We start from the raw sequence: 144,179 nt of genomic DNA, 5'->3' as shown, positions 1-144,179 counted from the left end.
AAATCCTCACGGTTCCACTATTGCTCTTGCCTAGTCCAGACTATGATGGATTTAATGTCATTTGACGTGGCTGAGCAAGCCACCCTACTGCACCAACTATCTGGGAAACTGGGGAAAATATATAAAATAATTCATAAAGGCAATATGGAAGATTGCTTATAATTTGAATTCTACTGGTGTGAATAAATAATGCACTCTAGAAAACAGAATAATCAACTTTTAAATAAAGACTAACTATAGCTATATGATACATAAGATAAAAGCAAAATACTGCGGATGCTGGAAATCTGAAACAAAAACAAAAATTGCTGGAAAAACTCAGCAGGTCTGACAGCATCTGTGGAGAGGAAGACAGAGTTAACATTGAGTCCGTATGACTCTTCTTCACAAGAAGTTCTGAAGAAGAGCTTATATGATACATTAGCTTGTGTAGTAGTTCTCAGACTTGGACTTTGTTCCTCTGGTCCCATACAGAAAAACGGGCAGCAAGACTCCATCACTGGCCCATTGCAATTTCTTTCACTCCATACCAGGCAGTGTCCTGATCTTGAAGGTCCTCCTTAAATATACTTTGCCAGATCTTCTTTGGCTGGCCTTGGTAGTATCCATCCTACTGCCACACTGGCCCTGGAGGTGAAATATTTGTCTTGCCAGTCTCAGTTGTCTCTCCGTGACAATGTCCCACAGGCAGTGACCAGTTCTTTGTAGCACTTCATTGGTGATGTTGCGTCTCCATGTAATGCCCCAGATCTTACATAGGCAGCACTGGCGACACCTTTTCTGTTCTCTTCCATGTCTCGCTGGCATAGATTGCAATTGGTACTACAATGGACATGTAGAGTTGCAGATTTATGGCTGTATTGATGGTGCTGGATGCCCAGATGTGTGGTTGTCAATCTCTACATCGCCCTCCCAAGAGACATTGCTTCCAAGATAGAGGAAATGGTTGACGTCCTTGATGTTCTGTTGCCCGATGGCAATGGCCTTGTTACTGTCTTGCACTTCTCGCACCTGAAGCGTGGACCAACCTTGGCGCTGTGACACATGTCTTGGAGCATGTGCGACTCTTCAGCCAGCAAGGTGATGTCATCTGCAAAATCCAGATCAGTCAACTGGTGGTGTTGCCATAGGATGCCATTGTCTGCACCTACGACTGCCTTCCTCATGATGAAATTGATAACCCAAGAGGAAAAGGATTGGGAAGTGTATGCAGCATTGCCATACTCCTATTTTGTTGAAGGAGTCTGTGGTGCTGGTCTTGACACAACAGGAGTCATAGTATCAGGCTTTGAAGATGTTAATATACAACTCTGGAATGCCATACTGTCTTGCGATGTACCAGAGTGACTGTCGAAAGCCTTTTTGAAAAATCAATCAAGTTGATAAGTGGCTTCTGATACCCTCAGCTCTGCTCTATGATGTTCCTGAGCATAAATATCTGCTTGCTGCATGATCTACCACCCTGTAAACCTGCCTTCTCTTTGGGGAGTACTGTCTACTTCAGCTTTCAATCTGTTGAGCACTGTGCTGAAAGACCTTGCCAGGTATTGACAGCAGTGTTATGCCCCTTCAGTACCAAGCCTGGTTGGAAAAGGAGGGGGGTTAGGTATGGGGCTAGCACCCTCAACCCTGTAAAATTCGACCACTGCTACAGAAACAGCAAAAAGTAGCCATACCGTTATTTCTCAGACGTGAAACAGGAACTTATTTAAAATTAAAATTAAACATCTGTGTGGATGTTAGCGTTGCTTAAGGGAAGAACGACAAATAGAGAGGATGATTCTATGTTGATTTATAGCGGTGGCATATTTTAGGCATTAAATAATTGCACATTATATACTGTCAACAGCATTTGTAAAACCAATAAATCAATGAGATCACAAGACCATATAAAAGTATGAAACTGTTTAGTGAACAATGATTACGCTCCTGTAGTGATTTAATCTCTTAACTGCTTAATGATAATGTAGGCAGTCAACTGTAATGCTCAAGAGGAAGGAAAACATTTTAGACAACCTAAATTTTGCAATATTTTTTGGACTAAGCCTCTAAATCTCTTAGTAAATTTCTATAAAATGAAATTACAGGTTAGTCACATTTGCTGCAAATGGGCTTAGAATTTTGAAAGGGGTATAAAGAATCTATTTGCTTGTGTTATTCATATACTCTAGATCAATTTAAATGGGCATTATCTTGAAACACTTCATAAGGTTTGGAAGCTGAATGATTAAATTTAACTATTGAGTTTGCTATCAGAATTAAAAATCTATTATTTTCTCCTTTGTGTTTGAAGTTTCCCCACAACCAGTGCATTCTAAACCTATGTAAGTGTTTAATGGTAGGTTGATTTTGGCCTTTTTCTCCATGTGAAAGTATCTCGGCTCTGTTCAACTTCTCTTCCATGGCAACACACCAAGGTAGGAAACTCACCAAGAGTGTAGACGTGAATTTTAAGCAAGATACATTTGTATTGTGTCATCAAACCAAACTTTAGAAAAGTTTTTTTGTTCTCAAAGTGAGAACCATCAGTGCCAGGGAACAGGGTGCAATTATGTTCAAGCATTCCCATGCTATATCTGACCTTGGATAGATCAAGGCCACACCAATGTAAAATTTTCACTTTCTACACTAGTGATTTGTATATGGATCTATGTCTATGACAGGCTCAAATTAAGACTGCTTAACTCATGGCGTATGGCACACTTATGAGTAACCAGATTTTTGTCACCTTTGAGGCCAGCTTCAGGAGTGGATTTTTTTTTTTTTTTAAACCTAGTGGTGCAAACTCCTCTTTTCAAAACCATTTTCTCCTCTTTCCCCAGTATCAAGCTGCTCAATAATTGTACACTCGCCTCCAAGTCAGAATGTTGTGAGTTAAGCACATTATTTAGTACTAAGGGCCTGCTGCATGATTGCCGTCCTAGGAGACATTCCTACAGGTAAACTTAAAAGATTCTATTGCGCTATTCAAATAACAGCAGGGAGCTGTGCCCTAATACCATCCAAAACAGATTAACTGGTCATTCATCTCATTGCCATTTGTAGGACCTTGCTGCATGCAAAAAAAAGTTATCACATTAGCCTACCCAAGATCAAATCTTTTGTTCTAGCAACAGTAAACCTCACCGAATCAACAGCTGGTGGAAAAAAAATCTCCCAGAAAGCCAATGCAATTTTCAAATTGGTAACAGAATATCAAAGATAATATTTTCAGCCTGACAAATAGAGGAAAAGTGTAGAGCAGAATCTGTGTGGTTTTTGTTGATTTGGTGAACAATGGACTGTGGGGCGGGGGGGAGATTTCTCTAAAGTTCAGATGTCCAGCTATAATCGTGAACATTTCCCAATAACTGCATGAAGGACCAAGTAAGTAATAGATTGAAGTCATGCATAGTCACTATTTTCAGTCATGAATGGTGTCAAACAAGGTTCTGTTCTTGCCCTAATGCTGCTCAGAATTCCATTTGCTGCGATATTGCTCGAGGTGTTCAAGAACTATGACAGGGGATCTACATTTGTTACTGCACTGATGGTGGCACCTTCATTGGCCACATGATTAAAAAAGATAACTTCATGATCTATTGTTTGCCAATAACTTGCTAAACACTTCAGTACAGCCCATTGCCATCCCTTGCTTGAATGACTTCACCATTTCCACTTGTGTTGTCTATGACGCATCATTGGCATCAAGTTGCAGGGTAGGTGCCCAACACTCATCAAGCACCTAACCGAAATTGATGCAACTATGAGAAAGGCATAGATGATTTGGTCTGAACTCACCATTTCCACACTTCACGATAGAATTCCCGTTTTCTACTGTAAACTGCAGTCTGGACATCACAGAGGTGGATAGATGAAATGCTATAAAGACATACTAAAGAACACCTTAACATTTTACAACTTTAACCTCAGCACTTGGGAAGACACAACAAAAAGTCACCAACAGACTACAATGATGTTATGTACCCAAGGCCCGCTTGAATTAGTTTGAGGTTGAGAGATCTGGCTGCCAAACACTTGGCATACAAGGCAACTCACCTAATAATCTCATCCAGCTTTCATAAATATATGTAACAATATACATCTCCATTCAGAATTGAGCTCATCTCCCATCAGCACTCCCACAACTATGATTTATCCAATGCTTCAACAAAAGACTTGATCAGTAGACCAATAGTTTGTAGAACTAAAACAACACAGTATTTTTTAAACACATATCACCACTCTTAGTTTTGGCAGACAAATGCTCTGAGAATAGCACTGATTTATCACTTGCTTATCCAGTTCCATTAGTACTGTACAAAAATTACATACTTCTCATCTTGAGGCCATTAGAAATAATGCTACACTTAAAAAGTATTCTTACTCAAAAACTTTATTAAACACATTGAAAATAACATCTCATACAAAACTGCTTATTTTTGTCTGCAAAATAATAGGCAGATAGTATACGAGAATAGGGTTCTTAAATATGGGAACTTTTTTTTTACAATATAAAAAGACAGTTGCAAACCAGATCATGTAAAAGGTCAGCAATTCATACAGGATCAGTCACGCTCTAGCAGAGTGCACATTCAACCATGTAGGTTCTACAAGGCTTTCACATCCTCCATATAATTGAAGAGCATGCACAAGTTTAACAATATATTATTTGAAAAGCAGGGTGTTCTTGTATTTGTTTAGAAAAGTTGATTAACTATTGTAACAGCAGTGGAGGTGGTGTTGCACCAAAAGCAAATCTTAGACATAGGATAGAGCAAACTGGAGTGTGCTTAATTAACATATTTGCACACAATCAAAAACCTCCCTTTCTTCTGAAGGTGTACCCTAGCAAAGGCCAGCAACAGCTATCTTTTGCACATTGCTTTTGTGGCCATTCTTCATTTTTGAACCCAAACCGCGAGCAGAGTTATTTGTAGTCTTTCTAGTCTCAAAAATGGTACTCATCTGCATCTGAACAAATTAAAATTGCTATTTCTACCTTCAGCCTTTGAGAAAGCATTAGCCTGGCTGAGTTTAAACTTTACATTTGACCACTGATCCTAAGAAAGTTAAGTTTTGACACTCTGCTCTGAATTTGCCAGAATTAGACTTCATGACAATGTTCATTGGTTACTTTTAACGTGATGGCGTAATCAACAGGTGAGGATAGAATTTCTAAAACTCCTCCAGTTGTGAGGAAGGAAAAGAAGTGACAAATAACCCTAGAGGTGATGGTCACATGTGTACTCTCACTCCAGAGGACAAATGTGAGTTACCTCAGCAACCCCAAGTATTTAAATAACATGAAGCAGAAACAAAATAAAACTTTCAAAACTCATTAAGACTGTCAATTAGCTATGGAAAATGTATTATAAAATCTTAAGAGGCATTTAGAAGCTCAAATAAAAACTACCAGGTAGTTGTATCAAGCTCAGTTCAACTGCCACTGGCTTTATTATGGCTCAGTCAGTCAATAACCTATTACTACTGGCATTTACTTCAGCGAAAAGAACACATCTACAGAGAAATCTGTATTAATACAGAAAGTACATTTAACCACTCATACTACAGATACCAGGGAGTACAATATTTTACCTGCTTTATTACCCTCCTTAAATTCATGAATGGGTTTAAAAGTAGTTTCAGAATGAAAGCTGCAAACCAGTTTTTGGAAGTCAAGGAGCAGTGAGATTCTGAAGTTGCAAAAAGATTCAGCAAAAGAGAAATTTTTTTTATCAGAAACGCCTCTGCCGTTATTTACTTACAACACAAAGCACACAACTGATTGTTAGACCTCACTTTGTAACAACCATAAATGTAATTTTCATAATGAACACCCAAATAAACATTAAAACTATAAAAGTGGACTTAAAACTCATGCAAAACACCAATATAAAAACAAGTTTTTGGTCAGATTGAAGACAATTCATTTTTTTCTCCTGGAATGAAATGGCAACAAGCATCTTTTCACATGGTCAAAACTCACATTTGAAACCAAAGCATAATCACTGAGCCAAGATGACCTTTCACAATTTAACTGAAGATAACTAGATGTCATGTAAAGGAACCACAGGGTTAGGATATTGCTGAATATTTCAGGGAGGTTTTTTTCTACAGATACAAAAAGTTAACCATTCAACTCTTGACCTTCCTATAACAGCTGCTGAAACATGATGTGAGAGCAAAAGATGTTGGAACCAAAGTGAAGCATTGAAACTCCATGTTTCAGTGCTGGAAACAGCAAGAAATGGATAGCACTGATCAGGTGGCCAGCAACAGTATACTAGATTTGAATTAAGTAAGCCAAACTCCGTTTTTGCAAGTAACACTGCTGTACAAGTTATTTTCAATTCTAATGCATGAAATTTCACCACAGGGTTTCATTGTACTTGGGCTGCTCTTGCTCCCCTCAATCGCCAGCTCAGAATTGGTTTGGAAAGATCAAAGAAACCCAAAAGACATAAGTTTGCCTCATAAAAAAAGAACTTGTTTTTGACCTACCCTTATAGGAGGAGACTGCATGGTGCTTTTTGCAACCTATGAGATTTCCAGGAGTCAGGGCAGGCAAGTAGAAGTCTGCAGTGCATAATCAAATTTCCAGAGCAGCTGCACAAGGTACAAGTGAGCAATGCTGAGAAAATAAAAATTGCTCAACTACAATAAGGTGCTATCCAAATTTGGGTACAATGCAAACAGAGATTTCAACCGGAATGTTAATGCACTTTGATACATTGTTAGCAAAATGTACACAAACTTATCTGCTGGTGCACATTCACAGGGTCGCTAATTTAATATTGTAATTAACAAAAAACACATGGGATTTTCACCTTCATTCATAACAGCCAATAAATCTGACAATAGCATGCAGTTCACTTATAAAATCAAGCAGCCTTCTAAAAAAAATGAACCACGCAGGTTTCTCGGGTAGCTCAAACTGCAGGGATATTGTCAGGTGCAGTATGGAGCTACAAAGCCTATTAATGCCTCAGTTTCAATTGCTAGCATTCACCAAAATCAACTAGTATGGTGTAGAGGCATGATTTGCATTAGTATCAGGATCTTGACAAACTGGTCAGGGGGTGCGAATGAAAAGCAAAAGGATTCAGTTCAATTTTGATGCCTCTCAGCAATTGTCAACTTGTCTATCACTATTCATTTTCTCAGCTTAAGAAAGATGAATCCCCACGAGAGCTAACTGCATCTGTAAAACCATATCCAGCTGTAAATTAATCACCATCAGAAAAGGAGGGAAAGGCATTGAGAAGAAAAAACAGCAAAATGAAGAGTCAACGGCAACATTTGTTGTGGGCCATACCAGAACATACACATAAACCTCTATTTGTTAGAGAGGGTTTCTACCTGAGGCATGCCAGAAATCACATCAGGAAGCAAAAACTGTTTACAAACTGAAGGTCTTAGACATACAAAAAGAAAGTTGGATTTATATGCAAGTTTAGACAAACTTCATATTTAACTTTAAAGCAATGAGAACACCATTTCTCTGCTTTGGTCCAAAACCAACTCAAGTCATAGATCTGATTACTGGACCAAGTCAAAAATGCAGAAAAATGGCTATGAATTTGACAGCTTAATCCCAAGTGCATTAGAAACAAACAATTTCTACCTTTAATCTCCTTCTCATGGTTTCCCCAGAATCAGAGCTACCACGTCAGGAATTGCTGCATAAATTTTGAAGACAAAACAAGTCAGATGTCATTTTGCCAATTCTTTTTCTATTCCTCAAGAGTTGTTTTTTCACTTGTTGGCAAACAATTTGTTGCCCAAAGAGTCATATTGGACTCAAAATGTTAACTCTATTTCTCTTTCCACAGATGCTGGCACACCTACTGAGCTTTTCCAGCATTTTCTATTTTAATTTCAGATTTCCAGCATTTGCAGTATTTTGTTTTTATTAAACTGTTGCCCAGTCTTCACATAGAAGCTTTGATAGTGCATGTACCATGAGTCTGATCAAAAACCGTACATAACCCAACGTCCACACAGAAGAATATTTTCAGCATGGATTGTTAGGTAGTAGTCAGAAATAGGAACCCTGGGTGATTTTCCCCCCTCTCTAGACAAAGTAGGCTGAGAACAATTGAAATGTTCTCATAGCCACCATGGCTGAGATCAGCTAATGGCAAAGATTGACATTGAACTTGGGACTTACCTGTTATGTATTGCTCATCTATTTACTTAACTGCATAAGGTTACAGTAAGATGGAAGATTGAGAGGGCAGCAGCCAGTTTTCTCTCCAGCTAGCCCAAGCATAAATAGATGATTTCATGTGTCAGAAAAAATACATATACCAAATAAATGAACTTCAAACTGTGTTGTTAGTAAACAGGATATTTTGAAAGGCTGAAACAGAGGGCTGATTACATGCTGAGGGTGAACTCCCAGCACCCCAGCGCAAACGTTGAGGGAGGCCCACTTCCACTTTGGCATCTTGGCCCGCTTGATTTTTTGGGTGACAGCCTATTAATTAGTATGAGACGGGACTTGCATCCACCTGCCTGAGAGCTGCCAGCCAATCGAAGACCAGCAGCTCTGCCCATTGGCAACACCAACCAGGAACAGAGGCTATTATGCCATTGTTGGTGCTGCAGACTGAGATGGTGTGCAGTGATGGACCCAGACATTAAGACTGACAGGCCCCGGCCAGGGTACAGTGTGGTGGGAGGTGGGTGTGGAGAAAGAGAGAGAACATGGGGTTGGGGGGGCGCTGTGGTTGGGGATCATGTTGACCAAGGCAGGTGGCTGGGTTGTTTGGGGGGGGGGGGAGAGAAAGAGAGAGGGGCAGAAAAGAGTGGACGTGATGAGAAAGAACATAGAAGGGCCTGCATCTGACACTGGGGTGGGGGGGGGGGGCTGGCAAGAGGCATCCCCTCCTTTTAACTACCCAGCAGCCTGCAGACTTAAACCTGCTGGTCTCTCCCATTGCCCATTAAATCAAAGTGGTGGTGGGTAATTTGGCAATAATTGCCCACTTTAGGGTCTCAATTGGTCCATGGGTATGCGACCGACCCGACACTTCCTTAACCACTCAAAATTGTGGCGAGGTGGGTATGCGGTATGCTGCCAATGGCACAGCACTCTAAATTATGGGTCCACTTGCCTGCTTTCTGCCACGCAGGTGGCCTGTAAAATTCAGCCCAGAGTTTCAGCAAGCTTACATTTCTCAAACAAATAATGAAATAAAATAATAGTATTGTTATTGTCAACATTTGAAGGTCAAATAGTGATTTCCTTCCTTGCCTGATGACAGCAAGCAGTCATCTATGGGTTACCAATTTATGATGGCAATATGATGTGAAGTTACAGGAATAGAAAAGCCAAAAAATTACACCGATGGTAATGGTTATGCAAGCGTGGATTGGATCCGTTTGACACTCTAGTTGCTGTTCCTGAGAGTCTGCAGGGCCAAGAAACTCAGCTTTGAAGAAATCTTAACTGGTTTTTATTTAAGGTAAAAACAATTATGTTGGATTAATTGGAGCTGATTATGATGGACACAAAATAGTTTCCTATCCACCAGAGATAGCCCAATCGTGTATTATGTAACCTACACTTGTAACTTTTCGTTAAATCAAGCAAGAATTCAACACATCATCCAAGGAAATTAACCTCAAATTAAGCTATTTACTCCCATTGCCATCGCATTAATAATACAGAAGAAAAAAAACAACTTGATAGATGCCTACAGACAAAACTTACAGTTCACTTCTGAACTCTTGACCAATGCAGGATTAACTTAATAGAACATACTGCAACAGGTGTTATCCAAAAGAAACATTGATCTACATGGGAACAGTATAATGTTAACAGTAAATAATGTAACAGTAAAGTACATCTGGTCATAGATACAATGGACTTCTAAGTAGCTTGCACTTTTATGGATGAATGAGAGTCAATTCCTATGGTGCTGGAATGAACAACATAATCTATTCGTGTCTAGTATCTATACGAGATACTGATTTACACTGAACTTCCAAATTCACAGTAAAATATCAAATTAGTGGTTTGTGTAACTTGAAGCTCTGACAAACGTTTCTAATGCTTTCAAATGAATTTTTAAGACTCCAGGAGAAATGTCATTCTTACTACAAACATGAGTTAAGGTAGCAGGAGGTTATGATTGGGGACCACCGATTAGGATGCTTCAGAACATCGATGTTTCGATTTCTTTGCTGAACATCCCTTCAAAATTAAGGTCCTTGGCCATGAGTTCCTCTTCAACTTCTTCTAAGGCCCACTGATGATCTGTGATTTCCAAAGCTTCCCATTCAGCCTACAGGATTAAAAAAAAACAGGAGGCACATACTATTGAGTATTAACTCCCCCCCACTTTAACTTTGCATTGCTAATTGCCTAGTTTATTCTAACTTTTGTTCAAGCTTTCTTCACTCTTCAGTTTTCCCCATTCTCTCTTTAAAATGCTCATTCATATTAGTGCACTCGAATGCCTACAGACTACTTTTGGCCATCCTTCATGTACAAGTTAATGCTGGCATGCTGCTTGAATACAGAGAACATCAAAGCTTCTCGCCCGTCCATGCATACTTTTTAGCAAAAGTAATTTGATGGTAATCAGGAACGAGGTTAAATGTAGCTTCCCCCAACTGTTAGCATGGCGGAGAACAACTAACTTTGCACAGACTAGGGATCATTCCTGAAACTGTGTCTTGATGGCTCCATGTGGTGCATTTCAACATGAGATCACAGAACCTCTCAGTGCAGAAGAGGCCCTTCGGCCCATCAAGTCTGCACCGACACATGAGAAACACCTGACCTACCTACCTAATCCCATTTACCAGCACTTGGCCCATAGCCTTGGATGTTATGACGTGCCAAGTGCTCATCCAGGTACTTTTTAAAGGATGTGAGGCAACCTGCCTCCACTCTCCCAGGCAGCGCATTCCAGACCGTCACCACCCTCTGGGTAAAAAAGGTTTTCCTCACATCCCCCCTAAACTTCCTGCCCCTCACCTTGAACTTATGCCCCCTCATGACTGACCCTTCAACTAAGGGGAACAGCTGCTCCCTATCAACCCTGTCCATGCCCCTCAATCTTGTACACCTTGATCAGGTCGCCCCTCAGTCTTCTCTGCTCCAACGAAAACAACCTAAGTCTATCCAACCTCTCTTCATAACTTAAATGTTTCATCCCAGGCAACATCCTGGTGAATCTCCTCTGCACCCTCTCCAGTGCAATCACATCCTTCCTATAATGTGGCGACCAGAACTACACATAGTACTCCAGCTGCGGACTCACCAAGGTTCTATACAACTCCAACATGACCTCCCTACTTTTGTAATCTATGCTTCGATTGATAAAGAACAAGTCCAATAATTTTGCTTCTCAGTGATAACTTTCAACATTGTGGAGTGTCAAACTCCACAGAAGCAACCATGAATAGATTATAGGCACCTTCTATAGGAAGAATGCTTTACTTACTGAAAGCCCTGTGCCCAAAATCATTGTCTTACAAAAACTTCTACTCATTTCCTGCCACAAATGCTATAATTCACATACCATTTTTGTCACAACTGGTGAAGTTTCAATTTTGTACCATCATCTCTCCAAAGGTTATGGCTTAATAGGGGACACATGTTTGTGCCCTGGGGAAATGCAAAACGATTGCCAAGACAATCTTTGCAGAAGGAGATCACCTCAGCCCATTCTAAAAGTTCCTATGACTGAACATACCATTTGATGCAGGGCTGGTAACAAATCAGTTCACTGCCACAGCTCAATGCTAGATACGTCAGAATAAAGTTATGCACAAAGTACTTCTGAACAAAAAAAACTAACATTTTACATTTTGTTATTTTTCCAGTGAAGGACCACCATCTCCTCCTCCTAGATTCAACCCAATACCAAAGTGGCAGTGAACTCAGCTCAGGATTACTGATCAAGGGTCAATTGTGGGATATTTCCCATGCTATAGAATACATAGTTAAAATATATGTAAAACAGCATACCTTAAAAGCCTTATTTGTATCAGGAGGCATTGCCATTGCAGCACCTGTCATCTGTTCTTGCATAATGCGAGACTGGTCTGCAGCTACAAAGAGTAAGAGGTAAAATGGATCATTTGAATTCATTGGATTCGATATCAAAGTGTAAAAAAAGACTAAACCACTTAAAAGGTCTGATAAGGGCAAGTTTGAGTTTTGCCCCAATCATTCCAGAGGCATGTACACAATTATAGCGAATTGTTCTATACAAAATTGGTGTATTTTTAATGTGCAGTGAATTCCTTAACAAATAAGATGCTTTCAAAGTCAATTTATTTCTTGCAACAAAAAGCTCTCTAAAACTGGTAATTTGTGTAAGTAAATAGGTTAGCCCTCTTTAAAAATAAAAGAAATTCTTGTTAAATTATCAACCCACATCCCCAAGTACATCCAGAGTATAAATAAAAAAAGACTGTTGGTCTTTAACACACACCATTAAACAACAATGACTTACACCCAAACCCAAAGTTGTATTTCCACCCTTCCAAATAATGTTGTTGTTGAAACAGTTGAACAAAACATAAAACTGCTGTTCTACAGTTTACAAGCTGCTTTATTACTTTCCCTGCTGGTGCCATTCGGTCATAACCATCAACCCATCACTTCTTGCCGGATGGGAGGGCGAATAATTTGGTAATGCCAATTGTTGATGCAAGGCACCATTGCTTGTTGACCCAGCCACAAACTTTCCATCTCATGTTCCACATCCAGAATGTGAAATATTTTAAGATTAGAAATTCATCATTTATCAAATACACATTTACAACTCTGCAGCTAACAGTTATGCCACTGTTTTATAATATTCTTATTGATATATGGTTAAAATCACTGGTTATAAAACGAAATTCTCTTTCCCCACCCCCTCCCTCCAATTTTATCCCTTCAAGCCACTGATTTAGGTTGTTTGAGTATGCCAGTAACAAACTGGCACTTCAAAATGCTGGCTATTTTATCATGATCTTGTTCTCACAATATCCACATACTTTCCAGCTGGAACCCTGCCTGATTTTTCCTTTAGAGTTGTTGATGTTGATTAATACAACTGCTGCCAACCTAGATCAGCAAACTCAGAGGTCAAACCTAAGCCACAACAGGAGCAATATTAAAAGGCATGTAGCCAGGGCATCTACCTGCCCTCTTCATTCCAAATTGGGCTCATGGAAGTGGCAGGAGGAAGGGGGGGTGCACAAGAAGAAAGAAAACATCGTCATCACTTCCAACTGGACATTACAGCCAGAGTATTGTTCCTCCCATGCAGTAGATCACATTAAGTTTCCTGATGTTCTGAACTAAATATGATCTTTGTAGGATTTACTTAGATCATATCCAAATGTACTAAGTGCACAGAATCATCAGCTTGACTCATGCATCAAATTGCTATCTCCTTTCTTCACCCTGAAAACAGGAGATAACACAGCTATTTATATCAGCAGGGTATATATTCACTCCAACTCAAAAAGGTCAAAAGTTGAGTTTTTATTGATATTCAATCTGAGCAAATAATTGCTGCACTTTTAACTATTAAGAAATTCAATTCTAATTTCAACCTAAATTCGAAGTATTATCTCTCAATAGAACAACACAAAGGAACAGCATTTTATTTTTGACTTGTTTAAGTTTGTGTCAAATACCTTTTTTATTCTTTCATTGGATGTAGATGACATTGACAAAGCCAGCATTTATTGCTCATCCCCAATTGCCCTTAACTGCCATCTGAAATGTTCAGTTCAAGAGTCAACCACATTACTGTGAATCCGGAGTCACATGTAGGCCAGACCGAGTAAGGATGGCAGATTTCCCTTCCTAAAGGATGCTAGTGGACCAGATTCGTCTTTACAACAAAGAATGATAGTTTCACGGTTACCTTTACTGAGACTAGCTTTATATTCCAGATTTATTAATTGAATGTAAATTCTTCCAGCAGGATTTGAGCCCATGTTCCCAGAGCATTAGCCTGGGCCTCTGGATTACTAGTCCAGTGGCATTACTGTTATGCCACCACCCCCCCCTACTTAAATACTGAATATCTTACATGGTTTTAGTCACACGTCCTGTTGTGTAGAAAATGCAGAAATGTTTCAGGTGATGAGATGGAACACTGGAGCTGCAGATTTCCAAGTATGCCTTGAATCTTTATCTGCAGTTTTTCCCTTCATTCAAATGTTAAATTATGACCAGACTAAAACATGGAAGGGGAAAGGCTGAATATTGGGTCATTCAAAACACCGGAGGCTACTTCTGCTGTTTATACCATCTAACCACCTAATTCAATTACAGACTGGTAATTATTCCCCATTATCCAGTTTGCCTCTTTAGGGGGGTGGGTGGGTGGGCAAAATATGTGTCGGTAGGAAATAGAACTTTGTAGCTTCTGAGCTTATGAAGTTCAACCTCTGGGACAAATGCCACAGAGATTCGAAGTGAAATCGCCCATTCCAGATTCTTCCTCCCAAATACTCAGGTTAACAAATCACTCCACTGATACAGCGTAATATGTATTTTTCTTGTGCAGAGGTCAGGGAATTATCGTGAGATGCATGCATCAGCATGCATAACCTCATATCCTTGACTACCTAGGCATTTTAGTTTCCTTTCAGTCTTATTCAGGCCATAAAATTTTCAACAAAAATAATTAGCACCATTAGGACACCTGCATCCTCAATGGTAAACTGCCCTTTGGGCAAAAAGCAAAATACCACAGATCCTGGAAATATGAAATAAAAACAGGAAATGCTGGAAAGTCTCAGCAGGTCTGGCAGCATCTGTGTAGAGAAAAAAAAGAGTTCACGTTTCGAGTCCGTATGACACTTCAGAGCTCTAGAGAAGAGTCATATGGACTTGAAACGTGAACTCTGTTTCTCTCTCCACAGATGCTGCTGGACCTCAGTTTTTCCAGCATTTTGTTTTTACGCCCTTTAGGTGAGATATTCATGCTATTATTTGAAGAGAGTTCACTTGATGTTTTGGCTAGTAGTAACCCATTAATCCAAACAACCAAATATAGATTCATTAGCGATTTAGTTTGCGAGACCTGACTATGCACAAAACAGTCACTGTGTTTGGCCTGCATGACACACCCAAGCAGTTACTTATAGGCGAAAGGTTTTGGAACATTTTTAAAAGATATGTTGATATGCTGTATAAATACAAACTTCTATCTTCTGTGCATGCTTACAATTTTTTTTTAAAACAAATACACTGCAAAGGATCACTGACTTTTTTGAAATAAAATACCAACAACCTATACATCTTTCTCTTCCTTCTCACTTTGAAATGTGTTTTGGTACAAGCCTTGCTGAATGTGCACTGAGACTAGGGAACACCTGCCAGATTCAGTTTCCACAAGATGTTGGCAAAACACATTAAAGAATCCCGTTTTTCAGAGACTACCAGAGAACATGGAAAATAATTCCATAATCGCCTGGTGCACAGCTTCATAACTGTATGAGTACTGCATCATGTATTTCTTCAAAATAAAAAGAAAAAGCTCGCATTTAGATCTGATCATATTCCTAATGAACCTCTTTGAAGCAGAGTGATTTATGCAAAGAAACATGGTACCTGAATAGATAGAGCAAGATCCTAGGAACAGCAACTGAATGAATGACCAGTTAATTTGTTTTTGATGGTGTTGGTTGAAGGAGGAATGTTAGTTAAGGCATTGGGAGAATCAATGCTTTTCTTCAAATGATGCCATTGCTTGACTAAAGGACAACAGCTAGATTGTGATGCATTACTAGACAACACAACTTAGGGGTTCTGATAAGAGTCAAAGAGGTCAGTTATAAGCCTTTTAGAATTCGAGTTGTGTTGGTGCCCACAGCTCACTCAAACCCAGCTGTTATTTTTGATTATCTATTCCCAGTGTTACAGTCTGGAGGGATGGATGGGTCTCTCAGGATGGTCTTTAAAACACAGTACAAGATGTGACAGAAAATCTTTTCAGACAAAATTCCTCTAATAAAGCAAAGACAATAAATTGTGCATACTTAATTTTAGACTCTTCCCCCTTCTTACTCACCCTCATCCAAATAAAACATGGCTATTTTTATTTGTTGTTTTTTATGGATTCACCAATCACAACATTGATGAGTTGCTTTCTTTACCAATGCCATTTAGAAATCACAGAATCACAGTGCAGAAGAGGCCCTTCCACCCATCGAGTCTGCACTGACACGTGAGAAACACCTGACCTACCTAATCCCATTTACCAGCACTTGGCTCATAGCCTTGAATGTTATGACGTGCCAAGTGCTCATCCAGGTACTTTTTAAAGGATGATAGGCAACCCGCTACCACCACCCTCCCAGGCAGTGCATTCCAGACCGTCACCACCCTCTGGGTAAAAATGTTTTTCCTCACATCTCCCCTAAACCTCCTGCCCCTCACCTTGAACTTATGCCCCCTCATGACTGACCCTTCAACTAAGGGGAACAGCTGCTCCCTATCCACCCTGTCCATGCCCCTCAATCTTGTACACCTTGATCAGGTCGTCCCTCAGTCTTCTCTGCTCCAACGAAAACAACCTAAGTCTATCCAACCTCTCTTCATAACTTAAATGTTTCATCCCAGGCAACATCCTGGTGAATCTCCTCTGCACCCTCTCCAGTGCAATCACATCCTTCCTATAATGTGGTGACCAGAACTGCACATAGTACTCCAGCTGTGGCCTCACCAAGGTTCTATACCACTCCAACATGACCTCCCTACTTTTGTCATCCATGCCTCGATTGATAAAGGCAAGTGTCCCATATGCCTTTTTCACCACCCCATTAACATGCCCCTCCACCTTCAGAGATCTATGGACACACACGCCAAGGTCCCTTTGTTCCTCAGAACTTCCTAGTGTCATGCCGTTCATTGAATACTTCCTTGTCAAATCACTGGATGTGTAGATCAGCAAGGCTTCTTTCCTTGTGGGGAAAAATGGATCACTTATTTTTCTTCTCCTTTCCTGCCCTCACCCCTTCCCACCCACCCCCCACCATCACCACCACCACCACCACCACCACCCCTCCCAACACACATGTATCCATCAAAACATCGTGACTAAGCAATTATGTTTACCATTATCTTGTCCCAGGAGTAAGGAATACATGCTTCTGAGCCCAAACACATTCAGGAAGTACCACGATGCAGAGCTCACCCTAAGTAAAAACAAAAACCAATGTAATATTAGTTTGAAAGGAATAAAAAAAATGTTAGAAGTAAACATGACAATACTCCTCCACTCTCAACTTCGTATAAGTGAAAGTTGCCGTAGTTCCAGAGGACCATGGGCTGCTCTCATTAGAGAGAGACGACTGGTGGTGACTTTAACCCCAGGGTCACCACACCTCAGGCGAAGGGCAAGGTTGAGAAGGCAGGGCCTTCATGGATGATGTCAGCTGGTACAGGAACTGAATCCCGCTGTTGGCGTCACTCTGCATCACAAACCAGCTGTCCAGTCAACTGAGCTAACCGACCCCCATTGTTATTTCTTGCTACGAAAGACATCCTCCTCCAGTCAAGATGCTGAATGATCAAGGATTATCAAAGCATCCCCAATTATATATTTTCCCCCCCTTATAACCTGCTTCTGCATTGTGCCCCACTTAGCAGCAAAAACCCGGTCAAACACATGCAGCCAAAATTAAATGACGTGTCATTCATGCTTTCTATTTATTTTCTTTTTCAATTCCACTAGATTCTTCACCTCAGGGCAGATTGGCTGCTGGCTGTTCTATACCCGAAATCAGGCATAGTGACAATGACATTCCTGGTACGATCATGAAGCTATTCATGTTGGTGTACTTACTGCTATACTGGAGCAAGCTAATGATATTTGACAATTCAAAAACAAGTATATTGAGCCTTTATCTTTCCAGACTGTGTGTAAGGACTAGAATTCTATCATAACAGGTGCACTAAGAGAGCCTATTCACTTCTGCACAGTAATAACCTCGCCCCAATGATACTCTGTGGGTGACAACCTATTATTTGAATTTTTACATTCTGCCTACATCAACAATATCAGTTTACAATTACATAGCACTTCTCACATAGATGAACACTGAGTATTCAAAGAAAAGGACTAGAAGACAGAAGAGTCTAAAAGGGGAATTGAAGAGATAGATTTCGGAATCTTTAATATAAAACTCATGAGGATTTTAATGGAGTCTTGAATGACCCAATTGATCTAGTTTCCATTTAAAAATCAATAGACCTTCTGAATTTTCAGTAGACTGGAGTCTCAAGAGTTTATGACTCTGACTTGCAGCCACTCTGCTTTAATGGATGTCTAAAGTAGTACTGAATAAATCGAATGGCTAGCATTCAGGGAAAATTATGATCTCCTTTGATGTGTTCAATCTATTGTGAAAAGGGAGCATTTTAAAGCACTAACCTCTTGCTAGTTTATTTTTAATCTTGGTTTCACCATTAATGCCATTCCTTTTGATGATGTGCGCAGACTTTTGCTACTCTGTCCCCAAATGTCCGCCCCCCCACTTTTAAAAGGCTTTTAAAAACTCTTTTTAGCCCCTTTAAATTTGTGACTCCTCCTCTTCTATTTCTCTTTAAATATAACTATTTTGAAAGCACTAAATTCAAGGAAAAGCATTTTTAGTACTTTACAGGGAACAACAGAGGTTAATACTGAGCAAGAGAAGGCTAGAAGCAGAGAACGAGGTGGAAAAGAGAGGGATTAAGGGAGAGGATTGTAGAAGTTGAAGGCACAGTTGAAGTAATGTCTACAGATGATGCAGTAGGATTAATACTTTGCCAGAGAAAGTAGTATATGTGGAGATGCATAGTTGGAGGAAATTGCCGAGATAAAGTGCAGGGAGACACAGAAGGATTTGAAAATAAGGACAAAACTCAAAGCCAATAGGCTAGCTATTTTAATATTTACCTTTGGGTCCATTAACATGGTGTATGATAATTAGATTACCCCAGAAGGTTCCATTTCTTAATTGTGATAGTGTTACTGGCTTGTTAAAAGTAACACCTGAAGGTGCAAAAAATGATTTTGTAAGTGTCAAGGTCATTCAACACAAGCAGCTTGTTTCATGCCAGGTAAGAAAAATTTAATTGATAAAATAAAGAATAGCTTGTTATGCAAAAACATGTGCTGGTTGGCCTTCGGTGCATCACATTGGTAATATGCAGTAAAGGGACATACAGTAAAGCTTATGGACTGAATACCCTTTTCTGATTCTTGACTTTATGTGCACTTTTCAACATACCAGGAAGCATCCAGAGAGAGTAGCTCAATTCCCTGCTGTAACATAGGCTTAAAACGCAGCGTCAAAGGAAATGGAACTTTGGCTAAAGAGAAAAGAAAGTGCTTTTAGTATTTGCTAAAACATTCCACCTTCCATTTCTTGAACACATGATTAACATTTAGACACTCTAGATTTGTGTCTGTAGCATTATCTACAATTGTAGACTTCCTTTGTATTGATAAATAATAAAATGAACGCCACCAAGACGGTGCAATGGAATTAAATCAGTGCTGGGAGAACTGCATTAATTTCAGCTCAACAGACATGATAGGAAAAATATAGACTGAAGTCAAGACGATCAGAAGGATAGTGAATGTAGTCCCTTTACTAGCTCCTATAAACTAGGAGATTCTCAAAATTAATAGGGCATATAACTCCACTTTTTGTGAAGGAATGGGTACACAGAACATAGAGCTCAAAACAAGGGGACAAAAATTACATTGGCAGGCAGAGAATAAGAAATTATATTTTGAAAGTTTTAAAACTGACGAACAATAAAAACTTGCATTTATGATGGTAAAGTGGAGGCGGGTTAATGGGATTTAGGATGAAGTCATGGCACGATTTGTAGATGAGTTCAAGAAATTCAAATTTAATGCACTGGAGAGTGGGTGCTAATGCTCTTTTTCCTTATTCTTTCATGAGATTTGGGCGTAGCTGGCAAGGATAGCATTTGTTGCCCATCCCTATTTGCCACCGAACTGAATGGCTTGCTTAGACATTTCAGATGGCATTGCTGTGGGTCTGGAGTCACAGGTGGGCCAGACCAGCTAAGGATGGCAGATTTCCTTCTCTGAAGGACAGTTGTGAACAACTGATGATAGTTTCATAGCTTTTCAATTGCAGATTTATTGAATTTAAATTCCACCAGCTGCCGTGGTGGGATTTGAACCCATGTTCTCAGAGAATTTGCTTGGGCCCCTGGATTACTAGTCTAGTGACATAACCACTACACCACTGTTTCACTTAATGTAAGTGAGCAAGGATGAAGGTGATGGGGTAAGTAGGACTTTGTGTGGGATAAGGCACAGGCAAGTTGAGTTTAGGATCAGTTATGAGTTTATGGAGGGTGGAGATGGAACACCAGCAAACACATTACAGAAATTAAGTCCAGAGGCGACAAAAACATAGATAAGGGTTTCAGTGCTGGAGTCTAAACAATAGGCAGATAATGTTATAGAAGTTGAAATAAGTGGTCTTAGTGATTGCACATTTGCTGGGTCAAGTGATGCAGTCATTACAAAGGAATGGAATTTTATAGCTTGTCTTCCCAATGCTCAGATGGAGGAGATTTTCTTAGTAATATTAGTAAAAGGAGGTCACTTATATCCAGTTGATGTCCAAAACAGTAAAAATCAGTTTACATACAGTTTTTTAACAATTAGTTTCAGCTTCCACTCTTCTACAGTGTATTACTTACTGGTAACAAAACCAGAGAAGGTCCAGTTAATCCAGCCACCAATGAGGATCATGGGAAGTACATTAGTCACATTGCCTTTCATCATATCCATCACCATAGTGGGGTCTGAAAATATGAAATTGGAAAGTCACTAGGTTTCAGTCTCATCTTTATCATAAGCATTGCAAGAACTCTTGCTCAGGCACCATTTCTATCCTATTTATTAGCCATGCTGTGACCTTAAATCAACAAGTCACCCATGTTAAGCAGCAAATTGTTTTCCCTTATGATACAAAAATAGGAAAAGAAAGCAAGCCAGATTTTAAATTCCTATCTGATGCACCAGTCTTTGGTTGAAAGAAGCAGATAAATGTTCTCAGGTATTTTCCTAACTTCAACCAGTTACCTGGAGGCGCATATAATCATACTGGGTTAATTCATACTCAGATTTTGTAATTTCTGGCAGCTGAGGGTAGGAGCTGAAGAAAGAGAACAAACATATCCCACATTAACTTTTTATTTCTCCATCTCTTTCAACAGACCAGCTAAAATGGAGAAAACAATGGGCATGAATCAACATTCTACAATTTCACATCAAGACTTCAACATAAAAATCTTGGCTGATATTCCAGTGCAGTACTGAAGGAATTCTACAGTCTTTCACATGAGACATTAAACCAAGGCCTCGTCTGCTCTCTCAAGAGGGCTCAAAAGATCCCATGGCACCATTTTGAATAGGAGCAGGGGAGTTATTCCTGTGTCCTGACCAATATTTAACCGACAATCAGCATCGCTCATAACAAATGATCTGGTCATTATCACACTACAGTTTGTGGGACCTTGCTGTGCACAAATTGGTTGCTGCGTTTCCTACATTTCAGCTGTGACTACACTTCAAAAGTACTTCGTTGGCTGTAAAGCCCATTGTGACATCCGGAGTCCATGAATGGTGCTATATAAATGCAATTTTTAAAAAAAGTCTTTATTACAATGTGATAGTATATAACATGCTGCAATCTCCCCCATTAAGAGTCCACATTTTTATCAATCCAGTTGTAATATGCTACTGAAAACAAACAAACAGGTCTTGTGTTTTCCCCCCGCCAACAGAAGAACACTGCACATCTGGAGAAGATGGGAGGGACCTCCATCACTGTCCATCACTCCCTGCTAAAACAAATGTTTGTTCACAAATCATAGAGATTCTTTCTCTGCAGTCATTATACCTGAAGGCAACAACTGCATCTTGCAGCAGAAAGGTGCAGATTGAAAATAAATTTCCTGCGCATATTCCCAACTAACAACTAATGTGCCAAGAGATTACTTTCTGTAAAAGTGTTACGTTTGACCATGCAGATACATATATAATTATCAGTATCTTACAACTGCACATTTTACATTTTTAGTTCTATAACTTGATGGCAGACTGCCCAGGAAGAGAAATCTTATGCAGAACTCTACATGGTACGTCACTGTGGAGTTCCTCTCCTGTGACTTCATGAATCAGGGTTTAACAAAGACAGGAAATGTTGGAAATCCATCAACATCTGAAGAGAAAAATATAGGTTGAATACATTAGGTGTAGCCTTCTTGAAAGAATCGCATCTGCATTCAAAATCTTTCAAAATGCACATGGACCTGCTGCCCAAAAATTCAGGTTTTTTCTCACTCCTATATGTAAAAAAAATCGGGATGATTTAGGTAAAAGTCCCGATGCATCATCACCACAAACTGGTGAGATATAGATCATCTCCAAAGGGCAATGGAATGATGGAAATGTGCGCTGCAATACCATTGCAAGTTTCAAAAGGACATAGATTAGAAGGCATGACAACCTGACAACTTTTGACTTAAAATGCTTTCAGATTCTTCAACCAGCTAATCCATGGCTATTTTTGCATGTACATCATTAGTAAGAGCTTGCAGTTACATAATGCCTTGGGATATTCCAAAGCACTTTACAATCACGGGATCTCAAGTGCAGTCATCATTGTTATCTAGGAGCTAATCTGCATGCATCAAGGTTCCACAAACTGAAATGAGATAAATGACCAAAGAATCTATTGTTTGGTGATGTTGGTTGAGGTACCAGGAGAACACCCCTGCTCTTTTTCAAACAGTTCCACAGGATCTTTTAAGTTCACCTCAGTTTGGACCTCATGTGAAGGAGATTATATATCCTCTACACAACATATAAGAGGAGACAGACACATTACCAGTCATGGGAGAGGGTGGAACGACTTTTCTTTTGGTCTTCTTGAAAAATCCATCATCTGGGTTGTTGAAATAATATTTCCGTGTTAGGAAGGACTGGAATATTACAAATAGTGAACCAGATCAAAATGAATAGAATTTAGAATTTAAATACAAGAGAAAAGAAAAACATAGTTAGAAATACACAGAATAAATCCAATCTATATAAAAACTTGAAGACAATATCAAGATATCTGGTTTCGATCTAGATCTGGCACTATGGAAAGCAAAACTTTTTTTTAAAAAACAATTGGCCAAGTTCCCAATTTCACCCGAGCTATTTGGGAAAGACTCCACAAAGGTGCTTATCCCGTTTTGGGGGAATGTGAACATACAGGATACCCATAACACATTTTCAGCATCTTCCAGTGGCCAACCAAAGCTCAGTGCTTGTCAGAAAGAATGACCAGATCACCCACACGCCTTACCAGGCAAGAAGCACAAGTGAGTCTCTAGTTTTTGTGGCTTTGCTTGTTATTCAGTCAGTGCAGCCCCTTTTTTTATTCATTCATGGGATATGGGCATCACTGGCTAGGCCAGCATTTATTGCCCATCCCTAAATGCCCTCTGAACAAGGGCAGTTAAAAGTCAACAATGTTGCTGTGTGTCTGGAGTCACACGTAGGCCAACATTAGTGAACCAGATGGGTTTTTACAACAATCGCAATGGTTTTGTGGACATCAGAAGACTTTTATTGGAATCTAATCTCACCATCTGCCATGGTTGGATTTGAACCCAGGTCTCCAGAGCATTACCCTGGGTCTCTGAAATACCACCCCAGTGAGAATGCTACTATGCCATCACCTCCCTGTTGAGGATGTGCTCGTATGGACATGAGGTTTGGCTTTGATCTTTTCAAAAGGCTCTTTGCATGCTGCAGCCATTATATTAAAAAATGCCAAGAATCCTCACTGGGTTAGTATATGTCCACAATGGGCCTCAGCATCCCATTAGACTGGAGAATGAGAATGACGAGAGTTCCTGCTCCTAATGGGCAACTTTTTACCTCTGCTGCATGTTTATATGTTTGGATGTCTAGTGGGAACAATATGATGCTTAGCTGCAGTCAAACAGCCTGTCAATGTTCAATATCCATATTAAGAATGACAACTTAGGCGAGTTACTGGAGTGCAGAACCATATCTCAGCACAAGTCACTATATTCAGAGGATATTACAGATGACAATGCCACTATAAATTTCAGAATAGCATCTGAAAAACCGAAGCAGTTATATTGGGCTCCTCTAATTCTCCTCCTAGTAATGGATCAAGAACTTGGGAGGAATAAGCCAGATGCCCACCCTCCAGACAGCAGAACTATACATGATTCATAAAATAAAATCAGGTAGGTTAAGTCAACAGTCTGTCATGTGCTTTGTGCCCCTCAACTTAATGAACTAATTGGCTCAAAAATCACACATTAGTTGAGCATTAATCTTCTTGTCCAAGGGCCGAAAAATTACTTTTTGGACTAAGGAGAGCAGTTAAGAGTTACCTGTTTTGGAATATATCTGCCATTTTCTCTCAGAATCCTACTTCTGATCAGAACTTGACTGCAAAAAGAAAACAAATAAATTATATTTTAATAGGCTACACATTAAATGCAAGGGAATTGAAGCTTTGCCAGACAGGTTAAAATATCAACATTTGCACCAGTTTGGTAACCTTCTTCAAAAACATCATGGGTCATCACACTTATCACACAAGAGTGTCAGCACAGTATTTCAGTTAATTACTAGTGTATTTCAAAAGTTAGTTCTCTTTTTTAAAAAAAAGCAAAGCAATTTGATGACAGCATTAGATGTGACCGCAGCAGGCAAAGGGTACACACTAGAAAATAATGGTGTATATAAAAAGAAAATACAGAGATTGGTTTTGGAGGACATATCATGGATCAAGAGACCAATAGGCTTGCTACATGAGTGGAGTTAACTTCCATGATCAAATCAGCTATACAGCCTATTAACCTTCTTGTACTGCAATACTAATTCTTCTCAGTTGGCACAGGCTCCATCCCGTGGTTATTCTGTGCTACTTTTGCACTACATCTTAGAGCCTTACTGATGGAATCACAGAATTGTTACACTGCAGGAGGCCATTTGGCCCATCATGTCTACACCAGCTCTACAAAAGAGCATTATGACTCAGTGCCTTTTCCCCGTAGCCCTGTGCATTGTTTCTATTTAAATAATCATCCAATGCCCTCTTGAATGTCTCCATTGAACCTGCCTCCACTACACTTCCAGGCAGTGCATTCTAGACCTGACCCACTCGCTGTGTGAAGAAGTTTTTTCTCACATCACATTTGCTTCTTTTGAAGATCACTTTAAATCTGTGCCCTCTCGTTCTTGATCCTTTTACGAGTGGGAACAGTTTCCCCCTATTTACTCTGTCCAGTCCCCTCATGATTTTGAGCACCCTCTATTAAATCTCTTAGCCTTCTCCTCTCCAAGGAGAGCAGTCCCAACTTTTCCAATCTATCTTCATAACTGAAGTTTCTCATCCCTGGATTTTTGTAAACCTCTTCTGCACTCTCCAATATGTTCATATCCTTCCTAAGGTGTGGCACCCAGAACTTTACACAATACTCCAGCTGAGGTCCAACCAGTATCCTATACAAGTTCAGCATAACCTCTTTGCTCTTGTACTCTATGCCCCTATTAATAAAGCCCAGGATACTGTATGCTTTATTAACTGCTCTCTCTACCTGCCCTGCCACCTTTAATAACTTATGCACATATGCACACCGGTCCTGCTGCTCCTGAACACCCTTTAGAGCTGTATCCCTTATTTTATATTGTTCTTCATGCCAAAATGAATCACCTCACACTTCTCTGCATTGAACTTCATCTGCCATTTATCTGCCCACTCCATCTGTCCTTTTGAAGTTCTACACTGTCCTCCTTACAGTTCACAATGCTTCCAAATTCTGTATCATGGTTAATGGACTTTGAAATTGCTCCCTACACACCAAGATCTAGATCATTAACATATACCAGGAAAAGCAAGGGTCCCAATACCGGCCCCAGTGGAAGTCCACTACAGACTTCCTCCAGCCTGAAAAACATCCATTAACCATTGCTCGCTGTTTCCTAATACTCAGCCAATTTTGTGTCCACGTTGCTACTGTTCCTTTTATTCCATGAGCTACAACTTTTCTCACAAGTCTGTTGTGCGGCACTGTATCAAATTCCTTTCGGAAGTCCATGTACACCACATCAACAGCATTACCCTCATGTGCCACCACTTCAAAAAACTCCAACAAGTTAGTTAAACATGGCTTTCGCTTAAGAAATCCATGCTGGCTTTTCCTAATCAATCCATATTCTTCCATGTAACTATTAATTCTAACCCGAATAATTGTTTCTAGAAGCTTTCCACCACTGAAGTTAAACTGACTGGTCTGTAATTGCTGGGTTTATCGTAACCTTTTCTTGAAAAAGAGCGTAATGTTTAAAATTCTCTAGTCCTCTGGCACCTCCCCTGAGTCTAGGGAAGACCGAAAGATTATGACCAGTGCCCCTGCAATTTTCCACTCTCACTTCCTTCAATATCCTTGGATGCATCTCATCCGGAATTATCCTAAGCCTCCACAGGATTTTCTTCAATGAATTGCAGTAACACTTCAACATTGAATCTCGTTTCAAGCTTTGATTATCAAGTGAACTTATTTTAAAAAAAAACAAGAAAATAAACCAGAGCACTAACCTCATTGGCTCTTGAAAAGAAACCAAATGCTCACTCTCTCTAGGAGTAATTACCACCAGAAGACTTGAAAGATGAATTTATCCCTTTTCTCCACAGATGGTGATAAAATCATGTTTCCACCATTTTTCTCTCTCCCTACACCCCAGATTTTCAGCACCTGCAGTACCTTTTGCCCAAACTGATTGAGTAAGAACAGAAAGTGCTCGAAATACCCAGCAGGTCTGGCAGCAACTGTGAGAGAGAAACAGTTAATGTTTCAGGTCTGTGACCTTTCATCGAATTAGTGTTTTGCTTTTGGCTCTCTATCTAGCTGAGCGTGTTTCATAATTTAATGCAAAAGAGGTATCCTCCTTCCTTCCTGCCTTTTCACCTGAGACTATGAAGTATTGGGTTGACCTCTTTCGTTCTGCCTTCCCAGCCTCATGGTATTATTGTGGCAGGGGTGGAAACAGGCCCTTAACAGGTCCTCAGTAGGTCTAAGGGCAGGCAGGCTGGCTGATACCTTACCTGTACACCGTATTATGGGGAACAGCTTGGGGATGGGCATCACTGCCAAATCCATTCCAAACCTTTAATAATCGAGTAGTCAGAAATGCATACAATATTAAAAATTTAACCTATTGAATCTATTCTACAAATTCAACATCACTGCCATGTTTTTATATTCAATGTCTAATTTCTATGTGTAAAACTCAATCTTGTTTGTCTAAACAAAAAGCACAAGCCCCAGTACAAATACATGGATCACACTATTGTCCCATCCTACCAATCAAATCACACCCACTTTATCCCTGCTCTTTGTCTGCACACCCACCTTTTCTTTTAACGTAGCTATATTCCCTTCAATACCACGGTCAGCACTTCAACACTGACAAGAGAAGCACTGAATTGGTTGCCCGTTACACACCTCATACAATTTTTCTTTCTGTTGACTCAAGCTGATCTGATACCACCAGTTTTAGGCTTCCACCAAGGCTGAATGCTTTGCCCATGTTATGAAAATTAAGAAAGAAGTCTCTTATGTGGCAATAAAGCAAATACAAGTATCTATAACATTACCACAGATGCAATCAGGCCACTAAACAGTCAGTGTTGGGGACTGAATATCACTTTGTTAAATCCCAATTATGGAAAAGAAAAACACAAATTGCTTTGAACAAAATCAAATCAAGGTCCAGCACTGTACTGGTGTGAAGGTGCCAAAGTGATCTGATTCTTCAGAGGTCACATGAAAGGGTCTGAATGTTTTAATCTGACTGATGTTAAAAATCTCATGGTAATATCACAAGAGAAGTAGGAAGTTGCCCCGGTGCACAAAATCAGACAGATCAAATAATCATTCATAACATTGTTGTTTGTGGGACTTACTGTTCCTGAAATAACTGCTGCATCTGCTGACATAGCAGTCACTGCACCTTGGAGTAATTAATTATGCAGTGCTTTGAAATACACAAGGCAGTAAGTACAAGTTTTTCTTTATGTTTCACCAAAGTAACCTTTGTACAGAGTCACAGTACAGATGTCTTTCCATCAGTTTAGTACAGATTTCATAAGCAAGGCCAGAGTGCTCATGAAACGACTGCACAAAATAGAAGGTGATCTGAACCTCTCACAGAAACCAATAGTTGTTTTTTGGAACAGTTCAATATCAGACCAAGGCAGCGGTAAAATATTTTGACTAGGGTTGAGATCCTATTGACAACCCAAATTTAAAGAGAGTTCTGTAGACACAGGCAGGCGCACACAGATGCGCGCACACGCAGACACAGAGGTAACAAGGCAAAGCAGTTTGAGAAGAAAGTCTCAGAGGAAAGGACCATTATAGCTGAAAAATCAGCTTCCAGTAGCAGTAATCTTAAATCAGAGGAATGGAAGGGGCAAATTGGAATGTGTTGCTGGAAATTAATCAAATAGTGTGAAGCGAGTTTATGGAAGCACTGAGGATGAGAACCTTGGACAATGTAGTCAACAATGCTGAAATGGTCAAGTGATGGCAAATGCAGAGTTGGATACCACAACAACTTAAAGATCATTGGAAGAAAGGGATAGTTAGAGGTAAGATGGTGGCTTGCAAGAAATTTCTCTGAGGGGAGGGGTTGCTTTTAAAAAGGGTGAGAGCAACAGCTGAAGCGAGGGAAAAGTTAATAATGCCCAAAGTACAGAGATAAGACAAGCCTGGATCGCAGGGTGAGCTTCATGGGCAAAGAGTCCGACAACAGTTGGTGGAGAAGAAAACAGAAAAATTGCAGGGTTAGGGGTGACTGGACCTGGTTTTGGGGTAGAGCCCAAAGGGGAGATGGTAGTGGATGCAAACTATTTTAGAAATAGATGTCTATGAGTCCCTCACATATAGAATCATCAGCAAAGATGGAGGAAGGACACCAGGACCCCTCCCTGCAGGGGAGGAAAGTCTGTGGAAGTCATCAGTGGCAGACCATAAGACATAGGAGCAGAAATTAGGCCATTCGGCCCATCGAGTCTGCTCCGCCATTCAATCATGGCTGATAAGTTTCTCAACCCCATTCTCCCGCCTTCTCCTCGTAACCTTTGATCCCCATACCAATCAAGAACCTATCTATCTCCGTCTTAAATACACTCAATGACCTGGCCTCCACAGCCTTCTGTGGCAATGAATTCCATAGATTCACCACTCTCTGGCTAAAGAAGTTTCTCATCTCTGTTCTAAAAGGTCTTCCCTTTATTCTGAGGCTGTGCCCTCGGGTCCTAGTCTCTCCTACTAATGGAAACATCTTCCCCACGTCCACTCTATCCAGGCCTTTCAGTATTCTGTAAGTTTCAATCAGATCCCCTCTCATCCTTCTAAACTCCATCGAGTATAGACCCAGAGTCCTCAAACGCTTCTCATATGTTAAGCTTTTCATTCCTGGGATCATTCTCGTGAACCTCCTCTGGACCCTTTCCAGGGCCAGCACATCCTTCCTGAGATACGGGGCCCAAAATTGCTCACAATATTCTAAATGTGGTCTGACCAGAGCCTTATAAAGCCTCAGCAGCACATCCCTGCTTTTATATTCTAGTCCTCTTGAAATAAATGCCAACATTGCATTTGCCTTCCTAACTACCAACTCAACCTGCAAGTTAACCTTAAGAGAATCCTGGACTAGGACTCCCAAGTCCCTTTGCACTCCAGATTTCTGAATTCTCTCCTCATTTAGAAAATAGTTCATGCCTCTATTCTTCCTACCAAAGTGCATGACCTCACACTTCCCCACGTTGTATTCCATCTGCCACTTCTTTGCCCATTCTCCTAACCTGTCCAAATCCTTCTGCAGCCTCCCCGCCTCCTCAATACTACCTGTCCCTCCACCTATCTTTGTATCATCTGCAAACTTAGCCAGGATGTCTTCAGTTCCTTCATCTAGATCATTAATGTATAAAGTGAAAAGTTGTGGTCCCAACACTGACCCCTGCGGAACTCCACTAGTCACCGGCCGCCATCCTGAGAAGGACCCCCTTATCCCCAGTCTTTGCCTCCTGCCAGACAGCTAATCTTCTATCCATGCTAGTACCTTGCCTCTAACACCATGGGCTCTTATCTTACTGAGCAGCCTCCTGTGCGGCATCTTGTCAAAGGCCATCTGGAAGTCCAAGTAGATAACATCCATTGGCTCTCCTTTGTCTAACCTACTCGTTACCTCCTCAAAGAATTCAAACAGATTTGTCAGGCATGACCTCCCCTTGATGAAACCATGCTGACTTTGCCCGATTTTACCATGCACTTCCAAGTATTCCGAAATCTCATCCTTAATAATGGACTCTAAAACCTTACCAATGACCAAGGTCAGGCTAATCGGCCTGTAATTTCCCGTCTTTTGCCTCACTCCCTTCTTAAACAGGGGGATTACATTAGTGATTTTCCAGTCCTCTGGGACCCTCCCTGACTCCAGTGATTCCTGAAAGATCAGCAAGATTATTATTTTCCCTCCCAGAGTACTATGGAGCAATGGATTTAGTTTTTTAAATTATTCTTTGCACAGGACATGGGCGTCACTGGTGACTCCAGCATTTTTATTGTCCATCCCTAATTGTCCTTCAGAAGGTGGTGGTGAGCCGCCTTCTTGAATTGCTGCAGTCCATGTGGTGTAGATACACCCACAGTGCTATTAGGGAAGGAGTTCCAGGGTTTTGACCCAGCGACAGTGAAGGAACGGCAATATATTTCCAAGTCAGGATGGTGTGCGGCTTGAAGGGGATCTTGCAAGTGGTGGCATTCTCATTCATCTGCTGCTCGTCTTTCTAGGCAGTAGAGGTCACGGGTTTGGAAAGTGCTGTCAAAGGACTTGTGGTGAGTTGCTGCAGTGCATCTTGTAGATGAAACACACTGCTGCCACTGTACAGTGAGGGACAAAAAAGCTTTATTAGCAATGGCAAACTAGATATGTATGACAATAGACAGTTAAGATTGCTCATCCCATGTACTTGAGATCACGGGTAACAAGGAGTGGTAGGGTGGTGACTGCAAAGATCTAGCAGATGGCAAAGGAATTAAAGGTAAAGGCAAAGCGATTGCTGAGTGAGTATGCAGTTTGATGGAGGTGTCAATGTCAATGCAAGTGACAGAGCAGTGGTAATGGCACAGAGGAATATTTTTCTAGGGACAAAAGACAATGCAAAGGTTAGAGGTAGGCATGGAAATGAGAGTCTTGAAAGAAATGATACAATGATTGTAGAATTACAAGTTAGGTGAAACTGGACATGAGTGGACTATGATCAGATGATGTGGAGTACAGTGATCTCAAATACAGATTTAGATGAGGAGCTTCAAAAGGGTGGGCTGATTGAGGAAATTTTGGGACAAAAGAAACTGGTGAATTTGAGGATCTGTGATAGACAATGAGAATCACAGGGAATGCATTTAAGTGAGGAAAAAGTGCAAAAGCCACATGGAGATTTGGCAAGATAAGATCTACAAATGTATGTCACATGCCACCATGGTCAAAGGACAAAAGGGAATACAGGACCCGATTGAGTGGAGTAAAAGAAAAAAGTTGACTGAAAGTTGGGTTTGTGAGCAGTCAAGTCCAGTGGAGTCTAAACTTAGATGGAGAAAGGAGAGCTAAGAAGCACAGTGAATGGGATAGACAGTGGGAGAGGAGAATAAAGGAGTTCAAGTGGCTGATCAGGGAGAGCGAGCAGCATGCCTCACAATGGGTAAAACAAAGAATGTCCAGGTTAAAAGGCCATAAGCTTGCCCTGAAGACAAAAGCTTGGTCTCACACCAAGCATTCTAGTAGGGGGAGTAACAAAGGATACATTAGGTAATGGGAGTACTGGGGCACACCACAGTTAGGCAGGTAGTAGAAGCGAGACAAGTGAAAATATAACACCTGTCATACTTCTGCAGATCCCTTTTCTAAACAAAGATTTAGGTCAGCCTAATTTTAAAAGATATAGGAAAACTCCTTTTACGAAATAACAGAAAACTTGTGCGTATTGTGGTAAACTTGTATTCAATACATGTGCACAAAGATTGTGCATTTGACACTTTCTAAACAAGCTGCCAATATATGTTGGACGAGAATTTTGATAATTAAGATATATTACTATTGCAGCCAATGACACTGGGTTAGCAAACACCTGTGATGCCAAACACCATTGCCAGGTGATAGAATAATAGCCAACACCTCCTCAATACAATAAAGGACTGAGTGGAAGCTGGGCTCGACTGCATAAGAAATTGGGTGGTATCAATCATTAATTCAACTGGAGAATACATCAGTCCCAGTGAATCTTCCAATTGGTTACAGTGGGTGTTGTCCCTTCCAACTAGGAGAATGGTCCTTTTCCTGAGTAAACCCAAAAGAGAGAAAATGTCTCTAAAATGATAATGGGCGTGATGCAGAGAAACACTGCAGATTCTGTGGTTAAATCAGCAGTCATAACACAAGTTATCACTCATTAAGGTTATATACCACAGTTCAAGAACAAAATTAAACTCAATATACAACTGCACTTAAGACATTAAAAGGATCTAAAAGAATTTCAGACCTTAGGGTGAAAAAGAACAAAAAACAAAGGGTGATTGCTTTATGCTACTAGAAATCTTGGGCCACAAGTTGTCAATTTATTTCATTCAGAATGTAAATTACACCAGTAAATTAAGTACTAAATGCACGTGTAGATTAAAAGTGTGACTGTTCTTGAGAAATTAGGTCATCATTTAAAAATAACATTCCACGCACATAATTTAACGTGGAGCACAAACAACAAGTGCTGCTTGCACAACACAATAACAAAATTTATATGGCTCTAAGGTATCTTACAAGTGGAGAGTCAGCAGAAGGAACTTTACAACTCCAGTCAGTCTCAATTCTAGTTTACCTCTGTCACCAAAGGTTGACATACACTCAAAAGTTCATCTCAGATGCAGGCTAACCTTCACTCTTCCACTGTACTCACCGTGTAGAGCTACTCCTTTCTATACAGCACCCCTCCCCTTCCCCCTCCCCTTCCCCCTCCCCCTTAAACTGTCCCCCATTTGCCTTTCAGGCAAAAACGAGTCTGGAATAAACTGGGCTTCAATTAATGAGGATCAGGATCTTCATGGAGGTGGCCTATGGCCCAGGCTCTCTCTTGATTTCAACCCCTTTCATGAAACATATGTAAAAGTATATAATATAATGTGATATTCAAATGTCAGAAATGTCAGAGAGGGCAAATTAAACACGATGTAAATAATTTAAAAACTTCAATCATTGGAACATTCAGACGAGTTCACAAGGAAGAGTTAGCGCTGCAAAACCAGAAACACAGTTAAACATGAATTATTTTTGACAATCACTCCAGAGGTTCTGGGAAAGAAGATGGTCTCCATGGAGATGGGGCAGGTCCTTTTTAAACTGTCGAAAGTAATTTGCCTACCTGTCGGAAACCTGCTCCTCCGTGAGCTTCTTGTCGCTCTGCAGGAGAATGGAGATGTAATGCCGGATCAGGCCCACGAAGAAAGTGATGAAGACGATGGGCAACACCACCCAGAGCCTGATGTTGGAATCCAACAGCAGCTCAGGCTCCGCCATCTTCCGCCGGAAGTGACGCCTCCCCGCCCTCCCGCAAAAAATTAACCTTACGTAATACGTCAGACGTGGGCAACGTGCCCACACAGAACCGACGTTCAGGCTGCTGTCCATCTGACAGGCCCCCACCTACCATGCAACACTGGAATACAGATGTTTCATCATGATTTTTTTTTAACCGTGCATTCTTTAGTTTTTGGTTGCAGACTAATTGCAAAGAGTTGTCCTCAACTGAGTCTTGCAGACTGGCACATTCCAAGGTCCGGGGCTACATGCCAAAGGACACACCAAAGTTTGGGGCAGCCACCGTAGAGGCGCAATGGGGCAAGATCACTGTCTAAGGCTTTTCAGCCATAGTATACCAAGGAGCCTGAAACTAGAACCTTTCTGGCTGTATGCCTGACTTAGGAACATACAAATTAGGCCATTCAGCCTCTTGAGCCTGTTTCACCATTCGATAAGATCGTGGCTGATCTGATGGTGGCCTCAGTGCCACTTTCCTGCCTACCCCCATTACCCTTTTACTCCCATGTTAGTCAAGAATCTGTTTACCTCTGCCTTAAAAAATATTCAATGACCCTGACTCTACCACTCTCCTGGGAAGAGAGTTGCACAGAATCACCATCCTCTGAGAGAAAAAAAATTCTCTTTGTCCCCATCTTAAGTGGGAGACTGCTTATTTTTTAAACTGTATCCCCTAGATCTGGTCTCTTCCACAAGGGGAAACATCCTCTCAGCATCCACTCTGTCAAGTCCCCTTAGAATCTTATATGTTCCAATAAGATCATCTCTCATTCTTCTCAACTCCAATGGATATAACGCCAACCTGTCCAACTATAAGATAATGCCTGCATCCTAGGAATCAGTTGAGAGAACCTCTGAACTGCTTCTAATTCAATTAGGTCCTTTCTTAAATAAGGAGACCAAAACTGTGCACAGTACTCCAGATGTGGTCTCAGCAATGCCTTTACAACTGTAACAAAACATCTCTACTTTTATATTCCACTCCCCTTGCAATAAACAACAACATTCCATTTTCCTACCTAATCACTTGTTGTACCTGTATACTAACTTTTTGTGATTCATGTACCAGGACACCCAGATCCCTCTGACAATGAATGTTCAATGTAAATATCAAGAGCATTGAAAATGTATTGATGCACCTCAAAATGCTATATAGAATAAAATTGAATCTATTGCAATTTCTGTAAGATTCAATTTGAAATGGTGTGCCCTAGGGTCATATGCATGGCATATAGAATGTATATTATAAATCCATATGGAATGTATATTATAAATATCAAGAGTATTGCAATTGTATTGAGCACCTCAAAGTGGAACATGCTGCATGGAGAAAAGTTGAATTTTATTGCACTTTCTGTAATTTTCAAGTTGAAATGTAATGTACTTTTACAAATCTTATGTATAAAGTATATTCTTGGAAAAAAGATTGCTATATTGTTTTTCCAATGGTGGTGAAATAATATCAGGTTTTAACACCAAAAATGCCAACAACTCAAAGCTTTAACATGAATTTGAAGTGTTGAACCTCTGAAAACAGTAGCTTGTTAACCCCTACTACATGCTAGGAGGGGTTAGGTGGATGCCGGAAAAATGAAAGGAAATCCAGAAGCAAAGGTTCTGACCCAAAAGCTCTGATGATCTGAAAAGTTAACTCTGTTTCTCTCTCCACATATGCTGCCAGACTGGATTATTACTTGCATTTTCCTGAAACAAAATGTTGGAAATATTCAATAGGTGGCCTGTTGAAGCCTCCACCCCTGAAATGTCAACTTGTCCGTTCACACTACAGATGCTGCCTGAATATTTCTAAAATCTTCTGTCACTTCTATTTTCTTTTTTTGAAGAAAATTGAATATGGAGTTTAAATCTCAATGAACCACTAACGCAAGAGCAAAATAGTGGGGATGCGTGAAATTTGAAATAAAAACAGAAAATACTGGAAATGCAGCTGTGAAACGTTAACACCGTTTCTTTCCCCATAGATGCTGCCAGACTTGCCAACTGTTCCTAGCATTTGCAGTTCTCCACACAAAAACAAAAATACCTGGAAAAACTCAGCAGGTCTGGCAGCAACTGTGGAGAGGAGCGCAGTTGACGTTTCGAGTCCGCATGACTCTTCAACAGAACTAAGGAATAATAGAAAAGGGGTGAGCAATGAGATGGCTCAAATGGGGAAAGACTACAAGTTCCATGATGCTTCCCTGCCCGTCCTTCGCGCAGGTGCAGTTGCCGTGCGGTGACGCGTACGCAATGAACGCACGGCGTGGGTAGGGGGGCGGTTACGCATGCGCAGTGACTGTGCTCCAGTGGCGGGCTGGATGAGTCTGGCTACCGGTGAGTTGCTGCAAGTGGAGGAGGAGCAGGCCTGAGCTTCTCAGCATGGTGGCCAAAAGAAAATTGTCCAAGTCAGCCGATGACCATGCTGAGGCCAATGCCAAAGACATATCAAGTAATTAAATCCATAAACTTATTTTGAAGTGTCTCATTCGCTTGTGTTTGCTGTTTTGTTTTCATACAGAGAAGAAAACCCTTTTCTTCTGCAGTGTAAACTGTTGTGATCCTTTGAAATTTGGCATTTTTGTGTTTGTCCTGATGGGTGCAAGACAACAACCTTTGGCAACATGTCTCTGTGTTCAGCAGCATGTATCTTTGCATGCTGGTGGAATGCCAGTCTTACAGATTTAACAAGGTTGAGAGAGCTTGAATATCTTAGTTGGCACTTGTTTCACGGTGGTCACAATCTTGCCTTTTATCCCATCACCCCTGAAGACAATGGCACGGATTGCTAGCTCGTGTTGGTGCTCTGGTCTCTCTGAGCATATGATGTTGAATGGTGTCAGTAAGCTATTTGGTCATGCGAGACACTGTGAACCACGTCAATCCTGACCCGATCTTGCCTAACCTGGTTCGGCTGCGATGATACTATTTATGCGTTGTCTTGATCCTATGAAGTTCCAGTTCCTATTGAGCCCCAAATCATCTATAATTTGGTATATATTGTAATTGTGTGCAGGGAAGGTTTGGACTGGTGTCAATGGAAAATATCACTGGTCCAGTAGTGGATCTTCTTATGAAGGTTATGTTTGGATTAGATTTTCAGGTTATTAACGATGAATAGGTGGAGAAACCTAACTTATGTCCCGCCTTGGAGTCAGTGTAGAGGCACTTTTATCTTCTCGCCAATTGATACATAGCTGGTACAGTGTTCTCTCCAAGATTTTGTAACTGCCATTAAAATTTCTGACCCTTGACCACATGCCAATGTCAGAGATTGTAATTTCAATTCAATAACTTCTAAATTTTTCCTATCTTGGTGGAAATAATGCTGCTGTATTTGAGTGCTTAATGCTAATTCTAAACAGCAAAACTAGAGAATGCTCCAACCTCTGTAATGGCATTACATAACGAAAAGGAATAATTCCGGGTTAGGGGTATTGCTCAACCCTCATCAGTCTTTGTGAAACAGAAAACTGAAGCATGTTTGAACTGGGCAAGAACAAAGTTTCAGATGCCAGTGTCTGCATTTGGATTATAAATTGATGCTGTTGTGTACGTATAAAACAAAGTCAATAACTTACAAAGAGAACATAAAAGTACAAACATTGCTTAATAAGGGATTATTTTTGTGCTGTTTTCCCCAGGAGCAAAGAAGAGCAAGATCGGTGGGAGGAAGCGAACTCCATCTGCTCAGGAAGGAGAGGTGGACGATGATACAGTGTTTGTACAGTTGCTAAAATCTGCTGGAGTGATTCTGAAATATGGAAACCAACCAAATAAACTAAGTATGTTGTTGAAAAGAGGCTATCCAAAACCTTGTGCTGATTTTTGTTTGAATCTTTGTCGCTACTATCTGTTTGCTGAAATGAAGATTGAATAGTGGATACCCAGGAGTGTGAATGAAGCTATAGTCTCAACTGGATTTCAGATGGAATAAAAACAGAAAATGCCAGAAAAACTTAGCAGGTCTGGCAGCATTTGTGTAGAGAGAAACTGAGTTTACGTTATATAAATGACTTGGTTTGAAGGGGCAGATGGTATGGTTGTTAAATTTGCTACTGACACAAAGATAGGTAGGAAAGCAAAATACTGCGGATGCTGGAAATCTGAAACAAAAACAGAAAATGCTGTAAACACTCAGCAGGCCTAGCAGCATCTGTGGAGAGAGAGACAGTTAACGTTTCAAGTCTGTATGACCCTCCTTCAGAGCAAGGTTGGAAAGTAAGTTGTGAGGAGGACGCAAGAAGGCTACAAAGTGACATAGATAGGGTAAGTGAGTGGGCAAAGACCTGGCAAATGGAGTATAATGTGGATAAGTGTAAAATTGCCCATTTTGGCAGGAAGAATAAAAACAGGCATATTATCTAAATGGTGAGAGATTGCTGAGTTCAGAGGGACCTGGGTGTCCGAGTGCATGAGTCACAAAAGGCTAGTATGCAGGTACAGCAGGTAATTAGGAAAGCTAATAGAATGTTATCATTTATTGCGAGAGGCATTGAATACAAAAGTAGGAAGGTTATACAGGGCACTGATGAGACCACATCTGGAGTACTGTGTATAGTATTGGTCTCCTTATTTAAGGAAAGATGTAAATGCGTTAGAAGCAGTTCAGAGAAGGTTTGCTAGACTAATACCAGGAATGGGCGGGTTGTCTTATGAGAAAAGGTTGGACAGCTTAGGCTTGTATCCGCTTGAGCTTTGAAGAGTAAGAGGTAACTTGATCGAAACCTTTAAGACCCTGAAGGCTCTTTACAGGGTGAATGTGGAGAGGGTGTTTCCTCTTGTGGGAGAATCTAGAGCTCGGGGCTCAATGTTTAAAAATAAGGGGTTGCTCATTTAAGACAGAGATGAGGAGAAATTTTTTTCTGAGGGTCGTGAGTCTTTGGAGCTCTCTTCCTCAAAAGGCAGTGGAAGCATGGTCTTAGAATATTTTTAATCAAGATAGATTCTTGATTAACAAGAGGGTGAAAAGTTATCGGGGGTAGGCAGGAGGTTACAATCAGATCAACCATGTTCTTATTGAATGGCGGAACAGGCTTGAAGGACCAAGTAGGCCTACTCCTGCTCTTGGTTCGTATGTGTGTATGTATGTTCATTTGACTTCTGGGGGAGAGTCATACTGGACTTGAAATGTTAGCTCTGTTTCTCTCTCCACAAATGCTGCCAGACCTGCTGAGTTTTTCCAGCATTTCCTGTTTTATTTCAGATTTCTAGCACCCGCAGTATTTTGCTTTTATCTTGTGGACTCCAGATGGTTGATGTACAGCATAGTAGATAATAGATACGGGATGTGGGCATGATTGCAAACTAGTAATTATATCCAAAGCTTCAGATGACATCTCAAACTGTGAAACTTCCATAGTACGAACCATGAAATTAAAAATTGTAGGATTTTTAAAATTCTATTTGCAGTCAGTAAATATTCTGTGGGACCCACCCTGAACGATTAGATTGTGATGTTATCATTGGAAATGTATTGGGTGATGTTATATTAGTTGGTGTTATTACAAAGATTTAATTTTGGATTGCTAATATTAAATTTTCATTGCAAACTGGGAGAGGGTTCTAAATTTCCCACTACTCTTTGTGTGAAAAAGTTATCTGATGGGGACTGGATATCTCTTCTGTTCCCAGAGACTCATCTGAAGCTCTTTTCTTGTTCAGCACTTGCCCAGTTCAAGAGTCGGCCGCATGGGACATTACAGCCAACTCCAATTCTGATCTTTCTTAAAATTTTCTCATGCATACTTCTATAAGAGGTTCAAGTCTGATGATGTTCTTGACCCTTAAGTGGTGATTCTGAGAACATTTCTTCTAATTTTGGCACCTGGCTTTGAATCCTGCCCGGTCTTACGAAATAAAAACTTTCCTTGATGTATTCTTTGTTTTTATTAAATCAGTTTGGGGATGCCCCCAACTGAATTTTTAGTAGATACAAATCAGCTCCTTGTTTTAACATTGCAGGCTGACAGCTTGTGTGATGTGTTGCAGTTGTAGGGGATGGGAGAGAATGTGAGCAAGCATAAAAGGGCAGTTTAAAAAAAAGGGGGAATAATCGTTGTACCTAAATTCACAGAACGTACAGGAATTTTTACTCTGTCAAATTCTGAGTGCGTTTAAACCATGCTTCAAATCACCTTGTTCTGATTTTTTTAAATCATTGTAGCTTTGGACCAAGCAGTTTTTCAAAAGAAGCTTTATCAAGCTTTACGGAAACATCCACGTTATCCTAACGTAAGCCTTTCTCTTATTTCAAATTGTTATCCTATTGTAATTGTTTGAGTATATGGTGAACCTGTTTGAAATATCAATTGTTTGGTGAAATTTTTGTGGCATTATCTTCACACCAATCCATAAATTAATTCTAATGGAAGTTTAAATCTTCCGGCTGATTGGTTCCTTGTAGTCTCGTTGGTGTAAATTCTTTACCTGGTAAAGCACTAAATCATATTGGCTAGAAGATTCCTACTTCAGTCCTTGATCTATGCTGAGTTGTTTGATCTTAGCTGGGGAATTGCCCCACTTAGGCTTAACATCTTTGTGCTAAGGAGGAGAAATATTGGCTGAGGTGCCTGCTGTTGATTGTAAATCAGTGGCCTCCTCGAAGTGTGGATATGGGTTGAAGTCACAATTGCGCTCAGCTGTCAAACTGTACAACAGATTGCAGACATTCACTGTCTAGCCTTATAGTAGAAGAACTGCACTGAAGCTGTACCCTAGTAAGAAATCAACACCTTCAGGAAAAGAGGACAAGGGTAGGAAATTGTCCGAAAAAAAGCCTTTTGCTGCCCTTGTGCATTTTTTTGTGGCTAGTTTGAAAGTATCATTAGCAGAAATTGGAGAGTGGTTAACTGCTTCTCTCTAGATTGTTCTTGGTGTTTGGATGGCTGGATACCATGCTAGCTTTCTGGGCTGCAGGAGCAGTGAATGCTTTTTGTTAAGAACTAATGTGAACAGTCTTGTTTGCAGGTCATGCAAGAGTTTATAAGTGGCTTGGAGGCACACATCGAGGACAGGGACAAGTTCAGAAACTGCCTCTTACCCTGTGGGCAATCCCAAGAGGGTGAATCAAGGTACAACACATTTGTGTCAATGAATTAACTTAAACATTTTGCAAGTGCTGCCCCTGTTGAGTTTAAATGCTTTAGTAATAAACTTTTTACAAAGGACCTTTTTCTTGAAATTTTCTTCACTTTTTCTCCTGAAGACATTGACTTTTTGGGCATTAGTTACCCTTTGGTATCTCACCCAGCTTGTCATCATTTTGGTTGTGCAGACTTAGACAGTGAGTGCATGTTGGTTGCATAACTGCAGTACAGCCAAGCTTGTTACTTGTTCCCGTTGCAGAAAGGCTCAGTGGAATGTGATCAGAAATGGGAACCCTAGATAATTTCCCCATCGCTAACCCAGGGGTCTAAAAGCAATTGTAGACAAACATGTAGAATGGACATTGGCCTACCCTCTCATTGAAGGAATCAGTGAGGAGGGACTGAGTATAATGGGCCTTTATTGTCTCCAGTTTAGAAAAGTGATAGGTGATCTCGTTGAAACATACAAAATTCTGAGAAGGCTTGACAGGGTAGATGACGAGAAGCTGTTTCCCCTGCCAAGAGAGTCTAGAATTAGGGGGCACAATTTCAGGATAAATACATACAAACATACCTACGAACATATGAATTGGAAACAGGAGTAGGCCATTTAACCGTTTAGGACTGAGATGAGAGGAAATTTCTTCACTCAAGAGGGTTATGAATCCTTGAAATTCTCTATCCCAGAGGGCTGTGGGTGCTCAGACATTGAGTATATTTGAGATTGAGATCGACAGATTCTTGGGCACGAAATGTATCGGGGGTGTGGGATTTGAGCGAGAAAGTGGAGTTAAGTTCGAGGGTCAGCCATGAACTTGAGTGACAGAGAAGGCTTGACAGGCCAAATGGCCTACTTCTGTTTCTATTCCTTAGTCTTTTCTTATTGTTGAGGAACCGTAGGGCTGTCAGCACTGTGGAGCTATATGCTAGCAAAAGCTAGACCTTTGAGAGAGAGAAAGAAAGAAAGAAGTTTTTCATTTCCATCATCATTTCGCAACTTGCTGACAGTAGTTTTATTCATATTCTATGTGTATATCCATTTATTACAGTAACAATGTGAACTATCAGGAAAGTCTCCTGAAGCTGCTTCTCGGGATCGAGATTCTCCAGGTAAAACAATTGCAACATCTGCTGTTAGCACAGTGAATAACAAGTGCATATTTCCTGCGGTTTACTCATGAAGAAATTGTTTTTCTTTTTCACCTAGCCTCCTGTTATGAACACATTATTTGAAAAAATTCCTGAATTTATGTATGATGGGTAAGACTCACTTTTGTTTCTTAGCGTAGTTGATGCAGTCTACATAGCTTATAGTGAGTATGTTAATGCTAATGCAACTTGCCCACTATACATGTTGGATGATTTAAAGGGATCGCGCTATTATTAAACAAGACTGTAGCAAATTAACATTGAAACACTATCACCACACCGCTTAGAAGGAGACTAAGCAATTACTCAAGGTTCTGTTCTTATGCTCACCATCAGTCTCCCTCAACCAGTATCAAAAACAGATTGGAATGTCATTAATCTAATTGCTGGTGTGGAACCTGGCTATGCTTTTGCCTACACAATGCCAGTAACTGCAGTTCAAAAATAGTAATGAATTGGATGTGAAATCCTTTGGGATGTCTGAATGAGGCAACAATGTTCTGCCTGCAGTTCTTTCTTTATTACAAAGCTGTGCTATTCAAATAGAGCTAGGAATAACAAACATCACCTATTTAAATCTTTTTATATTAAAAGCAAAATACTGTGGATGCTGGAGATCTGAAATAAAAACAGAAAGTGCTGAAAAAAAACTCCGCGGGTTTGGCATCATCTGTGGAAAGAGAAACAGAGTTAATGTGTCGAGTCTAATATGACTCTTCGGAAATCTTTTCATAAAGCTACTTTGCTATGGTTAAACCATTTGGTTTTCTGAGGGAGGCTGGTAGTCTACAAGGTGTAACCATTTGATATCTCCTTGCAAATTAATGCTGATTTAGATTAATGAAGAGTAATGTGAGAACAGAGCTCTGATTAGGTGCGCTATTGAACTACTATTAGAATCTCAACTCGCCGATAACCAGCCAAGTACTCTTGTGAAAGTAGAATTCCTTTATGTAATTTCTTTCGATTTTAGTGTTCCAGAGGATGGGATTAACATGCCACGCCTCATCATCAATCAGTTTAAATGGTTGGACAGGATCATAGATAGTAAGGTAGGGATGTACGATTTTGTTTTTAAAGCTTTTTTTCCGCAAGTGAAGATAAATGTTCTCACGACTGCAACATCTTGTATCGTTTATTCACTTAATTCTGATTGATTAATTTGCTGATTAAGCACATGTCTGGAATACACCTTTCTTCAGAATCAGGAGAGGAAGATGGATGCCTTGTCGAGGCCACCACTTAAGAGACAATTTGTCTGGATTTTCTTTTAATTTCTCTCCTACCCACAAGGAGAAGTACTGCATCTGCTTGATGAACCTATGTACAAATTTGTTCTTAACTACTAATCTTGAAATTTAATTGATCGTTAACCATAATCAGTAACTGGATGGTTATTCGGTAAACAAAACTTGAGTTAGTAAATTTGGACAAGTTAGGCCACAGTTAGAAAACCATGTGTAATTTTGGGTACCTGCGTAGAAAGGACATTGGAAACACTGAGGACATATAGTTCAACTTCACTTGGAAAAACTGGGACTGCTTCTATGGGAGCAGTAAAAGGATGAGGAGATTTTAGAGGTTTTCAATATTATGGAGTTTTGACAGGTGAATAGGAAATACGATTTCATTTCATTAATATCGCATAGTTGCAGACTCCTCAATTTAAAATTGCCACTAAGAGATTGAGGAGAGAGGTTAGGAGAAATATTTATGTGGAGTTATTGGAGAGTGGATTTACCACATGGAAGCAGAGTTCATTCTTTCTTCTGAGAAGCAGCAAAAGGTGCAGGGCCATAGCAGAAGAAAGCAGGGCACTGGGATTCATTTTACCCTTCTCCAGCAAAGAGCTGGCACAGATGGGGGAGATTGGTGGTGCTGTGGTCATGTCACTGGAGTAATAATCCAGAGGCCCAGGCTAATGCTCTGGGGACATGGGCTCAAATCCCAACATGGCAGCTGGTGGAATTTAATTTCAACCAATAAATCTGGAATATAAAGCTATTCTCAGTATTGATGACCATGACACTATCATCGATTGTCGTAAAGACCCATTTGATTCACTAATGTTCTTCAGGGAAGGAAATCTGCAGTCCTTGCCCTGTCTGGCCTACATGTGACTTCAGACCCACAGCAATGTGGTTTACTCTTAACCGTCTTCTGAAATGTTCAGTTCAAGGGCAATTGGAGATGGCCGACAAATGCTGGCTTTGCCAGCGATGCCATGAAAGATTAAAAAAAAAGTCAGAACGAATGGTTGTCTTCTGAGCCGTAAACCTCTGTGGTTTGGATGGACACTTGTTGTGATACAACCCATTATTAAAGGACTTAATTTTGGAATAAAGCCATCATCACAGAATGTTATTTAAAATGGATCATTGGATCATGGGAGTACTGGAAGTTAATATTCTAATTTGTTAATTATTGGAATCTTGTAATCACTCCTGGATTTCTTTTTCAACATGCCTGCTGTATTCTGCTATTTAATTTCATTTGTTTACTTTGGAGTTTGTGGATATATGAAATTCTTCATTGTATTTATAGGTTCTTTATGGCACTGAAGTACTGAATTGTACAGAGTGTAATCATTTCTTATTTCTCTGCATGGTTTTTGTTCCAGGATTTAACTAGTAAGATCATGCAGCTGATTAGTGTGGCACCTCTTGAAATCCAGCGGGATATCATCACCAGCTTGCCAGAAATTCTGGAAGACGCTCAACACAATGAAATTGCCAAAGAGCTTAAGTAAGCTAGATCTGGAATATTTGGTGCACACCCTTTTAAATATTGCTGAGAGTTAAGCTCCTTTGATGGCTAAGTTGATGAGTATACTTCTCAGTGGGATTGAACCATACAGGCCCAATCCATGTTCATATTGACCAACTTGGTCTCAGCAGGGGTAGAGTCAGGAGTTTTGCAGATGGTTCATTGCCACAGGGCTAGAGAAAGATGACAAAAAATCAACCTGGTTCTCACTCCTGATAACTATCCATTGACCCTTGCTTTAAAGTAAATGTATGAGTAAGAACAGGGCTTCACGATGATCTCCCCACTCCCACTATGTTTAGATTTGCTTGGGCTCCTAGAGAGCACCCAGTTCCCATGGAACTATATCCCAACACAGGTCAGTAAAGAAGAGAAAATTAAAGTGACAAATTATAGATATCAGGATTTTCCTTAAATGCTGTAAAGTAAATTTTATATTCACAGTGCAACAGCTTTCTGGCTGTAAGAACTACTGTAATAGATGTGAGTCTAGTAGTGACTTGGCTCTTATAACAGCTTAACCTGGCAAGAGGTTTGTAACAATGTCCAAAGGGTAGAGACTTAAGTATCCACGAAATAATCTAAACTGTAAAATACAATTACCAGGTTGGTCAATTGGGGGAAAAATTCTCCACACTAAGAGCTTATATTTTTCCTTGCTGTTAAGATGCTTTCTGAAAGAAAGTACAGTTTTTTATTTCACCCCACGTTTTAAGGTCATCACAATAGTACGCATTGCCTTCTTACGTATGGTCAGGCCAATATATATTTAAAAATCTCAGCACACCCTCTGTATACTTACGCTGCACAGTTCTGCCTATCCACCCTACATTGTTTTTTTTTAAATTGCTTTTCCATATTCTCAAATTTGAAAGTGAAGTGTGTGTTATTACTCTCAAACATCTTTATAAATCTCTTGAAGTGCAAATTTGATTCAGTTTATTATATAACTCTGTTCTTCAGTGAATTTTCATTTTTGAGTGAGCTCATATTTTCAGTCAGTTTTAATGTCTTTATTCTTTCCGACAGTTCACTGTTGCAGCAGAACACTCAGTTGACGGTGCCCATCTTGGATGCTCTCTCCAGCCTTAATCTACGCGCTGAGCTATTGGTAGAGGTGAGGTTCCCCCAGCCAGGATTACAATATTTAATGTATGAAATTCCCTCACTCGCTGCTCAGCTATAAAATGTGAAGACAGATGATTGTAATATGTCAAAATAGATGGAGTCTCTCACACTGCTCCTTGTTTTAAGATTGATTCTATGGGCTACAATTAAGAACAGAAAGTAAGGTGTCAATATAAATAAATTCTGGTTCGGGCACTGCAATCTATCCAAATGTGTCAGGTTGCTGAAGTGGAGACGAGAGTCAGCTGTTCTTTTCACCCCTACCGGAAAATTGCATATATAAGACATAGGAGGATGCCCTTCGGCCCCTCGACCCTGCTCTGCCATTCAATAAGATCGTGGCTGATCTGATTGTGGCCTTCATACAAGTTTCCTGCCTGTCCCCATAACCCTTGACTCCCTTGTCTATCAAAATTCTATCTAACTCAGCCTTGAATATTTTCAGTTACCCAGCCTCCACTGCTCTCTGGGGAAGAGAATTCCAAATGCTAATGATCCATAGTCTTGATTTGGAATGTACTACCTGAAAAGGTAGTGGAAGAAGATTCAGTAGTAACTTTGAAAACAACAACAATGAGGAAAGAGCAGGGACAATGGGACTAATGGGAAAGCTCTTTCGAAGAATCAGCACAGAATGCGTTGGGCTGAACTTCATTCTTTTGATGTATGATTCAATGACTTGGGGTGATAACAGGGTCTGACTCAAATGTGATGTCAGGGGTAGGAAAGAAGAGAGTTTATTAATTTAGTTGGAAAATAAACTTTACCTCTCTTTGTTTCTGGTGTCCACAAGCAATACATCAATTGAATCTGAGGGGATTTCTACCTAATGTACGCCTGCCATTATTATCTTGGGTTGGATGTCCCAAAGAAACATGCAGAAGACTTTCTTCCCACTTTCTTGCCCCTCCCCAGTGAATAAGCACCTGTCCTCCTCTTGAAGCCTATCCCATCGACACGAAAAATTGTGAATTGAGCAGAACTGGGGAATAGGGGACCAGCAGGGATGGTTACTAGAGAAGGTTTTCTAAACACTTCTGTTGACGTGTGATATGCCAGGCGGAGCGATAATTACATTATCTGTGACCCAGAATTCTGCCAATACCACTGTTGTCTTTGACTCTCTAAAGTGTAGTGTGATGGTACTTTTTTCTTGAAATCACCTCTAAGGGTGATGGGAGGATGCAGTTCTACTCACAGCATTAGTTATCTGAGTGAAATGGTTAGTTTTCTTGTGAGAGTCTCAACAGTGGTTATTGCCTGGCTCTTTGACCATGAGGAACATACAGCTGTGCCCAATCTAGTTCCCATCTGGTATTTCCAGCACGGACAGCTGGATCACAATCTGAAGCAGTAAGCTTGGACTATTTTGGACCATAAGTTACCAGGTAACCTGCACCATGAACCAAGGAACTTATGGATTTATATGACTTAGAGTCATTTGCCCATCGAGGAATAAGAGTTCAATGGATGTTGGCACTTTGAAAATGCTTTAGGTTGAAGTATGGGTTTAAGACAGAAAATTGAAGACACATTCGAATTGCAGAAGAACTGTAGAGGATTTTCACATTAGGAAAATATTTCAATTTATAGTTAATTTCTTTTATTTTTTTGCCCACAGGTGCGTCACTCTGTTATGTCAACCTTGTCTGCAGTGAAACTTGATGATCTCCCGGTAGTTGTCAAGTTCATTCTTCATTCCATCACACCAGCAGATGCTGTAGAGGTAAAACACATAAATACACTTTTCTGTTACAAATCCACAGCCAATGATAGTCTGTTGGCTGATGTACTGTGTTCCTGAGAAACTTGAGCAAGCAAACATTGTCTTGGTTTAATATTTCTTCTGAAAGACTACAGCTTTAACAGTGCAACTGTCAGTGTATTGCACTGACGTGTCAGCCTCGACTGTCCGAGGCAAGATTGTGATGAACTGAGCCAAACTATTAAGATTAGACAATTAAGTACTTTTTCAGGATTGTTTAACAAGACCCAATTAATATTAATCATCAGGAATGTAATTCTGAAAATAGATCTTGGCAGCACCAATCCTTGGAAGAAAGTGCAATTAGGCACGAAGTATGTTTAATTAGTAAGTTATTCTTTTGTTAAGAGATTGTTGATTATTTTAATTATTGCATTTGTAAGAGTAACTTTAGCAGTAGTCCCTCTCTCTCTTCAGGTACCATGCCTTAAGAGGGCATTGGCAATCATGGGCTTCCATTTTGATTTATGTTGGACAATGATTATGCTTAGCAAGGTACTGCAGTGGTTTGCCATTGCCTTCTGCAGTATGGCTGACCAGGAGACCCTCCCACTCCTACCACCTGCCATCAGGCACATTGGAAGGATTTACAGGCATAATCAACCTGTTTGGCTGCCTTTCATGGCCATCAAGTCCCGGAGTGGGACTCGAACAAGGAGCTTCTGGCTCAGAGACAGAGATGGTATCCACCACGCCACAAGGCCTCCCTTGACATCTCCTTTCAGAAAAAACTTTCCCAGCAGATGCTGAAAATCTGAAATGAAAAGAGAAAATGCTCAGCAGGTCAGATAGCATCTCTGAGAGTTAATGTTTTCGGGTCAATGATCCTTCATAAGTAGTACTTTAGCAGTAGTACATTCCATTCCACTTGACCATATTCAAACAGCATTTCCTTCAAAGTGTTCTTACCTTTTCTTGCAATGTGGCTGGTTTATTGGCTACGTTTGTTATCCATTACCCAATGCTTGATGCTGAGCCTTCCCCTTGAACTGCAGTCCTTTTGATAATGGCACTTCCATGATGATGTTAGCTAGAGAATTCCAGGATAGTGACAATTAAAAAGAAGTTGTATTTTGTGCCCAAGCAGAATGGTGTGTAACTTGGAGGTGGTGATCCCATGACATTGCTGTCCTTGTTCTCCTGAATGGTAGAATTCACATGGGAGGGGGAGGTAGTGCGGCAGGGTGGGAGAGGAAGTGACGTTGAAATAACTTTGAAGAGTTGCTGTAGTGCTTGTTGTCAGTAGTACCTACAGGCACAGTGTGATGATGATAAAGAAGGTGGATATCGAAGCTAGCATTAGGAGCACTGATCAAGTGAACTGCTGTGCCCTGGGTGCTGTTTGTCTTCCTGAGTAACATTGTTCCTGTTTCCATCTAGGCAAGTGGTAAGTGATCTCTTGACTTGGGCATAGTAGGAAGTGAACAGGTAACCCTGTCTATAATTTCATAAGCTGGACCTCATTCTAAGGTATTCCTGATGCTGCTTCTGCTTTCCTAAACTCCCTATTGAAACTGGGTTGGTCCCCCCCATTTGGTAGTGGTCAAGGAGTAAGAGTTGGGCAGGCCCATGACGTCACAGATTTTGCTACTACATGATGCTGCTATATGAATGCTTGGGTGTGGGTTTCGAGTTTTGTCCTTAGTCTGTCCAGCTTAACACGTTGATAATGGCACATACATGCTGGGGATGAGCTTGCAATGGAGGTGAGGCTTTGTCTTCCCAAGAATGTGGGATTGTGCGGTGATCATTGTAACCAACACTGTCATGGATACTACTGAACCACTGTTGGCAGTGGACATTGATATCCCCATCCAGATAAATTCTGGTGCTCTTGCTTCCCTTGATGCTTTGTCAATGATATTTAACCTATGGGAGTATAGATTCATCAGTTGTCTTGAGGTGGGAGGGCCAATCCCACCCATCTGTATACCATTTTGCTCGTCAGACAAAACATATGGTGATGGAGAAGGCTGGGAAGTTGGCTAAGAGATATTGTGTTGTGAGTAAAACAGTTTAAGACTATTGCTTGACCAGTCTGTGGGATGGTTCTCCCATCATGTGAACCAGACCCCAGATGTTAGTGAGAGTGACTTTGCAAAGTTGACTGAGTTGGAATTGTCTCGTTCACAACTGATGGATCTGTCCAATTTTTATTTTGAACTGTAGTGATTTTTAACAATTGAATGGCTTGCTATGAAGTCAGTTCACTACAAAGGGCATTCAGAATTAACCTTGTAGTCTGCAACTGGGATTGCAGTTAGACCAATCTGGGTAGAAGTGCAAGCTCCCTTCCCTAAAGTGCATTGGTGAATCAGTTGAGTTTTATGAAAGTCTGACAACTTTTGCAATTGTTTTACAAGATTTATTGGATTTGAACTCAATACCCCACAATACATAACCCCTATATATTTTATCTGACCTGGGGTTACTTGGTATAGATTCACAGGGGCTTTATATGAGGAATACAGAGATGTGTTGTTTATTTTTGAATGTGCAAAGTCATGACGTCCTCGTTTGACCTTAACTGTTTGATCCCAAGATGGCCTGACTACATATCTGCACCATTACTCTGATTGCCTATTTCCAGCTCTGTAACTTCGCCCAACTCCATCCCTGTTACTGAAACCCTCGTCCTGTATTTGTTGCCCCTAGATTTGACTATTCCAATGCAATCCTGGTCGGCCTCTCACTTAGTACCCTCCCATGAACTTGCCATCATCCAAAACTTTACCTGTGTCTTAACTCGCATTGAGTCCCATTCACTTGTCATCTTTATGCTCGCCGATCTACGTTGGTTCCCAGTTAAGCAAATCCTCAATTTTAAAATTCTCATCCCTCCATGGTCTTGTCCCTCCCTATTTCTGTAATCTCCTCCACAACCCTTTGAGATTCTGAGATGTCTGCTCCTCTAATTCTGGTCTTCTGGGTATTGCTGGAAAAAAATTTTGTCGAAGCTTTTCATCTTGTACTCATCAGGACAATTCGCAAGAATACTGAATGTAAAGGGAACAGCAATTTATACTTCATTAGAAGAGAGTGCTGATTGGTTGGCAAGTGGGCTCTTAAATTTTAATATGGCTTTCATTGACACAGCAAGAGACATTGTGAAACAGCCTTAGTTTGAACTTTGTTCACTGAGACTTGCGCTGTTTTTCATTCTAGGTGATTACAGAACTGCGTAAGAATCTAGAATTGGAATCATGTGTGCTTCCTTCGCAACTGCAAGCTAACTGGGACAAGCGGAAGCAGAAGAATGCGATGGGGTACAATGCCAATACAGTAACATTAAGCATAAATGACTCGACTGAAATGTTATATTGAGTTCTCTCATTTTGTTGAGCAGGAAATAAAATTCAAAGTGGGAAGCCAGATTAAAGTAGACCTTCTCTCTAGAATAGAAACATCAAAACCTTTTATTTCTCTGCAGAAGCAACTTCTTAAAAAATAGCCCCCATCTGCAAAAGCTAATGGAACAATTCACTGTCAACTGCATGAAAGCCCTGTGGATTTACAAACGCTTTGAAGCCGTATCAGCTGTGTCTCAGTTGGTTGCCTCTGAATCAGAAGGTTGTGGGTTCAAGTCCCGCTCAGGACCCAACGCTAAAATCGAGGCCGACACCCCTGTGTAACACTGAGGGAATGCGGCAGTGTTGGGGGTGCTGCCTTTCAGATGAGGCCCCATCGGCCCTCTCAGGTGGACGTTAAAAGATCCCATGGCATTCTCCTGAAGAAGAAGTGGGGGAGTTATCCCTGATATCCTGCCCAATATTTATTCCTCAATCAACATCACAAAAAAAAGTTTATCTAGTCATTATCATGTTGTATGCGGGAGCTTGTGGTGCGCAAGTTGGCTGTCCTGTTTCCTACATTACAACAGTGGCTCTGCTTCACAAATACTTCAGTGGTTGTAAAGCATTTTAAGATGTCCGGTAGTTGTGAAAAGTGCTATATAAATGCAAGCCTTTTATTTCTTCCTTACTTATAACCTGATAATTCCCAGTTTCCAAATTTATTTAAAGAATTGATGATCCAGAACCATGGTAATGTTCTACTATTAAGACTGTACTGTTTTATTTCGATGAAGTCCACTAAACAGAAGAGAAAATATGCCCAGCCTCTACAACCAATTCATATCAGGAGTTTCTTAAATGCACTGCAATGCTCACTCAGAAGACAAGTTTTGTCAATGATAGTAAATGCTGATCAATGTTCTGTTTTTGCTTTTAGGGCTTCAGTGAATCAGGAGAACAGCGGTCACGACTGCGTTGCGATTATGTTCGATGTTATCAAAGCTGCTGTACGGTTTCAAAAAGCAACAGCTGAAGCCTGGATTAAGGTGATTCCTCAATGTTATTTCTTTATATTGCAGAAGTTTTCAAGGTCAAAAATTGAATGGGTTCGTGGACTGAAGCACAAACCTTATTTTAGCTTTGTGTTGTGGGCACCTGCGAACTACATGGACACTGCTTGCCTTGCATGGGCCTCCAGTTAAAATACCAATACTGGTAGCTGTGGTTATTGTTAGCATTCAACCTCCTTCTCTTGTTCACAGCAACACACTTCATTAAGCATGCAACACTTGATGGTGGCATGTACAGACTGGGCTTTGTTGATATACAGTACGGTGATTGACCTAACTGTATGTAGAGAGAGCAGTTTTTTGATTTCTGTATCTTTCAAACTCCCTGAAGCACTATGAAGAGCATGCTCCTTTATACACCATACCTTTTGTACATCAAAGATACATGTCACAGATAGGATCTCACGATGTGTCTGTTCCCAAATTCTTTCAAGACATGTAGATAGTTATAGTTTGTCGCTGGGTCAAAATCCTGGAACACCCTCCCCAACAGCACTGTGGTTGTACCAATACCACATGGGCTGCAGCGGTAAAGAAGGCAGCTCACCACTATCTTGTCAAAAGCAATTAGGGATGGGCAATAAATGCTGGCCTAGCCAGCGAAGCCCTTATCCCATGAATGAATAAAAAAAAAATGTTTACGCCAAAGCTATTTCCTCAAATTCTTTGAAAGATGTTAGTTAATAATGCATATTTTCAATGCTACAGTTAATGGATCTCTCTACCTATGTTTATTATCCTTACCACTAAAGTTGCACCTTAATCATTCATGGCTGACATCATTACTGTCACTTATTTCCTTTATATAAGCCTTTTCATATATAATAGACAAACTATAAAAGCAGAAGACAGGCTGCGCTTCCTTCTCACGGCATTTCGAAAGCCATCCTGTTTATCTTGGAAAGTCTGTTGCTCCATTATACAGAAGAAGTTTGACTGTTAACCCTTAACTCTCCAGGATGTCCAACAAGTTACTTCTGTTTTTCTCGCCACCATCGTAACGTCTGTAGAGAATAATAATGTCTAACCTGAACCCTGAACTTGGATCATGAGTGGGAAAACTGTAAAGTGAGCTTTTTTTTTAAAAAGGACCGATGTACAAGAGAGCACTTGCATGTAAAATAATAGATGCCAAATAAAAAGCTTGTAGGTGTGGTTTTCTTTTTGGAAAGGCATCTTGAGTCCAAAAGAAAGTAGCATTCATCCTTTCATAATTACGTGCATCTCTGCAGCACGTTTAACACTTTTACCAGATCCAGTCTCTGTCAGATATTTCTCAGTGATAGAATTGCCTCATAGCATAATATGCAGCATTAGCGAGGTCTAGAAAAAGAAAATAAAAACAATAGAAATGGGGAATCTTTATATTTTTAAAATTTTACTTTTGCTAATTAACTCTCATCCTCCTAGAAGGCATTAACTCTTCCTGGGGCACAATAGCAAGGGTGTCAGCATCCCTCCAGTTTTCTTGGCTGAGTGATCACCCTTTACAAAGAACAAAGAAAAGTATAGCACAGGAACAGGCCCTTCGGCCCTCCAAGCCTGCGCCGATCATATTGCCTGTCAAACTAAAACATTTTGCACTTCTGGGGTCTGTATCCCTCTATTTTCATCCTATTCATGTATTTGTCAAGCTGCCTCTTAAACACCACTATCGTACCTGCTTCCACCACCTCCTCTGGCAGCGAATTCCACACACTCACTACCCTCTACGTAAAAAACTTGCCCCGCACATCTCTAAAGTTTTCTCCTCTCGCCTTAAATCTATGTACCCTATGTGACTCTTCCACCCTGGGAAAAAGCTTCTGACTATCTACTCTGTCCATGCCACTCATAATTTTGTAAACTTCCATCAAGTCGCCCCTCAATCTCCGTCACTTTAGTGAGAACAACTGACGTTTGAAAGCCCCCCACATGTCAGTTGTTGATTTGCCCTCAAACATCCGCCTCCAGTCTAGATTCCTCAGTTCCTGCCTAATATTGTTATAATTAGCCTTCCCCCAATTAAGCACCTTAACCCGAGGACTCCTGTTATCCTTATCCACCAGTACCTTGAAACCTACTGAATTATGGTCACTTTTCCCGAAATGCTCCCCTACTGAAACTTCGACCACCTGGCCGGGTTCATTCCCTAATACCAGGTCTTGTATTGCCGCTTCCCTAGTTGGACTACCTACATATTGCCTCAGGAAGCCCTCCTGGATGCACCTTACAAATTCTGCACCCTCCAAACCCCTAGCACTAAGTGATTCCCAGTCAATATAGGGAAAGTTAAAATCACCCAGCACAACAACCCTATTGCTTTTACATCTTTCCAAAATCTGCCTACATAACTGTTCCTCAATCTCCTGCCGGCAATTGGGAGGCCTACAGTAAACCCCCAACATTGTGACTGCACCCTTCCTATTCCAGAGCTCTACCATATTGCCTCGCTGCACGAGCTCTCCGAGGTGTCCTCCTGTCGTACAGCTGTGATATTCTCCTTAACCAGCAGTGCAACTCCCCCACCTCTTCTACATCCCTCTCTATCCTGCCTGAAACATCTAAATCCTGGAACATTTATCTGCCAATCCTGTCCATCCTTAAACCAAGTCTCTGTAATAGCAATAACATCATAGTCCCAAGTACTAATCCAAGCTCCAAGCTCATCTGCCTTGCCTGTTATACTTCTCGCATTGAAACAAATGCATTTCAGACCCCAAGTCCCACTGTGTTCAGTAATTTCTCCCTGCCTGCCCTTCCTCTTAGTCCTACTGGCCATATTCACTAGTTCCCAGTCATTTATTTCACCTGCTGACCTATTGCCTCTGGTTCCCACCCCCCTGCCATACTAGTTTAAACCTTTCCGAGTGACACTATTTGCTAGCAGCCAGGATATTGGTGCCCCTCCAATTTAGATGCAACCCGTCCTTCTTGTACAGGTCCCACCTGCCCCGGAAGAGATCCCAATGATCCAGATATCGGAAACCCTCCCTCCTACACCATCTGTTCAGCCACGTGTTTAGCTGTACTATCTTCCTATTTCTAGCCTCATTGGCATGTGGCACAGGGAGTAATCCTGAGATTACAATCCTAGAGGTCCTGTTTTTTAACTTTCTGCCTAACTCCCTGAACTCCCGCTGCAGGACCTCGTCACTCTTCCTGCCTATGTTGTTAGTACCAATGTGTACCATGACCTCTGGCTGTTCTCCCTCCCCCTTCAGAGTGTCCCGTACCCGATCAGAGACATCCTGCACCCTGGCACCAGGGAGGCAACATACCATCCTGGTGTCTCTTTCATCACCACAGAAGTGCCTATCTGAGCCCCTGACTATAGAGTCCCCTGTGACAATTGCTCTTCTGTGCTTTGACCCCCTGCCCCATGCTGAACAACAGAGCAAGCCGTGGTGCCACTGCTCTGGTTACTGCTGTTGTTTTCCCCTGATAGGCCATCCCCCCCAACAGTATCCAAAATGGTATACCTGTTAGAGAGGGGGACAGCCACAGGGGATTTCTGCACTGACTGTCTGCCCCTTCTAGCAGTCACCCATCTATCTGTCTGTACCTTTGGTGTGACCACGTCTGCATAACTCCTGTCTATGACGCTTTCCGCCACCTGAATGCCCCTAAGTGCATCCAACTGCTGCTACATCCGAGCCCAAATCCTGAATGTTCTTGGGTTATTAAAAAATGGAGGGGAACATAGCCAGACACACTGCTGTGCTCGGTCAACACCCATGCAAGTGCTTTTCTCTTTTGACTGAATGGAGTGTGAACAGCAGCAGAGCTATAACTGATTTCACCCAGGTTCTAATAAGCCAAATGTGATGAGGCCTACTATAGCTCCCTACCTGCTGCCACTGTTGGGTTTGGGTAACTTTGGGTGTACTGGGATTAAATTTGGAACTTGCCTGTTCTTAATAGCTGAGCATCACACCATCTATCAAGGCACACTGGTTCTAACCATTTATAAGGAAGACTTTTTTTCCCCTGCTTTAGCACTCAATGCCTCCAATTACGAAGCCCAAGATCCCATATACTTTATCAAACGCTCTTTCGATATGTCCTGCCACCTTCAAAGATCAATGCAAATGTACCCCACGTCCCTCTGTCCCCATTTTAAAAAATTAATTTATAGGATGTAGGCATTGCTGGTTAGGCCAGCATTTATTGTCCATCCCTAATTGCCCTTAGTATGGTGGTGAGCTGCTTTCTTGAACTCCATATGGTCTAGATAGGTACCCTTATTGACTTTCTAGTGGTTTTGATTAAACTGAGTGGCTTGCTAGGCCATTTCAGAGGGCATTAAAACTGTATTGCCTCACCCTATCCCTTCTGCCAAAATGCATCGCCTCATACTTCTAAGACTTGCAATTATATAGCACCTTTCGTGACCTCAGAATGTCCCAAATTGCTTTACAATTAATAAAGTACATTTGAAGTGTAATTACTTCAGTAATGTAGGAAGCTTGGCAGCCAATTTGCACACAGTAAGCTCCCACAAACAGAAATGTGATAATGACCAGATGATCTGTTTTAGTGATGTTGGTTCAAGGATAAATATTGGCCAGTACACCGGAGAGATCACCCCTTGCTCTTCTTTGCATATTGCCATGGGATCTACTACGACCACCTGAAAGAGCAGGCCTCAGTTAAATGCATCACCCGAAAGACAGCACCTCAGACAGTGCAGTACTCCGTTAGCCTGCACTGGACTGTGAGCCTAGATTATGTGGTCAAGTCTCTGAAGTAGTACTTGTATATAAGATAGCGATGTGAAGGAAAACATAAAGGTTGATATTACTTTCTGTTGCAGGCTATTGAAATTGTAGATTCTGCTGCTGAGCACAAGGTAACTCATTCTCATTGCTATCTACGGTTTATTGTAATTGTTGCAAAATTGCCTCATTTTAAAAAGAAACCATGTAGGCTACTGTGTCATATGTTGAAGTAAATGACACCAGTGAACCAGAAGAGCAAGCATCTTATTAGAGGCAAATGAGTTGTGTTAACTTGCCAAGTGTAATCGACAGGGATATTATTTCATCTGCAACATAAGGTTATAAACAAAGGAGAGCTAATTTGCTTTGCTATTTGTAATAGTGATGCAAAGTTAATGGAAAACAAAATTCTGACAAAACACAATGCATTTGCTCAGTACGCAATCATGACCAGGGAAGGGGAGAACCTTAATCGAACCACATCTCCAAAGCTGAGGGATGATGGCTTCACACCTGATAGTATTATACAGCCCAAAGTGCCTAGTGACTGTCTATCTAGAAGATTGCAAGACCACGTTACTGAATGCATTTTTTTCCTTCATGGATTGAGGAGCTTGAAGTGAGCGCGGAGTTTTAGTGGTTGTAAGGAAGAAAGACATACATTCTCACTCACAGTCTTTAACTATCAAAGAACTACAGAGGGCACTTCACAGGAGGAGCCATTTGCCAGAGCTATCTAATTAGTTCCATTCCCTCTACTCTTTCCCTCTGCTCTGCAATTTTGTTCCCTCCCAGTATTCATCCAATTCCATTTTGAAAATTATTATTGAATCTGCTTGACATTCCAGATCACAATTTCTCTGTATAGTATGTAAAAACTTCTCCTTAGCTTGCCCCCAGTCTTTTGCCAATTACATTAAATCTATCTCTTCCACAGGCAAGAATTTGTTGTAGTTGCAAACTTGGGATACAAAATGATTGTGTTTTTTGCTTATTAGATGCTTGCACAGTGGAATACTTCTTGTTGTGGTGAACAGAGGGAATGCAGAATTCTCCCACTCTTGCAATTAGTGATATTGAGCTGCTGGTATTTAGTAATATTTTTGTTTCCTTTTGGAAGGTTATAGATTTGTTGGTCCTCCTGATCCTCCACACAGCCAGCACAAGCAACAGCAAGAAACAAGTGGAGAAAGTGCTTCGTAGCAAAATCCGCCTCGGCTATGTTGGGGACCAGCTTTTGCAGGTTGCATTCAGGAGTCATGCTCTGGTCAGTACCATCGGCTGACTGTGGTCATTTGGTTTCTCTGCTGTTAGGGCGAGAAACTTTCTGCTGAAATCTGAGATGGTTACTGTTCTAGCAAACGGCTAGACATGGTGCCTCCCTTCTTTATTTGTAGATTTCAGCTGCTACCTGTTTCTTCAGGAGTTCCCTGTGCCCTAAGATTTCCCTCTCTACACATTTGTTGTAACTATTATGTTTAAACATTCTGGTTCAATGCTTTAATATTAAACTCTTAATAACTGAATGATTTTGTTATCTTGGTAGTAAACTAACTAAAACCAACAGTCCTTCAAATAACATAATTAAATAAAAATATAAGTTCAAGTTGTTATACTACTGTACCAGCTATTTGTAACTGAAGCCTAATACCTATTTTGCAACCCCTCAGTGACTGAGGCAATAGGTTCACTAAAACCTTTGTATATAGCATATTGCGATACACATTATTATTTTACAGCAGCAGCCCCCCTACAGCCAGAAATAGTCCTACTCTTTGTTTAAAAATCCCATTATTTCTTTCCAGGTTGTCCGCGAGTACTTTCCCTCTGTGCTGTCCTTGGCTCAGACCCTTTTGAGATCGCCAGATGTGAGTGTGGTGTCGTTTGGCAGTCAGATGTATAAATATGCCTTTATGATATTTGACTCCTACTGTCAACAGGTAAGAGAAGGGATTCTATGTGTGTTTCTTCCTCCTCTTATGAGGAGCTGACTTTTTCTGGAGCATGGTTTCATTGGACATCTTCTGATTTCTCACTTGGGCAGTCATTTGTTAAGTATGAACCTAAACAATGAGTACTAGCTAGTAAGCTGTTTGACTCTAGGGAGCATCAGAGTCCAGAGACTTCATTTTTTTAGCAGTGTTGTTTATGGGAGCTTGATATTTGCAAATTGGCTGCACGTTTTTTACATTACAATGGTGGCTACACTTTAGAAGTACTTCATTGTGGTAGAACACTTAAGATTGTCCTGAGCTCATGGAAGGTTTTCTTTTATTCATCATTTATGGGATGTGGGCAACGCTGGCAAGGCCAGCATTTATTCCCGTCCCTAATTGCCCTTGAGAGGGTGGTGGTGAGCCGCCTTCTGGAACCACTGCAGTCCATGTGCTGTAGGGAAGGAGTTCCAGGATTTTGACCCAGCAACAATGAAGGAACGGCGATACATTTCCAAGTCAGAATGATGAGTGACTTGGAGGGGAACTTTCAGGTGGTGGTATTCCCATCTGTCTGCTGCTCTTGTCCTTCTAGATGGTAGCGGTCGTGGGTTTGGAAGGAGTTGTCTAAGGGCCCTTGGTGAGTTGCTGCAGTGCATCTTGTAAATGGTGCACTCTTACTACCACTGTGTGTCAGTGGTGGAGGCAGTGAATGTTTGTGGATGGGTGCCAATCAAGCGGGTTGCTTTGTCCTGGATGGTGTCAAGCTTCTTGAGTGTTGTTGGAGCTGCACTCATTCAGGCAAGTGGAGAATAATCCATCAAACTCCTGACTTGTGCCTTGTAGATGGTGGACAGGCTTTGGGGAGTCAGGAGGTGAGTTACTCACCACAGGATTCTTAGCCTCTGACCTGCTCTATAAGGTACTGTATAAATGCAAGCCTTTCTTATAGGGTAGTGATTGGAAACAGGAGCTCTTCTGGCTAATTATTTTTTACCCATCTCTAACCTTGGGAGATAGACTAGCTGTAGCACCACCCCTGCATGTATCTGCTAACTCATGCAAATCATGGATTGAACCTGGAACCACCCTGGGCTTTGTAGCTTAGTTGCACTTATCGTCTGAACTGTGGGATCTGTGTTTCTCCAGTCTTTCTGAATTTTATTTTCTTGGGCAGCATAATGGTACATTATGTTAGAGCTCCAATGTGATGTGCAAAGTAATGGTAAATTTGTACTGGCAGTGCTTAAAGGCATGGGGCCAAATGTGTGTACTGGTGTGAATCAGTTCTACATAATTAAGAAGTGGACCAAATCTCGTCACTCAATTTTTCAGAGTCATTGTTTACATAATTATTCAAAACTCTCCATGTACATTTGGATAAGCGCAAGACGCAGCCTGCTGCTGGGACCAGGAAATTGTGGTTCAGTGACATTTATTAAAGGGATGTGTACAATTAGGGGATGTGGTGGAATGGAGTGACCAAAACAAGCTTTGCAGCCTTGGGATGAACTTAGAAGAATGAATTCTGTTACGAGGACACTCAAATTTACTTTTCTACAACATAGCACCTAACAGCCAGCACTTACAGACATGAAGATTCCTCACCATAATACATACTGGAATGTTGGAAAATTGGGTGCCTTAACTTAAATAATTATGTGATTAATTAGTGAAGAATTATTATGAATAATCATTATAATTCTGAAGCTCTGTCTGCATCCAGGATTATCCTGGCCTAGATTGTATTTTGCAAGATAATCTGTAGCGACCTGGTATAGCAGATATCTGCCAATCACTACGTCCCAATTGAGATTCAAATCAGGGTCCTAAACTTAAGATGGCTCAAATGTGGCACGGACAACATTTCACAGCTTTGTCTCTACTGACTGGTTCTTGCTAGTCTCCTGCACTACTAGCCTCTGATCCCTTGCTTATAGAATCATAGAATCCTTCCTAAAGTGCGTGTAGATACATTCCCTTTCCTGTTGTCTCTAGACTGTGATTGGTGTCCTTGATCAGACTATGATAGTGTTAGCTGCAGCAAGGAATATCTGAATAATACTACAGTATCCATGCTATAAGAACTGGGAGATGAAGAACTAAAGCAACAAAGTTGTTCGCGAAGTTGAAGCGCAGCTTTGCTTTTCTGCTGGCATTGTCATATCGTAATGCTAATTGGCAGGTGTTGGGTCACTGGCTATGAGCCTAGCACTGCTTCAGTGTTGCTTCACCTATTAAAAAAATGAGCTGTTACACTTTGCTGTGAGGAATTTTTAATGTAATGCCTCTTGACATTTCATTTGTGAAGAATCAGAATGTGAAGAAACAAATGTTTAAAATTGCTCAGTATCTTACGTGGTTGACATTCAAGTTTCACAATTTGTTAAATCCAGAGAGTTTTTTGATTTATTTGTATCTCTGTACAGGAAGTTGTTGGTGCGCTGGTGACTCACGTTTGTAGTGGTTTCACTGCAGAAGTGGATATCTCACTCGATGTGCTTATAGACCTGGTCTCCCAGAATTCGTCTGCAATGGCTGTCTATGCTATATTTGTGAAGGTAGGTGGAAGGAATTCTGAGTAGAGAAGAAATTTTGTTTTGCATTTTACTTCCAAGAGAAGCAGTTAAAGTGTCATGGAATATGGCATAGCTAGAAAATATTCCATTCTCAGTATACCAGTGTCACTTGCTATAGAAAGAAAGAATATCCATTATGCTGACTCCAGTGAGTTTACAATATGAGTTGTGCCTTTGGCACAGGCACGTAGCAAAATGCAGGTTTTTCTTTTAATGGTAATCCTTGGCTCAGTGGTAGCAGCTTTGCCTTGGGCTCCAAATCCAATCCCTTTATGTAGTGAGTTAACTAAATCAAAAGGCCCTGTTATCTGCTTATCACTGAGATGGCGCGGATTTCATCATGATAACATTTTATAATCTTCGCTGGAATGCCTCAAGGGAATAAGGATTGTCACCGCCAGCAGTTTAATCGATGCAATTTGATGATGGTTTGATGCTTCGTAGGTTTACAAAGTTCTGAATCGGGTAAGGGGTGGAGCTTGCATATGTTTCCATTTTATAAATCACATTCTAATGCACAGAAATGATGAGGGTAGCCCAGGTTTCTTCAATCATCTCACCTGACCTCCCACCTGTCTCAGACCTTCTATTTTGCACTGCCTGCTCCACCCCATCTCTTCAACAGTATAAAACCTATCACATTTCTACCTCTCTTCAGCTCTTAAGCATGCGGACTCGAAACCTTAATTCCGTTTTTCTCTCTCTACAGATGCTGCCAGACCTGCTGAGTTTTCCAGCATTTCCTGCTTTTATTTCTCCAATAACTTAGTGTTTTAAAATACTCATAGTGGCAATTTTTATACTATCATTAGGAAATTTGTTTTTTTAATTCACAGGGTATCTTGGATTACATGGACAACTTGTCTCCCCAGCAGATAAGGAAGCTGTTTTTTGTCCTGAGCACATTGGCTTTTAGTAGAGGCCAGGATGGCAGCCACATTCAGGTAAGGGAGAGAATCTAAAAATCTCAGAAGACTCTTCAGTTTCCCTTCCCTGTGCTCCTCTGCCCTTCTGCATGTTTGGATGGATGGTCTGATTAAAATCTGCATTCGTGTCAGCATTACAAACTATTTTCTTTGCCTACAAGGACCAGCTCCTGTAATAATGTTTCATGTTAACTGGAGGGATTGCTAATAGTTACCTTGTCCTATTCCACAGGATGACATGCACATTGTTATCAGAAAACAGCTATCGAGTACGATATCCAAATACAAGCGCATTGGAATCATTGGGGCAGTCATGATGGTGGGCTGCATGGCTTATGACAGGTATCTTACCATATGTATCATCTAATGCTTAATGGCTCTGGGGGCCATTAAGTGCTTTACCATGGCTGTTGAAAAAGTGGATGGGTGGCTCTTTCACTGTTACTGAATTTTGCAGACATAAACCTCTAAATGAGTAGACAGTATTTATTTGCATCTAAAGTTAAATTCATCAGTGACCTTCTTGTGTGACATGCCTTCCTTAGCCAAACAACGGGCAGCAGGGTGATTCACAGGCTTCCAGTGTTCCTTTGTCAGCCAGGGATCAATGCACTCTGTATCTGAGTCAAGGTGTTCTGTCCTCAAGTCCCAGTCTAAAAACTTGAGCACGATCTAGTGCAGCTACCGAGGGAGTGCTGCACTTCAAAGATGCTGCCTTTTGTACGAGACCTTGAATCAACTCTGTTTGCTTTCAGGTGAACATAAAAGATCTCAAAGCACTGTTTTGTAGAAGGGCATGGGAGTGCTCCCAACATTTATCCCTTAACCAATATCTAAAAGATGGATAATCTTGTCATTATCTCATTGCTATTCATGGAACCTTGATGTGCACAAATTTCTACTGCACCAATTGAAAAGTACTTCATTAACTGTAAAGTGTTTTGAAATGCCCTGAGATTATATAAGGTGCTATATAAAATGAAAGTTCTTCCTTTCTTCTTTAATTGGATGTGGCAGAGACTTTCTGCAAATAATGTGAAAGTACAATATATTTGGCATGATGCATATATGTGAGCACAGTTGATACAATGGTGCCATTCATGGCAAAACATTGCAGCTTTTAAAAATATATTTGTTCATGGGATTTGGGCATTGTTGGCAAGGCCAGCATTTGTTGCCTATCCCTAATTGCCCTTGAATTGAGTGGCTTGCAGACCATTTTCAGAAGGCAATTAAGAATCAACCACGTTGCTGTGGGTCTGGAGTCACATGCAGGTCAGCTCAGGTCAGGACAGCAGATTTCCTTCCCTAAAGAACATTAGTAATCCAGATGAGTTTTTATGACAACCGACGATAGTTGTCATGATCACCATTACTCAGACTAACTTTATATTCCAGATATTATTAGTTGAATTTAAATTCCACCAGCTGCCGTGTTGGGGTTTGAACCCATGTCCCCAGAGCATTAGCCTGGGCCTCTGGATTACTTGCCCAGTGACATTGCCACTACATCATTACCTCCCCCCACCCGCCCCACACACACATAATTTCGTAATTTGGCAGGGTGTTCAGCACCTCCCATAGACTCTCAGCACTGATGTGAAGATGTCATAGTCAAGAATGAAAAATAGGTCATTTGTTGTGCACAAGCTTGTATTTTGTACATTTGTCATTATACAATGCCCATCAATTGTGTGTATTTACATTACCAATTGTTGTAAAGCTCAGGATGAATTTTAACAGCACAAACGAACTACTTTATAACTGGATTCTGTATAGAATTTCAGAAGATGCTATGAAATTGTTATCCCTGTAGCTAGATTTAAATGCACGTGCAATAACTAAATTCCTGAATGATGCTTCTTTTTCAGTAGTAAAATTGAACCCTCATCATCACATTTGCCATCCATGAGCAAGGAATCACTCAGACAGGTATGACCTTTAATGGAATTTAGAATTTACTTTCTCACCCTCTTCAGAGTTGCAAAAAGTTCCTTGGCTGTAAACATTACTTTTCTCAGGTATCTGTTACTTGGTACACGTGACCAATCCAAAGTGACTTGACTTGCAGTATTAAGTGAGATATTTTCTGTTCCAGTTTTCCATTTATTTGCAGAAATGGTGTTTGTAATGAGTATTTGTTGATGTTGCAAATGCTGATGTTCAAATATATTGTAGAATCAAAAGCATTTGTCGCTTCATTTTTATTTAAATTTTTAGAACATATATGGAAAGAAGGGTAAAGGAGCAATATACTTCAGTGAAAAAAAAACTTTTTTAATGAAAAGAATCTCGGAAATACTTCCCTTTTAACATTTTAGATTATAGTCTATTTTTCAGCAACTTTATTACAGTGATTCTACAATAGTGCAGCTGACTATTAGAAAGAAGAAAGAATTTGCATTTACAATGTGTTTTAACATAACACTCAGAAACATCCCAATACACTTCACATTAAATAAATTGCTGTGAAATAGTCACTGTTATGGGGAGATGGTGGTGTAGTGGTAATGTCACTTGACTAGTAATCCAGAAGTTCAGGCTAATTCTCTAGGGGACATGGGTTCGAATCCCACCATGGCAGCTGGTGGAATTTAAATTCAGTAAATCTGGTGTTGAAAAGCTAGTCTCAATAACGGTGAACATGAAACCATCATCGATTGTTGTAAAAACCCATCCGATTTCCTTTAGGGAGGAAAATCTGCTGTCCTTACCCGGCCTGGCCTACATGTGACTCCAGACCCACAGCAAAGTGGTTGACTCTTAACTGTCCTCTGAAATGGCCGAGCAAGTCTCTCAGTTCAAGGGCAATTATGGATGAGCAACAAGTGCTGGCCTTGCCAGTGGCGCCCTCATCCCATGAAAGAATAAAGAAAAAAATGCTGACTGGGACACTGGGAGAACATAAGAAAATGAGGCAAAAGAGCAGGGGTGACCAATTTTTGAGAGATCTTTAATGCCTACTTATCAACTGGAACAGATGGACATGGCCTCAGTTTAACATCTCTCCTGAAGGACTGCACCTCTGACAATGTATAGCTCCCTCAGCAGTCCTCGACTGAGGCCTGTCTGTTTGTTCCAGTTTAAATTAAGTCTCAACCTTCTGACTCGGAGGTGGGAGTGCTACCAACTGAATCAAGGTAATATCTTTTAACCAGAAGGATTTGATTAGTAAAATAGATTTCATTTCCAAAGATGTGGTCTGATCTTGATTGAAGTTGTAGGCATTATTTTTTTTATATATATATATATATATATTGGTTCATGGGGTGTGGGCGTCGCTGGCTATGCCAGCATTTATTGTCCATCCCTCATTGCCCTTGAGCCAGTGGTGGTGTGCTGCCTTCTTGAACTGCTGCAGTCTAAATGTTGTTGGAACACCTACCAAGCTGTTCAGAAGGGAGTTCCAGGATTTTTATCCAGCAACAGTGAAGGAATGGTGATATAGCTCCAAGTCTGGATGGTGAGTGGCTTGGAGGGGAACTTGCAGGTGGCGGTGTTCCCATTCATCTGCTGCCCTTGTCCTCCTAGGTGGTAGAGGTCGCAGGTTGGGAAGCTGGTTTATACCCCTGTTCAGCATATTATCTCTAGAACCAATTATTGTTGTGTCCTTGTTTTGTTGTACCTTTTTACTTATTCTGCACATCTTTCCCTAAGACCAACATGAAGATAGTTAATTTGGTTTTGTCATTGCCTTAATTTCTGAAACAATTTATATACTAAGGCCACAGCCCTGCTTGAACTGGTGCACACCTGCAGTGAACATTCTCCAGAAGCTGCTGCCCTCTACTATGATGAATTGGCTAACTTGGTGCAGAAAGGAAACCTGGATCCACAAGTGCAGGTAACACCATTAACACTTAGTCATTCACCAGTTCACTATTGGATACTCAGATCTGTCCTCAAATCTATCTTCCTACCTTGCCCGTCAAAAAGTTTTGTATCTATATTGATTCAAGTTTTCAATTTGGCTTCTGATTGGTCAGTGCTGAAGCAATCCATTTGCACAACCAAATCTAGGAAATGGCCATAAGTGTTATTGCGCTGTGCACCTGTGGTACACCAGCTCTTTAACTTGGATGGCTACAAGTTGATTTTCCAACTGCAAGCGACAGTGGAACAGCAGCATCTGAGTGTCAAGCACCAACCTCACAGCACTACCACAACAAACATGGGAAACCGGTAGTTCTTCTTTCCATTTGCTACTACTGTGCTACTGCAATGCTGTCCTAGAGGCTGCCAGTGACTGAACAGTGTCCAATGTTCCAGTCCTCTTACCACTATGGGTTGCGTTTGTATAATTGCATTTTACATGACCGTTCATTTTAGCATGCTGTTTGTAATATGCAAACACTGATTTCATAAACATGTCAAACTGAATAATGGTTAAAGTATTAGCTGGCCCAGATTAGATGCAAATCATTTATAGGTCATTGCTACATGATACTTATGGTCATGAAATATATTCATTAGTGGACCGATGGTACAGTGGATGTGCATGCAAATGGTTAAATCCATGATATTTTATCTGTTTCATATTAAAAGCAATTTTTTAAACATAGCTTTTTGTTTATGGTTAAGATATATTGACTTAAATAAAAGGAGATGGGAGAAAGAAAAAGTGGTGAGAGAAAATTATGTTTGTATATTGAGTGGTAGGGCAGGGGAATACTAGATTAACCGCAAGTACAATCTCTCCCTTATAATTATAATGTTGGGGCCAGTGGCTTTCAAAAATGTGCAGTAGTTTTCTGTACATGCTGATCCTGGTCAAGTAAGTTTAGAGGTTTATATCAGCAGATATGTAGATGCGCTGGCATCCAGCTATTGTCAGCACACTAAATTCTTGAAAAGAAACTGTTTTGATTTCTGCTTGCTCCCATGTACATCTGATTCTGATTCCCCATTTCACATACACTTCCTTTGAACCTGTGTTTATGGGGAGGTGCCAGTTGGAAGTCAGGCACATTCCTGAGACCTGAGAGAAGTCACCCTGTGCATTTGAACACAGCTCCAAGTGGCAGTTTTTGAGATCGAGGATGGAAATTGTGTGCCCTCGGTTGAGGATTGTAAATGGTTTAAGAAGCCCAAGAAACAGGGAAAAAGGAATGTGTATAATTGCAGAAAATAGGAAAGTTGAAGAGAACTGCCCCAAAATACAGTAGTGCCACAAGTGAAGGTGGGGAATCACAAGTGTGAAGTTGTGTTCTACTACTCTGTGATTTAGCATCAATGAGTTGTGCCACTTTGTGTATGTATGCATAATACACCTTTTAACAGTAGAATTCAGCAAAACATAGTCAACATTGAACCTTTGTTTTTGTTCACCTTTAGGAATTGATTGGAAGAAGTGTACTTGATGATTTTCAAGAGGATTTTGTTGTAGATCTGCTACCAGAAACGGAGAGGTAAACAATGAAAAGCATTTAGTATTATTTCTGGTTCATGTGTGGCCTAGGTTAAATTTGAGTTCAGTAGGACAATGTGTGTTTGCTTTTATAATGTACCCCTGTGGGGATCAGTGAATAGTTAGAATAGTTGATCATATATTAAATGCATTGATGTGTCAGCCTGGTTCAGTGATAGCACTCTGGTCTCTGAGTTTCAAGATTGTGAGATCAATCCCCACTCCCAAGACATCAGCACACTAGACTGTCCGACACCCCAGTGCTGTACTGGAGGAGTGCTGCATTTTTGGAGGTGCCATCCTTTAAATCCGAGATTAAACTGAGGCTCCATCTACCCTTTCACTTAAAATATCACATGGCATTATTTGAAGAACTGTGAGGAGGTCTAGCCAACATTTATCCCACAAACTACCTAAATCAGATGAACTGATCATTTATCTCATTGCTGCTTGTGGGACCTTGGTATGCAAGTCAGCTGTCACTCAAGTGTGACATTTTTCTGATTACTGCATCAACTATCATGCAGTCTCTCTCAAAGCGATATTGCCAATTGATGCTGAATTAGAGGAACTTTGGATTATAGGCCCTCGTCCATTAGACATTAGATATAGACTGCCTAATCTAATTTCACAGAGGTCCCTTACAGACAGATCTACCAGTCATGTTTGGATTTGAACCCAGAAGTGAGAGGCCTGTGTTTAATTCAATCCTTAGTCTCTCCCACTGTATAGTTTTATGAGCCACACGTAGCTGTTAAAACCCACACTGTTGATTCTTTCAGTAAATACCTGTTGCCACTGAAGTCCATGTTTAACTTGGATGAAGAGGACTCTGAAGGTGGGATTGTTATCAATCTTCTACCACTGCTATCCAATAGCATGACTAGCACTGGTTTTGAAAATGCAACTGGCAAACAAGGGGTCAAGAAGTAAGGATTTTTATTTATAAAGCCTTCATTGCTTTAGCAAGAATTTCTTAGAAAAGAATGGACAACATAGGTATGATTTGCTTTTATTCGTCATTTTTAGGTGTATTTCTCCAGTGAGTCTTGCTTCCTTTTTCCGCCTACTGAGATTCTGTGAAGAGGTGCAGCACAATGGAAACTTGGAGGAGATTGACGCTTTATTAGGTACGCTCTGAGGTACTTAATGCTGTTGCATTTGAGTAGTAAGGAAAATCAGTACTTGATTTTGGCTGAAGTCGGTGTTTTACCCCAGGTTTATTTTGTTGTCTCGTGGGATGTGAGCATTGCTGGTAAGGCCAGCATTTGTTGCCCATCCTTAAAGAAAGTTGTGAGCTGCCTTCTTGAACCGCTGCAGTCTGGTGGCAAGTCGTTTCCTGCCATATGGTTTCTAAAGTAATTTTGCAATTAATGTGATGAAAGTACGTTTCTTTAAAATTAGTAGTTATTTGCAAATGCATTTACGGGTAACAGGCCACTTGCCAATATCACGCTAACTTTGGCTGCTAGGAGGAATGCTAAAGTGGTCCAGGCCAACTTTCTTCCAAATTTGAATTGTTTTTCTCCTTCCTTGGTCACTGCCTAGCACCTATCTGTGATAGACCACCTACAGTTGGAAACACATGGAGACTTACAGATGCAGACCGATGTCCTGTCACTATGTAATGCAGCACATCAGAGTTCCAATATGCTGCGACCCTATGTAGGGAAGCACATCAATTGTCATGGATGCCAGTCATGGATGACAACGTTTCTCTGAGCCAAGAACAACTCGCTCTTACATCATGCTTTTCACGTGCCTTTACAGTGAGGTAGAATAACGTATGGTAGATGTTCATCTTGAATGAAAGAAGGGGACTGATGATGTTGAAATGGGGAAGCAGAGGCAGGGTCAAAGACCATTTTTAAAAAATGTACTTTATTCACATTAACTGCAAAATTGAGTGGAGAGAGGAAACTGGAGAGAGAATTGCACAGTGTAGGACCAGAGTGAGGGGTAAGGAGAAGCCCCAAGAGTGTGAGGCATGTACAGAAATATAAACCAGGAGGGGATTGAGTACGGACCACATGGAAAAAAAGAATTCTATTTTCCTACATTGACATCCCCATTTCCTGTCCAGAGCAAAGTGTGTCCAAGCTCCTGTTTGACAATATTCATTTTTTTTTTCCCGGTTGCTTCAAAATATTTGTGGAAAAAGGTCATCTGATGTGAAACTTGACAGAACCTCAGTTTGGCTCAAGAGGGTTCTCTTGTGGTCAAACCTATTACTGCAGCATTGCAGTGCAGATTTAAATTTTTGTTGCACGGTAGAATGTTCTGCACACTTGTTAAATTAATGAACAGAAATCTGTAACTGACAAGTGCAAAGATCAAAACGGCATTAAAACAAACTTTGATTTATTGCTTGCTCCCTGTTCTGAAGGTATGAAATCTTAATAAGGTACAGTTCCAAACCTCCCCAAACCTCCCTGTCGCTTGCCATTTTAACACTCCACCCTGTTCTCTTGTCCACATGTCTGTCCTTGGCTTGCTGCATTGTTCCAGTGAAGCCCAATGCAAACTGGAGGAACAGCACTTCACCTTCCGACTAGGCACTTTACAGCCTTCCGGGCTGAATATTGAATTCAACAACTTTAGATCTTAAACTCCCCCTCCCCCCATCCCCACCCCGTTTCTCCACCCCACCCCTTTTTTTTCAATAATTTATATAGATTCTTCTTTCCCCACCTATTTCCATTATTTTTAAATCTAAAACTAAAACTTTTTTAGTCTTTCCACCCCACCCCCACTAGAGCTGTACCTTGAGTATCCTGTCTTCCATTCTTAATTAGCACTTTTCTCAGACAATATCACCACCTTCAACACCTCTTTGATCCTTTTGTCTGTGACATCTTTTGATTATCTGCTCCTATCACTGCTTGCTTATCTCCACAATCACCACACCCTCAACTTCTCTCTCCCCCCGCCCCCCCACCTTAGACCAGCTTATATTTCACTTTTCTCCTAACTATACTCAGTTCTGCCGAAGGGTCATGAAGACCCGAAACGTTAACTGATTTCTTCTCCACCGATGCTGCCAGACCTGCTGAGTTTTTCCAGGTAATTCTGTTTTTGTTTTACAGTTCCAACATGATTAGGGACCATAAGTATACAATAGTCATTGATAAATCCTGAAGGGAATTTAGATGAAACTCCTTTACCCAGAAAGTAGTTAGAATATGGAACTCGTTACTTTTTTTTATTCATTCACGGGATGTGGGCTTCACTGGCTGGGCCAGAATTTGTTGGCCTTGAGAAGGTGGTGGTGAGCTGCTTTCTTGAGCTGCTGAAGCCTCTATGTGGTGTAGGTACAGCCACTGTACTGTTAGGAAGGGAGTTCCAGAATTTTGACCCAGCGACATTGAAGGAAAGGCGATATATTTCAAAGTCAGGATGGTGAGTGACTTAGAGGGGAATTTCATGATGGTGGTGTTCCCATCTATCTGCTGCCCTTGTCCTTCTAAATGGTGGTGGTCGTGGGTTTGGAAGGTGCTGTCGGAGGAGCCTTGGTGATTTCCTGCAGTGCACCTTGTAGATGGTACACACTGCTGCTACTGTTCGCAGGTGGTGGAGGGAGTGAATGTTTGTGGATGTGATGCCAATCAAGTGAGTTGCTTTGTCCCGGACGGTGTCAAGCATCTTGAGTGTTGTGGGAGCTGCACTCATCCAGGCAAGTGGAGAGTATTCCATCACGCTCCTGACCTGTGCCTTGTAGTTGGTGGACAGGCTTCGGGGAGTCAGGAGGTGAGTTACTTGTTGCAGGAGTCTGAACTTCTGACCTGCTCTTGTAGCCACAGTATTTATGTGGCTAGTCCAGTTCAATTTCTGGTCAGTGGTAACCCCCAGGATGTAGATAGCGGGGTATTCAGTGATGGTAATGCCATTGAACATCAAAGGGCGATGGTTGGATTCTCTCTTGTTGGAGGTGGTCATTGCCTGACACTTGTGTGGCACGAATGTTGCTTGCCACTTGTCAGCCCAAGCCTGGATACTGTCCAGATCTTACTGCATTTGGACACGGACTGCTCCTGTATCTGAGGAGTCGCAAATGGTGCTGAACATTGTGCCGTCATCTGCAATCATCCCCACTTCTGACCTTATAATGGAAGGAAGGTCATTGATGAAGCAGCTGAAGATGGTTGGGCCGAGGACACTACCCTGAGGAATTCCTGCAGTGATATCCTGGAGCTGAGATGACTGACCTCCAACAACCACAACCATCTTCCTTTGTGCTAGGTATGACTCCAACCAGCAGAGTTTCCCCTCGATTCCTATCGACTCCAATTTTGCTAGGACTCCTTATGCCACGCTCGATCAAATGCTGCCTTGATGTCAAGGGCGGTCACTCTCACCTCACCTCGGGAGTTCAGCTCTTTTGTCCATGTTTGAACCAAGGCTGTAAAGAGGTCAGGAGCTGAGTGGCCCTGGCGGAACCCAAACTGCATGTCAGTTAGCAGGTTATTGCTAAGCAAGTGCTGCTTGATAGCACTGTTGATCACTTCCATCACTTTACTGATGATGGAGAGTAGACTGATGGGGTGGTAATCAGCCGGGTTGGATTTGTCCTGCTTTTTGTGTACAGGACATGCATGGACAATTTTCCACATAGCCGGGTAGATTGCCAGTGTTGTAGCTGTACTGGAACAGCTTGGCTAGGGGTGCAGCAAGTTCTGGAGCACAAGTCTTCAGTACCATTGCTGGAATATTGTCAGAGCCCATAGCCGTGCATTTGGCCGTTTCTTGATATTGCGTGGAGTGAATTGAATTGGCTGAAGACTGGTATCTGTGATGCTGGGGACCTCCAGAGGAGACCGAGATGGATCATCCACTCGGCACTTCTGGCTGAAGGTTGTTGCAAATGCTTTATCTTTTGCCCTGATGTCCTGGGCTCCTCCATCATTGAGGATAGGGATTGGGATAGAATTCAGAAATCTGGAGTGCAAAGGGACTTGGGAGTCCTAGTCCAGGATTCTCTTAAGGTTAACTTGCAGGTTGAGTCGGTAGTTAGGAAGGCAAATGCAATGTTGGCATTTATTTCGAGAGGACTAGAATATAAAGGCAGGGATGTGCTGCTGAGGCTTTATAAGGCTCTGGTCAGACCACATTTAGAATATTGTAAGCAATTTTGGGCCCCGTATCTCAGGAAGGATGTGCTGGCCCTGGAGAGGGTCCAGAGGAGGTTCACGAGAATGATCCCAGGAATGAAAGGCTTAACATATGAGTAACGTTTGAGGACTCTGGGTCTATACTCGATGGAATTTAGAAGGATGAGGGGGAATCTGATTGAAACTTACAGAATACTGAAAGGCCTGGATAGAGTGGACGTGGGGAAGATGTTTCCATTAGTAGGAGAGACTAGGACCCGAGGGCACAGCCTCAGAGTAAAGGGAAGACCTTTTAGAACAGAGATGAGCAGAAACTTCTTTAGCCAGAGAGTGGTGAATCTATGAATTCATTGCCACAGAAGGCTGTGGAGGCCAGGTCATTGATTGTATTTAAGACCGAGATAGATAGATTCTTGATTGGTAAGGGGATCAAAGGTTACGGGGAGAAGGTGGGAGAATGGGGTTGAGAAACTTATCAGCCATGATTGAATGGCAGAGCAGACTTGATGGGCCGAATGGCCTAATTTCTGCTCCTATGTCTTATGGTCTTATTTGTGGAGCCTCCTCCTCCAGTGAGTTGTTTAATTGTCCACCACCATTCACGACTGGATGTGGCAGGACTGCAGAGGTTAGATCTGATCCATTGGTTGTCGGATCACTTAGCCCTGTCTATTACTTGCTGCTTATGATGTTTGGCACGCAAGTAGTCCTGTTTTATAGTTTCACCAGGTTGATACCTCATTTTTGGGTATGCCTCGTGTTGCTCCTGGCATGCCCTCCTGCACTCTTCATTGAACCAAGTTTGATTCCCTGGCTTAATGGCAATGATAGAGTGGGGGATATGCCAGGCCATGAGATTACAGATTGTGTTTGAGTACAGTTCTGCTGCTGCTGATGGCCCACAGCGCCTCATGGATGCCTAGTCTTGAGTTGCTAGATTTGTTCGAAACATATCCCATTTAGCACGGTGGTAGTGCCACACAACACGATGGAGGGCATCCTCAATGTGAAGGCAGGTTTTGTCTCTACCACGACTGTGAGGTGCTCACTCCTACTGATCTGATGCTTCTGCAGATTGGTGAGGATGAGGTCAAGTATGTTTTTCCCTTTTGTTGGTTCCCTCACCACCTGCCACAGACCCAGCCTACCAGCTATGTCATTTAGGACTCGGCCAGCTCAGTCAGTAGTGGTGTTACCAAGCCACTCTTGGTGATGGACATTGAAGTACACCATCCAGAATGCATTCTGCACCCTTGCCACCCTCAGTGCTTCCTCCAAGTGATGTTCAACATGGAGGAGCACTGATGCATCAGCTGAGGGAGGGCGGTACATGGTAATCAGCAGGAGGTTTCCTTGCCCGTGTTTGACCTGATGCCATGAGACTTCATTGGGTCAGGAGTCGATGTTGAGGACTCCCAGGGCAACTCCCTCCCGACTGTATAGCGCTGTGCTGCCACCCCTGCCTGGTCTGTCCGGCCGGTGGGACAGGACAAACCCAGGGAAGGTGATGGTGGTGTCTGGGACATTATCTGTAAGGTATGATTCCATGAGGATGCCTAGTCTGTGAGACAGCTCTCCCAATTTTGGCACTAGCCCTCAGATGTTAGTAAAGAGGACTTTGCAGGGTAGACAGGGCTGAGATTGCCATTGTCGTTTCCGGTACCTAGGTCGATGCCGGGTGGTCTGTCTGGTTTAATTCCTTTTTTGTGACTTTGTAGCGTCTTGCTAGGCCATTTCAGAGGGCATTTAAGAGTAAACCACGTTGCTGTGGGTCTGGAGTCACGTGTTGGCCAGACGAGGTAAGGACAACAGATTTCCTTCCCTAAAAGACATTAGTGAACCAGTTGGGTTTTTACTGCAAGTAATTGAGGCAAAACGCATGGATACAGTTAAGGAGAAGCCAGATAAACAAGAGGAAGAATAGAAAAATAGAAAGATCTATGGTTAGATGAAGTGGGGCGGGAGGAGACTGAACCTATTAGGTAGAATAGCTGGTTTCTGTGCTGTAATTACTATGCAATTATTCAGAATCTCTCCCAAGTGACCAATCTTCACATGTGAGTGTAGACGATTAGTATCAGTGACCCATTCTTATCCAACAGACTTTCCATAGAATTACATCAAAATTAGGAAGAGGCTATTGAACCCTACTGTGCATGTTGCTGTTAATCCTCCACATGAACAGTAATTCTAACCCTAAAGAAAAATAGAAGATGTTGGAAATGTTGGAAACGCTCAGCAGATCAGGCAACATCTCTGGAGAGAGAAACGGAGTTAGCATTTCAGGCCAATGCCAGTTCTGACAAAAGGCCAATGACCTGAAACGCTAACTCTGTTTCTCTCTCCAAAGATGCTCCCTGACCTGCTGAGTGTTTTCCGGCATTTTCTGTTTTTATTTCAGATTTGCAGCATCCGCAGTGTTCTGCTTTTGTTTTAGTCCTAATCCTACGTGCCTGCTCTGTCTCCATGTCCCATTATTTACCATTTCTTCAACCATCTCTTCCAGCAAATTACTCAATAAGAGACCAGAAACTGGGATCTGTTATTTTTTTTCCACTCTCTCCATAGCCCAGTGATGTAGAAGCCAATTGTAATGCCTGCTGACATTCTGGCTGCAATCAGGCATTTTAGATTTCTGTCTGGAGCGCTGCTTAGTTTAAACACTAAAGAATCAGGAGCAGGAACCCAAACTACTTTCGTTTCTTTCCCCCCGCTACTCCCCACAAGGGGATTGGGGGTCAATTGTAGCACTTCGACTGTCAGGAGAGATCAGCTGACCTATTAAGGCGATTGTGTCTGGAGCTGTGGTTTGCACAGTGCAGCTGCACACTGTCTTTACCTGCTGTATCATAGTGAAATTTCTTTAAAAATAAGGCTCATCAGTCTTGTGGTAGTGTTGGGTTCCTCAGAGCCTATTCAAATGTGTACTGGTGCAGCGCTTTGGGTTTTTGTGCAGTTTCCATTTCTAAGATGAGTGTGGAACAGCTGCTATAAATAAAACCACCCTGACATGAGCAGGTTGGCCACCAAGCTTGCACCAAAACAGTCTTGGGTTTTCTGAAATGGGAACTTCCGGCACAGACTTGATGAGCTGAATGGCCTCCTTCTGTGCTGTGTGCTGTTTTGTGATCCAGTTATGCTTCTTTGGGACTTCTATCTCAATTTCTACTCAGAACTATACTTTGTCACAAGAAATGTAATCCGCATAGTGCTGTATTTGTTTAGTTACAATGTACATTCCTCAACCAGTGCTAACATGGTGATGGGCACATATGGTGCACAATGCTGGGAGCTCTTTATTAACCCATCTGCAATAGAGGGGTGCTCCAGACCTTAGTACAAATTGCAGTGTTTGAGTTACAAATTCATATTTTAGAGAGATGGAGGGAGAAACACTGAGTCTATCCTTGCACCAATTCTTATTCGTTCTAGCAGTGGTTGCTATACAGTGATTAAGACTAGGAAACTGGGCTTATTTTTACCTCTCTAACTAGAGGGCTGTGCCACTAAGACTGCCTTAGCTGAGATCTGCTAACTTAGGTGGGACCATCCTGATCTGTACCACTCAGCTAAATCGCCTGAGAAATTGGGTGAGTCATGTTTTTAACAGGGCTGTTAAAGCTGGGAAGACCAACAGTGCAGAAGTGATATTGGTCTAATGCCTATAATAATACTGATCAACTTTAACAGCTTCATTTGACTGGTCTTGTATCTTAATACATGTAACACCACCACCTGGAAGCTCCCCTCCAAGCCGCTCACCATCCTGACTTGGAAATATATCGCCGTTCCTTCACTGTCGCTGGATCAAAATCCTGGAACTCCCTCCCTAACAGCACTGTGGGCGTACCGACACCACATGGACTGTAGTGGTTCAAGAAGGCAGCCCACCACCACCTTCTCATGGGCAATTAAGGATGGACAATAAATACTGGCCTAGCCAGTGACGCCCACATCCCATGAATGAATTTAAAAAGATGTACTTCACAGTAGATTGTCATGGAGTAACAAGTACTGTGTAATAGCATATTGACACAAATGGCGCACTTGATATAGACTACATATGAATTGCATAGCAGCGGTTTAGATTATGGTGCAGATCATAAAAGGTGAATCATTTTTAAAATGTCATTATATAGCACAATATATAAGTGAATCTTGCCGTATGATCCTGTGTTTGAAAACGTGAACTGGCATTTATTGTGAAAAACCGGCCAATGCATACACCACGAGTCTTGCGACCTTTGGCTTTACTCAGCTGACCATCTTATTACAGGTTGCCCACTTTACATGACCAACCTGGAACTGGTGGAGAAGGTGGAGTCGCTATCCAAACAGGAGCGGGAACTTCTATGCTCACTGCTGTTTCACACCCTCAATTGGTTCAGAGAGGTAACAAAACAAGAAACATTAAGTGAGCTGGTGTTAGTCTGTAGTGAATTAGAAAACTTGTTTTGGTCTTTAAAACTCATTCTGTGATAGCCATGTACAGAATTGGTTGCTAATCAGACTCCTTGAATTACAAAGCCTAAGTAGGCAAGACGGTTGCACAATACAGTCCAGTGTGGCTGACCAGCTATGTGCACAGAAAGACAGTTCTATGTTTTCATCCTTGTGATTGATTTTTTTCTCTACTTTTCAGGTAGTGAATGCATTCTGTAAACAGCAGGATACTGAGATGAAGGGAAAGGTACTCCTCCGGTTGCAGAACATTACACATTTGCAGGTGTTATTGGAGAAGTGCATAGCAGGTTTGGCATAGTTTATGCTCTTGCATCCCTGCATGCTTGGCCATTTAGTGCAGTGTCTCATGTGCAACATTTTATATGAACATGTTTCTGTACTTTTGAGGTTTTCTGGGTGATTCTGTGTGTTGGAGTTGAGCATTTATAAGGTGGTGTGAAAGCCACATTTATACTTGACTTGATATGAAGAGGTTAGTAATGTAGATTTTCTATTATACTACTTAATTTTATTGCCTTCTCCTTTTGAATTCTCTATATAGCATTTCAGGTGAGATCTGTCTATAGTCATTCTTCCTGTTTATAGTTCCACTAGCTGAACTTCAGCACGCCACGTGATCCCAAACTGAAATTGTCAATTTAATGTTGACGAGTTTCATATTGAGTACAGTGTGGCTGATTCTGATATGACTCTTTTTATTGCACAAGAGGCAGGTTGAGTGAGCCCGTTGCCTGTTTAATGAAAGCAACTGAAGGGCCAATAAGTTATTCTTCTGTTGGGCCTTAGTACTATACTTGTGGTAAGTTGCCTCAGATGCAAAGCTGCTTATCAACTGGGGGCAGGAGAAAAGGGGGAAATCTGGCAGCAGAGATGAGCTGGACGAGTTAAGTTGAAGATGGGTTGGGGCATGGGGGACAGACCACAGAGGTTCGGCCCTTTAGCTCCTGTTGGCCTCAGCAAAGATTTTTTTTAAATAAACAACTAGCCATCCCCTTTATTGAGCAGCCTCTTTATAGGAAACTCATGTTAGGCTACTCTACATTGGATACCAGCACACATTTTGCTCATTGTTACTTGAAAATTTGTATGGACTCCGAGAGACATTAATTTCCTCCATTTACACTGCCTGATTCCAAAAAGGGGTGATGGCAGTAACAGGATGCTGATTTTGAGCTTTGCATCCCAATTGCCGATTAAAATGCAATGAAAATGAAAATCAGCCCAATATGGCTGATATGAAGTGAATTAAATCTGGAACATTTGTGATTCTTCAGATGAAAGCCTCTTTTTACTAGTTTGAGCAATTTGAACAGGGCACAAGCTAAAGTCTTTGTGTATTTTAGAACATGCTTTCCAAAGTTAATCGGAAAATGATGCAGACAGAAACTATTTTTCTTCCTCATTGTAATGTTACTTATTTTTTATTTGGGTGCTTAAATTGCTACTGCTATCTTTAATTTTCAATTTGAAGGTTCTAACCTGCTGTCATTTCTTTTAACATTTCAGCAACACCTGGATATGTCCCCCCACTGGCAAACTTTGACTTGGAGATCACTGAGGTTCCTCTGAACATAGCTCCTGCAGCACCAGCTAAGAAAGGAAAGAAAGGTGATCAAGGCTTGGGGAAAAATAGCTTCTGGTAGTTTGGGGAATGAGCAGGGAAATGGGACTCAACAGAAAGTTCTTTGAGAGCCAGCGCAACTATGACCTCCCTTACTCGTCCCAATTTTTTTTCTTCAGATCATATACCATCCGTGACCAAGAAGATGATTTATGGTCTGGTCCCAGGGTTCAGGTAGTCTACCAGTGTGACTCCAGTTGATGCAGTTTCCATTTTCCTTTTTCCCTCTAATAGCTTGTTTGAGGGGTGGGGCGGGGGAGGAGATAAGGAGGGCTCTGAGTTGGTCCTGTAGTACCTACTCAATTTCAGATGGAAAGTGAGTTTCCTTGCTGGGCCAGTTAGTCTATCCAATGAACAGCTCAGCTTTATCAGGATCTGAAGCTTCAGTCACAGGCTATACTGAGTTAAATGATCCAGGCCAAGATGGCACAAGGGAGTGGAAAGTTAGGCAGGTTCCCTGCTGCTGACCATAATTCAATGACTGTCGTGGGAAGGAATGCATATATAGATGTTGTTAGGAAAGTGATTGAACTCTGCTGTGATTCCCCATTCCAATTGAATGGCCTGCAAGTATTTGTTACACATAAGGAGTGGCCACTTGGCCAGGGTAGCAGTAAGTTGCTGGCGTCTTTGGAAGCGAAGCCAATGTCTTCGGCAGAGTAAGAGGGGAAAAATGAGCAAAAAATAAAATACCAATAAGACTCCTGGGCGTAAGGGTCTAATATCAGTTAATTCAGAGCTGGTAGGAGTTAGGCCTGGATTTTCGCAACAACAGAGAGCTTCTCTGTTGTTGCAAAATTGGTGGAAGAGGTAGAAATCCGGAAGTCATGCCCCTGAGCGTGGCATGTACCATTTTCATGGGGTGGGTCATGTTTCGCAACTTTCACAGAGGCAACCGCCCATATAAGTCAGCAGCTACCTCCACTGATGTCTGATTTTCACAACCTAGGTGTGTGAAACACGATGTGCACAGATTAGTCCTGGTAGGAGCAGGCCTAAACTTTGCGGAGTCCTTTGGAGAGGTGGGGTACCCTTTTGGAGAGGCAGATCCTCCTTTGGAAATAGTCTCGGGACACCTTTTGGGGAGTTCAGCTGCCCTTCGGGAGAGGTAAGGTGCCCCTTGGGATTGTGAAAGGCAGCCTTGAATGTTCATAAAAAGTGCATGAACTCATTGGAACTGTCAAGAGAGCTGTCAATAGGACCTGTCCAGAAGAACAGGCAGAAGTGTCAAGGCATTTAATACTCCTGCCCTTTAAATCTTTGAAAAAACTGTGTGGTATGTTTAAAAAAAATCATTTCTTCTTATTTCACTCTGCCTGATGACATAAGCCTGGGGGTTATCATTACTCGATTTGTGCTGCATGACTGATTTCACAACCATCCATTATAAAAGTGGGGTGCCTTCCATTTCACAGTTTGATTGACAAGCCTGGGTATGGACTCTTTGGAAGTGGGACCATAAATTCCAATGCTTGTTTTTATAAGGGATTGAGCACTTGAATGAAATTTTTGCTCTTTCAGGCATTATGTTGTTGAAGGAATGTAAATGTAGTGAATGGGTTTTATGAATGTGTGTGTTTTTTAAATAAAGTCTGCAACAGACATTTAGAATTTTATTCTATTTAATCTCAGTATGGCTCCTGTGAGTTGGCACAGTAGTCATAAGGACAGAGGGTGTTTGGTGGGGGGGGGGAATGTGTTGCTTGAGTTGGCATTAAGTTGGAATAGGGGCTATAAAGGACTGGGAGGTGGGTAGAGGGGCATAGGTTGGCATGGAGGTAATGAGGGGTCATGGGTAAGGGCAGAGAGCTTGAGGTAGCTTGGAAGGGGCATGGGGAGTGTGTGGGGTTGAGCAGGTGTGAGTGGTGAGGACTTGGGGGCTGGTTTTGTTTTAATGCTTTTTTAAGAATCTTTGACAAAATACAGATGTAACGAGGTAGGCCTTCCGTCCAGCCCACCTTCACGCCCGGCAGCCTTCGCACTCGTTCTGGGGTCACCCGGCCCGACTCTCGGAGAACCCCGCCACCCCAGAATGAAAATCCCAACTTCCAGGGCACTTTCTCACGGGCCGGGCCTGCGGAGCCAATCCAGGAGCAAAAATTCAGGCCTTGATGTTTTGTTTGTTTTCTTCCAAGATCAAAAGAGTAAGAAGAAGCAGAAATCTGAGGGTAACAAGAATTCCTCTACAGACAGTTCTCAGACTGAGGATCCTGCAGAAGAAAGTCAAGTGCAATCTGAGAGTACACAAGGGAAGGTACAGTTAACAAGGATAGGCAGGTGTTTGGCTTTGACCTTCACTGGTACCCTGCTCCTGCGAAGCAATGACTCATTCTCTCTCTCACTTTCTCTGTTTATCTCACTTTCCCTGTTCATCAGAATGTGTGCCTCACTCAGCACCTCCTCACAGATGGGCAGATTAGTAAATGAGGGTCTAAATCTGTGTTCCAGCATCCCATGGTTGACTCATAGCTTATCCACCACAAGATCAGTGCGCTTCCTTGAAATTTCTCCTTTGTGTTTTTTTAAACATAATTGTTGTAGATATAGAGTGGTTATGTTCATTTCTGCGATGGGGTAAGAGTGACTTGCTAGGCTAGTTAACTTGGTGGATGTTGATGGCCAGTGCTTTATGTATCATTGATGTTGCCCACACTGGTTGTAATATAAAAGAGTGAAAGTTAATAAGTGAAGATCCACAATTCACTGTTAGGAAATATCAGTGAATGTGTGTCCTTTAAATATCTAGGTGATGTTTCATGCAATATCATTATGCATTCTGCAGGAAAACACTGAAGAAGGGAAGGTCTTTGTTAATTTGCCTAATTACAGAGCCTACTTTAGAGAGCTGGATACAGATGTGTTTTTTGTCCTACAATGTGGTCTGGTAACCAAATCCCTACTGGACACTGAGCTACACACCAAGGTCAGTGTATGGATAGTCCTCATCTTGTTGTCATCAAGAAAGTTGTCTTTAAGATTCATAAGGCAGTTTAAAAAATACTCTATCCACTTTATTCTGTTTCTTGTATAATAGTAATATACTTATACAGAGCGAGAACATATTAAATTTATAATCATCCAAACAGTTCAGTTCTGAGATAATTAGCTAGTACTGTAACGTTGCCCATTTAATCAGACTAATAGTATAAATTAAATTGCAAGGTAGTGAGCTAAATTAACCGAAAATGGCTGCTAATTTCATGCTGACCCGTAGGCCTGTATCAATTTTGATGGTTGTTTTGTCTTGTAGGCTACTGAAGTTGTACAGCTGGGGTCAGCAGAACTAGTATTTCTTCTGGAGGACCTATCTCGTAAATTGGATTACATGTTGGTAGCAAATGCTACTAAGAAAATGCTCTTCTTAAAGGTACATATATCATTAAGGTTGAAGAAGTACATTATAATCGGAAGGATTATATGACTTTTTAATGATAAGTTAGATTCTCTGGAATATGAAAACACAATATAAAATAGTTCACATGCTGTAATCTTTGGCCAGATAATAGCCGTAAACAATTTGTAATATACGGACAGTATTCTGTACTCTTGGGTCCAGCTTTGCAAATCTTTTCCAAATGTTTCTTGTTCTATTTTTATTTGATACATGAGAAAGACTGAAATCCTGTCATCTCTCATCTGTTGTTTCATTATGACTGAAGAACTGTTTGAATTTGACTTGACCTATGTTGCGCTTTAGTTGTTTCAGTTATAGGTGGCTCTGTGCCAAATCCCATTGCTGCACTAATGTCATGTGTCTGTGAGAGACTATAGATTCATCTTAACATTTCCTGCACAATAACCTCCCTGTCTCAGTCAAGCTGTTGCTGAGAGACTGGAGGGAGGGAAGTAGGAGAATGAGACACTTATTCCTAGGGAGGCCAGAAAACTGTCATATACCTGGTCTGGCCTACATGTGATTCCAGACCCATTGCTGTGGGTGGCAGATTTCCTCTCCTAAAGGGCATTAATGAACCAGATGAGTTTTTATGACAATTGGCAATGGTTTTGCCATTAGACTTTTAATTCAACTTTCACCATCTGACATGGTGGGATGCGAACCCAGGTCCCCAGAGAATTACCCTAGGTCTCTAGATTACTAGTCCAGTGACAATACTGCTATGCCACCACCTCCACGTAAAGTGTCAATAAGTGTTCCAGACACATGATGCCTTCTTCTCTCAGTTGTTGAATTACGTAATATAGGCAAGAAGGGAAGAAACTATGAATGGCATCAAAAGTAGGTTTGAAAATGGGATAAAGTGGAGAAACAAAGTTGCACCTTAACATTGCAGCAAGATCCTGAACATTCTCAGATATTATTGCCACTTTAGTCACTGATCCTTGCTTCTATGAACCACTCCACCTTTACTTGTGACCCCTCTCTCCATTCAAAGACTTAAAAAATATCTCTCTTCAACCAGGCAAGAAGCTTCAATATACCCTCTTAAGGGAGGAGGATTGTAAAAATGCAAGCTGTTTTGTTGTGTGTTTTCACTGGAGCAATCCAGAGTCCTAAGCACAAAATCGAGATCAACACTTCATTGCAGTACCGAGGGAATGCTGCAGTGTCAGAAACCTTTCAGATGAGACATTAAACTGAGAGGACATTTGCCCTCAAGTGGAGGAAAAGATCCCATGGCACTATTTCAAAGAAGAACATGGAAGTTCTTGGTGTACTAGCCAATATTTATCCCTCAAACTAATCACTAAAAAATACAGATCATCTGGTCATTATCACATGGCTGTTTGTGAAATCTTGCTGTGCACAAATTGGCTGCCATCTTTCCTATATTACAATGCACTACATTTCAGAAGTCCTTTATTGGTTGTAAAGCACTTTGTGCATCCTGATGTTATGAAAGGTGCTTTATAAATACACATCTTTATTTCTTTCAATGCGTTTGTATTGTCTTTATCCTGTTGGCAGTGTGATAGCTACAGTGTGGATAAATGAGAGTTAAACCCTGTATATTTTTAGAAGCATGTTGTCCTGTTTACTTCTCTTCACACAGGTTAAAGGAGATCGAGATGTCGGATTTTCGCATCTGCGCCAAATGACTTCTCAAGCACTTGCTCAATTTGCTGTAGAGTTGCTCAATCCCTTATGTAACCATTTGGAAAATGCTCACAATTACTTTCAGGTAAAGGCTAGTGTCTGTGAAGACGTATAATTAGCCAGGGCAATGCAATGAGATTTTGAAATTTGTTGAGTTTGCTCCCGAGCCCTGAAGGCAGGTGGATTGCACTTTCCTCTAAGTCATGTGTTGTTTATTCCTGATCAGTAAGATATAGGATTTCTCTTCAACACATAAAATAAAGGGTCAATTTAAAAGGTTAAAATGTAAGTTTGCTCCGTTGATTCTCCTTTGCGATGTTTCCCAACCTCAGTTGTGTTGTTGTGGTGAGGGACTGAACTTTTGAAGACGCAGCCTTACAGGAAAGGATGGAAAATGAAAGGGGTGAATGCCATAAATTCCTCATATATAGATGATGGTAGCTATTTATAAAAACCTCCGACCAGAACTCCAGTGTTTATTTGTGGCTGGATTCAGGGAGGGACTTCAGGGAAGAAAGAGAGTTTAAAAAAAAGTTACACCTCAAAATGCAGCTGAAACAATACTCCACTGATAGTTCATTGGGCATTCACACACATTGTAAGGACTGAAATGTGCATTCCGAAAGGTCTCAGATTAATTTCTTACTCTGTGCTAAACTATCTGCACTTGATCTCAAGTCGGCTAGGCACACGAAAGATCAGACAGATTTCCAATCTTGATTACATTCCAGTGATTTTTATTTTGGAAAATACGTGTATTGGATGTTAGGTTAGAATAGGATCAGGCTGCTTATGAAGTCCCCGAGGTTAAACAGCCATCTGACAATCAATCTCTGGGCTCACACACGAAGCTCGACTACTTGAGCCAGATACTGAAGACTGGTAGTGGGACCCAGCATGAGTTAGCTCCTTCAAGAGATGGATAAAAGCTGTGGGGACGTGTAACCAAGACCACTTCTGAACCAAGAAGGAATGTGATTCCTTCGACCCACTCGATACCACTTTCTAACCATATGTGTGGTAGTGTATGAAAATCCCGCTGTGTGAAAAAGCTGCTTGTGGCTTCTGCAAAGTATGCAAAAATTTACCAAGTTAGGGATCACAAGGTGAAATCATCCCATTCAGGAATTGATTTAGTTTATTGAAACTTCAGTGAACGATGAACCCCTTATTTTAGATTTGTGGAGTGTGTTGCTGAAGACAGACCATTTTCCTTTTAATTTGATACTGTTTTTGGTATGCAGATGGTGATTGCTGAGAACAATGGTGTGGTGGATGTTCTAGGAGCAGATGTAAAAGAACATCAGCGGATGGCTACATGCTATCAGTTACTACTTCAGGTCTTGAACACACTCTTTGCTTGGTAGGTACAGAGCCTGGGATAGTGGAGGATTGGTAGAGGCTAATTGAAAGAATTGATGAGTTGCACCGTGGTCTTTTAGATATGTTTAATAAAACTCAATCACATAGCTGGTGTTACCTTCAGCCTGTGTTCCATTCACGGACATGGTCATTTGCTTAAAAAGACAGGCTGTGTATTAATTTTTAAAGTTAGCGTCTTCATTAAGATGTGAAGACGTGATTGCTAGAAGTGAGCCCAGGCTGCATTTAGTAATCATCCTAGCATTTAGGGGCTTTAGTTGCTGTGCTTATGGCCAGCTTGCTTGGGTCTGGAGTTGAGGCATGGACATGTGGTCAACAGGGATATCAGTTATTCGATCAATAGTTCAAGCACAATAGAACATAACTGAGTGGTGGCAAATCCCATTATCTGCTGTAAGGTCTTTTCCATTATACCAGATAATCAAGCTTCCACAGTATTTATCATCATCTCAGAAGTTACTTTGAACTGTCATGACTTGGTTACTGACACACACATGCAAATCCCTCAGCACAGCAGATAAAAATAACATCTGCACTAAACTGAGCAAGGAGAGGGTTTCGTTTTGGGCTCAGATATAGATGGGGTTTCTTTAGCGTTTGCCTGTTACCCTAAAAATGCCACCATAGACTGTTATCTGTAAAAATCACTCTTGTTTATTTACAGATCCGTACATACCTCAGTACTGCACATGAGGTTGTACCCACCAGATCCATCTCTTAATCATGTGACATTGCATCACTATGACAGCAGTAGCTACATCAATATCAGGTGCTCTTGACGTTACCCTTTACTCTACATCTCCCCCCAAGTCTTTATCACAACTATATACATACTCCTACATCTCCTCACAAAGTCTCAGACTTTACAGGGTTAGACTCTATGGTGCCTTAACCAATCTCCCTGATCTGGTGCTGGTTTCATTTCGAGGTTGAATATGAGCTGCACTCTCTCGTCATTCGATAGGAGTGTCTTCCACCTGGGTGGTTGTAGAGTTTCTACTTGTTTCTAGTTCCTTGTTTCAACCCAGATCTAAGTAGTATGTCCAAGATTCCATTGGCTTCTTTCCCAATGATATCAAGGCTCTTCGGTTCCTTCTGATATTTCCCTGATCCATCTAAATCATATAAGATCTCAGTTGTAGAGCTCTTTCTATTTCAGTGCCTTCTTTCTGTTGGTCTCGTATCCCCACACTCTCCCCGGGCAGTAACGCTTTCAAGTCTCATGCTCCATGGCTGAATTTGAAAATACGAGCTTGACTGTGTCTTTGTTGCTCCCCCACGCTTCCAAACTTCCTCACAATCATGTGAGGTAATGTTAGGTTGTAGTGTTTGTTGGAGCCCTGGAAGTTGCGTTTGAGCTGTCTTCCCATCAATAGTTCTGATGGCGAGAACCCGTTTTTTAGCGGTGAAGTTCTGCAGTTAAGAAGGACTAAGTTAATATCTTTGTTGTTTTTCATCAATTCCCTGATTGTTCAAACTCCTCTTTCTGCTTCTCCGTTTGATTGAGGATATTCAGGCGAACTAGTCACATGCATGAAACCATATTCCTGCACAAACAGCTCATTAGCAAACTGAGGACCTTTGCCCAACACCACGTGTTGCGAAGATTCTTCTTGGTGATGTAATGACTGCCTCTGCCGTCGTACTGTGCAGTCTACTTACTTCAAACCATCTGGAGTAGTGGTCAGTGACGATGATGAACTTGAATAAATCCGTTCCTAGGCGCTCCCATGGCCTCGTAGGAAAGGTAGATGCTGCAAGTGGTTCGCTCTGCTGCTGGCTATGTACTGTACACGTAAGCCAATTTGTGATTAACTCTTCAATGGAATGACTGGTGCCTGGCCACCTTGGTGGACTTTCTGTAGAATGTCTAGTCGAAGCGATTTTGGTATATTTTGAAAATTAAGAACTCGTCATTGTTTATGAGATGTTTTCTCTGTTCGAAGTACAGTATTGGTCAAGTACAGGATTATTTGGAGTGTACTCTTGCCATCCGTTCTGGCAATACTTTTTTATTTTGATGCGCTCGTCATCCTGCCGTTGCGCTTGCATAATCTCTTGTAGTCTTTTCTCAGTGGCTGTTAAGTGTTTGGTAACAAGTGAAGTATATGCTTCCCACTCCCTCAAAATTTAAATCTTCCAATTTGACTCCTTCCATTGGTATTCTTAACAATGCAGCTGCTGTCATCTGGTACTTCCCTTGAATGTTGTCAGTAAATGAATTGCATCTCATGGGTCTTGGCCTAAAGCGTTGAATTCTAGGCATGGTTTTTGCAATTTCCTTTTAGTTAAGAAGGGTAACTAAAGGTTTGCGGCCGGTTTCGATTTTAAACCTTAATCCCTTGACACAATCCGAGAACTTCTCACAGGCCCATGTGGCTGCTCATGTTTCTTTCTCAGTGGTTGCATACCCCTTCTCTGTGTCTGTGAGAGATCTTGAGGCGTAATAAACTGGTCGTCTTTTTCCTTCTTTTTGAACTTGAAACAGCACTGCGCCCAGGCCTGTAAATGATTCATCCACTGCTACAGTTGTTGGCAACTCAGGATCATAGTGCGCTAGAATTACTGGTGAATTTAGGATATTTTTGATCTTGTCAAAAACATTTTGCTGGTCCATGTTCCAGCACTACTGGTGACCTTGTCATGACAGCTCGTTAAATTCTGCCAAGTTTGGTAGGAATTTGCCTACTTTGTAATTCTGTGATGTTTTTAAGCTGTGGAAAACGCTCCAGTGAACTTGGATTTCTGCAGGTCAGCCATAATTCCCAAAGCTTGCAGAATGTGCCCCAAGAATTTTATTGTCAGTTTTGCTAATTCACATTTGTCGTTTCATGTCCAACCTGCTTCTTGTACAATTGCTCTCACTCGACGGTCATGTTCTTCCTTTGATGAACTGTGTACCAGAATGTCATTTGGCATATTACTCCATCCATGCCCTTCAGGGTCTGAAACATTGTTCTTTAGAATATCTCAGGTGCAGAAGCAATTCTAATTGGTAACCTGTTAAAACAATAATGACCCAATGGGGTGATGAAAGTAGTTAACAATCTGGATTATTTGTCCATAGGCAACTGCCAAAAGTAGCTGTTAGCATCCAATTTTGTGAAGAGGGTGCTTTTTGCTAATTTGGCAAGACTTTCATCCACTGATGCCATCAGGTGGATCTCACGCTCTACTGACTTGTTTAATTGAGTCAAGTCCGTGTAATGGTTCAATTACAAATAGTGCAACAGACCGAGCTTAGGAAGCAAAACAGAGTAGTTGTATGTGGGGAAGCGATGTGCCTTGGGGAAAGAAATGGGCGGTTGGCATGCCCATTTTTCGTGGGCTTTTGCTTCGCTGCGCTTTCTCTTTTTTTTGGTCCGCATATTGAATGGCTTCACTTTTTTTCCCAAGGGACATCGCTTCCCCACAATCACTCTGTTTTGCTTCCTAAGCTTGGTCTATGCGCTATTTGTACTGCCTTTGTGAGAGTTAAATCTTCCCTCATTTGCAAAAGATCTGATAGAGTTTCATCTAAGACCCCAACAACTATAAGATCGCGTATTAATTCATCTCTAAGAATCCAATAGTCGCATTCTCAGCAAGCCTGTACAGGTTATTTATAAATGAGTCCGTGGATTCACCCGTGTTTTTGCCTCTTCTTATTAAATTTTGCTCACTCAATGATCAAATTTTTTCAAACACTGAAGTACGAACAGAACGCCTAGAGGGCTTCTTCATATGAGCCAGAAGCTTCACCGACACCCTGTCTTGCAATAACATCATCTGCAATGGTCCCTATTGCATAGAATAAAGTACTGACCTGATCCTTCTGTTCCTTCTTGTGCAAACCTGAAGCTGTTCTGTATCTGGAGAATCTCTTCTTCCAATTGTCTTGGTGTTGAGCCTGTTACGAGCTTTCAGCACTTCTGGGAATGGCATTGTAGACTCCATGCTTAACCTAACCTCTGGATCTGTTGCTGCTTCAGTAGTTTGACTTGTAGTTTGTGATCTCTACTCACTGCTGTCTGGACTCCAGGTATGTGTGTGTTTGCATCTGCAGTACCTATGATGCTCCGTTTTCAGGTGAGTATCCAATCTTTTCTCTTCTTGTCCTTTTTCCAAGGATTTGTAGGTTGGGTCTGCAGCCTTCTCTTGGATCTTTGTGCTCTGTCTGCTGCCACCATGTTTCGAATGGTGCACGTGTATAGTCAACAGAAACCACCAGGTGTCACCATCGTCTTGGGTTTGACGTCTAGATGTGGTTTCTTTAGGGTTTGCCTGTTACCCTAAGAATGCTACCATAAACTGTTATCCGTAAAAAAACACTTGTTTACTTACAGATCTATATGCATCTCACTAATCTACATGAGGTTGTACTTCTGCTTCCCACCGGATCTCCGTCTCTAAGCCATGTGACATTGCATTACAATGCCATCAGTAGTTACATCAGTATCAGGTGCTCCTGATGTTAACCGTGTACTCTACATCTCCACCAAGTCTTTATCCCAACTATATACATACTCTTACAGAGAAATGAGGAAATAGAGATTCTACAATTAAGCAGTTGAAAATTGGAATAATTGATTCCACACTGGGATAGAATTAGAAATAGGAAACTTTACTGGTATAGTAACAAAGTTGGTTTATTGTTTCTTTAATCATGCAGGTGTGGATTTGCTCAGCATGGAAACCGTAAATTACTGAAATTAGCCCTTGGTGTCCTGGCAAACAGACTTAAAACAGGAGATGGTGAATTTGAACTGGAAGAGCTCGTCAGGTATTATGAGGAACTTTTCAGTGTTATGACCATGGTGTAAAAACTTGGGTACCGTGCTCCTGGATTTTACTTTCCATGTTCGCTTTTGCATATTGTAGCGTTACAGAGCGGGAGGAGGTTACAGAGATGGGGAGGAGCAAGGCCATGAAGGGATTGAAAGATGAGCATGAAAATTTAAAACACCAGGTATTGGGGGACTGGGAGCTAATATATGTTAGAAAGATGGTAGAATGATGGGTGAGTAGGACTTGCAGGATCGGATATGGACAGCAGAATTCTGGACTTGCCTAGGCTGATTGCACAGTCGGGCACCGTCAGCAGAGTGCAGCACAGAAAGGAAGTGCATCTAAGGAATCGTGAACATGTAGCCACAATTTTCCAGAAATTAATTACTGGCAATGCGCATCCTGTGAGCACTGCTCCCAGTTGACATTGCCAGTTTGCAGAATTATACCTTTTTTTTTCTCTTTTCCCATGCTGCCATCTATTTCTGACCATTAGGCCAAGCAAATAGATTGTGATCATGCCTCTGCCGGTGCTGATGTTGAGCCAAATGTTGGTAAAGTTAGTGACATGGCAACGGTTTCATGCAGGAGAAGACAGTTGGCCCACCTAGTCAACCCTTGGTGCATTTCTAAATCCCAATGTTGACAAGGATATGTCTAGTTCCTTATTGTAACCCATTAAAGGTTTCTTGTTCCACCACTAGTAATCTGTATGGTAGTGTAATGGTTATGTTACTGGATTAATAATCCAGAGAACATGAGTTCAAATCACACTATGGCAGTTTAGGAATTTGAAATCAACTTTAAAAAAAAATCTGCATATAAAAAAGCTGGTTTCGATGTGTCAACGAAGCTGTCGGAAGCTGCCATTAAAACCCTACTGGCTAACTCATTTATTTTAGGCAAGGAAACCAGCCATCCTTATCCATTCTTGATTAAATCTGAGTTCAGTCCAATGACAACATGACTGACTGTTGTCTGCCTTCTGAACTGGGCTAGCAAGTTGCTCCATGGTGCCAACCCAGTACCTGTGGCTCAAGCAGAAGGCCCGCCACCAGCAACCCGGGATGGGCAAGAAGTGCCAGTTGTGCCAGCGACATTCACATCCCAAAAAAGGATCAAAGGGCAGGATTTTACGTCCCACGGGTGGATGCACGCCTGGGTGTAAAATCACGTGCGATCTTTCAGTCGGCAGGCGCACGCGAGAGTCGCTAGTGCGCCCGCCGACAATTAAGAGGCCCATTAAGGCCCTTAAGCAGGTAATTAATCTGTATTTTTCACTGCCCGTCCAACCGTTCAGTTTCCAGAAGTAATATAAAAAAAATGTTTTTTAAACATTTTATACATATCCCTCTTCATGTTTCTCTCATTTTTAAAATTCCTATTTTTGTGTCCCTAATTCTTCAGCTCCCTGAGGTAGCTCTGTGTCCTCAGGGAGCTTTTAGCATGCTCCCCAGCATACACGCTGGCACCCCCCACCCACCTCCGTTTCTCAGCGCGTGTTTCACGCTGGCTGGCCGTTAATTGGCCAGCCAGCGTGAAACTGTGGCTGGGGCTCGATTGCAAGCGGCGGACTGTTTGGCGGCAGCTCCTGGGCCCACCCTCCGTGCCCGCCCGACGACCAGAAAATCCTGCCAAAGAAACAAAAAACTTACCACCTTTTTAGTTTAAAATATTGTTTCTTCTGCATTTTATAGTTCCGTTTTGTCTTTAATTTGCAAATATGACCTTTCTTGCTTAAATTTTGTATGCAGCAGAAATTCTTACTAACTTATCCCAACCTTTTATCATTTTAAACACCATTACCATGTGCCTTCTCAGTCCAGCAAAAAGAGAAAAGCCCCAGGATAGCGAATCTTCCCTCATGTGTCATTCTCTTAAATCCCAGGTTCAGTATCCACTCCAATAATTTTTCTTTCTGAAGATCTCTGCACGGTACTCCAAATGTGGTCTCACCAGGATCAAATGCCATTTTAAAATGACCTCTTCGAACTTGTACATTTTTCTCTTTGCTATGCATCCCAATATTCTGTTTGTTTCTTTCAACACCTGGGAGTTTGAGCACATTGATAAGTTTGGGAGGGTAAACCCAGATTAAATTGAGTTTAAAAGACCTACGGAAGACTTTCTATAACAGACACCGTTTTAAATTTAAACGTTCATTTTCTTCTCGTAAGATATTTTCTCAACCTTTGAGCTCTCGCTCCACCAGATTTAAAAGCTTTTGTTAATCTGGCTGCAAGGGAGTGGATTAGAAATCACTGACTTTCTCCTTTCTTTTAATTATATATTTTTAATTCTGTCTCACCAGACAAGTTCTCAAATTTCACTTAAATTGAACATTCTTCAGATAACAAAGCATGTGAAATCTGTTATTAGTCTGCTTAGGAAATTCATTCTTTTGTAGCTAACAAAATATTCTCTCAATTCCAACAGGCAGACTTTTCGGTACCTACAGAATTTCCATAGCAGCATTCCTCGCTGTGCCTCAGCGGTGACCCTTACCCAGCTTCTTATTGTCATAGCTGAGAAATCTCTAGATAACCAGTACAAGGAGAAAATAGGTTTGTCTCAACTCTTCTGCCTTTGGTTTCACATTTATAATTTGGGCTGAGGATGTGGGAGAGGACGAGATTGTAGGTTAACAAAGGAAGAAGGCAGCTGGAATCTATTTGGCCACGAGCAATCTCTGAGAGTCGTGTCTGGCTGCCAGTGTTGTTTTGAAATTATGAATCCACTCAGTTTGGGGAATGACTATCCCTCCATTTGTTTTCGCTGGCTTCTTTATAGTTGTTTATATTGGTTGATATAGGCAACATGAGCACTTTACAGTGCAACAGCAGCAACTTGCATTTAACATTTTAAACCCTCCCAAAGTGCTTCACATGAGCGTTATGAAACAAAGTTTAACACCAAGCCACGTAAAGAAATATTAGGGCAGATGACCAAAAGCTTGGTCAAAGAGGTAGGTTTTAACAGAAGAGAGAGAGGTGGAGAGGTTTAGGGATGGAATTCTAGAGCTTACGGCCCAGAAAGCACGACCGCCAGTTGATGAGAAATTAAAATCAGGTTGCACAAGAGGCCAGAATTGGAAGTGTGCAGAAATCTTGGAAGGCTGGAGCATGCTACAGACAGGACACTGATCATTGATACACAAACATTGCTTCTTCAGCTACTTTGAGTGCACTCCTCTCCATGAGACCATGTATACCCTGTATTTATGGGGGCTGACAATGTTATAAATGTACACCGACAATATGATTTACACAGCAAGCACGTCTTAACATTCTCTTCTGTTGCTTTGATGTCTGTTCTGATCAGACCTTGCATTTGTTTCCTTGTATCTCTGTGATTGCATTCTTAAACATTCTTAACGTATTAGAAAAACCTTGAGCCAATTTACATATATGACAAGAGTAATTTTGTATTGTTGATATGTATATCTATATTATAAAGATTTCATGAGTGTTTAAATGATTGTACTGATTGCTCACCTTTCAGCATCAATAGCACGAGGTTTCTTGTGCCAATCTTGGGTTCTGCCCAGTGGGGAAAAAGAGAAAGGCAATAAATACAATGAAGCTCTGGAAACTCTCCTATGGTAAGTACAATCAGTGACCTTCACTCCATTGCACTGCCAGAAGTGGGTATGTTTGCTGATCACTGCACAATGTTCAGTACTATTCGTGACTCCTTAGATGCTCCTCTACAGTCCATGTCCACATGCAGCAACACCTGAACAACGTTCAGGCTTGTGCTGATAAGTGGCAAGTAACATTCAGGTCACACAAGTGCCAGGCAATGACCATCTCCAACAAGAAACTAACCATCTCCTTTTGATATTCAATGGCATACCACTACTGAATTCACCATCATCAACATCCTGGGGGTTGACCAGAAATTTAATTGGGCCAGCCATATAAATGCAGTGGCGACAAGCGCAAGTCAGAGTCTGGGAATTCTATGGCGAGTAGCTCACCTCCTGACTCCCCAAAGCCTATCCACCATCTACAAGGCACAAGTCAGGAGTGTGATGAAATGTTCTGCCTGGATGAGTGCAACTCCAACAACACTCGAAACTCGACAACACTCGAAGCTCAATACCACCCAGGACAAAGTAGCCTGCTTGACTGGCACTCCTTAAACTTTCAATCCCTCCATCACCAGTGCACAATGGCAGCAGTGTGTACCATTTACAAGATGCACTGCAGCAACTCACTAAGAGTCCTTCAGCAGCATCTTCCAAACCTATGATCTCCACCGCTTAGAAGGACAAGGGCAGGTGCCTGGGAATGCCACCACCTTCAAGTTCCCCTCCAAGCCACACCATCCTGACTTGGAACCAAATCACCAATCTTTCACTGTTGCTGGGTCAACAACCTGGAATGCCCTTTCTAGCAGCACTGTGAGTGTACCTACACCACATAGATTTCGACGGTTCAAGAAGGGGCTCACCACCACTACCTCGAGGGCAATTAGGGATGGGCAGCAAATGCTGGCCTGCCGCCCCATGAAAGGGTAAAAGTAATCAAATTAATTGACTGGGATGAAGATGAACCTCTTTTTATCCGTCTCTGAGGGCAAGTCTAAATTATTGAGACTGAGGTAAACATTACCTTTTATTATGACTTGCTTGTTTGCGGAAAAGCTTAGATGAATGACACTCTGATACCACCTGCTAGGGCATGAATGAGAGTACCCAACCTCCTTATTTTCCTGACTTCTGGTTGGTGTTACAGTAAAACTGTTATTTGAGATCAGAAATTAGTGTTCATCGCGCAAGCAATAATCCAGATCCAACAGATCTATGGCATCCTTGGGCTCCAGTATACCATGGCAGCTTGTTTTTTTTCCCACTAGGTAAGTCACAAATACTCATTTAATCCCCACACCTTTTCTCTACCTTTTTCTTTCTTCTTTCAATTTAATAGTGTTGCAGGAATTAGCAATTTAGCCAGGTATATCTGTTTACGAGACAGAACCGCATTCTATCACCCTTCAGCCAGAATGTTTATACATCAGTGTATTGTGGTAGTGAGTCAATGACTAAATATTTTTGGGCACGTAGAATACGTTTGGGAGAAGTGAGTTGGTTTATTTATAGATACTCGGTGTATAAATTTATTTTTTGCCTGAAACTTTCATTGAAACTATGTTCAGTGTGCTTTTTGCGATGTGATGGCTATGTGCTTTCCAAAACAAACAGAAAATTTTGGATACCGAATTGCTCTATATCACTCACGTTGCTAATTTCCTTTTAAATAGCTGCTTTAACAGGCCTAGAGAATGTTGTTTGCTTTTCCTCTTTTACTAGGAAATGTTGTGTGGAGGGGAATAGAATAAAAGAGATTCGCAAAAGATGTGAAGTATTGCTATGTTGGGTAAACATTGAGTAATTTGATGGCTAATTTTTGTTTTTTTACCACGTTTGCAGTATTTACCTGAAGCATGCAGACGACGTGTTGAAATCTGTGGAGGAAATTGCTGGTGTGGGCATTCCTGAGCTGTTGAATTCGACCAAAGACGGAAGCTCAAATACATTTCCAACACTGTCCAGGTGCGATTGGTTTGTCGATTGTGCCAACCTTAGCATATTTGAGGTTATTGCATAACCAGTAGCTAAGATCAGACAATTCAGTTCCTTGATGTTGCAATAGCTGACAAAGCTCTCTTACCACCCCCACCCCGACCTGCTCTTCCCCACCCCTGCCTTCAACTAGTCTCCGCAGTTCTCAGCTGGGGGAGATGGTGGCATGCTGCAATTGACCTCCAAGTTCTTAAGTATGTAGAGGAATGAAAATATTGCACCCAATCATTGTACAGTGCTACCTGCTGCAGGTTTCTGATGAGGACAGCGTTAAAGTCAGCATACTGACACTTCCTGTTTCTGGTCTCACTCGGATGAAGTACCCAAGGGCCAAAAATGCCTTTAAAATTGTATCCCATTATGAGTCAATGCCTTAAGCAACAAAAAATATGCGAGGGCAATATCAAATCCTCCAAGCTAAGGTGGACCCCAGATGAGGCAACATAGTTTTGAGCAGAAGGATGGTAGAACTTGTGCTTTCATTGGCCATTGCCAGCACAATATTTTCTGAAGCTGTAAATTATCTGGCGAATTGCCATTGGGAACGTTTTGTTGACTGATGTGGAATGACCGAGGAATATCTTGGCTACCCCATTGAGGGAATAGTGCATGGGAAGTGGAGAAGACTACCAATCCAATGATATTAACTTGATTTGAATTGCACAAGCTAATAACCAATCACAGCAATACTGGCAGTCATGGTGAAGTATTAATTTGAAACAACTAGCCTTGAAAGTGGAAGAACACCATAAGGGGAAAGCCATAAGCTGTGTATTTAAATCAAAGCTTGCTTAATATGGGGCTTGTGGTGGTTGTTGCTTTAAGGCCAGCCTTGCTGAGTAAGGATCATGTGTTCAGAACAGCCCATCAATACCGAGCACCAGGAAGCTTATAAGGAGCGGTGTTTCCCTAGTCTGGAGAGTGTATTGTAGCCTTGGCAGAGGCCTGCAGCTAATCCAGCAGCTCTAAATAAAGTTCGTTGTTCAACTAAAGAAGCATTTCGGTGGTACATCTCTACATCTAGCGATGAGGATAAATGATCCTGGTGCTACCTCTCGCCCTACAACTGAGTATCTCGTTTTAAAGAAGGAAAAATATATATACTCACTAGTATGTCTCTGTTTGGGAGGACCAGCCCATGTGACAGCTCTACTGAGGACTGGACTCAATTCATTGAGCGCCTTGGGTTTTGTTTCCAGGCCAAAGAAATAGGGGAGGCGGCAAAGCGCAAAGCAATTCTCTTGAGCGTCTGTGGAAGTCAAACCTACAACCTTACTCAGTCTCTCAGCCCCAAGTGGGCCCAACTCCACATTGTTCAGTGAGCTCGTGGATTTAGTGAAGGGCCACTTTCAACCCAAACCATCAGCCATTATGCAAAGATTCAAATTTAATGCGAGGTTAAGGGCCCCAAGCGAATGGATCGCGACTCATATTGCTAAGTTGAAGCAATTGTCAGAGCATGGTGATTTCGGAGTGACCTTGAATGACATGCTACGGGCTCGGTTAGTTTGTGGTGTGCACAACGACGCCATTCAGCTTCAATTGCCGGCAGAAGTCGATATAAATTTTAAACGAGCGATGGAGATAGCGCTGGCCATGGAAAGCTCTGAAAAAAGATTCACAGGAGCGACAGAGCTTGCAAAAATGACACCGTTTACCAGTTAGGGCCGGGAACCTGCAGCCAGGCATGGCGCCAAACCGCAGAAGCAGCCGCGAAGTGGGAATCATTTCCAATTACCCAGAAATCAGCGATCCTGAAGTTAAAATGTTACCATTGTGGGGGCTAACCACACTCCTGTGGTGAAACACGTATGTTTAAGGGAGGCCGAGTGCTATTACTGTCGCAAAAAGAGGACATTTGATAAAGCAGTGCAGGGCTAAGTCCAGACTGCCAAGTAATCAGCCAGCAAAGATGTTCGAAGTACAAAATGTGAAAGAGCCTGAAATAACCGATTCTGACATTCACTCTCTTTTTAATCTTAAAGGAGTCAAGGCAAACCCTATTACTGTCACACTCCACGTAAACGGGAAGCCTCTGCTTATAGGGGTAGATCCAGGGGCATCAGTGATGGGTGAGCGCGTATTTCAGTACCTGAGAGAAGGTACCCGACCCTGAAGCCTGGAGAGAACTTCTGCTCAGTTGAAGACTTACATGGGAGAAGCCATAAAAGTAAAAGGCACCGCCATGGTACCTGTGAGCTATGGGCAGCAGTCAACCCAGCTCCCAGTAATAATAGTGACGGGGGAAGGACCAAGCCTTCTGAGCCATGATTGGCTAAAAGAAATCAAGTTGAATTGGTCGGAGATTTCTCAAGTGTGGGCAGGGGGACTGCTGGAATTGTTTTAAAAAAACGACAGCATCTTTTTCGACGAATTAGGAAAAGTCAAAGGCTTGCAAGCCAAGATTTATGTTGATCCAGAGGCAACTGCCCAATTTTTTAAGGCAAGACCGGTACCATATGCCATAAGAGAAAAAGTAGATGCTGAGTTAAACAGGTTGGAGGAACTAGGCATCATTTGGCCGGTTCAACTTTCGGAATGGCCTAGCACCTTTCGTCCCCGGTCTGCATTTGCGACGATTATAAGCTAACAGTTAATCAGGCCGCCAGGCTGGATAAATATACAATTCCAAGAATTGAAGACTTGTACGCAAAGCTGGCCGGAGGTCAATCCTACACTAAGTTGGATATGAACCACGGGTACCAGCAACTCGAGTTAGATAACATATTGCGGGGTTATGTCACAATAAACACATAAAAAGCCTATTCCAGTATACCTTCTGGCGTTTCCTCAGCGTGTGCAATATTTCAAAGGACGATGGAGAGTTTGCTACAGAAATTACCATGACCATGTCCTCTTAACTGGATCGACAGAGGCCGAGCATTTAGCAAATTTAGAGGAGGTATTAAAAAGATATCTGGAAGCTGGAGTCTGCTTAAAGGAGAAGTGCACTTTCCAAGCCACCGAGATAACCTATCTGGGGCACCGTATAGATGCATGTGGATTACACTCCATGGAAGAAAAGGTTAAGGTGATAAAGGAGGCGCCTTCCCCCACAAATATCACTGAACCCAAATCATTTTTAGGGATGGTAAACTACTACGGGCGATTTTTATCCAGCTTATTGACTGTACTGGCCCCCCTTGCACATTGCTGAAGAAACACCATCGTTGGTCCTGGAAGGCTCCACAGGAGGCAGCCTTCAACAGAGTGAAACAACTGCTGCACTCCTCAACCTTGTTAATGCACTTTGACCCTTCTAAAGAATTGATATTGACCTGCAACGCCTCTTTATATGGTGTTGGTGCAGTATTGCCCCATGAAATGGACAACAGCTCTGAGAGGCCAAAAGGTTACGTATCGAGAACCCTCTCAGTGGCCAAGAAAGGTTATTCGCAGATCGAGAAGGAAGGACTGTCAATAGTCTTTGGAGTTAAAAGATTCCACCAGTACTTGCATGGTAGGCACTTTACTATTGTCTCCAATCATAAATCGCTTTTTGGACCTTTTCAAAGAAGACAAGGCTATCCTGCCAATAGCCTCAGCAAGAATTTGGCGACGGGCATTAACTCAGTCTGCCTATAAACACACTTTCAAGCACCGACCTGAAATACACAAAGCGAACATGGATGCCCTTAGCCTCCTACCCTTGCAAGAAAGCATCTCGTGTACTCCTGTACCCCAAGAAATCGTCCTTGCGTTGAATTTTTTAGACACAGCACCCGTCTGCGTGAAGCAGATCTGGAACTGGGCCAATCGAGACACGCTTCTGTGCAAAGTGAGAGACCAGATACTTACAGGATGGTTAAATGAGCCAGTCTCCGAGGAAATGAAACCATTTTTTACCTGCAAATACGAATTGATTTGCCAGGATGGCACCATACCTTTGGGGAGCAGGAGTTGTCGTTCTTGTACCAGGCAGGAAACTGCTTCTAACAGAATTACACAGCACTCATCCTGGCATTTCTAAAATGAAAATGCTTGCCAGGAGTTACATGTGGTGGCCTGGTATAGATACAGATATCGAGAAGTTAGTCAAGCACTCTGAACAGTGCCAGCTGCAACAGAAGTTGCCAGCCGCAGCCCCGCTAACCCTTAGGAATAGCTTGGTTGACTGTGGGTGTGGATCCATTTAGACTATGTGGGTCCGTGCCTAGGCACATTGTTTTTGCTCATGTTTGGCGCACGCTCAAAATAGTTGGAGATTTTTGCCTATGTCGCATGCTACCATTGAAAGGTTACGCCAATGTTTTTCGACTCGCAGATCGCCCGAAGTCATTGTATCAGGCAATAGAGCCGTATTTACAAGTGCTGAATTTCAGAACTTCACCAATCTAAACAGCATTAAACACATCCGAACTGCGCCATACCATACGGCATCAAACGAAATAGCCGAGAGAGACGTCCAAATTTTCAGGTTGGGACTGAAAAAACTTGTCGGGAGGAACCTTGGAAACCAGAATCTCACGCTCCCTTCTTAGCACCAAACAATTCCACATACAACAACAGGAGTTCCACCAGCAGGACTGCTAATGAAGCGTCATCTCAGGACGGGACTGAGCCTCGTGTTTCCAAATTTGCCAGGGAGGGTAGGGAAGAACCAAGGTAATCAGAAAACAAGCCACAATTTGCATAGTAGAGGCCGGAAACTTATAATAGATGAAGCCGTATATGTAAGAAACTTCCGTAACAGTCCAAGTTGGATCCCAGGAATTATTGTCCGAGACCGGACCCCTTTCATACCAAGTAGACGTGGAAGGCGGGATCGTTGTAAACACGTGGATCACCTGAGGAGCAGGGAGACGCTTCCACAGTTAGTGTTGCCACCAAGGAATGTTATCGAATCCGTAAGCAGCGAAGTACCTGATCGACCTATTATAGACATAACTGTTGCCTCCATTGAATCAAATAGTGATGAACTGCCTGTTCCAAAAGAGGTACCCGTTAACGCAGTTCCTGTTATTGTCGATCCTGTAGGAGAGCCTCAGGCTGTAGAATTACACCACTCTACCCGGAACAGAGAACCCCCTCAACGACTTGATTTGTAATTACTGGACCTATGTATATAAATGTATAATCCGAATTCATGACAATGTGCCAGTGTGATTATTTCTAAGATTTTTGATATTGTTTTCTATTCACCTGTATAAAGTAATTTATGTAAATAAGGAACATAAACCAAGGGATTAAAGGGGGAGGGATGTGGTGATCGTTGCTTTAAGGCCAGCCTTACTGAGTAAGGGTCAGAACAGCCAACCAAGACTGAGCTTGGGGAAGCTTATAAGGGGCGGAGTTTTCCTAGTCTAGAGAGTGTATTGTCGCCTTGCTCGATGCCTGCAGCTAATCCAGCAGCTCTGTAAATAAAGTTCGTTGTTCAACGAAAGAAGCCTGTCAGTAGTACGTTTTTACAGGGTTTCACTTTAACGGTGCTTAATTTGGGTGCGTTGTAGCTGAATTAAACTGTGCCACCAAATGGCAGGAAACTGATGTATGCCGGTGGTCTCCTGCAGTGTGAACCCAATCTCACTGATTACTAAGTGTTATCAAGTGGGATCCAAGAATTCAATAACCGAAATGGAAGGTAATTGGAGAATGAGTCAACCCAAGGCCACTTTCACTTTAGCCAAATATTGAACACCATCAGAGAGTTTGCCACCCTTTTCAGTCATTATTTTGTGTAAAAAGACATGGGGGTGAAGAACGGGATTGAGGTTAGGAAAACTGGAAAAACAGTGAAATGAACTGCTTAACTTCCCTATAGGCAAACGTTCTTGGTCTTCTACCGGGTGATGATGAGGGAATTGGACAAGTCGGTAAAGAGCATTCCAGCTGGCATGCAGTCCGATTCCACTGAGGTAATGTTGATCTTTTGACATTCCACCACCTTGCAGCACTTCAGTTCTAATGATGTGGTTTGAAACCTGTCACCAGTAGCAAAATGGCAAAAATTGAATAAAAGAATATCAGTAGATTGCCTTTTAAAGACTTAACGGATTTAAGGTTGACTTGACATTAACAAAACAGTCCAGGAATAATGCATGTCATGGAGGGGTCATCAAGAGGAGGGGAGAAACATTTTTATTTGTAAGTTTTTTTGATACGCACTTGATATATTTTTGCTGTGGATAAGGGTCACTTACCTCTTTTTTTTTTTGTCTGACTTCATCCCCATGCACCAGATAGACATTGACAATTAAATAATTATGCAACCTGTTTATACAAAGGTTTGGAATGATGGACAAGAACATTTACAAAAGGAGTATGCTACAGCACTTAGCAGGCACAACATAAAACTATTGGTGAAGGTATGAACTGCCATTCACAAGCAATCAGATGAAGGGAGCTGTTCATATCGTAACACTAGAATGACGTGGAATGGGAAAAAATTGTGACTGTTTTAATACATACATACATACATATATGTTTTTTTCTTAAGCCGTGTCTATTTTAACTGGGCTGCATTTGGTTTCAGGTACAAATAGAGAAGCTGCTGCAATGGAATGTAGCTGTGCGGGATTTCCATATCCTAGTAAATCTCGTAAAGGTAACAAAGTGATTTATTTTTGGTAAGAGATGAGCAATTATCCTTACTTTTATCCCACTATTATTCTGACAAGAACATAGGATGAGGAGTAGGCTATTTAGCCTCTTATGCCTGTCCTGCCATTCAGTGAGATCATGGCTGATCAGCAACCTAACTCCTTTTTGCCTGCCCTTTTCCCATATCGCTTAATACCTTTCGTTAACAAAAATGTATCTATCGCAGATTCAAAATTCACAGTTGAGCTAGCCTAAACAGTTGTTTGCTGAAGAGAGTTCCAAACTTCTGTCACTCTGTGTTTGGAAGTGTTCCCCAACTTCACTTCACAGAGTAGTATTTGATTAAGACAGCAGGTGATTGAGCTCCTCCTTACCACTGTCACTCTGAATCGCCGGTAAGGACATACTTAAAAGAGCGTCGGGAGTTTCACTTCTGTTTTTTTCTTTGCTCTGTTTCACCTGCACCGATGCAGGTGAGATCAAAAACCTGAGGGAGTAGGAGGTTGAAGCATTACTATGGTGCTACATGCTAATGCCTACAGCAGGTTGTGTAATAGCTGTCTGTTTATGTAGCTTCATATTGTGAACCCTTGTTTTGGTATCTGTTGTTTGTACTGGTCATATTTCAAAGAAAAATGTTTTTACATTCATTAATGCTTTCTAACCATGCAGGTGTTTGACAGCAGGCCTGTCTTGGGTGTTTGTCTCAAGGTAATCAACTTACAAATTTGTTTTTGTTTGGCAATGGTGGCTCTAACTTTTTTACATAAAGAAAAAGAATTTGCATTCGTATCGTACAATATTGCATCATTAAAACATCTCAAAGTGATAATCAATTATAATACAATCAATTACTTTGTTCCTTGAAGTGCAATGCCTGTTATGTAGGCTAAAAGCAGTAGCTATTCCTGACCAGCATCCTACAATATATGTTTAAGATACATACAGGGAATGCATGTTATAAGTTGAGCAAGGAATGTTGACTAGGATACTAGGAGAACTGCCACTCTTGAATAGTGTCATTGTATGTTTATCATCTGCTTAAACAAGAGACGACACCTGAATTTAGCGTTTTATATGAACAATATGTGCCAGCCTTGGCTTAGAAGTAGCTGTCTTGCTCCTGAGTCTGAAGGTTGGAGGTTTAAACCCTGCACAGAATTGAGCAGAAAATCTCAATGACACCCCATGGGAGTGCTGTGCTGTCAGATCTGCCAGTTTTTGGGTGAGATGCTAAATTGAGGCCTGTCTGCTTTCTCAAGTGGATGTAAAAGATCCCATGGCACTATTCAAAGCAGAGCAGGGGATCGCTCCCCACTTCCCTGGCCAAGATTTATTTCTCAATTAATATCACTAAAACAGATGATCTGGTCGTTACCTGATTACTGTTTGTGGGGCTTTGCTGGGCATAGATCGGCTTCTGAGTTTCCTACATTACAAGAGTGACTGCACTTCAAAAGTACTTTATTGGCTGTAAAGCACTTTGGGCTGTCCTGGAGTCTTGAAATGTGCTGTATAGACGCAAACCTTTCTTTGTGCCTCTAAAAAAACATTTCCATACTAATGCACTGGTGTGTCAACCAGATTACAAGTCATATTCATGACATTGAGATGTCTGTGATCGTTTTGGTAATCACAAAGATCACAGGAGAGGAAATTCTACAGTTTACAGAACTGCAATCTTGTGGCTATGGCAGTTAAAACATAATCTCTTCCCTATGTTCGCAACAGTGCCTGTGAAGCTTTTGAAAATATGATAAGGAAATGACTAGGATTTTCCCCTTTATTTAATGAAATGCTCAAGAGAATTGACCAACAATGGTGGTGAGATGTCTTATTCTTCTCTCTCCTCTCCTACACATGGGGGAAGATTTTCTCCTCGTCGGGTGGGCCCGGGAGTGGCTGCGTAAGGGTCTGTTGCCCGCGATCGGGCCCCAACTGCAATTTCACGCTGGTTGGCCAATTAACGGCAAGACAACGTGAAAGGCACGCTGATAACCTCAGCGCTGCTGGGGTGGGGGCGGGAAGAGTACGAGCGCTGAAGTGTGCACGTGCGTGGGGGTGCCCTAAGTGAAAGCACAGAGCTGCTTCAGGGAGCTGAATATTTTTAACATTAAAAATAAAGATTTTAAAAATAATTAAAACATGTCCCCTCATGTGACTCTGTCACATGAGCAGGGGCATGTGAACAATGAGTATGAAAAATTTTTATTTTTTAAATTACTGTTCGAAACCTCATCCCGCCCATGGATGAGCCTTCGCAAAAATGCAAAGGCCACTTGGCCTATTCACCCGCCCGCCAAGGTTGGATAGGCAAGGAAGAATTCACTTCAATTAATTGATTAATGGGCTTAAGAACCCTTTTAATTGCCAGTGGGTGTGCTGCCGACTCTCGCGCGTGCCCGCCGACTGAAATATCGCGTGAGTACATGATGACGTCGGGACGCTCACCCGAAGTCATCATGCGCTATTTCACACTTGTGCGTGTCAGGCGCGCACCTGAATGCTGAGCTTAAAACCCTGCTCATGAAGTTCCCCATTTGCAAACCATAGTTACTTTGCAAGGCCCACCGCAAGTAAGATTCAGGTGGAAAAGGCCTGTTGTGCCACTTGATCTTATTCTTCAGGAAGATCAATTCTGTAATCTTTCAATGGCCCCTTTAACCTCAATTTGAACAGGGAACAAGGTTTCAACTTAAGATCTTATCTGACAACATCCGCACACTCTGTACTATTCTGGAGTGTCAGCCTATATTATGCCTTGGTCCTACCTCAAAACCATAGCCACTTTTTACTGAAGGTAAAGTTGCTGATAATTGGGCCACTGGCAGCACTGATGAATCTTTATTGCCTGAAATGTAATGCTCAAAATGGACATTGGATGGTGGATTTGTTGAATACGAGTGCCTCACAGTAGTGTCCCATACTGCCAATAGTTTTTTTTTAATTTGGGAGAAAGAAAGTGAAGTACCCTAATCCGAGCAGCCAGCAAATCAAGTTGCCTGAAAGAAAAGATGGGACAAGCCATGTGTTCTGTAACGCCCCAGTACTGGTCTTGAATCTGTTTTTAGAAGGCATGAGAGGGCAGGATACAATGACTGCTGTATATTTCTAAAACATAACCTGCTTTCCCACAACCCATGGAGGGTTTGCTGGTTTGGGTGATTGCTGGTTATCCCTCATTGTGTATGACCGAGTCTTTGATTGTGGGGATTATGAAGTTGAAGTGTTATCCTAACTACTACTTGTAGCATATTATACTGGAATGCCAAAGTATGTTGCCATCAGGCTGCCGTAAATAACATCAAATTAAACTCTTTGATTTTGGACATAATGTATAGCTTTTATAGAAATTAGTTCTACAAAGATGGAATTGCCAGAGTGTTTTAGTCTAATGCATGGTTATATTTTTGTGATGCAGCATGGACGCCTTTTCATTGAATCTTTTCTTAAGCAAGGCATGCCACTCCTGGACTACAGCTTCAAGAAACACAGGGTATGAATTTCCAGCAAAAATGCACATTTAATAGAGAATAAGTAGAAATTAAGAACAAAGCCACAATCTAATCAGTTGGTTCAGAGGGTTTAAATGTAATCTAATAATGGGTACTTTCAAAAAGGGTCAGAAGAGACCATAAACAGAAATGGAAATAATGCAAACTTGCAGCGAATTAATTAGTCGCTGACTGAGTTAAAGAAAGAAAGGACATGAACTTATATAGAGATTTGCATGATCTCATGATGCCCCAAGGTATTTTATAGCCATTGTTGTAGAGTAGGAAATGCAGCAACAAATTTGCACACAGCAAGCTCCCCCAAACAGCAATGAGATAATGACTAGATAATCTGTTTTGGTGATGTCGATTGAGGGATAAATATCAGCTGAGATGCTGTGGAGAACACCCATGATCCCCTTCAAAATAGTGTCATGGGATCTTTTACGTCCACCTGAGAGGGCAGTTAGGACCTCGGTGTAATATCTCATCCGAAAGAGGGCACCTCAAACTGTGCAGCATGCCCTCAAAGCCGTAGACACTTCAGCCTCAATTGTATATTCATGTTTCTGGAGTGGGACTTTATCCCACAATCTTTTTGACTGTAATGTTCGACCATTGAGGCAAGGCTGACACGTTTTGAGATTTGAAGTAATGGAAATGCTGGCGTTTGAACCTGGACTTCATACACACAGCGATCAATGCATATATGCTGGAGATCTTCACAGACAAAACAGGATTTCTATGTTTATATTTAGATAATTAGTAATTATCTCTACACCACATTAAGAAGTAGATTTGAAGAAATGTTTAGAATAATGTTGTCTTTCTATTTTATATTCCTACAATTTTCATTTTTGTTTACCATTCCCTCAGCTTAGGAGCCAGGCAAGGAATTTGCTCCCAGGCGTCTGCCAGTGCTGCTGTCTAGCTGTCTGCTTGGAGCAACGACGTGCAGATACCCTTTGTGTCTCTGTGGGAAGTGCCTCTTTTGTACAGCCCATCTGAACTATGTACAAACTCAGTTGAAGTAACTGTGTTGTCTCATTGTGCTGCTGTAGAACTTCGCTTGCATTTGGAATGACCAAAACAACCTTTTGGCTTGTATTTTGATTTGATACAAGAGGTTTATTGTGGCATCAAGGTGGGGAGGGCGGGGAGTGATGTTACGAGGTTCACTTTCAGAGTGCTCTTTCTTTATTTCTTAAATTATAACTCCTTCCCTTCTTTCTTCCCATAACTTGCGTCTGTGTACTGAGACTATTCTCTTTTTCTTAAAGGAGGATGTTCAGAGTTTGTTGAAAACCCTACAGTTGAGCACTCGTCAGCTGCACCACATGTGTGGACATACCAAGGTATGATTGTCATACACAGGGATTTTTGCAGTCTGGAAGTAGATCATATCAATGAGCTTTCTTGTTACAAATTTGAATTTATTGTAAGCATATCTAATGATTATGATGTAACCTCCACTGTTAATTGAACAATTTTTTTATCAGATTAGTTTACTCAATTTAAATACTACAAGCTATGAGGATATGGAAAAACTCAAATTAGGTGATATAACTGAGGAAGATGTGGGAAAACATATCTTGATATCAGATATTCTGCCTTTTATCTCTACATTGGGAATGCCAAAACCCATTTCACTGAGCATGCCAGCCAGTGAAGACAAAATCTAGACCCAGTCATTTTGGATTGAAATTCAGCTCCTTAATAGCGAAAGTAGTTTCTGAATCAACTGTGCCACCATAGTGAAATTATTGTAAACACGTCACCTACAGAGCTCTGTCAGGACCCAGAATTGTTCAACCAATGGACAATGAATAGTTTTACAGAAGTGCAATTGAGAAATGCGAGATAATATACATTGGTGGTGTTAACATAGCTGGTACTGCAATATAATGAGTAAAAACATTTTTATACCTATATTAAAAAATGTATACGATCTAGGAGACTAAACATTTGGTGTCACCATATTGGATGGCTGCAATTGGCAAGAAATCAGAATATTATGGTGGATAAGCCGCAAGTGAATTGTGGTCACATTAGCCTCGATTTTGCAATCAGTCTTTTTTTTAATGTCAGTGGCCATTTTTAAATGAAGTTCCATCAGTATTAAAGGAACGTGGATCAGGGAACCCAGCCCATTTGGAAGCTGTAATTCAGTTAAGATGTCTGTAGAGCACCTGGTTGGGAGGGGATCCACCTCGAGACCATGGGTGAGAGTCCAGCTGATATTTTCAAGAGCTGTGCTAGTGCAAGGATTGTACCCAAAAACAGGAGTGTCTTGTAATGAAGATGCCCCAAAAAATGGAGTGTGATATAAATTGGTAGGTCATAGACTTACATTAATGGGAAGTAAAATTTAGGTAATGTTGCCTTGTTAGAGCTTTTTGATGCTTTTGATGCTATTATTCAGGAGTACATGGACTGTCAGTTAAATGTCTCTTTCCCCTCCCTTCTGGCTTGATTTGTAGCTCAACCAGGACACTAATCTGACCAATCATGTCCCTCTATTGAAGAAGCTGTTGGAATTATTTGTGTATCGAGTAAAAGCAATGTTAACCATCAACAAGTGCCAAGAGGCATTTTGGCTAGGAAACCTCAAAAACAGAGACCTGCAGGTGAGTATAAGTAGGTGTAGATTTCTGTTTGTAAGCTTAACAAAGTGCAGTTGTATACTGCTGTATTGTTACACGCTTATCAGTTTTGCTCAGTTGCTCTTTGTTACCATATTTTTGGCTTCAAAATTTGCTGGGTTAGAGGGTTAATCTCATTACTCCTAACCCACAACTATTCCATCCTACACAGCCCTCCCTCCTTCTTGACTCTGTTGAAATCAAGAATCATCACGTCAGCTGTGGCTTAGTTGACAACGGTCTGACTCAGAGGGTAGTGGATTCAAGTCCTGCTTCAGAGACTTAAGCACAAAAATCTAGGCTGACACTCCAGTGCCATACTGAGGGAGTGCTGCACTACTGGAGGTGGCGTCTTTCAAATGAGAGGCCCTCTCTGCCCTCTGAAGTGGACATCGAAGGTGCCGTGGAATCTTTGAAGAAGAGCAGATGAGTTATTCTCAGTGACCTGGCCAACATTTTATCCCGCAGTGAAAACACAACAACACATTATTATCAGATTGTTGTTTGTGGGAATTGGCTATGTGCAATTTAACTATTGTGTTTCCTACTTTACAACAGTGACTACACTTCACAAAATACTTTATTAGCTGTAAAACACTGTGGGACATCTTCTGTTCTCGCTTCTTTTCCAAGAGCTTAACACTGTTGAGTGCCTTACATCTTTCAGTATTCATTTTTCCTATGTCTACAGGTTTTATTTAACATCCCAGGATGACACCACCTAGCTAATACTTCCTCATCTTCTGTTTTATTCTTTGCAGCCTTGATAGTGACATATGTAATGAGCATTTGCCATTACCCATCAATTCCCTCCCCCCCACCACCCAAGTTTCTCAATTTTAACTAAGACCCTTAATGTTCAATAGTACTAGCAGTACTGGTCTGGAATTGGATGCTAGATTGTCTTGATACTCAAGTAATTGTACTGACCTGATGTGTAACTGTGTAGCAAGTAATGACTCAAGATATCTTGTAATAAAACAGAAAATGCTGGGAAAATGCAGCAGGCCTGGCAGTATTCCTGGAAAGAGAAAGAGCTATTGTTTTGAGTCCAATATAATTTTTCTTCAGAAGTTCCAAAGAAGAGTCATATGGGACTTGAAACATTAACTCTCTTTCTCTCTCCACAGATGCTGCTGGATCTGCTGAGTTTTCCAGCATTTTCTGTTTTTATTTCGGATTTCCAACATCCGCAGTATTTTGCTTTTATGAAAATATCTTATGTTGTGCATAGTCAAGTGAGGGGCTAAATTAACCCCCGTTGTGGTGGTCCCCGCTACTCTTCAATGGATCGTGTGAAGTTAAAATTTTATAAAAGCAGGTTTGTTGGTAGGACATAGGCATAAAGTGATTGCCCGATGCTGGATGGTTTGGAGGGGGTGGGGGGACGGGAAGATGAAGTTGAATGTCTACGTGCTTCACAACAGGATTTGAGGTAAATCAAGGAATGGGCCACAATGTGTTGCTTTCATACATGTCCTGGTGACCTGTTACAGAGCGACTATTATCCCTGCCAACTCAGTGGAAATTGTGTGTATGTTTGTGTTGAGCAATATTTCAGAGTGAAGTCATTGCTGGAGCAGAGTGAATAATTCAGCAGTTCACTGATTTGACTTGTTTTCACACAGGGAGAAGAGATCTTGTCCCAGGCATCCCAACAGGAGAGTGGGGGTGATGAAGAATCAGAGTTACCTGAAGATGATGCAGAAGAGGTAAGCTCTGGGGGTGGTGTTGGTCATAATAACATAACTTACTGTGACTAGAGAAAAAAACCTCACTACAACACCAACTTGCATCTATATAGCACCTTTAACATAATGAAGCGTCCCAGGGTGCTTCATAGGAATTTTAGAAGCAAAATTTGACACCAAGCTACAGGAGGCGCCATTAAGACAGATGGCACAAAACTTGGGCAACAGGATAGGTTTTAAGGAATGTCTTAAAGGAGAAGAGAGAGGCAGAGAGGTTTAGGGAGGGAATTCCAGAGCTTAGGGCCAAGGCATCTGAAGGCATGACCACCAGTGGTGGAGCAACTAAAATCAAGGATGCTCAAGAAGCCAGAGTTAGATGAGCACATATATCTTGGAGGAATTTGAAACCAGGATGAAAATTTTAAAGTTGAGGCATTGCTTTAACCGGGAGTCAGTCTGGGTCAGGGAGCACATGGGGTGATAGGTGATTGGGACTTGGTACGAGTAAGGACACAGGCACAAAGTTTTGGATGACCTCAAGATTACAATGGGAGGAATGCGGGAGGCCCAGTCAATAGTGTGTTGGAATAGTTAAGCCTTGAGGTAACAAAGGCACAGGTGAGGGTTTCAGCAGCACTGAGAAGAGGCAGGGGTGGAGTCGAGCAGTATCATGGAGATGGAAATAGGTGATCTTAGTGATAGCTTGGTTATGTGATCAGGAGCTCGTCACAGTGGGAGGTGGTGGCATAGTGGTATTGTCACTGGACTATTATTGCTAGGTAATTCTCTAATTCTGAATTCAGTAAAAATCTGGAATTAAAAGTCTGATGATGACCAAGAAACCATTGCCGATTGTTGTAAAAACCCACCTGGTTCACTAATGTCCTTTAGGGAAGGAAATCTACCGTCCTTACTTGGTCTCGCCTACATGTGACTCTAGACCCACAGCAGCATGATTGACTCTTAACTGTCTTCTGAGCAAGAGCAATTAGGGATGGGCAATAAATACTGGCCTAGCCAGTGATACCCACATCCCATGAATGAATTAAAAAAAAATGTGACACCAAGATTACGAACAGTCTGGTTCAGCATCAGACATTTGCCAGGGGAAAGATGGAGTTGGTAGTTAGGAAATGAACTATTGTAACAGCGATTGATGATGATGGCTTTGGTCTTCCCAATTTTTTTTATTTGGGGGGAAATTTCTGCTCATCCAGTACTGGATGTCAGACAAACAGCCTGATAATTTAGCAACAGTGGAGGAGCCGAGCGAGGTGGTGTTCGGGTAGAGCCGGATGTCGTCACCTTGCATGTGAAAACAAATACAGTTTTCAAATGATGTTGCTGAGGGGGTAGCAGATCAATAAGAAATAGGGGGCAAAGGATAGATCCTTGGGGCACATCAGAGCAGGAGTAGGCAGAGAAGCCATTCAAGTGATACTCTTGACTATGATTAGATAGATACGAATGGAACTGGGTGAGTTAATTCCACCCAGCTAGATGACGGTGGAGAGTACGTGAGGTCACCCATGTCAAAGGTGACAGAAAGTTGAGAAGGATGAGTAGCGATGATTTAACTTTGTCACAGTCACATAGGATGTCACTTATGAGATTGTTAGGGGCCGTTTCAAAATTGTGGCAAGAGCAATTGGAGGGATTCAAAGATGGAGTTCCAGGAAAGGTGGTCACAGATTTGTGACAACACGTTCACAGACTTTGGAGAGGAAAGGGAAGTTAGAAATGGGCTAATAGTTTGGAAAGACCATGGGGTCAGGTGTTGTTCTTTTTTTGAGGAGAGATGATGTTACAGTTTGGAAGGAGGGAGAGACAGGACCGGAAGAGAGAGAACTGTTAACAATATCAGCTAACATGAGGACCGGGAAGGGAAGTTGGGTGGTTAGCAATTTAGTGGGACTAGGGTCAAGGAAGCAGGAGGTGGGTCTCATGGTTCTATATTACTCTAGTGCTATTCAAGTCAAATATTGAATCAGATTATAGGAAAGAATTCAAACCATTTATTACTTGCGTTTGGCTATCAGACAGTAATCCAGTCAGTATGTTCCAAAGATTTGTATTTGTAATAATGGATAACAGGGAGCAAGTTACAAAAGTTCAGATGGTGCCTTAAACATTATGAGAATGGTTCATACCAATTAGCTGCTTTGTCCTAGAATAGTGCTAAAAATTAACTCCCTCAATTGCCCTGCAGTTAAAGGAGCCATATAATGAGATACTAAGCCATACAAACCAAGGAGACCTTGACCCCTGGTCACCATTTTAAATGCCTTCAGCCAGGTGAGGGTGTGGACCCTCATATTGGTTTCAGTCTTACCCCATGAGGAAGTAGAATGATGCAGGCTCATGTCTATGATTTCCCACAATTTTCATGGTTCTCATCTCAGCTGTGCATGGAAGGGAAATATCACAGAGAGGCCACGTATTTTCATGGAGAGAGGAAGGGACAATCACTCCAGGGAATTATATTTTCCATAGAGCAATGGTTGGGAAAAAGTGGATGGAGAACCTGAAGATTGGGCCCCTTGTCCCTTTTACGTTGCCTGAAAATTTCTAGGACTTCGCCTGAACTGACGGGTTAATGAGATGGGAGGAGTCATTCCCAGTCTCCCATCTCAGGTTCCTGAAGTAGCATCCATGAGATGCTCAGATGGTAGGGGCGTCATGACCATGAGGCTGGTTTGTGCGTAGTGTTTCCTCAGAAGAGAAGCTGAAGAGAGAAAACCGAAGATCATTGGGATTCTCTTTCCTAGGCGACTACTAAATCTTTGGGCCTTGGAACCTTGTAGCTGTTCATTTCCAGCAACAACCAGAGGGTCCCAAGACCAACAGTCAGATCTGCAGTGACGCTGAAATTTTACTCCCGTTTTCTGGCTTAAGGCTCTGCTCAGAACATGCCTGCACTGGGGCTGCAATTGGGCCACGACTCAACCTGGACAGCAGAATTACCTTTAGTGGCAGGAGATCGGGGAAATCAATGCCTTGGTCTTTTGTGTCTCTGACTGGAGTAAAATAGTCTATGTCAATAAAGCTTACAACCTGAATATTTAATGTTTCAATTGGAAAAAAGAAAGACTTGCATTTATGTAGTGCCTTTCATGATTTCAGGAAGCGACCCTTTGTAGCTAATGAAGAACTTTTGAAGTGTTGTTATGTAGGAAACGTGATAACCAATTTACACAAATAGGAACATGATAATGTCTGCATAATATATTTTGTTTTAGTGATTTTGATTGAGAGATAAATATAGGACAGGATACTAGGGGATAACGTCCCTGTTCTTCTTCGGAATAATTCCATGGGATCCATCTGAGATGGAGGACAGGGCCTCAGTTTAACATCTCATCTGAAAGATGGCATGAGTGTTTGCCTAAGTTTTTGCACAAAACCTCTGGAACGAGACGTGAACACAATCTTCTGGCTCCGAGGCGAGAGTGCTACCCACTGAGCCATAACCCATAAATGACTTATGATCTTCGTTTATCTTGGAAATCTTAGTTTTCTTTAGTATCTGCCGAAGGGACGGAGGAAGCTTTACAGAGTTTGTTTGTTTCCTTGTAGGAGATTGATGAGGAGTTGGATGGTTGTGAATCCGATACAAGGAAAGCCACGAGGGATGATGAAGAAAGTACTGAAGACTCTGACAGCGATTAGGTCTGTATTTACCGTACACAGTGCTACTGCACAACGTAACTGGGAGCTCCTTACAAATTCAGTTTTGAAATGGGCGTGTATCATCTGGTACGTGGCATCTGGTTGCTTCCTACTGTCCTGGACAGTTTAAAGCTGGTCGGGGTTGGTGTGGGTGGGGCGGGGTGGGGGGCAGGTTTCACCTTCTCTTTACATTGAGAATTTTGCGTTTAACAATCCCTTGACCTCTTCCCAACCATAGACTTCCTGAGCCATATCTGGACAGCTACTAAGGGTCTAATTTCCCTGGTGCATTGCTGCTTAACACAGTTCATATAAAATTCCTCTGTGGAACAGGAAAAAAAGAAAGACTTGCATTTATAAGGTGCCTTCACGATTTCAGGACATCCCAAGGCCTTTCACAGCTAAGCCCTAGGGCCCTTTAAAGCTCAACTGTTCAACAATTTTAACAAATAGGTCAGCAGCTGTGTTGAAGTAATGCGCAAAAGGATTTTATACAAGCATGTTGTAGTGCGTTACCAGAGGAGATAAAACCAAAATTAAGGGTTAAAAAGCAAAATACTGCAGAGACTCCAAATTAAGAGTAGGCTGGGGTTACTTGCTTCCCATATCACATTGGATTGCTTGCCCTTCACTGGGTGCCTTTCTATGATGAGACAGGAGATCAGAGCTCTTGAACATTTAAACAGCCATGTGGCGGTGGAGCATGTGAGAGCACCATCAAGTTGCCCTGTAAATAATCTGATTTTAATCAGATCAAATATACATATCCGATGCTGCTGCTTCATGTTACGCATTGGTTTTTCATCTGATAAAATACATCATATTATCATTTTTCTCCGTTAGGTTAGGGGTTTAATATGTCATTGCATTTGACTAGCAACCCAGACATTGTGAATTCAGATTGCGCCATGATAACGTGAGAAATTAATTCACTAAATCTGGTCATCTGTGCAGGCTGGCATTCGGGGGGGAAAATTATTGTGGAAGCTACTGGATTGTCACTAATATCCTTCAGGGAAGGAAACCTTATGACTGTTCCCCAATCTGACCTACATGTGACTCCAGCCCCACAATGCATGGGTTGACTCTTGCTGCCCTCTGAAGTGGCCCAGCAAGCCACATACATCACTCTCAGGACAGGCAATAAATTCAGCACTGCCTACGCTGTCCCCATCTGAAGAACAAATTTTCAATTTTTTACCTCGAGTCACCCCAAGTCTCACCTCCAACTACTGACGTCAGGCTAGGGGCATTTGAGACCTGCTGGAGAAGCCCAATGGCTTGGTTTACCAATATATTAACAAGTGGGTTTCTTTGAACTCATCTTAGCAAGTGCTGATCTCTGCCAATTCTGTTGGAAGTAGACAAGGAATCTAAGATGGGTGTCATTCTTGGGCACAGTGGAAAATTGGTGGAGTCACACCCATCCTGTATTTACTCATAGCTTGCTGGTCAGTTTCAAAACAATATGGGCATCATGGTTAGTTAATGATGTGAATCCAAAGGAAGGCAGAAACCTGGAGTGAACAAGAAGTATTTGGAAGAGAAAGTTGAGAGAGAACAGAGAAGAGACCATTAGATTAAATTTCTGCTCTTTTATTGATACAAAAATAAAAATACACTTATCCGAAGCTCCTATTTAAAAGTTGCCAACTATCCATCCTAATCCAGTTGTATTCCTTTCCCTTATCCCAGGTCAGTATTGGTGGCTCATCAAGTGTTCCAGATTGAGACGAAGGAATAGTCAACAGTATCTTCGATTTCTGTAATGCAATTCATGATCTCCATGTAAATATGCCAAAAAAGTCTGGTGACGCCCAGGAAAGAGAATTTGCCAAATCACTTAAATAGAAAACGAGTCAACGTGGAGAACTAATATAATTGTAAAATAATATAATGCAGTATGAAAGGGGCTGCAATTCCTATAGTACATTTTTATGTTTATAATGCTATATTGCTGTTTTCTCCACATACTTTTTTTTCTTATACCTCTGTTTAAAGCATTTTACATTTTTTTAAGTCACTCATACTGGTGCCATCAATTTCATGTTTGAAATTTGAATTTAACAACACAGTCCTTTGGAGCACTGTGACAAAGTGAGCAGAACACAGGCCATGGGGAACAGAGTACCAGTGCACTTTTCTATGGGGAGCACGGCACCATGAATTGGTAAAGTATGTATTCCAGTCCACCATTCTTCATACTGATCTCTCAACTCTCTTATTATGGACAATAGCCAGTGAATGCCAGGCATTCCCACAAAGGAAATAATAATTGAAAGGAAAGCCAACCCTATTTCTTTGTTCACACACCACTTACCTGTTCCCTTCAGGGAGAGAGCAGGTTGCTTGCCTATCCTTTCTAACATGGATGGTGAGGCAGTATCGTTGAAATAAACCTGATTTAATCAGTGAACTCACTAACTTGCCATCTCCCAGGATCTCCTAAAACAACATTATTTTACAAAATTGATAATTCATCTCAGTTTGGGACATTTGGAGCTGCTGCTGATTTGTCTCAGCCAGAACACCTTACTTAGCACTAATGCCCAATGACTTTGAACTGTGGAATGAGCAGTCGAAGGTATTAGCATTAGGTGGCTGTTTTGTGACCTAAATAGCACACTTCATATTAACTTATACCACTTGTGACCTGACCTCATGCCATGTAAGATGGATGAGCACAAACCTGTAGACTTTTAGGCTGAGCTACTCGTGAAATGTTTTCTGCACCCTGACCTGGATTGTTAATTATATGAAGTAATATCATAGAATTTTACACAAGGTGTAGCCATTCTTACTTAAAGTTTACAAAAAAAAGGTCTTGGGAGACTCGGGGTGATTTAAGTATGACCAGGGTGTGTCTTGCTTGCGTCCCTTAATTTTCTACTCTTAATTTAAAGTCAGTTAATTTCAAATTATTTGACTTAATTCAAAATTTTGGCACAAAATTCCACTTAGTTGTGTTATTTACAATGCTTAATTCAAAGTTATTGGATAATTAGCATTTTCTTAGCACACAAACAATTGGTATCAGTAGACTAAGGATACAGTGTGATGACATGTCTTTGGTGAAGTCACATTGCTGCCATCTCGTCACCAGATAGTGTATCTGATTTTGCTGTTGAGAGTTACTTTCCTAGAATTTAAAACATTCATTTAATTTGAATTGGAGATCAGAGGTCAAATTAGGCAGGCATATTACAGGGAGGATACTTAAGGGAGTTGAAGAACATTTTTTAAGATGAAGGATTCCAATGTAGTACATTGGAGCTGCATTGCATGCCAACGCAATGTTGTCCTTGGGATTAGGTTTGACTATGTACTTAGATGGAAATTGCTGTCAAATTTCACAGCACTGCCCTCTGTACTTCATCAGGATGTGCCACTGTCATACAGAACAATTACTTTTGATAGATAAGGTCCTGCAGTCCCTTTTATGATGTACAACAAGGTGTCTTTGCTTCTGATTGTATGGGCCTTACAATTGTAAACTAATTTTTTTGTTAACAAGTTATGCTGCTATATAAAAATTAATAAAAGTTATAATTTAATTGACAATTTTTAACTTAGATCTTTTTTATGGGACATCCCTGTTACATCATTGGTTTGAACATTATCTGATGTTCTTTACTGGAAAAATTACTCCCAAAAGAACTCCTATTTGCTCATTTGCCCTCATTGCCAAGTCTTTTCAGTCGTGAAGTAGTACCACCCGTTATCTAACTATTGACTGCCTAAGAGAAGAGATCAAAGATGACTTACTTCCACTCCAGTTCGATGTGGCTGATAGGTCCAATGTGTGATCTATTTATTATTCGTTCATGGGATGTGGGCGTCGCTGGCTGGGCCAACATTTATTGCCCATCCCTAATTATCCTTATTCAGAGGGCATTTAAGAGTCAACCACATTGGTCTGGAGTCACATGTAGGCCAGACCAGGTAAGGACGCCACATTTCCTTCCCTAAAGGAAGGACATTAGTGAACCAGATGGGTTTTTATGACAATCGACAATGGTTTCATGGTCATTTAATTCCAGATTTTTATTGAATTCAAATTCCGCTATCTGCCATAGCGAGATTCAAACCTGGGTCCCCAGAGCATTACCCTGGATCTCAGGATTACCAGCCCAGTGACGATACCACTATGCCACCACCTACCCTGTCTGCAGACTCTGCCACGTGTGCGGCAACTGTGCTTGAAGCATTGAAGAGTTGTTTGGAAGTTCGTGCGCTCTCTCTGACACCTCTGCACATGCCCGACAAAGTCTCTTGATGTGTTTGCTGCATTCCTAAATGAACTTTCTCCATTTTGATCAGTCATAAGCCAAGGTCTCACATGAATCTGTGGTGATGTTTAACCTCTTCAGGAATGCTTTGAGGACATCCCTAAAGTGTTTCTGCTGTCCTCCTGCAGTGACCAAGTTCCCAGTAGAGTAGTTGCCTCGGGATTCTGGTGTCAGCTCGGCAAAGTCAGTTTTGAGTGATTAATGCCTTAATGAGGCATGTTGGCTTGGGAGAGGACACTGCTGTTGGACTGCCTTTCTTGCCACTGGATTTGGAGGCTGTGGTACTTCACTAGTGCTTTGAGGTGCCTACTGTAGGTTGTCCATATCTCTGAGGCATATAGGAGCATGGGGATCACTGCTGGCATGGTAAGCATTGACCCATTATACAGTGCAGGGACTATTTGGGATTGATCTGTCCTCCCCCCCCATGGCCTGATAGACTTGTCTGTATGTGTGCCTTGAGAATGGTTAGCCATTGCCTCTTGACGTTCAATGGCATTACCATCATGAATTCCCCACAGTCAACATCCTGGGGGTTATCATTGACCAGAAACTGAACTGGACTAGCCATGTAAATAGGCGCCTGCGGCTAAGGGCGGTGCGTCCCACAAGGTGTCAAAGCAGTCGCTGATTAAAGTCACCAAGAAGCCGCACAAGAAGCAGAGGAAATCTCACAAGCAGAGCTATTTCACTTACATGTACAGGGTGCTGACCCAGGTCCACCCTTCCACCAGGACCTCGTCCAAGGCCATGAGTGTTGTAAACTCCTTCGTTGTCAACATTTTCGAGAGCATCACCTCCGAGGCCTCGCACCTCATTCACTACAACAAGCGCCGCACCATCTCAGCCAGGGAGATCCAGAACGCCGTCTACCTCATGTTGCCGGGGGAACTGGCCAAACACGCCACCTCTGAAGGCATGAAAGGTCACCAAATACACCTACTCCGTTTAGGTCGATCATTCTAAAGATTATAAATAGACAACTGCAGAAGCTTTTATGCTTTCCTTTGCTCAGAAGTGCCTAGGCCCCAAACCTGGTAGCTGCCCACAGTGGAGGGAGATTGTGCTTGGCATTCTGGCATAAGCAAAAGTTAATAACAAAGAATAAAGAAAAGTACAGCAGAGGAACAGGCCCTTCAGCCCTCCAAGCCTGCGCTGATCATATTGCCTGTCAAACTAAAACATTTTGCACTCCCGGGGTCCGTATCCCTCTATTCCCATCCTATTCATGTATTTGTCAAGCTGCCTCTTAAACACCACTATCGTACCTGCTTCCACCACCTCCTCTGGCAGCAAATTCCAGACACTCACTACCCTCTGCGTAAAAAACTTGCCCCGCACATCTCCTCTAAAGTTTTCTCCTCTCACCCTAAATCTATGTCCCCTAGTAATTGACTCTTCCACCCTGGGAAAAAGCTTCTGACTATCTACTCTGTCCATGCTACTCATAATTTTGTAAACTTCTATCAAGTCGACCCTCAATCTCTGTCACTCTAGTGAGAACAATCCGAGTTTCTCCAACCTCTCCTCATAGCTAATAACCTCCAGACCAGGCAGCATCCTGGTAAACCTCCTCTGCACCCTCTCCAATGCCTCCATATCCTTCTGATAATGTGGCGACCAGAATTGCATGCAATATTCCAAGTGTGGCCTAACCAAGGTTCTATACAGCTGCAGCAAGACTTCCCAGCTTTTATACTCAATACCCCTGCCGATGAAGGCAAGCATGCCATATGCCTTCCTGACTACCTTATCCACCTGTATTGCCATTTTCAGTGACCTGTGGACCTGTACACCCAGATCCCTCTGCCCGTCGATGCACTCAAGGGTTTTACCATTTACTGTATAATTCCTACCTGTATTAGACCTTCCATAATGCATTACCTCACATTTGTCCGGATTAAACTCCATCTGCCATTTCTCCGCCCAAGTCTCCAACTGATCTATATCCCATTGTATCCTTTGACAATCCTCTTCACTATCTGCAACTCCTCCAACCTTAGTGTCATCTGCAAATTTACTAATTAGCCCAATTACATTTTCCTCCAAATCATTTACGTATACTACAAACAGCAAAGGTCCCAGCATTGATCCCTGCGGAACACCACTAGTCAAAACTCTCCTTTCAGAAAAGCACCCTTCCACTGCTACCCTCTGACTTCTATGACCAAGCCAATTCTGTATCAATCTTGCCAGCTCACCTGTGATCCCATGTGACTTTACCTTCTGTACCAGTCTGCTATGAGGGACCTTGTCAAAGGCCTTACTGAAATCCATGTAGATAACATCCACTGCCCTTCCATCGTCGATCATCTTTGTCACTTCCTCGAAAAACTCGATCAAGTTAGTGAGACACGACCTCCCCTTCACAAAACTATGCTGCCTCTCACTAATACGCCCATTTGCTTCCAAATGGAAGTAAATCCTGTCACGAAGAATCTTCTCCAATAATTTCCCTACCACTGACGTAAGGCTCATCGGCCTGTAATTTCCTGGATTATCCCTGCTACCCTTCTTAAACAATGGAACAACATTGGCCATTCTCCAGTCCTCTGGGACCTCACCCATAGCCAGTGAGGATACAAAGATTTCTGTCAAGGCCCCAGCAATCTCCCCCCTTGCCTCCCTCAGTACTCTGGGATAGATCCCATCTGGCCCTGGGGACTTATCCACCTTGATATTCTTCAAGATGCCTAACACCTCTTTTTTGATCTGAACATGATCCAGGCTATCTACACACTCTTCCCTAGACAAATCGACTGCTAAGTCCTTCTCTTTGGTGAATACTGATGAGAAGCACTTATTTAGTATCTCTCCCATTTCTTCTGGCTCCACACACAGAGTCCCACCTCTGTCCCTGAGTGGGCCTACTCTTTCCCTGGCTACCCTCTTGCTTTTTACATATGTATAAAAAGCCTTGGGATTTTCCTTAATCCTGGTTGCCAATGACTTTTCACGACCCCTTTTAGCCCTCCTGACTCCTTGCTTAAGTTTCTTCCTACTTTATTTATATTCTCCACGGGCTTCATCTGTTCCCAGCCTTCTAGCCCTTACGAATGCTTCCCTTCTCTTTTTGACTAATCTCACAATATCCTTCGTTATCCAAGGTTCCTGAAACTTGCCTTACTTATCCTTCATCCTAGCAGGAACATGCCGGTCCTGAATGCTTATCAACTGACGTTTGAAAGCCCCCCACATGTCAGTTGTTGATTTGCCCTCAAACATCCGCTTCCAGTCTAGATTCCTCAGTTCCTGCCTAATATTGTTATAATTAGCCTTCCCCCAATTAAGCACCTTAACCCGAGGACTCCTGTTAATCCTTATCCACCAGTACCTTGAAACTTACTGAATTATGGTCCCTTTTCCCAAAATGCCCCCCTACTGAAACTTCGACCACCTGGCTGGGCTCATTCCCTAATACCAGGCCCTGTATTGCCTCTTCCCTAGTTGGACTATCTACATATTGTCTCAGGAAGCCCTCCTGGATGCACCTTACAAATTCTGCACCATCCAAACCCCTGGCACTAAGTGATTCCCAGTCAATATAGGGAAAGTTAAAATCACCCACCACAACAACCCTATTACTTTTACATCTTTCCAAAATCTGCCTACATAACTGTTCCTCAATCTCCTGCCGGCAATTGGGTGGCCTATAGTAAACCCCCAACATTGTGACTGCACCCTTCCTATTCCGGAGCTCTACCCATATTGCCTCGCTGCATAAGCCCTCTGAGGTGTCCTCCTGTTGTACAGCTGTGATATTCTCCTTAACCAGCAGTGCAACTCCCCCACCTCTTCTACATCCCTCTCTATCCTGCCTGAAACATCTAAATCCTGGAACATTTATCTGCCAATCCTGTCCATCCTTCAACCAAGTCTCTGTAATAGCAATAACATCATAGTCCCAAGTACTAATCCAAGCTCCACGCTCATCTGCCTTGCCTGTTAAACTTCTCGCATTGAAACAAATGCATGTCAGACCCCAAGTCCCACTGTGTTCAGTAATTTCTCCCTGCCTGCCCTTCCTCTTAGTCCTACTGGCCATATTCACTAGTTCCCAGTCATTTATTTCACCTGCTGACCTATTGCTCTGGTTCCCACCGCCCTGCCATACTAGTTTAAACCCTCCCAAGTGACACTAGCAAACCTCGCAGCCAGGATATTGGTTTAGATGCAACCCGTCCTTCTTGTACAGGTCCCACCTGCCCCGGAAGAGATCCCAATGATCCAGATATCGGAAACCCTCCCTCCTACACCATCTGTTCAGCCACATGCTTAGCTGTACTATCTTCCTATTTCTACCCTCATTGGCATGTGGCACAGGGAGTAATCCTGAGATTACAACCCTAGAGGTCCTATTTTTTACCTTTCTGCCTAGCTCCCTGAACTCCCGCTGCAGGACCTCGTCACTCTTCCTGCCTATGTCGTTAGTACCAATGTGTACCACGACCTCTGGCTGTTCTCCCTCCCCCTTCAGAATGTCCCGTACCCAATCAGAGACACCCTGGACCTTGGCACCAGGGAGGCAACATACCATCCTGGTGTCTCTTTCACAGCCACAGAAGTGCCTATCTGAGCCCTTGACTATAGAGTCCCCTGTGACAATTGCTCTTCTGTGCTTTGACTCCACCCTGCTGAACAACAGAGCCAGCCGTGGTGCCACTGCTCTGGCTACTGCTGTCGTTTTCCCCTGATAGGCTATCCCCCCCAACAGTATCCAAAATGGTATACCTGTTAGAGAGGGGGACAGCCACAGGGGATTTCTGCACTGACTGCCTGCCCCTTCTAGCAGTCACCCATCTATCTGTCTGTACCTTGGGTGTGACCACGTCTGCAAAACTCCTGTCAATGACGCTTTCCGCCACCTGAATGCTCCTAAGTGCATCCAACTGCTGCTCCAACCGATCCATGCGGCCTGTGAGGAGCTGCAATTTGGGTACACTTCCAGAAGATGTAGTTGTCTGGGACACTTGAAGCGTCACAGATTTCCCACATCCCACAGGTGAAGCACTTCACCCCAGCAACTGCCATTGCTAGAACTATTTAATAAATTAATTTAAATCTAATAACTGCTTATTGACTCCTTATTAACCATACGTTCCCTAGGGCTAGATTTCTACTATAAATGCTAACGGTTACTTTTCAACTGTGGCTCAATCCCACTGTCTTGGAATAATGTGTGAATAAACGTAAAAACCACCACAAAGAGTGAGCAATAAAAAAGGCCAGTTTTATTTTGATTGTTTCTGAAGTCTGTTTTCTTTAAAACTTGATTTTTTAAATTGTCTTATATAAAATAGTTTGTTGAATTTTACCCTATTTGACTGTGTTTTGTCTGAGTAAAGACAGTTGTCATTACACCCGAGCATGGCTTAGGGTTGTTGATCAATTCTAGGAGACAAAGGAATGACTGAAATTACACAATTCATCCTGTTCCTCATGTAACTTTCCCTGAACACACAAAGCAAGGGGGTAGCAACTTAATGTTAAGCCACTCCTTGCCCGGTGCATGATTTTTTTTTCGAAGGAACGTGCTTAAAAGGACAAGGCCAAAACCGTTATGATGCCTCGCAAGCTCGTACCTCTAAGAGAAAAGACAGCCATATCCTACCCAGTAACTTCGGTGCAGAAAAGGCCAGCCTGTGTTCTGCCCTGCCTGAAGGGATCAATAGAGAGTTGCAGTGGCAGTTAAAGAATACTTCGTTTTAAGTTTGGGAAAAAAAAAGTCTTTTAAGAAACATGTTTTGCAAGTATCAAATTTGATGTTGTAACATGTAAAAACATTTCTGGTAAGCTGTGTAAATCAAGGTGACGACCCTTAATAATTGTCTGTAAATCATCACGATAAAGTTAATTTTATACCGTGCAGTTAAAGTGGGGATGGGGGAACTGACGCTGATCTCGGTGAAGGCTGAACCTTCTGAAGCATGGAAGCCCCCCGCTAGTTTTGGTGCTCTGCTGGTGATGGCTCTCCCAAATACTGCATCAACAGAGCTGAGTTTGATGGGGTGAGGTTTATGTATGACTACAGTAGTGTCGTAGTCAGTTTCTGAAGTGTAACACATCTCGTGAGTGACTTTCCCAGTTTCCCCAAGAAGGTCCAAGAGATTCCAGTCATCGGTTTCAACGTCATCTTGCAGGTAGAGGGCTACCTCCTGGTCTGACGGTGAGGGCATCTGTATTGTCTCTGCTCCGTCTAGTTTCCCAAGGGAATCCGTACTGTATCCAACCCACTGAAAATTCTCATCAAATGGAGACCAAGGATCCCACAGCTGAAATGCCATCATCTTCAGTTGTAAAGATCATGAAAGATCAGGTCTGCGAAAAGAAGGGAAAAAAATATCAATCACCAGCTTATTGCTTGTGATGAGAAAAATAATCCAATTGCATTAATTACATTTGAAAGGTACATTTGATAAGGTGCCGCATCAAAGATTATTACGGAAAATAAAAGTGCATGGTGTAGTGGGTAACATATTAGAATGGATAGAAGATTGGCTGGCAGAAAGCAGAGAGTATGGATAAATGGGTCTTTTTCTGATTGTCAGGATGTGATGAGTGGAGTCCCACAGGGGATGGTACTGGGGCCTCAACTTTTTACGATTTACATCAATGACTTAGATGAGAGGAATCAGGAGATGGTAGCTAAATTTGCAGATGACACAAAGATAGGTGGGAAAGTATGTTGTGAAGAGGACATGAGGTTGCGAATGGACAAAGATAGGTTGAGTGAGTGAGCAAAGATCTGGCAAATGGAGTTTAATGTGGGAAAATGTGAAGTTGTTCACTTTGGCAAGAAGAACAAAAAAAAGAACATTTTTAAATGGAGAATGGCTGCATAATTCTGAGGTTTAGAGGGATCTAGGTGTTCTAGTACGAGTCACAAAATGTTAGTGTGCAGGTACAGCAAGTACTTAAGAAGGCTAATAGAATATTATCCATTATTACAAGAGGGATTAACATAAAAGTAAGGATGTTATGCTTCAGTGATAAAGGGCATTGGTGAGACCACACCTCGAATACTGTGTGCAGTTTTGGTCTCCTTATTTAAGAAAGGATGTAAATGCATTGGAAGCAGTTCAGAGGAGGTTTACTAGATTGATACCTGGAAATAGTGGGTTGTCTTATGAGGAAAGGTTGGACAGACTGGGCTTCTTTCCACTGGAATTTTGAAGAGTGAGAGGTGATTTGATTGAAGTATACAAGATCCTGAATGGCCTTGACAAGGTGGATGTCGAAAGGATGTGGGTGAGTCCAGAACTAGGGGCACCCTTTTAGGACAGAGATAAAGAGAAATTTTTTTCTCTCAGAGGGTTGTCGACTTTGCGACTCTCTGTCTCAAAATGGGGTGGAGGCGGGGTCATTGAATATTTTTAAGGCAGAGGTAGATAGATTCTTGTTAGGCAAGGGAATCAAAGTTTATTGGGGTTAAATGGGAATGTGGAAATCGAAACACAAGAAGATCAGCCATAATCTTATTGAATGGCGGAGCAGGCTCGAGGGGCCGAATGGTCTACTTTCCTAATTCTTATGTTCTCATGAAAAATATTTTTGATTTTATGCTCTTTTTCTCTTGATATATGTAATATATATACATAGTATACATTTAAAAATAGTTAAGCAGAATATATTATAATGTAACCTTTTGTTAAACTCATAATACAACGCCTATCATATGTGATAGTTGGCAGAATAGTGCACTCCTGGGCACCACATTATAAGAAGCCTCAATTAAAAAAATTCTCATCCTTATTTTCAAATCCCTCCATGGCCTTTCCCCTCCCTACCTCTAACCTCCTCCACCCCTACAACTCTCAGACCTCTGCATCTTCCAATTCTGGCCTCCCTGTTTTCAATCGCTCTAACGTTGGCAGCTACGCTTTCAGCTGCCTAGACCCTATGCTCTGGAATTCCCTCCCTAAACCTCTCTTATTTTCTCTCTTCCTTTAAGGCGCTCTTTAAAACCTACTTCTTTGAATGAGGTTTTGGCCACCAGTCCCAAATCTCCTTATGTGACTCACTGTCAGAATTGGTTTGATATCATTCATGTGAAGCTTTTGTTTTTGGGATGTTTTACAATATTCAAGGTGTGATATAAATGCGAGTTGTTGATGCATTAGTGCAGTGGAAAAGACCCAATGAAATCATATGACAGCTGGCGTAAGAAGTTCCAGTTATGAAGAAAGATGTTTCACACACAAAGGATGAGGCAGGATCTAAGACATTTTCAAAACAACAAAAAAAAGAGTGGCTGTTTGGTGACATTGTTTCCATTGAGTGGTGAATTGGTAACAAACCTGAAATGTATGAGGGTTGACATTACAAGTAACAATACAGGATTAGAGGGAGGAAAATCAGTCAGAATTCTTGCTTTTGATTATTGTCCAGTACTCCCTGCTGGAAGTACGTGAATGTGTTAACAGTGAAGATAAGGCACGATACCTAAATGAATAACTTAACCCTTCTCTCCGCAGATGCTGCCTGACGTGCTGACTGTTATTCCGCCAACATTAAGACAGGTAGTGCTAGCTAAACCAGGTATCACCTGCGAGGTGGTAGTCTTGATAACGAAAGCTTTTAAATGAAAATAATCTAAAGATGGGTCTTGAAGATTTCAAGTGATGGGGCTGTGACTATTTTCTTTGGCAACTTATTCCATTGTGGGATTGCCCTTGGGGAGAAAGATTGTTGATGCACTGTCTTGGAAACAAATGGTTTGTGTAGTTTGTGTGCATGGCTACCTTGTGTTTTATTACAAAACATTACTGAATGTGGCTGTGATGCTACCCTGGGTTGAAAAGACTGCTGATATTTGGGTGAAACTCTAACCAGTGGAATTAAAACCAAAACGAATGAATGCCATGGGGGTGGGGGGGGGGTACTTGGAAAAATCTCAACCAATTAAATATTTTTCAAATGTAATGTTAAAGTCAGAACTTGCATTTCTATAGCACCTTTCATCACCTCAGGTTGTCCTAAAGTGTTTTACAGCCAATAAAGCACCTTCTGAAGGTGGTTGCAATGCTATGAATCTCTGCAGCCCAGTCGCATGCAGCAAAATCCCACAAACAGCAATGAAACCATGTGCTCTTTGCGGATGTAGGTTGAGCGATGCATATTGGTCAGTACACCAAGGAGAACTTCTAAGGGAAAGCCAGGACAACTATAAGTATCTCCTACATTCTTTGCCCCACAATTTGGCACCCATACCTTCAGCTTCCAGGGCCTTGAGCTCTGGAATTCCCTCCCCAAAACCTCTCTGCCTCGCCACCTCTCTCTCCCCTTCTTTAAGATGCTGCAAAAAAAAATGTACAACCTTAACCCAGAGTTTTGTCGTCTCTTCTCATGACAGCTTTTGGTTAGATATCAATTTTTGACTGATTACACCTCTACTTTTAAAAGTGATAGGTTGTTGTATAAAGCAAACCTACAAAAAGCAAAATTGGAAAGCCTAGGAGGGAGTATGAGAGAAAATTAGAAAAAAAATTAGAAAAATAGAGTGAGAAGGGGAACTCACTCAGGATCTTGCATACCTCCCACCAACTGTTTATTCAGCAGCATTAGCAAAGGGCTGGGAGCAAGTAAGTCAGTAGGTTAAACTAGAGTATTTTGTGTATTGTGGAGAGATCTAATAGCAATTGGGAAAGGGATAATGCACAGGATAATGTACTTTTTTGCTACAGGTCGTTTTTATTTAAATGTATTGATAAATCCAAATAAAGAGAGACATGGTCAGTATTTCAGAATACCATGATAATAAAAGCTAAATACAGCGGATGCTGGAAAGCTGAAATAAAAACAAAGTGCTGGAAAAACTCAGCAAGTCTGGCAGCATCAGTGGAGAGAGAAACAGAGTTAATGTTTCGAGCCCAATATGACTTCTTCGGAACACAAAAGAGTTCCAAAGAAGTCATAATCGACTCGAAATGTTAACTCTGTTTCAGCAAAATTGCTGCGAGACCTGATGAATTTTTCCAACATATTGTTTTTATTTCAGAATACCATTATTGTATATGTGAAATTAATATAAAAGAAACTATAAATAACTTTCTAATAAAATGTTAACTCTGTTTCTTTGTCCACAGATGTTGTCAGACCTGTTGGATATTTCTAGCATTTTTATTTTTAATTATGGTAAATGAAGTGATCTTTTGACCTTTAGGTCCAAGTCTTCTGGAATTCTCAATGGAAACCTTTTGCCTCAATATCTCTCCCTCTCTTCCCAAAAATTCTTTAAAATTCTGTCTCCTTATGTGTGTCAGCTGTGACTCGATAGCACTTTTGCCTCCAAGTCATAAGGCTCTGGGTTCTTCAGGGCTTGAGCACAAATTAAAAATCTATGCTAACACTACCATACAGAGGGAGGAGTGCTTCCCTCAGAGATGTGCCTTTTGGATGAGACATTAAACCAAGTCCCCATCTGCCTGTTCGATGGATATAAAAGAATCCCATGCACAATTTTGAAGTTATTCCCAGTGTTGTGGCCAATATTTATCCCACAATCAATATCACCAAAAACAGATGAGCTGGTCATTATCATATTGCAGTTTATGGGAGGTTACTGTGCACTAGTTAGCCACATTACAACAGTGACTACAGTTCAAAAAGTATTTAAGTGGCTGTAAAGGGCTTTGTGACGTTCTGCGGTAGTGAAAGGCGCTATATTAAATATATTAAATGCAAGCCTTTCTTTTAGCCATGTTTCTGTTCCTCTTCCGCAAATGGCCACTCCTTGTTTGTTGTCTAACTCTGTCTCTTGTTTTATTATTAGGGAAATTGGTGACGTGATTGGGGGCTGATGGTGCGCTGGGATTTTCGTAATCTCTGGATTAGGAGAGGGAAGGAACAGTTTTGGGGTCCGAGAGAGAGAAAGTAGAGATAGGTCACACCGAATCGTGCCCTGTCTTCACAAAATGACCTGATATTTTAGTTAACACTCACCTCTGTGATCCAAGGGTCAAGATGAGCAAAAATAATGCCGGAAGGTGGGGGGCCAATTTTGAAATCCCACTTGCTACCACTCTTGATATGATTTGTGTAATTGGGTGAGCCATAACAAGTATGTTAGGTTGCTTAGTTACCTGGAATGTAAATGTGTTAATATTTGGCGACGTAACAATAATTCGACACACTGACAGCGACGTCACAATGGATGGAGCATTACGAGTTGTAACATTCTGGAACGTTAATACACCGCGTTTCGGAAACTGAACGTTCCCGGGTGGGGGCTGGAGGTTTTACTATTGCCATGTTTATGAATGAACTTGCGACCAATCAGTTACGTCCCCCTCCCGCCCTCTTACCAATCAATAACTTCTGCTTTAATCATAGATCTTTATTCGCCTTCATCATCATCGTTGCCCTCATAACATCGAAGTTAAGCCAATCACACCTCTCGCTGTTTCTTCAATGAAACCAATGGGAATCCAGATGTTACCACTTGTCAATCAGTTAACCAATCAGATCCTTCCTTTTCCCCAAAGGCGGCGCCCTGTTTCGCATTTAGCCTATAGGAGCTCTCGTTTCATCAGTTGTCTCAATCCACGCCCCTCTTGACCAATGATCTTTTCGTAACTCGCATTTCTGGGTTAGATATGACCAATCGGGCTGCTCGAGGCTTTGGTTTCGCATCACCCGTCCAATCAGCGCAGCGATTACAATATTTTTTGGGGGGGGAGGGGGGTGGGTTGTCTGGTCCAGGGGACGTATTCGTTCTTCAGCCATGGCGGGGCAGGGTGATCCGGTTCAGAGAGAGATCCACCAGGACTGGGCCAACAGGGAGTACATTGAGGTGATCACCAGCAGCATCAAAAAGATCGCAGATTTCCTCAATTCCTTCGGTAAGAAGCAGCAGCAGCCAGTGAATAATACAGTGACAGTAAGGCTACCAAAGGGAGAGCTTCCTCTTTGAGTATAACTCACTGGGTGCCAGTGATGCTGGGATTTAGGGCCTGGTTCAGCTCATATCCCGTCTTAGTTTGCGTCTCATATGAAGGTATTTGGGAAACTGCATTTAATTCCCAGTTATCGTTTCGGAGACTAGGGTTATAACGTGATGAGGGAGAGGCAGAGATAATTCCAAGGCGCTGACTTCCTGCCCTGTTATGCTCCCTTGGATATCAGTCGCCCTCTGAAACCTCACCGTGTGCGAATCTAGCCAATGAGTGTTAGCAGCTATTCGACCATGGCAGCATTGCAGTTCTCAGCTGGTCTTCAGTCAGGGTTTGCTGAGGCAAATCATATTATCCCAGCTGCCAGCCATCAGGTTGAGATCAACTCACTTAATGCAGTCTAGACATTGAATGTGTTTAAACCAGCTGTGTAATAGACTTAATGGCTGTGTGTATGTGTTAGAAGTCGTTCTGTTCATTCAGAGAAATAGCTCTGAATAAGCATAGTTAGATTCTTTCCCACTTATGACCAGCTGGGTCTCTCTTTTCTCAGGGAGGGGGGAAAGAAGGCTGAGGGTGACTTAATCAAGGTCTTTTAAAATTATGAAAGTTCTTTCTAGAGTGGATAGAGAGGGGAAGAGTATAACTAGAGGCCATCAATATAAGATAGTTACCAAGAAATCCAATAGGGAATTCAGAAGAAACTGCTTCACCCAAAGAGTGGTGAGAATGTGGAACTCGCTACCACAGGGAGCGGTTGGAGCAAATAGTACAGCTGTGTTTAAGGGGAAACTAGACAAGCATTTGAGGGAGAAGGGAACAAAGGGCGATGATGGTAGATTTAGATGAGGAAAGATGGGAGAAGGCTCAGGTAAAGCATAAATGCCAACATGGACTGGTTGGGCCATATATCCTATATCATGAAAAACCTTGTTGAATACCCCAATGCTGATGGTTTAAAGATTGTTTCTTGGATTCCCTGCTACCTTAGGTTAATCAAACCCAATGTCAAAGCAATGCATTGAAATCCACTAGACTGAGTAGCTGTAAAGAGGAACAACTCTGAACAGTATGTATTAAGGAGTGCTTTTATAGGACATCCTTTGGCACACAAGCTCATTACTCACTTCTTACCTCTTGTTTTCAACCTCCCTCAATGCAGCACTCACTCAGTACTGACCTGGAGATTGTGAGCAATCATCCAGTGAACTCTTAGCCTTCTGGAACTGAGGTGAAAGTGCTATCAACTGATGCCAAATTGAGCATGCGTATTAGGTTAATGGTGTATAAGTGTCTCAAGCTCTGAATTTTATATTTGAATGGAAGTCTGGTAGTTGTATGAAGGTAGGACATAGGAAAACCAGCATTGTAAAGAATGTCTTGGAATAAGGTTGACCTTCTAGTTGCACCACAGTATCTTTACAGTGCAGAAGGAGGCCATTCGGCCCATTGCGTCTGCACTGGCTCTCTGAAAGAGCCTTCCACGTAGTCCCACTCCCCTGCCTTATCCCCGTAACCTTGCACGTTCTCTCTTTTCAGGTAGCAATCCAATTCCCTTTTTGAAAAAAATTTTTCCTCACATCACTTTTACTCTTTTGCGTCAATTTTACTCTTTTTGCCAATTACTTTGAATCTGTGTCCACTAGCTCTTGATGTTCTCTTCGATCGGAACAGCTTCTCACCATTTACCCTGTCCATACCCCTCAGGATCTTGAATACCTCTACCAAGTCTCCACTCAACCTTCTTTTCTCCAAAGAAAACAGTCTTGACCCTTCCAATCTATCCTCATAGCTATCATTCTTCAACCCGGGAATCATTCTTGTGAATCTCCTCTGTACTCTCTCCAATGCTTTCGCATCCTTCCTCAGTATGGCGTCCAGATCTGGACGCAGTACTCCAGATGAGGCCTAACTAATGTAATGAGATTTCCAATTTGATTGTGTTTTGAAGTGTTCTCTGCCCAAGCTTTCCTGCAGCATGCAGTTTGGATATTTATGAAAATCACTTATTGCCCTCTGATTTCTAAGTCTCCCTGTCCTCCTCTCTCCCCTCGCCATAAACATGTCTGAGATGAGGAACTCACTGAGCCATGAGGTGAACTTAATGGGGACCCACAACTTGCCAACCTGAGCTCTTGTCACATGTAAATAAGTGCTGTTGCTCTGTGACCAGAGAGAGGAATGATTCCAGTCAAGCAATTCGTTTTACATTATCTCATAAAACATTATGGGTCAGTTCCTCATAGCTGTGTTGAGGACTGACTCCGGAAAGCAGATGCAACTAGCAAGCAGCCCTGTGTTTCAAACTTGCAGACAGGGCATAAATCCTGTTATTTTAACAGTAGCACCATCTTGCTGTCTTTTTCAATAAATATTGATGTCGTCGTCTTCATTCCTACAGTTTTTAGGAAAGGTTTAATCAGATATTATAAAGGAAGGGCATTTTAATTCAGTAAGAAAAATTCAAATAATTTCAAATTTGAAATTTACTCTTTCAATTCCCTTCTAGCCCCAAAGATTGACCCCCCAGTCTTCCCACTCTCTCATTTTTACCCCCCCCCCCCCCCCCCGCCTCAAAAATGAGATGTCTTCTGTGATTCTCCCTTTTAGATTTTGGTATGAAAAAGAACATCTGGATAGAATGCTGTTTGAGATTATGGGCTCAAAGGAAGTTAACTTTTTATTTTTATTTGCTCATGGGATGTGGGCGTTTCCCTAATTGCCCTTGTTCATAGTCAACCACATCGCTGTGGATTTGGAGTCACATGTAGGCCAGACCAGGTAAGGACAGCAGATTTCATTCCCTAAAGGGCATTAGTGAACCAGATGGGTTTTTACAACAATCGGCAATGGTTTCATGGTCATCATTAGATTTTAAATTCCAGATTTTTATTGAATTCAAATTTCACTATCTGCTTTGGTGTCGTTTGAGCCAGAGATCCCAGAGCATTACCCTGAGTCTCTGGAATACTAGTCCAGTGACAACACCACTATGCCACTGCACCCCCCCCCCATATTTATGGTAGAATATTTCTGACGGAGGAGCTGAAAGAAGGATGGGCGCTCTATAAAGTACCCTCAAGCCCCCTTGTATTATCAAAAGGATATGGAGGCACTGGAGAATGTGCAAAATAGATTTGTAAAGATGATGATGATGACCATCTTCAGTTCTCTGTCCGAAGGCAGGTCCAACCCACAGCATGCAACCTCCACCAATGGGTAGAGCGAGGAGGAAAGTTCCGAATCCACCCCACCAGAATGGGGATCGAATCCTGTGCTGTTGGCACCAATCTGCTCCACACTGACCGTGGCTAGCTCACTAAATTGCTGAGACAACATGCGCTTTTACATGCATGTTGTGGTCCGAAGTAACCGATAGTGATAATAGAAGCTCCAATTTTCTTTCCACCGCGCGACTGACCAGGAATCTTTCCCACTCTTACCTCCTGTATGTTGGAAGAATTTGCAGATTGATACTCTAACCTGTTTGGCTGCATTATGAATGCACCTCCCTTGGCCATCAAAGTCCTGGAGTGAGACTCGAACCCAGAGCTTCTTGCTCAGAAGCAGGGACATTACCCATTGCACCGCAAGAGCTCCTGTAAGCATGATACAAAAACTGAATGGTATAAGCTGAACAGGCAGGGATTCTTTGGACTAGAAAAGTTGAGGAGCGACCTGAATGAGATCATTGTGGCTGTCCTGTCAGATCCTTTCATTATGTTTCCACTTGTGGGGGAAATCAGAAGTAGGGGCTGTCGATATAAGATAGTCACTAATAAATCCAATAGAGAATTCAGGAGATACTACTTTACCCAGAGAGTGATTAGAATGTGGAATTTGCTACCACAAGGAGTAGTTGAAGTGACTAGGTGATGCTTTTAAAGGGAAACAAGATAAACACCAGGGAGATGGGAGGTTATACTGATAAGATTAGATGAAGAGGAATGGGAGGGGGCTTGTTTGGAGCATGAACACTATTTACCAGTTTGGCCAAATGATTTGGTTCTATGATGTATGTTCCATATATGTAAGTGATCGTGGGAGGCTCAGTGATAGAGGTGTAGTTAGTTTTTGGAGTACTGTTTTCCTTCTGCATCTCTTAAAAGTGCAGATTCTTATAATTCCAATTTTTATGCTGCTCTGTTTCACCTTGCCCATGATTGATTTGTAGCCAGTAGTTGAAACGTTCAAATTCAGTAGAAACATCAAGAAGCAGGTTGGCCATGTTTTTAAAAAAATAAATAAATAAATTCATTCACTGGATATGGACACCACTGGTAAGGTCAGTATTTATTGCCCATCCATAATTACACTTGGGAAAGTGGTGATGAGCCACCATCTTGATACTGAGTGTCTTGCCAGATCATTTCAGAGGGCGGGTAAGAGTCAACCACGTTGCTGTGGGTCTGGAGTCACATATAGGCCGGACCAGGTAAAGAGAGCAGATTTCCTTCCCTAAAGGACAGCAGTAAACCAGGTGGGTTTTTACAATGATTGATGGTAGTTGTCATGGTCAGCATTAGACTAGATGAGCTTTTAATTCCAGGTTTGTTAATTGACTTTAAATTCCACCAGCTGCAGTGGTGGGATTTGCACCCATGTCCCCAGAGAATTAGCCTGGGCCTCTGGGTTATTAGTCCAGTGACATCACAATACGCCTCCATCTCCCTTAAACATAAGTAATATACAAATCGTGCCCCATTTATGTATATGCCCCAGGGGTTTGGCTCCACCACAGAATTTGCTTTCTATGGACTTCAGTGAAAGGGAAGTCAGGAGGGGCTGTTGTTGTGTATAATGGGTGGTGAGTTCACTACTGCATCATGTGATACCCTTGCCAAGGTTGAAAGTTCCTTCCAGTGAGTAGCCTTTGGGGATGTCAGAAACCACAGCAAATGCTGTCCTCGCCTGATGTCCATGCAAAAGCATTTACTGGCAAGAGGCATTTGTTGGCAATCGAGAGCAGAAGCCCTGGCTGATTTACTTACCCTGTCAAGCTAAGGACACTGACATGCCCCTGGCTCCTGTCCTGACTTAAGATCAGCTAACCCAGTATAAATTAGCAATTCAGTCTAACGTTTTCCCAGCTGGTTTCATTCAATATCGTACAAGCTCACTGAGTTAAGAGGAATTTTTTTTTAAGGAACTTTATTTTGTTTCCCCAGTAATTACGTACAAAGCAATCCCAGCGATAAGCAACAGTCAACTCTTCTTGAGGACAGTTAGGGATGGGCAATAAATGCTGGCCTAGCCAGTGACGGCCACGTCCCATGAAAGAATAAAAGAAAAATTGCAGCTGTTCACAGCTTGTTCTGGGAGTAGGAACATGAGTGGGCCCCTCAAGCCTGTATGTTAGATCAAAGTTGGCCTGCACCTCAACTCTGTTTACCTGCCTCAGTTCTGTATCCTTTGATATCCTTGCCTGACAAAAAATCTATCTCCCTCAGCCTTGCAAACTCTAATTGTTCACAGCCTTTTAGAGAAGCGTGTTCTCCAACAGAACTGGGGGAGAGGAAATAAGATTAAAAATTGAAACCAATTTTATTAAGTCACCCTTCTGTGGTCTTGCACAGAGGGAGGCGAGACCAAATTTCATCATCACATGAAGTGGGTTTAGCATTATTCAGATCAAGGCTCTTGGGTGTTATTCCATCCCCATTCTAAAGCCATATGTTGTCTTCTATTTTTATATAGTACTTCAGTATTTCTAGTTAAACCGTGAGCATTGGAGTTGGTTGGAGCAAAGGAGTTTCTCTGCAGCACTGGCTGAGGATGTTCGGCTGCAGAGTGCAGTAGGGACAGAGATTACGGTTAATGATTTGCGGAAGGGTTTTGATTGACTATGTCACTGAACGCCTAACTGCAAAGCTTATTGAAAATAAAATATGCATACAATTAAAGGTAACAAATTAACAGTGAGGAAGGTTTTACACTAGAAGAGTGAAGAGATGGACATCAGTTTGTCCAAAGTAAAGGTTGGGCCATAGTTTGCTGTGTAGTTTTTGACACTATATTCAGAAAGGACATTAATTTAGTGTGCATACAATTATAGGTAGCAAATTAACAGAGTGAGGATGCTTTTACACCAGAAGAGTGCAGTGTAAACTCGCTGGATGATGCCAGTGTTGATAAACTAGTTAAGAGGAAAGAAGTGGATTATTTCCACTGGAGCAGAGAAGGCTGAGATATAGCAGGGGAATGGGATTGCTCTGTGGAGAGCAAGCATGGACTTGGTGGGCTGAATGGTCTTCTTCAGTGCTGTAATTACTTGGTATAGAAAAAGTCCTGGTAGTACTTAAATATTGGCAGCTGCTATGAAAGAAAAGACCTCCGCTATGAACATGTGTAGCTGGCTGGCTGAGCATTAGATAACGGCAAAGTGCTCTCAAAAGAACATCTGTTTCCAGAAGTTCCATTTTACTGAAAGATTTGTATTTCTTTGCATGGGTTAATATAAAACTCTTACTTGATTTAATAAAGTTTAGAGACTTGGCCTGGTAAGAGCGCAGAATGAGGAACCTGTTAGATGTAAATAAGTCCATGAAACACCAGCTTGCATTTATATCGTGCCTTTAACATAGTAAGTGCTTCACAGAAGATTATCAAACAAAATTTTTATCACTGAGCCGCGTAAGAGATATTAGGACAGGTAAAGCTTGGTTAAAGGGAGAGGTTTTAAGGGGTGTCTTTTTAAGGAGGAGAATGAATGGGAGATGTTTAAGGAGGGAAATCCTGAGCTTGGGGACCTAGGCATGCTGAAGGCACAGCCACCGATGTTGGAGTGATGAAAACCAGCCCAGCCGGGCAAGAATCCACAATTGGAAGAGCGCAAAGAGCTCGGAAGCATGGAGGATTGGAGAAGGTTACAGAGACGGGGAGAGGCAGGATCGGGGATTTGAATGAAAATAAGTTGTCTTTAGATAAAACTGCCATGTGCAGTGGATTCAGAAGGTCACAAGGGATGTGAAAGGATGGAGGATTACATGAAAAGCCATGTTGAACAGACTCGTGCCTGATTGCACGTGGTGAATTTCTACAGCATAATTAACATGGAGGTGGGGGGTGGAAATACCAATGTTAGCAATCTGAATCAAAAATATAAAGTTGCTAGAGGTAAGGAGCTGATTGTCTATTCTCTTCCCAGAAAGCAACCAGATTAGCATTCATCAGGGTCTAGCCCTGTCCACTCGGCCCCTCGAGCCTGCTCCGCCATTCAATAAGATCATGGCTGATCTGAATGTAACCTCAACCCCACATTCTTGCCTACGCCCGACTAACCTTTCACCCCCTTGTTTATCGAGCTCTGCTTTAAAAAATATTCAAAGGCTCTGCTTCCCCCACCTTTTGAGGAAGAGAGTTCCAAACACTCACAACCCCCCACCCCCCACCGAGAGAAAAAAATCCTCCTCATCTCTGTCTTGAGGTTTAATACCAAACAGCAGTTCAGAGGGATGGAGCTAACAATCCTCGGCACAGATGCAGACTGGCCAGCTGTGTGTTTGCAACATTTGGTTTTTAACCCTGGCCACAAGTGCAGTTGCTGATATAAAGAGTTCTCAAAAGCTATGAAATTGTTAAAAGATCAAGATGAATGGATTATTTTGGCACTTTCAAATTGATGCTTCTGTTGAGCCGGGAGCTTGGGGGGTGCAGGGGGAGGAGCGCGTTAGGGTTAGAATGAAGGTTTAAATGTTTAATGTTCCAGACAGATGCCTGAATTAATCCTAGACATTTATTTTGCCATCTTCCAGTTCCGCTATGAGAAGCGGAGACAGCTAATTCCTGTTTTTCCCCCCTCGCACCACAGTATGTTCTAGACCTTAGACTGGCTGAAGTGTCCAAGAAGCGGGCAGCCAAGGGGGTCCTTCGGCCCGACTGCCCCCTCTCCCAAGGCTGGGTATGTGTCTTGCTGTCCCTGGGGAAGGGCGCACGGTGTCCGGTGAAAGCTCGACTCCTTCCGCAATTGGGGGGGGTCATTGTAGGGACTGGAGTGCCTTGCCAACACAAGGAACAACATTGTGCTTTAATTTGATAAGTTTCCTTTTCTTTTGCTTATAATTTGTAGTTTATTGTTTGTGCCTGTTTGAAAAATTGCCACTTTTGATTTCTTCTGTTGCTCGAGTCATCTGAGTTGGCATTTTATAGGCATATGTTGCTATGCAACCTGACATGAGAATGCTAGGGATGTACATGATTTATCCAAGGGCTTTTTCCCCCTCCATTACTGAATGAAGTTTCTGCTCCCCGCTCTTACAATTCCCCCTCTTACAATTCAACTTGGCAGCAGCTACCAGTGTTGTTACAAAGTAACAACTCCCCTTCCCTTCCTTGACACCTCTGTCTCCATTTCAGGTGATAGACTGTCCACCAATATTCATTACATGCCCACTGACTCCCACAGCTACCTCGACTACAGCTCCTCACACTCCACTTCCTGTAAGGACTCCATCCCATTCTGAGTTCCTTCATCTGTCACATTTGTCCCCATGATGCCACTTTCCAAAACGGTGCTTCTGGCATGTCTTCCTTCTCCCTTAACTGAGGTTTCCCACCCACGGTGGTTGACAGGGCATTCAGCCCTGTGTCTGACCCATCTCCTGCACCTCTGCCCTCATATCTTCCCCTCCTTCCCAGAACCATGATAGGGTCCCCCTTGTCCTCACTTTTCACCCCACCAGCCTCCACATTCAAAGGATCATCCTTCGCCATTTCCGCCAACTCCAGCATGATGCCACCACCAAACACATCTTCCCCTCACCCCCCCCCCCCTCCAAATTCCCATCAGTATTCTGTAGGGACCGTTCCCTCCGGCACACCCTGGTCCACTCCTCCATCACCCCCAACACCTCATTCCCTTCGCACGGCACCTTCCCATGCAAATTACAGAAGATGTAACACCTGCCCCTTTACCTCCTCACATCCAAGGCCCCAAACACTCCTTTCAGTCGAAGCAGTGCTTCACTTGCACTTCCCTCAATTTAGTCTACTGCATCCGCCGCTCTCAGTGTGGTCTCCTCTACATTGGGGAGACCAAACGCAGACCGGGTGACAGCTTTGCAGAACACCTTTGGTCTGTCCGCAAGCATGACCCAGATCTCCCTGTTGCTTGCCATTTCAACACTCCACCCTGCTCTCATGCCCACATGTCCGTCCTTGGCCTGCTGCAATGTTCCAGTGAAGCTCAACGCAAACTGGAGGAACAGCACCTCATCTTCCGACTAGGCACCTTACAGCCTTCTGGACTTAACATGAGTTCAGCAACTTCAGACCATGAACTCTCCTCCGTCCTCGCCCCTTTTTTTAACCCCCTTTTTTATACATTCATTTTTATTCTTTATCCACTTATTTTTATTCATTTTATCTGTGGTTTTATCCCCTTTTTTTTTTTTATCCCATTTTCTAAACCCCCGCCTGCCCATCCCCTACAGGGCCATCTGTTACTTGTTCTTTCACACAATGTTATCCTTGTTCTGCTATAATCACACTCTGCTTTCTTATCTTTATGCCACTATTAGCACCTTTTTTTAGCACTAACCACTACCATTAACACTCTCTTTATCCTTCAGTTTATGACATCTTTGTCAATCCCTCCTCTGTCCCTGCCTATCACTGGCCTTCTATCCAGCTTCACCTGCCCCACCCCCTCTTAAACAGTATAAATTGCATCACATTTGCACTTCTCTTCAGCTCTGAAGAAGTTTACACCGACTCGAAACGTTAACTCTGTTTCTCTCTCCACAGCTGCTGCCAGACCTGCTGAGTTTTCCCAGCATTTCCTGTTTTTGTTACAAAGTATATTTAGTACATCGGTGCCAATATTCAATGAGGAAAGTCCTATCTAAGCTAACGCATTGTGTCATTATGCTTCAAGTGTGATGCTGTTACTTCATCATCTCAAATTAACTTCCCTGCCACCACCAGCCCCAGTTCTTTCACAATACAAATGAACGTTGCATGCAAATTTCATACACGCATCACTGCATTTAACTGAAATTCTAACGATGCTGCTGATTATTGATGCAAAATTTCAAGTAACCTGTGCTACGTATTTTGCCTGTCTTGTAAAATTGAATCCCACATAGTGCACGCCCCATAAGCAGTTGGTGTGTGCAGCCAGCATGGAAATGAGCTGTAGTGTATCTAAGCAAATTGCATTCCTGCAGTGACTGGCCTCGAGCTGTTTTTGCAGCACCCCAGTGCTGGTGCTGGTTTCACCAATAGAACGGCAGCACGAAATAAACCTGCCGGATTCTCCTCTTTTAGTATCGGTGGTACCGTCTTTTGGGTGGGATGTCAAACTGAGGCCCCGGCTGCCCCCTCGGGCAATGTCCCCTTTAAGTTGTGTGGCTGCACAGCAACCTGAAAGTCCCTGCGCAGGTCATGCACAAAAAAAAAAATTAAAGGGGCCATGCACTTAAACAAATCGCCTGTGCACTTTAGCTAAAAAAAATTGGAGAGAGTCTTGCTCTCAGATGGATGTGAAAGATCCTATTTTCAAAGAAGAGCAGGGCAGTTCTCCCTGGTGTCCTAACCAATTCCTCAACCAACATCTTTAAAGCAAATTAGCTAGCTGTTATGTCACTGCTGCTGAATGCAGATTGCATGCCCGGTTTCTTGTATTACTAAAGCGACTACATTTCAAAAGTATTTGATTTACTGCAAAATGCTTTGGGTCATCCTGAGGTTGTGAAAGGCACTATATAAATGCAAGCCTTTGTTTCTTCATACTGAAATCTCTTGGTCTTTTGCTTTAAAGTATTCAGTTAAGTTTGCTGTGGTATTGCTTGTGTATCTGGCACAAAATATAGACAACTTTGGGTTAGTATTGGTGTTAATTTTGTGCCGTCCAAATGAATACTACACGTACACTGGAAGGTAAAGTGTGATATTTTCTTGTAGACATGTCCTGCCGTTCCCGGTTAGCTACACTGAATGAAAAACTGACAGCACTAGAGCGAAGGATTGAATACATCGAAGCAAGGGTAAGAGGGACCTAGTTGGATTTATTGTGCATTGGAAAATTTATATTGAGAGAAAATGTTTAATTCTTTGGTAAATTTAACCTTTCAGCAGTTGTTTCTTCCCATGTTGCACCAATCAGTCGGGTGTCCGGTCGTATAAAATTAATTCTGATAAATCGGGGAGGCTTGTGAATGTGTTCGACTGACATGGTGGTGGACATCTCATTGTCGCATATTAAGGACTTCAGGATATTGAGTTTGTGATTCAATATAATTCCATATAATAATTATTTTTACCTTTTTTTGTGCGACACTCTGAACCTAAGAAATAGGAGTACGTCCCATGGCTCCTTGCCTGCTGCACTATTCAATAAGATCGTGGCTGCCCTTCGAACTCAACTTTGCTTTCCCACCCATTCCTCAAATCCCTGATTCCCTTAAGAGTCCAAAAACCTATCGATCTCAGCCTTCGATATACTCATTGACTGAACATGTAAAACCTTCTGGACTAGAGAATTCCAAAGATACACACCCCTCGGTGAGGAAACGAAATTCTCCTCCTCAGTCTGAAATGGATGACCCCTAATCCTGAGGCTATGCCCCATGCCCCTTCCACCCACCTACAAACCCACTGCCCCACCTCCACCCTCCCTCAGTTCTAGATTTTCTAGCCACTGATAGCAGCCCCTGAGTATCTACCCTGTCAAGCCTTTCAGAATCTTGTAACCTGTTTTACCTTGAAATTTGGACTGAGAAATGAAACGTTTCATGTGGACGCCTAGTATCGGCATCAAACACTTTCAGGTAAAGTCCTGCATCCATAGCCCCCAATGTGTCTTGATTCCACCCTCTGAAGAGCACCCTCTCCCACACCATGTGCAATTCTTCATTTCCAGCGCTGGTTACCCTGTCAGCCCTGTCTCTGTCAGGACAGCTTTATGCTTTTCCAGTAACAACTACTCAAAGCTCATTCCACAACAGCCCCCCTGACCCTGGTCTGCAATAGATGAAAGAGACTTTCAACTCCTGTACTCTGAGTTGGCCTCAAACCCCAATCCCAGAAGTGAGAGAATTTCATTTTGAAGATCATCACTGCCAATAAATGCTCCGCTTCAAGCTCACTTTAACAGCCTGAAAGAGTGATTGGCATTTGGCACTTGTGTTTGAACTTGTGGGGAGGCAGGGCCAATTTCATGAGCCTATTTACGCAATATTAGTGCACTTTATTCTGACAAATCACCTTGAAGTGTTATCTGGCTTAAAATATACTGTTGGACATGGGACTTGCAAGATGAGAAAAATACATCTAGTTCACCTTCTACCATCCTTGTAGTCAAATGTTATAATTGGCTAATTATAGCAAAAGTTTAACCAAGTACTATAGGTTTTAAAGAAAGATAACTTGGCACATTTTAAACTTGGCGCCGTATAGGTGTAAACACGTGTGTAAGTGTAACTTTCACCTGTTTTAACGTTCTGTGCATGTGACGTTCAGTATTGGATTCCTGGACATGCCCGTTCACTGCTTTATAACATGCTATTCCTTGGCTCATTTCCCCATCTAAAACTTCAAATGATCCAGATCGCTGTTGGGAACATGGCAGATTACTTTACAGTCAGAGCATTGACCATTGCTCAGAGACTCTCGATGTGACTCTTGCATGCGGAGGATGCAATAAGCATTTCTGAAGCTTGTCTAAACTGAAGCTGATTCTATTCAGTGTATAAACATAGGAAAGTGGTGCACTAACGGCTGCTGTTTCAAGGCCCAGGAACCTCTCTTTTCCCCCCCCCCCACCCCCAACTGCCAAAACAAAAGGTAAAGGCTTCTGTGGTAAACATTGTATTGTGTGTCCCACAGCTCCATAACCACCCAAGGAATGGAGCCAGGCTGCATTAGTGCTGTAACAGAGTCTGACATGTAGGCGTGTAGCAATAACGTGAGCCCCATAGCACAAGTGATATTCTGTAGGGGAAGAATTATTTATTTTTTTTATGTGATTTTTGTTTTTGGACAGAATAAGACGATTGGCTATGTGGCTTTTTTCAGTTTTCTTCATCCTTTTTGATAGCGTTGGTTTTACACACTTCACCTTAGTGGCCATTCTTTGGGTGTAAGTTGGAGAGTGTCCCTGGAGGAACCGAGTGCAACAAGGTAGTAATATTGTTTGTGATGAGGACCTGGTGCTAATTGTACACTCTCTTGGTTTTGTTTTACAGGTAACCAAGGGGGAGACCCTGACTTAAAAAAGGTGTGTCTCAAGAACTGCTTGGAGTGTGGACTTGATGTAATCATGTCAGTGATGAACCAATACCATCACAAGTCTAGCCATCAAACTTCTGTCCCTTTCTGTCTTAATTCTGATCATTGGAAGCTTTTTACAAGAGAGTTTGAAATAATGAGGACTGCGAATTCCAAACTACCCATACCCTGGTTAGCACTCTCATATGTAAAGAGGAGGCACTGAATTAAATGGGTGGGGGTGGGGTTGGGGGAGGGAACATGGGCCAGGGGGGTGGGAGGGAGAGAGGGAGGGTATTGTGCCAACTGTGTTTGTGGTGGTTTTTTTCCCCCAAGGTTTCTAGAACTGTTCTAACTGAACTGTAACGTAAGCGGAGTCCTTTCTTTCCATTTTACCCTTTGAATAATATCTAACCATTTGTAATGTTCAGCATGCTAGCTATCCAGCTAGCTCCTGGATGAGCAAATAACTGCGGTGTTTCTTAGCATTGCGTATGTAACAATTTTTTTTGGGGGGGGTGGTGGGGCAGTGGGTATCACACGTAAATTATCATGTTGTGGTTTATTTTCATTGCTCCAGTGTGGTTCATTGTATATTGAAAATAAATATGTGGAATAAAACCATTTTTTTTTTCATGTCATTAAAGGAGTATATTGCACTTGAAGCATTTTTCAGCTATGCTGGAGTGGGGAGTGACAATGGCACTATTAAGAGTTCTTACCTATCTAAATGCATTTTCCTCTTAATCAGCAGGAATGCCTTGTCTTATAACAACGCAGGGTTGTTTAGCAACTGGAGCAGTTGCACAGCTGTAGTTTATTGAGCCCGCCTTCACCACAAATAGCCATCCCTGACATAGTAGTAAGAATAGTATCTATAACTTTTCAGAAAAAAATGATATACACTACACTTCATTTGGAAGTCAAATCGCAGTGCTAGTGACTCCACAAAGATTAAAACACCCTTCACGACTTCTGGACATCCCAAAGTGCCTCAGAACAAATGTACTATTTGAAACGCGGCCACTGTTGTGATTTAGGAAACGTGGCAGCCAATTTGTGCAATGGGGTTCCACAAACAGCAAGGCGATGATGGCCAGAATTGGTTGAGGGATAGATTTTGGCCAAGACATTGGAGAGAACTCTCCTGTTCTTCACAGTAGCGCCATGGGATCTTTTATACGCTGATTCTAATTACCTGAGAAATTGCTGCAGGCTGCGTCTCCGCATGTTTCCACAGGAACGAAAATAAGTCACCGGCCCTTGACATAGCCAGCAAACCT

General features: G+C 41.9%; 4 protein-coding genes across 4 annotated transcripts; 2 read left to right on the top strand and 2 right to left on the bottom strand.

Moving 5' to 3' along the window:
* Positions 1 to 9,427: 9,427 nt before the first annotated feature.
* Positions 9,428 to 33,696, bottom strand: emc3 (ER membrane protein complex subunit 3). The gene is made up of 8 exons (XM_078543181.1): positions 33,511 to 33,696; positions 24,416 to 24,473; positions 22,885 to 22,978; positions 20,690 to 20,794; positions 19,231 to 19,312; positions 17,072 to 17,151; positions 11,969 to 12,051; positions 9,428 to 10,274 (listed from the first exon to the last, which is right to left on the bottom strand). The coding sequence occupies exons 1-8, from the start codon at positions 33,663 to 33,665 to the stop codon at positions 10,146 to 10,148; spliced, it is 786 nt and encodes a 261-aa protein (XP_078399307.1). The 5' UTR covers positions 33,666 to 33,696; the 3' UTR covers positions 9,428 to 10,145.
* Positions 33,697 to 36,002: 2,306 nt separating this feature from the next.
* Positions 36,003 to 117,064, top strand: fancd2 (FA complementation group D2). The gene is made up of 44 exons (XM_078543168.1): positions 36,003 to 36,135; positions 37,328 to 37,468; positions 39,850 to 39,917; positions 40,653 to 40,756; positions 41,821 to 41,881; positions 41,979 to 42,031; positions 42,894 to 42,972; positions 44,541 to 44,665; positions 45,716 to 45,803; positions 47,436 to 47,540; positions 50,745 to 50,845; positions 51,810 to 51,918; positions 56,738 to 56,773; positions 57,763 to 57,909; positions 58,448 to 58,582; positions 61,006 to 61,137; positions 61,992 to 62,099; positions 62,314 to 62,423; positions 63,953 to 64,013; positions 65,806 to 65,925; positions 67,416 to 67,489; positions 68,271 to 68,417; positions 68,518 to 68,618; positions 76,873 to 76,988; positions 77,239 to 77,347; positions 78,567 to 78,668; positions 80,817 to 80,935; positions 81,464 to 81,604; positions 81,932 to 82,048; positions 83,694 to 83,822; positions 84,982 to 85,100; positions 89,772 to 89,882; positions 92,324 to 92,451; positions 93,389 to 93,488; positions 95,322 to 95,444; positions 101,236 to 101,329; positions 101,947 to 102,018; positions 102,687 to 102,725; positions 105,436 to 105,510; positions 106,789 to 106,863; positions 107,989 to 108,135; positions 109,779 to 109,862; positions 113,418 to 113,510; positions 115,206 to 117,064. Exons 1-43 carry the CDS (start codon positions 36,066 to 36,068, stop codon positions 113,508 to 113,510), a joined length of 4,368 nt encoding a protein of 1,455 aa, XP_078399294.1. The 5' UTR covers positions 36,003 to 36,065; the 3' UTR covers positions 115,206 to 117,064.
* Positions 117,065 to 123,008: 5,944 nt separating this feature from the next.
* Positions 123,009 to 128,987, bottom strand: LOC144681522 (FANCD2 opposite strand protein-like). The gene is made up of 2 exons (XM_078543167.1): positions 128,741 to 128,987; positions 123,009 to 124,117 (listed from the first exon to the last, which is right to left on the bottom strand). Exon 2 carries the CDS (start codon positions 124,084 to 124,086, stop codon positions 123,553 to 123,555), a length of 534 nt encoding a protein of 177 aa, XP_078399293.1. The 5' UTR covers positions 124,087 to 124,117; positions 128,741 to 128,987; the 3' UTR covers positions 123,009 to 123,552.
* Positions 128,988 to 129,476: 489 nt separating this feature from the next.
* On the top strand, positions 129,477 to 143,528 carry brk1 (BRICK1 subunit of SCAR/WAVE actin nucleating complex). The gene is made up of 3 exons (XM_078543163.1): positions 129,477 to 129,639; positions 140,593 to 140,675; positions 142,875 to 143,528. The coding sequence occupies exons 1-3, from the start codon at positions 129,522 to 129,524 to the stop codon at positions 142,899 to 142,901; spliced, it is 228 nt and encodes a 75-aa protein (XP_078399289.1). The 5' UTR covers positions 129,477 to 129,521; the 3' UTR covers positions 142,902 to 143,528.
* The last annotated feature ends 651 nt before the right edge of the window (positions 143,529 to 144,179 follow it).

This window comes from Cetorhinus maximus, chromosome 6 (genome assembly GCF_964194155.1).
Source record: "Cetorhinus maximus chromosome 6, sCetMax3.hap1.1, whole genome shotgun sequence".
Lineage (NCBI taxonomy): Eukaryota > Metazoa > Chordata > Chondrichthyes > Lamniformes > Cetorhinidae > Cetorhinus > Cetorhinus maximus.
Note: the sequence above shows the minus strand (reverse complement) of the source record. Positions and strands in the feature narration are given on the sequence as shown.

Bases quoted from the DNA above. Each gene is read 5' to 3' on its own strand.
- LOC144681522 (XM_078543167.1), bottom strand. From the start codon at position 124,086: ATGATGGCATTTCAGCTGTGGGATCCTTGGTCTCCATTTGATGAGAAT.
- fancd2 (XM_078543168.1), top strand. From the start codon at position 36,066: ATGGTGGCCAAAAGAAAATTGTCCAAGTCAGCCGATGACCATGCTGAG. The intron at 62,424-63,952 runs GTATCTTACCAT...CTTCTTTTTCAG, and splicing joins GGCTGCATGGCTTATGACAG to TAGTAAAATTGAACCCTCAT. The intron at 76,989-77,238 runs GTAACAAAACAA...TCTACTTTTCAG, and splicing joins CCCTCAATTGGTTCAGAGAG to GTAGTGAATGCATTCTGTAA.
- brk1 (XM_078543163.1), top strand. From the start codon at position 129,522: ATGGCGGGGCAGGGTGATCCGGTTCAGAGAGAGATCCACCAGGACTGG. The intron at 129,640-140,592 runs GTAAGAAGCAGC...ATTTTCTTGTAG, and splicing joins AGATTTCCTCAATTCCTTCG to ACATGTCCTGCCGTTCCCGG. The intron at 140,676-142,874 runs GTAAGAGGGACC...TTTGTTTTACAG, and splicing joins TTGAATACATCGAAGCAAGG to GTAACCAAGGGGGAGACCCT.
- emc3 (XM_078543181.1), bottom strand. From the start codon at position 33,665: ATGGCGGAGCCTGAGCTGCTGTTGGATTCCAACATCAGGCTCTGGGTG. The intron at 22,979-24,415 runs GTAACTCTTAAC...GTAATATTCCAG, and splicing joins GCAGATATATTCCAAAACAG to TCCTTCCTAACACGGAAATA. The intron at 12,052-17,071 runs GTAAACATAATT...TACTCTTTGTAG, and splicing joins ACTCCTGGGACAAGATAATG to CTGCAGACCAGTCTCGCATT.